Consider the following 144,179-nt stretch of genomic DNA (forward strand, 5'->3'; position numbering starts at 1 on the left):
TATAAATTTGAGGCCTAGTATTTAGGCGCTGGGTGACCGGTATGGATTTAGTGACAGAATTAGACTGGGATATGGCCAAAAAATAACCACACTATTGCTGGTTAAATGCAATTGGTGACGGGCGCAGCTTGCCCCTGATGTAGTATATGGCCAAAAAATGAACAGACTATTGCTGGTTAAATGCACTTGGTGTCACAGCTTGACGAACCACACTACTGAGGGTTAAATGCACTTGGTGACGGGCGCAGCTTGCCCCTGATGTAGTATATGGCCAAAAAATGAACAGACTATTGCTGGTTAAATGCACTTGGTGACGGGCGCAGCTTGCCCCTGATTTAGTATATGGCCAAAAAATGAACAGACTATTTCTGGTTAAATGCACTTGGTGTGATAGCTTGACCAACCACACTACTGAGGGTTTAAATGCACTTGGTGACGGGCGCAGCTTGCCCCTGATGTAGTATATGGCCAAAAAATGAACAGACTATTGCTGGTTAAATGCTCTTGGTGACGGGCGCAGCTTGCCCCTGATTTAGTATATGGCCAAAAAATGAACAGACTATTGCTGGTTAAATGCACTTGGTGACGGGCGCAGCTTGCCCCTGATTTAGTATATGGCCAAAAAATTAACAGACTATTGCTGGTTAAATGCACTTGGTGTGATAGCTTGACCAACCACACTACTGAGGGTTAAATGCACTTGGTGACGGTCGCAGCTTGCCCCTGATGTAGTATATGGCCAAAAAATAAACAGACTATTGCTGGTTAAATGCACTTGGTGTGACAGCTTCACCCTGATGTAGGCTTTAGCCAAAAAACAACCACACCATTGAGGGTTAAATGAACTTGGTGACAGGCGCAGCTTGCCCCTGATGTAGTATATGGCCAAAAAATAAACAGACTATTGCTGGTTAAATGCACTTGGTGTGACAGCTTCACCCTGATGTAGGCTTTAGCCAAAAAACAACCACACCATTGAGGGTTAAATGCACTTGGTCGCAGCTTGTGCTGGCGCACCACAAGACACAAAATGGCCGCCGATCACCCCAGAAAAATGTGACTGACAAACGGTCTGGGCAGCCTAAAAACAGTGAGCAATTGAGTATCAGCAGCTCAATGACCCACAGCTGCAGATCGATCAATAATCAAGTCCTTTGGAGGAGTTAATCTGCCTAATCTCGCCCTACTGTCGCAGCCGCAACCTCCCCCTAAGCTAATCAGAGCAGAGTGACGGGCGGCGCTATGTGACTCCAGCTTAAATAGAGGCTGGGTCACATGGTGCTCTGGCCAATCACAGCCATGTATTGGCATGGCTGTGATGGCCTCTTGGGGCAAGTAGTATGACGCTTGTTGATTGGCTGCTTTGCAAAAAAGCGCCAAGAAAGCGTCACAAAAGCGCCAAGAAAGCGACGAACACCGAACCCGAACCCGGACTTTTACGAAAATGTCCGGGTTCGGGTCCGTGTCACGGACACCCCAAAATTCGGTACGAACCCGAACTATACAGTTCGAGTTCGCTCATCCCTACTGGCTGACATAATGATTTATTTGACCTTTCTTCTGATCTGACAGAAGGAAGGAAAAATGAGACACACAACGTATCTTGTCTGTGTAGCAGCTGTAAGGCCTGTATGGTCCCATCAGAACTGGCTTATGATTTGGTAGCCAAAAGCAGGAGAAGACATGCAAATATTCCATTCACGTGTCATCTCTGTTTTACATCCACTCCTGTTTTATTTTGGCATTAGCAATACTGATGGATTACTAACCAAATGCTGACCGAGTGAAGGCGGATGCTCCACAGACAGGATCCGTTTTTTGTGGGTTATTGTTCTGACGGATCAGAGGAAGGGCAAATTAATCAGTGATGTCAACACAACCTTACTACTGACACCCTCTCCACTCTGCCGGGGGACTCTACTTGTATAAGCGTTTAATAGAACAGGTTCTGTAGACATCCTTGTGGAATCATCTGACGACAGTGTAAAAGGAGTGCGCTTCTTCTTGACGCTAACATCAACTTGTAAGGCTGAGTTCATACTTGAGTTATTTGGTCAGGGTTGGCCCTGTGACTGCCCAAATAAGTGCAGTGTGCAGTGATTCTAAGAGTGAAGCCTGTCATCTGCATGTCATACTGACTCACAGTATTGTTTCACTACAACAGTAGACTCACTGCAGCCCGGAGATAGACGTTTTTTAAAGCGATTGACCACAAATAAATTCGGATCAAAGCAATGCTTATCTCTAGTGGGAACTATGAAAAGCACAACAGTGGGTTTGAAAAACTGAAACCGTCTCCAAGGGCATTGTTGCATTAAACTTTCTTGCTCACATAGTCCACAATACATGCAAGTATGCTGCAGGAAAATTGGATTTTGATGTTGAAAGTATGTTGTAGTATAGTCCTTTCAGGATCTCAGCTAGTAGGACAGCACAACTGAGGGAATTCTGTGAATTTCTTGAAGTTAAATGTAATCCGTTGCTCCATTTTGTGACAAGGTGGTTGTCACTACTTCCATCTATTAACAGAATTGGAAATCTGAACTGGAAACCCTTGACAAGTTATATCCAGAGTTTAGGTAAGGAGGAATGTCCCAAAATTCTGCAGATATACTTTGGAGAAAACACTTGTGATGCTTCAAAGACTTATTTTCTCTTCTCTGCCATGCTCTGAAATTATTCTCTGACTGCATTGAGGCATTGGAGGCCAAATCCTTCTGCATCACCTCAGTGTAGAAGCTAACATATCTGAATGGAAAATTTGAGGGAAGGATGTAGAATTCATCTTTTTGACTTTTCTGTGAACACCAGGCTGAAACAGCTCACTCCAGATTTAGCTAGAAAATGTAAAGCTGATTTATTTTATTTTTTTCTGAAAAGAGCTTTCACAACCAAGTATCTAAACAGAGTTCTTGAAGTCCAGTGTCACTTAAAGATTTTTCTGGAGCAGTCCAGGTCTGCTTTCCTCAACATATTGTTATGGAAGGACTTTACAAGCAGTGCCATTGTGGAGATATTTCTCAATTTTCCAGATAACTGCGGCAGTGAAGAGAGGTATGTGAAGTTGTTTGCTAAGGCTGAGGTGCTCCTCAAGAGTCTAAAGATTGTGAGTGCTCATGTATCCCATGTAGCAATGCTCCAACAGAGCGTGTTTTTTTTTCTGTGTTGTCTTCAGCGTGGAGAAATGGGAGAAATAAGGTGACAGTGAAAAGGCAGAGCTTCAGATTTGTGTGAACCTTGCAGAAGAATGTAGAGATGTACCACAAATTCCTGGCCAATGGCAAACTATTGGAGTCAGCGAGGAAAGGAGTGAAATATCAAAAGTTGATGCAAAGTTTGGTGACTAAATCATTTATCTAATTGCTTTCTATTTCTCTTTTTTTTTGGGCTGATGCTATTATAGAGTTTATGGTTTTCATTGTTTGTGTTGTATTATCTGTATATGTAATTTGTGTATTGTAGTAGTCAAGTATTGTGTCCTCTTTTTTGGGGTCCTGAAACTGGCCACCCTACTCTTGGATAAAAGCTTATTTAGATTCCCCTTTTCCCAGGGCTTATTGCCTGGCCTATGAGAATCCATACACCAACTTGCCGATCAGTGCTATGAACAGCTGCCTGTGGTATTGGATGGGTGTCTTTTTCTAATAGAAAAGATTCTGGGTTTGGCTTATATTCTCATGCCTGTTTAAATGGCCAGATACTGACTTATAGCCATCCAAGTAGGTGGCACTAGAGATCCAGTTTCTGTCCTCCTGAATAAGAGTTTATTTACATTCCATTTATTCCATGTGATATCTGTGTGATAGGTGGAAGAAATGTGTAGAGTACATATAGCTAACAGGAGATTTTTAATGATAAAGTTTGCACTTCATTGCCAACAGGTATTTTCAGTAGCATTATAACCTATGTAATCATTTGTATGTGTCTGGCTGCTACTGTGCATAACATACAGTAGCTGATTATCACTGTCCTTGTTAAGAGAGGGCAAAAGTACAAAGATAAAGTTATTACCCCTAATACATAGAAGAGGCAATAGACAGGACAAAGGGCATTAATGTGATATCATTTCAAGTGCATCTTTGCTTATATTATCTAGAATTAGCAGCATCTGCAAATCCTGTCCTACTCTCACAAGTTTCCTTATCTTCCCTCTCCCAAATCACGAAATACTGAGCTGTCCTTAATCACATTGTTAGGGACAAGTGAACACTAACTTTTTCAGTGTGGGACGGGTGTACACTACCACTATACAATCAATAATATAAATTATAATACTACACTGTAACAGAGCACCTTTCATTGGTTTGTAGTAAGGGAGATAACTATCTGTACCTGCGGAGTACCCCCCGCTGTGCTGCCACCGTACCTGTTTTTTTTTTTTAAATAGCACTCCAATAGCACTCCTGCGCCCCGTTATTCGCACTCATTATGTTAATATTGAGCATCCGAGCAATGGGGAGGAGACGCAGTCTTTCTCTGTGGGCGTCTCCTTCTCCCATGGCTGTAGCGCTGTCCAATCGCAGTGCAAAACTTCACAGCTACAAAGGAAGCAAATGTGAATGAGCCTTTGTATATTGGACTGGATGTAATAAATCTGTTCAGTGTGGAGCTGAACAGGGATCAAATTCAGGTGTTGTCTTTGGGCTTGAACTTTGCACCCTCAGTTAATTTTGATTTCTTTACTACCATACTTGATATTAATAAATTCATTAGGAATCTTACAGTTATCAGACATTTCCACGACATCCCGGATCCATCTGAAGATTCGATTAAGGCAAATGGGACCGAGGTCAATATATATAAAGATATGTCATTTAAAGGACAAATGTCCCTATTTTGCCTTTCCGAACTTCAATATGAGTCGGGTACCAAAAACTTAATTAGTGCTGTAAATGATATAAGGATACCAAACCCACATTTTTATCCAATTGAATCCCGTACTCTGAGAATGGATATTTTCCAGGATGTCTTGGAAAAGGAACTTGTATATGTATGAACAATCAAACAATTATGGTAGTAACTAGAGTTTAGCGGACATCTGGATGTTCAGGTTCGGGACCCGAACTTGACCCCGAACCCCAGTCAATGGGGACCCAAACTTTTGAGCACTAACATGGCTGTAAAAATGTCATGGAAAGGCCTAGAGGGCTGCAAATGGCATCAAAATGTGGTTAAGAGCATGGCAAGTGCTCTGCAAACAAATGTGGATAGGGAAATGACTTTCAATAACATAAAATAGGCAAAAATAAAAAATAATTATCTTGGTCTAGCAGGACGAGGTCCATATGGAGTAGGAGGTTGTGGAGGCGGTGTATGTGGCGGTGTAGGTGGAAGCGGCGGTGGAGGAGGGGGAGGTAGCCTATACTGCTTTTTGGTTTTAAATTTTATTTTTAATGTTAGGGTACACCCCAAAACATTGGGAAATATAACCTGTGATAACCCCCTCCAGTCATGCTAAACACACGTTCAGACAATACACTGGCTGCAGGGCAGGCCAGCACATCCAAGGGGTGAAGGGCAAGCTTTGGCCATGTGCCCAATTTGGAGACCCAGAAGTTGCAGGGGCTGACCCCTGTCAGGCAGTTTGTGTAGGCGTGTGCACACTTACTGCCCCACCATGTCGCATGTCCCCGTGATGTTCACGATCCAATTTGATATCTGCTCTATCAACTTTCAATGTTCTTTTATGCGCCTATCATGGTGATCACGGGTGGTGGGGAATCAGGGTTCCAGGCCAGAGAGGGAGCGTGAGAAAGAGAGACCACATCCAAGGGAGGATTAATTTTTTCAAATTTAAAATTATAGAGTTGAAATATGGGAGAAATTATTAAAGCATAAAAGTGTGACAACTTTTCAAAGTTTAAAGGGGTTCTGCGCTTTCATTTAACTGATGATCTATCCTCTGGATAGATCATCAGCTTCTGATCGGCAGGGGTCCAACACCCGGGACCCCCGCCGATCAGCTATTTGAGAAGGCAGCGGCGCTCCAGCAACGCCACAGCCTTCTCACTGTTTACCGCCAGGCCACCGGCCCACTGATGTCACGACTAGTATCAACTAGCGTGGGCGTGGCTAAGCTCCATTCAAGTGAACAGAGCTTAGCCCCGCCCACGCTGGTTGATACTAGTCGTGACGTCAGTGGGCTGGCGGTAAACAGTGAGAAGGCCGCCGCGCTGCTGGAGCGCCGCTGCCTTCTCAAACAGCTGATTGGCGGGGGTCCCGGGTGTCGGACCCCCGCCGATCAGAAGCTGATGATCTATCCAGAGGATAAATGAAAGTGCAGAACTACTTTAAGCATTGAATGAAAGGATGTGGCACGCATTAATTACAAAATAATTTATTACATTTTATTCCCTGTCACCTATGCATAGCAGGTGTTTGTTCACGTCTAAAATTGTATAATGTCAACCCAAGAATGTAACAGAAAAATTATAGAAACTGTCAACTAGGTAGAGGAGGGGTATATTACACCCAAAAATTGGTGAATTTCACTGGAAAATGTAACTGACTATTTATTTATTTTTTTAAACCTGTCTACTAGGTATAGCAGTGGTACATCACACCCCAAAATTGGTGAATTTCACCAGAAAATGTAACTGACATTTTTTTTATTTATTTTTTTACCGGTCTACTAGGTATAGCAGTGGTACTATACACACCAAAATTGGTGAATTTCACCCGAAAATGTAAATGACAATTTTATTAATTTTTTTAAAACCTGTCTACTTGGTATAGCAGTGGTACTATACACCCAAAAATTGCTGAATTTCACCAGAAAATGTAACTGACAAAGTAGTGAAATTATATCAAATAAAATACGTACAAAAAAATAATAATTGATTTATGAGGTGGAGTTCCATATGGAGTAGGAGTTAGAGGAGGTTGTGGACGTAGCGGTGTAGGTGGAAGCAGCGGTGGAGGAGGAGGAGGTAGCCAACACAGGTTTTTGGTTTTAATTTTATTTATTTTTAATTAGGGTACCCTCTAAAAGAGAGTGTGAAATATCCAAAATACAAGACTGAGCAATTGCGCTGCAGTATAACAATGGCTGGTTAGTGCCGGTATACATGTCTATTCTGCACAAGGTACGGACAAGTCCTGAGGGATCCATGCCTGGTTCATTTTAATCAACGTGAGCTTGTCCACATCGGCTGTGGACAGGCGGCTGCGCTTGTCTGAGATGACGCCCCCTGCCATGCTAAACACACGTTCAGACAATACACTGGCTGCACGGCAGCCCAGCACCTCCAAGGCGTAAAGGGCAAGCTCAGGCCATGTGCCCAATTTGGAGAACCAGAAGTTGAAGGGGGCAGACCCGTCATTCAGTATGTGTAGGCGTGTGCACACATACTGCTTGAAGGGGGCAGACCCGTCATTCAGTATGTGTAGGCGTGTGCACACATACTGCTCCACCATGTTGGTGAAATGCTGCCTCATGCTAAGACGTTTCATATCAGCTGGTGGTGCTGGTTGTTGTGGCGTGCTGACAAAGCTTTTCTACATTACGGCCATGCTAAGCCTGCCTTCTGAGGTGCTGGCGATGCCCCAGCTGCGTTGGCGACCTCTTCCTCATCCTCTGCCTTCGCCTTGTGCTTCCACTGTCAGGTGCGTACACTTGTACTCACGCATCTTACGATCACGCTCCAGTGAGGGAATTACGGACGGTACGTTGTCCTTGTAATGGGGATGCAGCAGCGTAGCCACCCAGCACAAGTTAGAATGTGGGCAACTCGGCGGTCGTTGCAGAGACACTGCAGCATGTAATCGCTCATGTGTGCCAGGCTGCTCAGAGGCAACGAAAAGCTGTCCTCTGTGGGAGGTGTATCATCTGTGTCCGCTGTATCCCTCCAGCCACGCACCAGTGATGGCCATGAGCTGGTCTGGATGCCACCCTGCTGTGAACATGGTTCCTCTTCCTCCATCTCCTCCTCCTCATCCTCCAGAACTGTGCCCTGGCTGGACCATTGTGTACCTTGGGTTTGTGGGTGCAGGAACCCACCCGAAGAAGCCACTTGGGAATGACTGGCCGGAAACCCTACGAAATGATCCCTCTTCCTCCTCCTCCTCCTGTGCCACATCCTCTTCCATCATCGCCAGGAGCTTTTTTTCAAGGAGGCATAGAAGTGGGATAGTAACGCTGAGAACGGCGTTATCGGCTTGGTGGAGTACTCTAAACAGTGCAACAAGGAACACAGGTCTCGCATGGAGGCCCAGTCATTGGTGGTGAAGTGGTGCTGTTCCTCCGAGCGATCACCCATGTGTGCTGCAGCTGAAACTCCACTATCGCCTGCTGCTGCTCGCACAGTCTGGCCAGCATGTGCAAGGTGGAGTTCCACCTTGTGGGCACGTCGCATATGAGGCGGTGAGCGGGAAGGCCGAAGTTACGCTGCAGCGCTGACAGGCAAGCAGCAGCAGGGTGAGAACGCCGAAAGCGCGCACAGACGTTCCGCACTTTATGCGGCAGCTCTGACATATTGGGGTAAGTTTTAAGGAATCTCTGCACCACCAAATTCAGCACATGTGCCAGGCAAGGGATGTGCGTCAAACCGGCTAGTCCCAGAGCTGCTACGAGATTTCGACCATTATCGAATCTAACCCACAATCTAACCCAAATGTATTAAGGGTGTATCTCACAATGACATCTGCATCAAAGGCTGCCAACGATTTTTTTTTTTGCCCAAACAAGTGTTTGTTTAACAACTGAATTTGACAGCAGTATATAAGCCTGTAATTTCACACGTGCTAATGCTGCAAGGCCTGAAAATAGTGTTTATTGGCAAAAAAGTGTGTTTTTAAAACCCCAGAAAATGATGGGTGTATTTCTAGCTTAAATTGCACACTAACTAATCCAGATGTTGTAGATTGCCAAAAAAGTGTTTTTTTGGTAACAGAATATGAAAGCTGTATATATTAAACTTGAATTTAACACTTGCAGATCAGGAAAATACAGTTTTTTGGCAAAAAAAATTGTGTTTTTAAAACCCCAGAAAATGATGGGTGTATTTCTAGCTTAAATTGCACACTGACTAATCCAGATGTTGTATATTGCCCAAAAAATGTTGATTTACAATGTCCCAAAAGCTCAGATGCAGTGCTGGTGCACTGAGCTTGCATAAAATGTCCGCCACCGCCCACCTAACTAACAGACGGATAAAAGTTTTTAGTTTTTTTGGTCAATAGGCTCAGGGCAGGGTAAAAAGATTGTGCCATGCACCCACACAACTATTTCTAGGTAGATAGCTGAGTTAGATTCTCTCCTATTCTCTCCCTGAAATTACCAGTCCAGCAGCATCCTCTCCCTACACTTGTAACAGCAGAGTGACGTGCTGTGCTATGTGACTCCAGATTATATAGAGCCTGGGTCACATGCTGCTCTGGCCAATCACAGCCATGCCATTAGTAGGCATGGCTGTGATGGCTTCTAAGGTCAGACAGTTAACCGCTTGTTGATTGGCTGCTCAGTTAACCGCTTGTTGATTGTACTCTCTTCACCTATGGTGAAGAGAGTACCGGGATACGTTAGGGATACTGCTGACGTGTTAAGATCCATGTTCAACATACTTTGGCAATCAGATTATACATGGATTACCGCAGATGTAGTATCCCTGTATACCTCCATTCCCCATAGGGTGGAATTGTACGCATTAGAGTTTCATCTCTGTAAATATACGGACCATTCTCCCAATTTTATAGATTTTGGGAAATTATATATTTTCTCCTTACACAACAATATTTTATGTTTGACAATTATTATTTGCAAATTCGAGGTGTGTCAATGGGGGCAAAATTTTCGCCCTCCTTGGCTAACCTGACAATGGCATATTGGGAGGAACGGTATGTTTACAATTTGGACAATCCATTCTTGTCGAGTTTGGTCTGGTATGGCAGATACATAGATGACCTACCCTTCATTTGGAGTGGTAGTGTGTCTGCCATACCAGACTTCAAGCACTACCCAAATGACAATTCATACAACTTGTGGTTTACCTGTATAGTGGATGTGCGAACCATTCATTTTCTGGATTTGAAACTGACTGGCCTCTCCGAAAAAACTGTATTTACTGAAACTTACAGAAAGGAGATGGCAGGCAACTCCACTTTGCGTGCCAATAGCCACCAATAGGTAGCTTTTAAAATGGAATGCCAGGTTATTCAGACAAGATTGACAAAACGTGGATATCGCTAATGGATGTTGCAAAGGGGTGTTAATATAGCATCAGGCAAGATAAGACAGGAATTGATGTTCTCCTCCAAAGTTGCTTCGAAAAATAACAGTATTAATTTAAATAAATACAAATATAAAAATATAAATAATAATAAAAATATGCAGGGAAACATGTTGGAGGATAGAAAGGACAAGGAGAGGGGAAGTACATCCACTTTAGTGCTAAATTACAGCCGACAATTTGACAAAATACAGTGCTCTGTATAGTGCTTTGAAAAGTGGGTGCAGAATTGTCTCTAGAAGAGCACCTACTCTTGCTAGTTCCCTTTCTCCTTCTCTTTTCATCTCAAACGATAAGAACAGAAATAAGAATGTACAACACACCTGGATAAAGTACAGGGGCTTCACAAAATGCGGTATTATCCGCGTAAAACATGTAACTCTGTTCTGGTGACTAAAACCTTCCAAAATTCTGATCATTCCATGACCTTCTTAATCAAGACCTACATTAATTGCAATAGCACGGGAGTGGTTTATGTTATTCAATGCATAGAGTGCGATTTAATGTATGTAGGCAGCGCGACACGTAAATTTAAAAACAGAATATTCGAGCATTTGAACTATATCTCGAACCCTGCTGCTTTTAATGTGTCCAATGGTGCCAAGCACTTTATTCACGCACATAACCGCTAAGTGAGAAAATGTCAAAACTCCCCCTAGAGGTGGAGATCATAGAAAAGCAATTTTATTAAGGGAAGTGTATTGTATTTTTATACTTAACACTAGAGTGCCCTCAGGTCTAAATCAGAGGAGAGAACTGATGTACTCCTATCAGTGACCTGCACATTCTTGTGTCGCTAGTGGAGTGCATTCAGCTCATTTTGCCTATTTGCAAACCAGATCATGGTTTTTAAATTGTGTATGGCCATAATTCATGCTTGTCCCAGTTCCCATTGTGCGTTTTTTTTTTTTGTTTTTTTTTCTGGTCGCAAATAAAACATTTTGGGCAATTTACCGAATTTGATTTTTTCGAATGAAATATGAGAACATGGAACTGGTTCACACAAGTTTGTATGTGAATTTGGTGCTACATTTATGTCATTTTAACTCACCATGTGTTAAACAACAGGTAAATTCCTGCTTGGGGGTTAATCGTGGCTCCGTGTGTCCACCTCCTCCCCTTTTCGGGGGGGGGGATGTGGAGACTCGGGGCCTTAAATTCTCACGCCCGACAGGAATTATTATTACGACTAAGGACATTGCTGTCCGAAACGCGATGGATTTATCTGCACACGATTATTTGTTACATTAATAAAGAGGAAAAGCACAGTGCCGGATCCTTATTTTTCTTCTTTCGTCACAGCCACAGCTCTGCGCTGCGATTAGACAGCGCAACAGCCAAAGGAAAAGGAGATGCCCACAGAGAGACTAGGTCTCCTCCCCATTGCTCCGATGCTCAGTATTAGCATACTGAACGCAAAATGTGTGTGTGTGGCCATAACGTGGCGCAGGAGAGCTATTTAAAAAGAAAACAGGCGGAGTGGCAGCACAGCGGGGCGTACCCCGCAGTTACAGATATTTATCTCTCTTACAACAAACCAATGAAAGTTCCTCTTTAACTCATACAATATACTGTACCCCAGATATAGATAATATCATGCATCATGTTCCCTTAAATAGCCCCCTAAAAATATGCAATTTATACACAATTCCCCCTGCTTGAAATAATTTATATGTACTGTCACAGATGATAACAATGCCCCCTTTCAAGAATGTAATATTTCCCCCAACCTGACACACACACATGGGGGGGGAAATGCGGTGCCCATTTTTCTAAGCCCCTCCTACAAAAAAATGCAGCATTTTGGCCCCGCCCATTGTTATAAGTCCTTTTACATATAATAGGCCACACTGTACAGCTGAAATTATATTGTTGAGGATGAAGGTAAGAGTCTCACCCCCAAGCCACATAGACGCACTGTACTCAATACTCAGAGTCCTGACATAAAGCTCCTGTACTCACACTCACACTTCCCCCACCTATCTCCGTGGCAGGAGCTGTTGCAGTTTCACTTCCTCCCTCCTAGTCCTGAAGGCACCAAAAGAGGAGAGGAGGAGGAGTTGCTGCGCGAATGTGTGAAGGCCCGGCTCTACACATCATACGGAGAGGGGAGGGCCTGCCCTGGCTGCACTGCCTGCACTGCCTGCTTCACATTATACAGGGGGGGCCATTTATATGGATACACCTTAATAAAATGGGAATGGTTGGTGATATTAACTTCCTGTTTGTGGCGCATTAGTATATGTGAGGGGGGAAACTTTTCAAGATGGGTGGTGACCATGGTGGCCATTTTGAATTCGGCCATTTTGAATCCAACTTTTGTTTTTTCAATAGAAAGAGGGTCATGTGACACATCAAACTTATTGGGAATTTCGTAACTCTATTCTTTCATGAGTTATTTACAAGTTTCTGACCACTTATAAAATGTGTTCAATGTGCTGCCCATTGTGTTGGATTGTCAATGCAACCCTCTTCTCCGTCTCTTCACACACTGATAGCAACACCGCAGGAGAAATGCTAGCACAGGCTTCCAGTATCCGTAGTTTCAGGTGCTGCACATCTCGTATCTTCACAGCATAGACAATGGCCTTCAGATGACCCCCAAGATAAAAGTCTAAGGGGGTCAGATCGGGAGACCTTGGGGGCCATTCAACTGGCCCACGACGACCAATCCACTTTCCAGGAAACTGTTCATCTAGGAATGCTTGGACCTGACACCCTTAATGTGGTGGTGCACCATCTTGCTGGAAAAACTCAGGGAACGTGCCAGCTTCAGTGCATAAAGAGGGAAACACATCATCAGTGTGTGAAGAGTGGGAGAAGAGGGTTGCATTGACAATCCAACACAATGAAATCAACAGCAGCCTTAGTTATCGATGCTTGGGTACATTTATTGATGGTACATTTTCATATGCAACAGTATAACGTTTCGGCAAAAATGCCTTCGTCAGATACTACAAAGAAAGACAAGTTGAAATCAAATTAAACAAAAAGGACAGAAAAGGACAAAAAATACAAAAAACATGACCAGTGATCATACAAAAAATTACATCAGGGTCATTATGGCATATGCATCACATGAAGCGGAAAATTTCAAAGACACTATTTTTTTCTGTGTTATCGTATCTCTAGTACCACTTCACTTGAATGCCTATTTTTGTGTTTTTCTCATTTTTTCTTTCCCCTATTTTTTCCTCTCTTATCTTCTATTCTATTCCTTATTCTACTTATGTAGCCTATTTCACATCCTGTGACATTGTATTTTTAGAACCACTTCACTATCATGCCTAATTTTGTTTTATTTCCTCATTTTCTCCCTTCTTTCCTCTTTTCTTTTAAATACATCCCTTATTCTAATTGCACTGTCCTGTAGCGATGGTCCTCCAGTCACCTGTACGATCTACTTCACAGTATCGGTGATTATGCGTTCCACGCTGGAACGCATCAACTTCCGGGTTAGGTCCTTCGGCTTCCCTGCAACGGCGGAGGCCTGAGCGTGTCACTTCCGGTTAGTGAGCGCCGATTGCTACTGCGCATGTGCCGGGTGCGTCCCAAGCTGGAACGCATTCTCTTCCGGTAGGATGCGTCCCAGCCTGTTCATTCTTGTCCACTTTTACCTTTTCTCTCCTTTTGGTGCCAATAGTCAACATACACTGCCTTTAAAAAGGTACGGCCTACTCACCTCCTCAGACGCCATTTCCGGCTTAGCATGCACAGTTCATGCACACCTCACCTGCGTCCCTTTACCTTGTTTCTTCTCTCTGACTGCGGCATAGGTAAGTAACAACAGTACTTGAGCAACATGTGTTTATTACTATGGCCTTAGTGACTCCATACATCCCCTACATTCCTTATCCTGGTGAATAGATTAAATTCAGCTTGTCACACTGGTTAATCTGGAGAAATTTGAGATCACCTTACCCTACCAGTCTGGATACTTCTACTCTGCGCATTATGCAGGACCCGATTTACGGATCACCTATACCGAAATTAGTGATTTGTGTCTTTGATATTTTCCGCTTCATGTGATGCATATGCCATAATGACCCTGATGTAATTTTTTGTATGATCACTGGTCATGTTTTTTGTATTTTTTGTCCTTTATGTTTAATTTGATTTCAACTTGTCTTTCTTTGTAGTATCTGATGAAGGCATTTTTGCCGAAACGTTATACTGTAGCATATGAAAATGTACCATCAATAAATGTACCCAAGCATCGATAACTAAGGCTAATGTTGATTTCATTATATCTATTGGGGTGGAACCCTACAGTCAGCCTCCATACAGAGTGCGCTGAATACAGATCTAAATAAAAAATCCAACACAATGGGCAGCACATTGAACACATTTTATATGTGGTCAGAAACTTGTAAATAACTCATGAAAGAATAAAGTTACGTTAAAACCAAGCACGCCATTGTTTTTCTTGTGAAATTCCCAATAAGTTGATGTATCACATGACCCTCTTCCTATTGAAAAAACTAAAGTTGGATTCAAAATGGCCGACTTCAAAATGGCCGCCATGGTCACCACCCATCTTGAAAAGTTTACCCCCTCACATATACTAATGTGCCACAAACAGGAAGTTAATATCACCAACCATTCCCATTTTATTAAGGTGTATCCATATAAATGGCCTACCCTGTACAATAGACAACAGCAGGCTACAGACAGGAAGCTCCTTCGCTCTCCTCTCTCCCCAGATCCTGCTCAAGGCCTGTGGTTCCCCCCACAATCCACTCACCTGTGGCCTGCTGCCCCCCTTGTCTGTCCTCACCCAGCTCTGAATCCTCCTCCTGCAAATGGCAGGGGGAGGAGCCGGGGCATCTCCTCTTCTACATAGCACCACATACCTCTTACATCCAGTGATGTCAACTTTGAATAGATGTTCTATTTCCTCATCTTCTCCATTTAGACCAGACTGCAATGATGATTTTTCAGCCATCTCTTGTCTCTGCAGAGATTGCCAAACAGACATTAGTTTCCCACTTTTCCATCATCTTCACATCTTCTGAACACCCTTTCCTGCCACCCCAATACTGTGCTCCCCAATACTATACTGCAGAAATAGTCCCCTTAAAAATACTAGTATACTAGTACCACACAGATAGTGCACGCAGTGCTAAAAAAAAAAAAAAAACTGCACCCAGTAAATAGTGTCCCAGACACTAATAGTATAAACATAATGTACCCCAAAAATAATTGTGCTAAGCTGATACTGTTCCAGGGTGCCCCCCCAGTACCATTACTCCCCAAAATCCCACCAATAGAAATAATTCTCTGCCAGAGCACACTTAGTAGAAATAATGCCCTGATAGTGCACATACAGTAATCATGTTCCCCATAGCCCTCCAATAGTAGCAAAGCTTACCATAATGCCCCATAGTAGTAATAATTCTCCTTATAATATGACAATACAATAAACACCCCCGCTTAGTGCCCACAGTTGAGCTAATGTCCCCATAATGTATGCCAGTATAAAATACCCCAATATAGTGCCCCAGTAAATGCCCCCTATATAGTGCTCCTCTCCCTCTTCCCCATAGTGCCCCCCATAATGTGCCAGTATAAAATACCCCATCTTAGTGCCCCCAGAACATGCCGGCATTGTGCTCATCTCCCCCTTCCCCATAGTGCCCCCATAATATGCCGGTATAAAAATTACCCTTCTTTGTGCCCCCAATAATGTGCCACTAAAAAAATCTTCCTTCTTAGTGCCACCAGATGCCCCTATAATGTGCTAGTAAAAAATCCCTCTTCTTAGTGCCACCAGAAGCCCCTATAATATGCAAGTAAAAGATCCCCCTTCTTAGTGCCACCAGATGCCCCATAGTTCTCCTCTCTCCCATAGTGCCCCCATATGGTGCCAGTAAAAAATGCCCCTTCTTAGTGCCACCAGATGCCCCCATAGTGCTCCTTTCCCCCATAGTGCCCCCATAATGTGCCAGTAAATAATGCCCCTATAGTGCCACCATAGTGCTGCTCTCCCATATAGTGCCTCCCATAATGTGCCAGTAAAAATGCCCCCTTAGTGCTAGATGCCATAGTTCCCCCATATTGCCCCCCAAAAATGGCCCAATAGGAAATGCCTCCAGATACCCCCATAGTGCTTTCCCATAATGTGCCAGTAAGAAATGCCCCAGATGCCCCCATATTGCCCCCAAAATGGGCCAGTGAGAAATTCCCCCATAGTACCCCCCAAAAAAATGTGCCAGTAAGAAATGCCCCCAAATGCCACCATAGTGCCCCCCCAAAATGGGCCGGTAAGAAATGCCCCAGATCCACCCCCACCCCCCCAAATGGGCCAGTAGCCAATGCCTCCTTAGTGTCACCCGGTGACCCTATAATGTGCCAGTAAAAGATCTATATATATATAAAAAAAAGCACTAATACTTACCTTCATGAGACTGGCAGCAATGTGATGCAGGCCTCTTCCGCCCTGTCTCCTGCACTGTATACTGCCTTAGCCGGCCTCTGATAGGCTGCAGGAACTAATGCCTGCAGCCTATCAATCAAAAGAACGGGGAAGGGAGACGCCTCTCCTTCCTCTGCCCCGCCGCAGCACAGCGTCCTCTGGACGGCGAAACAGATGAATATGGAGATGAGCGCTTCCACAATGATCCAGGGCCGTGTAGCCTGTGGTGATCGGCTGTGCGGCCCTGAGTGTTTAAAAACATTAATGGTTCTAGGGGGGGTCCAGACCCCCTGTATATATATCTATCTATCTATCTATATATATAAGAATAGAGAATTCCACAGCACATCCAAATAGTAAAAAGTAAAAAAAGCGACTTTATTCACCAGACACGCGACGTTTCGATCCGCTCAATGGGATCTTTCTCAAGCAGTGACAAAAGTGGGCAGTGCATAGTAGCAGGTCCTGACATTATTCTGGACTGCATTATTCAGTTGGATCATCCAGAGTGAAGAGCTATTGTGCTACTGGCGATTGTACCATTCGATTTTTTGTATCATCTTTTATCTTCCTGTGGTTATCCCCTGATGAATCCGGTGACTACCTTACCGGAGGAAACGCGTCGGGATCGACATCTATTTTTGAAATCAACATCCAATTAATAATTTTTGTGTAATTAGCAGATTTTTGGGAGTTCTTTTCTATAGGGACAGAACAACAGGGTCAGCCACCGATAAGTGGGGTCGCTCCTCTAGGGGGTGATTCTCCCGCATTTAGGCGGGAGACCTCTCCGCTTTTAGGCAGGGTCATAATAGCTGCCTAGGGACATATATCTCCCAGAATCCATGCCTTTTTTTTTACCAAAGAGGAGCTAGTGATTTTTTATATAATTTTCCTTCAGTATATCTGTCGTGAAGAGCTCCTTCTGGAACCCTGTTGGACCCTCCTACGAAAATTAGTTTGTCTCTTTTGGTTGGATACATCTCCTAATCCTCATCAAACCGTGAGTAGGTGACTATATAGTCCAAAAGAGTAATTGAAAATATATATACTCCAGGTCTGCTTATAATACACAAATCTATCGTTTATATGTAGTTATCTAATTCTCATTGTGGGACTTATTTTAAAATATATCGATATAAAAGTTAAGTTTTAGTAGGATTAATTATTCAGTGATATACAGGTATATTTCCTATAAAATTATATATTTTCATGCTGTGAATAATCATGGGCAGTGCATAGTGCATATTTATGCGGTTTAAACATCATTAAATAATCAACAAATCAAGTACATTCATCACATTTAGTACATTGAAAACAACAATATAGACAATATTATCACTTGTATTTAAACAGTCAAAACCTGTAACTCATTTGAGTGTGTCAAAATGGCATTATTCCTTCTTATAAAATACAACATAAATATAAAAATACAGCATAATAAGTTGATTGTGATAATAGTGAACACAGGTGTAGGTCTTCTTAATAACCTAATAACCTAAAGTGCACAGGTGTACCTTCAGTGGGAGATGATGTGGATCGCAGGAGTGTGTGATGAAGTCAAGACACATGGATCTCGGCGTACCAAACCATGCAGTGCGCATGTCAGAGGACCTTTCCAAACAGTCCGGTCACACGATCGCGTGTTGAACCGATCACATAGTGCGCATGTCCAAGGACCTTGGAACATGTGATCGCACCATGTGATCACGCACCCGATCATGTGATTAGGTGTATCACGTCACAAGAAGAGAAATGGGATTCTGAGTGTTCCCTAACCTTACGCAACCTTAAGAACAACTGTTCTAAAGGAATTCTCTTCATTTGTTTGTTATTATTCCTATAATAGGAATAATAACAAACAAATGAAGAGAATTCCTTTAGTTACTATCTACACTGAAGACAGTACACAGGTCAGACAAATCATATTAAAACACTGGCCGGTCTTGAAGAGTGGACATGGGGGAATTGAAGAATTTCTTCTTCCTCCCCTCATGTCATACAAGAGAGCTAGGAATCTCAAAGACAAACTAATACACACTGACATAGGTCCACAAAAAGAATCTGGACAGACCTTTCTACCTGCCCTAAACTGGTAAGTTTCCCCTGCTTGAACTGTATAAATTGTCGCTATATGCAGAAAGGCAGTTTCTTTCTGCATCCATCGACACAGAAAAAATACCATATCAAATACTATTTAACATGCGAATCCTCATTCGTTGTATATATTCTTTGGTGCCCATGTCAGCTATTATATGTGGGTGAAACCTCACTGGATTTTAAAAGTAGAATCAATCAGCATCGGTATACTATTCGTAAAAAACGTATGGATCTTCCAGTTCCAAAACATTTTACTGACATGGGCCACAAAGAAAGGGACCTCAAATTTATGCTAATAGATCACATTCCCACTCCCCGTGGAGGTGGCAATAGACACACTTTACTCAAAAAATGTGAGATCCGGTGGATCGCTAGATTAAACACATTGAGACCCCAACGGTTAAACGTGGATTATAGACCCTGGCTATTGTCCTGAGTGGTCATGTTAGGATTCTGCTCTCCTGTTTCACTTTGGAGTTATTTGTGGCAGTGCCTCTTGTTTATTAAACAAGGTAATTTTATATATTGTTTTTATTATCTTCAGGATGATGGTGAAAATTGGTCTTGTTTTTGCCAGGAGTGAGCAGTGGAAGGTCAACCGATTGGATCATGATGGGACCTGGATTAGTTGTATTACAAATTCTCATATAATTTTTTTGTATACATTATTATTTATCCAACGTTTGAGTATTATACTTTGTAATTAATTTTTTTCTGTACTTAGCGCATGGATATGACCATGCACAGTATTACTATGGGGGACCGACGATATCCAGTTTAGTGACCTGCATTTTTCTGGCCGATTACGTAGGGGTGTTTTTGGAGTCAGTGGCACCAGAGAGATAGGTGACATTAGGATTTTTCCAATGGGTGTCTATATGATTGCCCCCCAGTCTAGAGGATGATCCCGGGTCTGTTACGCTGGATTTCCAGGAATGGTATCCTGCGAACAGGGGGGATATTCCAACCTATGGTTGTGTGGTGACAACCGAGCCACAATGGTTGTGCTCCTCGATATGACTGGGGGGTACTGTAATAATAACCATTTTGAACTAACTACTCGATTTGGCAATTGGCGGTACTACCGCATATTATGTACTCTCTTCTCCCTCCCTTACAGCGACGGTACCTCCGTCCAATGTGTCGCCTGCTAAACTCCCTGATGGACCACTGACCCATATTCATACGCTTCTTATACCGGAGCCGGTATTTTGCGGTTCACACTGGGACTCGATTGGGAATCATGGTATGCTTGTGCACGTGACTGTTTCATGTGCTGGGTTGCAGATGTCATTATGGCGATTGTGCAATTCAGCCAAGTATTCTGCAGTTGTGTACTGTCCATGATGGGGCGATTATACATTGGAGCATATGATCGGATATGCGATCAGCTTTTCTTAAGGTTGCGTAAGGTTAGGGAACACTCAGAATCCCATTTCTCTTCTTGTGACGTGATACACCTAATCACATGATCGGGTGCGTGATCACATGGTGCGATCACATGTTCCAAGGTCCTTGGACATGCGCACTATGTGATCGGTTCAACACGCGATCATGTGACCGGACTGTTTGGAAAGGTCCTCTGACATGCGCACTGCATCGTTTGGTACGCCGAGATCCATGTGTCTTGACTCCAAGTGATAATATTGTCTATATTGTTGTTTTCAATGTACTAAATGTGATGAATGTACTTGATTTGTTGATTATTTAATGATGTTTAAACCGCATAAATATGCACTATGCACTGCCCACTTTTGTCACTGCTTGAGAAAGATCCCATTGAGCGGATCGAAACGTCGCGTGTCTGGTGAATAAAGTCGCTTTTTTTACTTTTTACTATTTGGATGTGCTGTGGAATTCTCTGTTCTTAAACTTTTGGAGCTGGATCGCCTCCTCAGCCGCTGGCACTCCGACCGTACCATCCAGACAGCTGTGCTGCCCACACCCTTCTACCCGTGTTATCTATACATATATATATATATATATATATATATATGGTAAGGGATTACTCTCTCAAGCAGGGCAGAGGTGAAAGATTCCTTTGCAGACAACAGGATTAAAGTCCAAATTGAAGCGTTATTTTATGACACTCAAGCAATTTACAGGCAAACTCACTGTGAATTTCCAATACCACCAAACATAAACCAAACAAAATAAACTCCTGCACGTCTGGGCGCTAACTAATACAGATTAGTTTCTAGCTCACCTATTGAGCACAGGTCACACACACAGAGAATCCGACGTCTCTAGCCAGCGAGGCAGCCAGCTTCCTAGACTTCTTCCAGGCATAACTCTTTCAGACTGACAGCCTGGAATGTGCTTTTATTTCCCCCTTACGATCCCAACTGGCTACACCTGGGGATCCCTCAGGCTAGGGCATGGGTAGGCAACCTCCGGCACTCCAGCTGTTGAGAAACTACAACTTCCAGCATGCATACTTGCTCTGCTCTTCTAAGAACTCACAAATGAATGGAGCATGCTGGATATTGTAGTTTCACAACAGCTGGAGTGCCGAGGGTGGCTGATTCCTGGGCTAGGGAAAAACCTGCCCTGGAATGGGGGTGAACTGGGGAGGTCCCACTACCAAACCTACCTTCCCAGTCCAAATACAATCCAGCCCTTGAACTTTTAACAAAACTGTCTCAGCAGCCTACACCTTGCTAAAACCACTTTAGCTTTTCTTGGATTTTAATTACCTCATCCATTTGAGGAACCTGGGTGAGATATACACCCCTTCCAAGACTTTTCCATACACTTTACCACAATATATATAACTGTGTATAGCACTATATGGCAGTATATTGCAGTGTATAGCAGTATACAACAGTGTATCGCACCATAAGGCAGTATATAACAGTGTATAGAACTATACAGCTATATAACAGTGTATAGCACTATATGGCAGTATTTAACAGTGTATATCACTATATGGCAGTATTTAACAGTGTATAGCAGTATTTAACAGTGTATATCAGTATATAACAGTGTATAGCACAATATAGCATTATATAACATTATTTAACAGTGTATAGCAGTATACACACAATACACACACATCTACACACATATACAGACACACACATTTGTACACATACGGTGCATATTTACATATACACATACAAATATATACACACACAATCACATATATACAAATATTTATATCCATATTTGCACTTACATTTCCAGCTGGGAGATGAAGTAGGAAGGCAGCCCAGACAGCCTCTCCTCCCCCTCCTGTTGGTCCCAAAACAGAGAATCTTCCAGTCTGCATTATGAATCTTGAGGAAGGGAAGAGGGGAAGGCAGGATGAAGATGTAAGAGAGGAGGGGCTTCTGCTTCAAGCCTGCACTTGTTTTTTGGAGCACGGTGCTCACACAGGCTTAATGATGGGTACATCCTCTTACTGACCTGAGGCTCCCAGCATGCTCATATGAGGTCACCATGCTGGGAGCGTCAGGCCCTGCTGCGCTTGTCCTCTTTAAGGTCCTGCAAACACCCCGTCACTGTTAGGTCATTGCTCCTTAAAGGTGCGCCCCTGAGGGCCTGTCCTGCCAAAACCATTTAGTTCTGTTCCTGGGCCCCTTATGAGCTGTGCAGAAGAGCACTGCATTGATTAGTAGAAAGTGAGCAGACCTGACCAGTCACACTACTGGGATACCGTAGGGGAGGTCTGATGCTAAAATTGAGTCACCACCCATCGCTCCTCCTTGGTCTGACTGTTGGTCTGACGTAGAATTTTAAGTAGGACTTACATAAGTAGTACAGTGTACTATGGGAACAATCAGATCACCTTTCAAAGTCCCGTAGTGGTAATAGTAAGTGGTAAAGTAAGTGGTAAAAATAAAAGTTAAATTAAAAAAAATATATATTTTTACATTGAAGAATGCTTTTCAATAGAGAAAAAAATGGCAAAAACGTCCTCTATAGATTTGGTACCACGTTTGTAACAACCCACACTACACAATTATCACTTAACTGATCCCGTATGGTGAACACCTTAAAAAAAAACGCAGGTTTGCTGTTTTTTACTTATTCGCCACCAAATAAACAATAAAAAGCTATCAAAAAGTGTTATGTACCCCAAAATGATACTAATGAAAGAGTCTTCCTGCAAAAATCTAGCTCTCACACAGCTCCAGAAAAATATTCTACAGTTTTCGAACCAGCACCTGTATCTGAATACTTTTGTAATTGCATGTGATTAAAAATGTTGTATCGCTACTGAGTTATTCAGTAAAATGTATCTTTATAGTGCCACTTAATTTCTTATTTCTTTGTCCTGCTCACTGAGATGGCCGCACATGCTCAGTTTCATCCCTCAACTCAACTGTTGCCTAAGCTGTGATAGGGAGAGCATGGACACGCCCCTTAGCTGCAGTGGAAAAGACACTCCCCCTGAGCTGCCAGCTTGATATAAATCTAGTAAAGTAATAATTGGTATTTCTCTGGATCCATGTGAGATACAGGGCTGGTTCTAGCTTTGTTAGAAAAAACTATCATGTACTATATGATGTCCAATTTTCATTTTTTACATTATTCATGGGATAACCCCTTTAAATAAAAACATTATGTATTTGGTATCACTGTAATCCTACTGTCCCAGTTATCATGTTATTCATGCCGAAAAAATTAATGCAGCAAAATTTATAACGTAAATACTCTGGCATTATTGCTATTTTTCACCAGAAAAAAGTTAATAAAATTGAATCAGTAAGTTATGTGTACCCCAAAAGAGGTGCCATTAAAAACTACAACTTGTCTCTCAAAACACAAGTCCTCATATGGCTACATTGACAGAAAAAAAGTTATAGCGTCACTCAACGTTATATGAACTCAGCAGCGTTATTGCGTTATTAAAGATAAACAGGGTCGGACACAGGCACTGCACAAAACGTCTAGCCACAGCAGTTTCACGCACCTTGCGCTTTGTCAAGCCTATCAAGCCTATTTTCTCAGTAATCTCTCTAATGTAAGTAAATATTCCTCAGTGACCTTCTGCTTTAGCTAATTTTTAGGACATACTCACCTGATACTCCTGATATCACTAAATACTTTATGTTGGAAAATACAGTATGTCCATATACTGTACACTGTCAGTAATGTAAGCTGTATGTGCTCCATGATATTAATAGATGCAATGTGAAATAGATGTAAGGTGTAATTTGGCTTTGCAAGTAGGTTTCTTCATAGCATTTATAAATGGCACGCATTACCTAATCTATAGCAGGTATATAAACAAAGGTGACTTAGGACCACACAAATTTCTTTACTACTAGTATATAATGTACGGTATACAGCTGAGGATGTGCAATCCACTGCCAACAGCCACTGTAAACAAGTGATTTTTTATTAGCGTTTCTATGTCATTTTGCTGTTGCACACAGATTTCATTGCAGTGTCCTCCTGCCTCATCTCCCTTACCATAGGAATAAATTGACCCCTGGACTGTGCCCTGCAGCTAGTGCCTAGGCAGAGGAGGCGCTCCCTATGACGACCTTCTATATAAGACAAAACAGAGGAGGAGAGAAGGTACTGCACCTAAGTAATGAGTACCTAAGACTGGTCCACAGCCAAGTGCAGGGACTTTAAAAGAAAGCACTACAAAAGGACATCCCTCCCTGTCTCTAAAGGATACATCACCACTCAATCACCCTGTCACCATGGGTATGTAGCTATTTACCACAAGCCAATAACAGTAATGTTATTACTATAGAATTAATGATTGTTGCACTAAAATAAGAAAAAAATGTAATGTTACTTCCAGCATTTAAGACATTCATTGTTTTTCAGCTTATTCTTGTGTTTGTTCACATATCAGTGTGTAATCATTGATACTGTTTTGTTGGGCTTGATCTTTCTTGCGGATTACAAATCACATTTTATTGAATTAGTTACATGTTACAATTTAAAATGATACTTTTATTACATCTGTTTTAATCTGTAAAAAATATATAGGTGTATTATCAAAATCAGCTGAACCACGAATGAGAACACCTAAAATAAAAAAATAGATGTACCTCTGTGACCAATAGACTAGAATACTGATCTTGTAGAATTCACGTTTCGGTCTTCTTCTTTGAAATCTATTAAGTTGTATAGATCCGTGTATAGGTTATGCGCTCACGGCATTGAAAAAACTAATATGGACTATTACGAAAAAAATAAGGATTTTCAAAATGGCAGCATCTTTGTATAACTGTTGCATTTATTGGTACCATTTGGTCAACATCATGCCAAAACAGATCTGAAAACTGGCAGGTATACATGCACCCAAAGACTTTTTGACATATGAACTAGATCAATTCTCTATTACAATATATATATATATATATATATATATATATATATATACATTTGGGAGGACTTGCTCATTAAATCTATTTATAAGGAAACTTGGCACCATTTGACTATACCACCTTCAGTTTATAGCACATAAATACACGACTTCAGAGGATATATGTATTTATTGGACTGTAGACCTCACTGTTAAATGGACAATGCTAAGTACATTAATTTACTCAAGCCCCTATTATCTTAGAATACATCACATCAGATAACACAACTTCAAGCTGATATGTTCACTTAAAGATTATTGCAAAAATTGAACAAAATGCTCATAGATTTAGTTTTTTATTGTCTCAATGTGCATCCTTAAAAGATCAGAATGCAGTGTTACATAGTGTGTATGCTAACCAAGCTTTAAAGTATCACTAATTTTTAAAGAAACTCTGGATATATCATAGAGACATAGCAAAAGTTTTGATCGATGGGGGTCTGAGTGCTGAGACATGGTGGGGCCCACAGACTCCTATAGAACTTATCTTGTGCAGCAATGAGAGATAGAGCTGGATTTGCACCCACTTCTCTCCCCTCGTTCTAGAGATCAGTGGGGGTTTCAGTACTCAGACCCCATACTTTGAAAATATGCCTGTCCCTTTTGATATTTCCAGGCAAGATGCAGGGATTAAAAAAATGATTCGCCTGTCTCCGGGGCTTTGGTTCCAGTGTCAGGGTGCTTCTCCTCTGCTTCGAGTGTCTGCTGGGCCAAAAGTATGATAAGTTGTCTACATGCACTTCACTGCTGATGGCCAGTCAGTGGCCTCTGCATTGATGTGTGCAGGCACGGCACATAATCACTGCCACCACTGATGCCATTGATTGACAATCAGTGGTGGCAGCTTGTTACACTTATGGACTAGTGGACACTGGAAGCAGAGGTGAAGGGAGCTATTGCCAGGGAAACCTCCTTAGCAATATAGAAAATGGCTCCTGGTCTTGAAGAACTCATATAAGGTTATGTCTAAATTAGGGCTTTAGGGGCAGTGCATGGAATATACTTAATAATATATTGAAGTAAAATATGTGCCATGCTCTCCTTCTCAGGTTACGCACTAAGCTTAAAAGAGCAAATATGTTCTGTCAAGAGTGTCCCTTAATGGAAAACAACACCACCACCACCACCCCCCAAAAATTGAATAAACTACTATTCAGTGAATCCACAAGTCATAGGTAGATTTTTGTGTGAGTGTGTTCTCTTATAGTTTCCAATTAAACCAAATAGCGAGAGGTACATATACTTTCTTTTAAAAAATTACTAGTTGTAGATTTTTATTATCGTTATTAATGAAAGATTATAGGGCTGCCATCTTGCATGAGCTGCACTTAACAACATTAATAGATATCCTTTAAAACGGGCACATACAATACTGTGTAAAGGTTTTAGGCTTGTGTTGTAAAATGCTGCAAAGTAAGAATGCTTTCAGATACAAAAGTGAACTCAGTAGGGAGGTTGTTCCAAACATCTTGGAGAACTAACTACAGATCTTCTGTGGATGTAGGCTTGCTCACATTCTTCTGTCTCTTTATGTAATCACGGGCAGCTTTGATAATGTTGAGATAAGTGAGTCGCTTGGTCTCGTTTTCAGTCAGCTATGCATGAAAACATAAGAAGTGGGGTGCAGAACAAAAGGGACCAAGTGCTCTTAGACTGAGTCAAATATATTTGAAATATTTGGCTGTAGCAGAAAGCAGTTTGTTCACTGAAGACCCGGAGAGCGGTACAACAATGAGTGTCTGCAGACAGTCAAGTATGGTGGAGGTTACTTGCAAGTTTAGGACTCGCTTCATGGTTATCTACATATCTCCCCAGCATGCAAATAACATTAACTGTTGATGGGGGGGGGTCATTTGACCACTGCAGCCAATAGCCGGCCACAGTGGTGACCTGCTCCCCTTGCATCACGTGTGACGTAACAGTTGAAGCAAGTGTATCAGGTCACCGCTGTTGGCTAAAAATCAGGTCTCTTGGGTTAATACAGAATTGCCAAAGAAATGAGTGCAGAGAAGAGGCAAGATGTAAAGCAGCTCTTAAACTGTTCAACCAGATTAGTCACATTTGTGTATAGATAATTGTAGGAAAACCTCTTGAATATGTAAAATCCACACATGATGACCTAGGTGGAAATTTTTTGATGGATGCTTAATAATTACTTTGAGAAGCAAACATACAGAAGACTCATAATCCAGAGTTTAAAAGTCTCATTGTCACAGTCTCTCCATAAAGATTATGCTTTCATCTTGTCAGGAGAGAAGAAGTAGACCAATTGGTCATGATGGTTGTAGTAAGAGAAGGTCCAATGTATCAATGCATACTTAAAGGGATTCTGTCACCAGTTTTTGACCCCCACATTCAAAAATATGGTTATGTGCATGGAGCCCTTGTGATTCCTAATGTGGTCTTATAAGCTAAATCTGTAGGCTCATTTAGTGTAAAAAACGTTTTATCTAACCTGTCATTCATCAGATTAAGGTGCCCAGGAGGACGCTCATGTCTCCAAGATGCCGCCCGCCGCCGCCGTTCGTGCCCAGCTCCTCCTTTGCTGTCATCAGCGATGTGCCCAGCTCCTCCTTTGCTGTCATCAGCGATGTGCCCAGCTCCTCCTTTGCAGTCATCAGCGCCGCCTTAGAATCCTTTTCAACGCCTCCGGCTCTCCCTCACTCCCCCTCCTTCTTCTCTAAGATCCCGCGCGTGCGCACAGGCCTGTGCCTGATGCGCCCGTGCGGACTTCTCCATGCAGCTTCATTGAGCGAAGTGCGCATGCGCCGGCACTTCGCTCAACCTCCCTCCTGTCCCAGGAGGACGCTCATGTCTCCAAGATGCCGCCCGCCGCCGCCGTTCGTGCCCAGCTCCTCCTTTGCTGTCATCAGCGATGTGCCCAGCTCCTCCTTTGCAGTCATCAGCGCCGCCTTAGAATCCTTTTCAACGCCTCCGGCTCTCCCTCACTCCCCCTCCTTCTTCTCTAAGATCCCGCGCGTGCGCACAGGCCTGTGCCTGATGCGCCCGTGCGGACATCTCCATGCAGCTTCATTGAGCGAAGTGCGCATGCGCCAGCACTTCGCTCAACCTCCCGATGACCTGAACAGTTCAGGTCATCGGGAGGTTGAGGAAGTGCTGGCGCATGCGCACTTCGCTCCATGAAGCCGAACGGAGAAGTCCGCACGGGCGCATCAGGCACAGGCCTGTGCGCACGCGCGGGATCTTAGAGAAGAAGGAGGGGGAGTGAGGGAGAGCCAGAGGCGTTGAAAAGGATTCTAAGGCGGCGCTGATGACTGCAAAGGAGGAGCTGGGCACATCGCTTAAAGGGAGTCTTTCACCTAATCTGAGCTTTTTAGACCGCTCAGATCAGGTTATAGACTCTTTAACCCTCATTACGATCATACCTTTCTCTTATGTGTCCCTCGCCCAGATAATGAAAATAACACTTTTTAAACTTATGCAAATTACCTTCTGAAGGTGCCCAGGGGCGGCGTTACTGGGCGATGTGCCCAGAAAAACACACCTCCAGCCGGCGGACGTCACGAGCGGCACCAGAGGACGGTGGGCTGGGAACTGGCCCGCACATGCGCACTGCTCTGCCCATTATGGGCAGATGAACAGCTTTTCATATTGCGCATGCGCCGGCCAACTAAAGACAGCCGGCCGGCGCATGCGCAATATGAAAGGATGTTCCTCTGCCCATAATGGGCAGAGCAGTGCGCAGGTGCGGGCCAGTTCCCAGCCCGCCGTCCTCTGGTGCCGTCCGCAGGCTGGAGGTGTGTTTTTCTGGGCACATCGCCCAGTAACGCCGCCCCTGGGCACCTTCAGAAGGTAATTTGCATAAGTTTAAAAAGTGTTATTTTCATTATCTGGGCGAGGGACACATAAGAGAAAGGTATGATCGTAATGAGGGTTAAAGAGTCTATAACCTGATCTGAGCGGTCTAAAACGCTCAGATTAGGTGAAAGACTCCCTTTAATGGATAAATGGGAGCATAACTTAAACGTATTTCATTCTGTATCCAAGTGAAAACACTGCTGTATAGTGATAGCTAAAACATGCCATCCAACAAAATTTTGTTGCAAATGTTCCTCAAGATTCTCTAAAGAGCTAACCTGATAGAAGCCCACCATCACACCATATTCCTTCCCAACTTCAACCCCATTTTGCTTTAGAGGGTGCCAATCTATTGCTACCTATTTACCTATATTGTGGTCATGCCTAATAGTAGAACAATTTTGGGATCAGGCGACTAAGATGATCTCCAGGGTACTGAGTAACTTCCTGGTAATTCATGGTAATATTTTTAGGAAATAAACCTCTCAAAATAAAAAGTTAAGCTCATAAATGGTCTGAAAGTAGGAATACACCTCGCTGCCCAATGTACATGATCTAAACATAGAATTCGTATGATGCTATATGAAAAATCACACAAAATAAGATCATACACTATAGAACAGTTCCTTAAAACATGGCAACCATGGGCAGAATATCTCTCAACTTCTTACATCCTAATACACCTCTAAATTATAACACACAGTCTGAAGACTTTTCCTTTTCTGGACTAGTTTAGAATAAAACAACAATCTTTAATGCTGTGGTATATCTGCTACAAAAAAAATCAGGGTTATAATGAGAAAACCTGTGACCATGAAATGCAGCGCAAAGCAATAAGCATGTTATAGAGCAGGAGGAGCTGAGCAGATTGATATATAGTTTTGTGGGAAAAGATGCAGTAAAACTTGCAATTTGTTAATCTAGAAGTCTGCTTTTTAAAAATTTAAGATCTCCCCATGTACAACTATCAGTACTTAACAGCTATGGTGACTGGCAGCTATCTCTGTATACACACTTACACAGACAATACTATCAATCACTGATAACACCTCCCCTGTGTACAACTATCAGTTACTGACAGCTATCTATGTATAAGAATACTGTCAATCACTGATAACACCTCCCCTGTGTACAACTATCAGTGACTGACAGCTATCTCTGTATACACACTTAGGCCTCATGCACACGACCGTGGTGTCTTTTGCAGTCTACAAATCGCAGATCCGCAAAACACGGATGGCGTCCGTGCGCATTCCGCAATTTGCGGAACGGCACGGACAGCCTTCAATATAAATGCCTATTCTTGTCCGCAAAGCACGGACAAGAATAGGACATGTTATATTTTTTTAGTGGGACCATGGAATGGAGCAACGGATGCGGACAGCTCACGGAGTGCTCTCCGCATCTTTTGTGGCCCCATTGAAGTGAGGCCTTATACACTCAGAGAATACTATCATTTACTGATGACACCTCCCCATGAACAGTTATCAGTGACTGACACCTATCTATGTATACACACTTACACAGATAATGCTATCAATCACTGACAACACAGATATCAGGGACTGACAGCTATATATGTATACACACAGGGAATACTATCAATCACTGATAACACCTCCCCAGTGTAAAGCTATCAGTGACTGACAGTTATCTCAGTATACATACTTATACACACAGAGAATGCTATCAATCACTGATCCCCCCCCAGAAACAGCTGAGATTTAAATGTATAAATTACTGAATCTCTTCCTATAAAACAATATATCTGCTCAGCTCCTCCTGCTCTATAAAATGCTGCCTGCAGATTACATGCATTTTGCGGTTAACAGGTCCTCTTTAAAGGGATATTCCTATGTCTTTGGGGCAACAGATGAGTTGGCTGTGCAATGGTATTTAAGTAACGCTCATTCACTTCTAATGGAGTTATGGAAACAGTGTAGCACAGCCAGTTTGACTGTTTCCCAGATCCCAGCCATCTCTGGTCGCCACATACAGCGGGGTCAGAGGACTACATTCTACAGATAGGTGTGGAATCACATCTGTGAGACTTTTATGGCATATTATGGAATACCGCTTTATCAACAACTTAGACTACTTTCATGTATGCGTTTTGGCATTCCGGTTTAGAGATCTGGCAGAAGATCTCAAAACCGGGCCAAAACGGTTCTGTTTTGTCCCCATGCATTTTGAATGGAAAGAAACCTGTTCAGAATGCATCAGGATGCCTTCCGTTCTGTTAGCATACCGTTTTGTGACCGGACTGTTTTGTGTCTGGTCATCCAAATGGAACAAACCGGTTCCGTCACTGAAAACAATGTAAGTCAATGGTAACAGATCCGTTTTTTTAGGATCCTAGAAAAACTGATCTGTCACCAATTGACTTTCAGTGTATTTAGTGACAGATCTGGTTTGTTCCATTTAAATTTCACACAACTGAATCCTAATGGAACGGATGCGTAAGCAAAATGGAACAGTTTTGGTCAGGCTTTGAGATCCTCTGCTGGATCTCAAAACCTGAAACCAAAACACATATGTGAAAGTGGCCTAATAAGATGTCCCCTTGTGCATGGGAACAATGGACTGTGAGGATATCATTATGTTCACTGCCTATGAAAATGTTGTACCACTAGAACAGCGGGTTTTGTACTTCTACTCCTGCTATCCAATCAACCAGAAATGGGCAGCATTGATGGTTCTTATCTACAAATAAATCCATCTGTTCTACACCAGTTCAGTCACCAAGGATTAGAAGGTAATGAAATAAAATGATCGCATGACTACACGACATATGCTTGTGTAGACTCTAGAGACCTGGAATAAGGAAGCCATAATCTAAAGAGATGTAGATCATAAAATAAGACATCAGAACAGCCTGTGCAGTGATTCTTGGAAAAGAGATACCAGTATCCGATATTCTCTATGATCCGTTAATATGTACATAAACTAATGCTGCAAACTGATACTTATTATATTTGCTAATTTTAGGGTCATAATTTATTGGCATTAGTTCCAGAACAAAGATTAGAGAAATAATCATCTGTTATGCACATAAACAAACTTGCAATCTACTTTAACTGTATTTACGAGCATACTTAAAACTCAAAGTCCATTTGATTGCTCCTTTAGGAGATAACACTTTAATGATATCCTGCGTAACAAGGCAATTTAGCACAGACTGCATGTGATCAGTTTCACTGATTGTGAAATGCGCTGAAGAACATTTTGAAATTAAATAGTTTTCTTCTTATAGAGGCTTAACCAACTGGATGACAAGATCCTAATATCATTTTCTATCATTTCCTTTGTATGTCAGAAAACATAGTGATTATACCCAAATCAAAATTAAATCTCAAACTTTTGACATAAAAAATTGGGTCCATTTTTCCCTCAAATGTAGAAATGTTTCTAAGGGCACGGCTAGGTAGGTTTTAACTTGCAGTATACAACACTCCTGATCATACTATGCATGCCATACTAAGCGAGTGTTACCTCATTGAGTAAGATGCTTCTGACCAAGTCTAGTTTATAAAGTTAGGCCTGAGTTGCACGTATAATATGCACATGGCTAAATTTATGACAAATCAACTTATGGTCAACAGAGGATGGGTGAGGTGGCTACATTTTGGGAATAGCACTATGCTGTGATTATAGTAAAAGGGCATCTGTACCTATGAAACTGTCTGACTTGTTACATGTGCTCTTGGCAGCTAAAGGCATTTGTATTGGCCCGTGTTCATATGTGCCCTCATTGCTGAGAAACATGATGTTTTAAATTAATATACTGCATGCATATGAGCCTCTAGGAGCAATGGGGGCATTGCCATTGCTCTTAGAGCCTCCACTCTCTCGCCATGCCCTCTGCACTTTGACAGGACCAGGCAGTGAAAACCTCATCACGCCTGCCTGACCCTGCCAATCAAAGTGCAGAGTGCGCAGCAGTTGCAGAAAGATCAGAGTCTCTAGGAGTAATGGCAAAGCCCCCATTGCTCCTAGAGGCTCATTTGCATATATTAACACTTCATTTTTCTCATCAGTCCGGGGACATATGAGCATGGGAACAAGACAGATACCAGCCAGCTTCATAGGCACAAATCTGCTGACCGATGCCCTTTAAATCCCACACGTTGATTTGTCGTAGACATCTCTTCTTACAGTACAGTACACCATGTTCTAGACTAGTTCGATGGTTTGCAAATATTTTACTAACTTTCCCTATCATACATTTTACCTGTGAGTTATTTATTGCTGTGCGCTCTTGTAATCTCCAATTCCTTTGCTTCAATTCATAAGTGTTTCCTGGTAGGTCTGTTAGTAACTGCACTTGGTCCACAAACAATTAAATTTATTGCAATAACTACTCAAGATTGATCTTTGCCCACCACTTTTCAGATAATTATGGCTGATGGATGTGATCATTAAATACGTGGTTGTGGAAAGTGGGTGTGATTGTCACTTGTCACATTTAAGCAGAGGAGGAAAGTTTAACCTGAACAATAGTCTTGGGTCTTTAGAGACATGGACACCTAGATATTTAATAGAGGTCGGGGGCCACTTAAAGGGTGTCATCCTTTTAAGTCTATCCTGTTGTGTGTTTGAGAGAGACACCCCTAGTGCTTCCGATTTATCTAGATTGATCTTAAAATTTGAAAGCGTCCCAAACTGTTGAAAGATATTTAGGACTTCAGGCATAGCATTTAGTGGATCAGTTAGTATGAGAAGCAAATCATCAGCAAAAGCTGCCATTCTATGAGTAAATGTGCCTAACTGCAATCCCCTGATAGCCGAACTTTGTCTAAATTTAAGGAGTAAAGTCTCCAGGGTAAGAATAAAAAGTGTAGGGGATAATGGGCATCCCTGACGCGTGCCATTGCATATCGAGAAGGCGTCCGACAGAGTTCCATTTACCATAATTCGCGCCGATGGGGACGAGTAAAGTGAAAATATGGCATTGATGAACTTTTCAGGGAAATTGAATGCTTCCAATGCGTTGCGCATATATAGCCAGCTGACTCTGTCGAACGCCTTCTCCGCATCGGTTCCCAGCAGTACCATTGGGGTCCCATTCCTCTTAGCGTAACAGACACTGTGAACCACTCTACTTACATTATGCCTCCCCTCCCTTCCCGGCACAAACCCTACCTGTTCCTCCCCCACAAGCCCAGGCAACAACTTAGATAACCTCGCACTCAGCAATTTAGCCCACCACTTTAAATCAGTGTTGAGCAGGGAGATTGGTCTGTAACTTCCACAGGCTTCTTGATCTTTCCCATCCTTATGGATTACTGTAATATGTGCTGCCTGAGCCTGGGGGGGAAGAGTCCCTCCTTGAAGCAGAGAGTTACATAGGCCAACAAAGTAAGGAACGAGTATATCTCTGAACTTTTTGTAGTACGCAATGGGAAACCCATCGGGGCCAGGGCTTTTCCCTATGGGTATGGTGTCCAAGACTCGCTCCACCTCCTCTGCTGAAAAGGGTCTAAGCAAATCCAAGCCATCCGCCTCTGATATGGCAGGAATCTTAATGGATTTAAGGAATTCTTTAATCTGTGAGGCTACGTCAAGACCTGCGCCCCCATCCCCTAAGTTATACAGGGATTCATAGAACTTACGAAACTCCTCAGCAATGGCGTGCGTAGTTGTAAATCTACTCCCATTCAAGGATTTAATCGCTTGTATAAAAGACTTATCTCTCTGGTGTTTTAGAAGAGCAGACATCAATTTAGTGCTTTTATTACCATGTAGGTAATGTTTAAAACGGAGGGCTTGTAGGTTTTTGGCTGATCTAACATTAAGAAGATCTTTCACTTTTTTACGTAGGGAGGTAAGGGAAGCATACACTTCATCTGACTGTGATTTTTTATGAAGACTTTCAAGTGTTGATATTTGCAGCAACAAAGAGTTCAACTCTTTTAATCTCCGTCTCTTTATTCTAGTACCTAGACTAATAAGCTCACCCCTAATTACTTCTTTGTGGGCCTCCCATAGGATGGATCTTGATACCTGGCCTGAGTCATTGTTTGAAAAATAATCTTTTAGCTTTTGCAAAATTAACTGTGCATTCTGTACATCGTCTATTAGTGTAGTGTTCAATCGCCAGGTCCAGGATCTACGAGGGAGGTCAGCAAACTTCACCTTCACGCTAACAGGGGCATGATCAGAAATTACTGCGTTACCTATTTTGGCATCTGTAACAATTGGAAGCGCATGATTAGATAAGAATATATAGTCCAATCTCTGGTACGAATCATGTACTCTGGAATGGAATGTATAATCTTTATCCTCTGGGTGCAACAACCTCCAAACATCTGATACACCCAAATCCGACAGTGCAAGGTGAAGTCTGCGGAGCTTTTTAACCGACGAGGTCCTGGACCTAGATGTGGTGTCTTTCAAAGTGTCAAAAAGATCCCCTCCTATGATCAGCAATTCCTCGGTAAAGGGCTTCAAGGTCTCAAGCGTCTTCAAAATCCACCTAATCTGATTAGCATTGGGAGCGTATAGATTCGCCATAGTAACGGTTAAATTAAGAATTTTACCCTTAACCAAGAGGTACCTGCCCTCTGGATCCGCAATTTTCGCTGACACTTTAAATGGTATATTTTTCCCAATGCCAATCGATACTCCCCTGGAGGCAGATGAGTGGGACGCTTGAAACCATAGGGGGAAATGCCTGCTAACCACATTAGGGATATGCATATGTCTGAAATGAGTTTCTTGTATAAAGGCTATATCAGCCTGTTCCTTCTTTAAAGTATGGTACAGCTGGCTCCTCTTTTGAGGAATATTAGCACCATTAACATTGAGGGAATATACCTTAACTTCAGCCATATTCAAGCATACAATCTCCTAAGCGACTTGCAATACCGTAGGGGTCAGGTAAGACAGGATACATACAAAAACAAAGGAAAATAACTATGAACAAAACAAGTGGGCTACAGGGCCCAATGGCGTCTCTAGACGCAATAACGCACATTCTAGTTATACAATCAAGGCCGGTGGGGGGAAGCGTGTGTGAAGAGGCCATCCGGACTCATCTCCCCACCCGGTCAAACAGGTTATCTCCATCAGAGTCATCTTCCCGCGCCTCTACTGATGCCGTGTTTCGCGCCGCCTTCGCCCGCTCCGGCTGAGAAGAAATCCTCTTGCTGAGGTATTTGTTCATGTCGCTTTGCGAACTCTTCAATTTCGGGGTGCTGTCCACCTCCCCTCTTCTGTCTCTGCCGATTTTCCCCATAATCTCGTCGGGTAGCTTATATATAGGCTAAAAGACCGGGTCTATGGTGAGGAGCTCAGACGCACACGTCCTCCACCATGCTCAGTCGGCTCCGCCCCTGATTTTCATTTTTTACATTAATTGTTGCATAACCCCTTTAAGCATTGGCTTATATTGAGATCTATTACAGTTCCAGTTACGTTTCTGTTGCTGCTCTAACCTTACATTTAAAAGGGATGGAACCCCTGATGGAATGTAAAAGCACACATGTGAACTGAGCCATATCCTCACTGATATACAATGTATTTTACACTATGATCTACAGGTGATTGTTTTACAGTAGCTGTCTAGGGCAAAATAAGTCAATATAATGATTTCTAGATTTTAGAGCAGATAAGGATACTGTAAGTAACTGTGCTGCCGTGAGGATACTAGGAGAATCTTTTATAGTCTAGTGCCCTACACCTTAACGCTTTTAAAGCAGTAAAGAATCAGCTTTGATTTTTTTAAGAGAAACTAAGCCCAAAAGAGCATTGTTCAGAGACATAGATGCTTGTGTTCAAGGCCCACTTTAGATACTTCTGGTGATCCGGCTCAGTTTCCCTCCAGTGTGGTGCAGAGAAACGGCAGCTAGAACTTATCCTATATTTTTCTATGGAATTGTTTATATACAGTACATCCAGCGGATCAGATGTGATGCTGGTTGTCAAACAGTAACAGACAGAAAAATGCAACTTTTTTCTGTCCAGTCACAGTGTTAGTAGTCTATAGACGCCAAACTTGTGCCCTATCGGCACATACATATATATCAGTTGTGCCCGGCTCCACAATAAAAAAAATACAAACTGTCTGGACATAATTCATGTATGTGCACTCAGCCTGAGACAGAGGGGTGCAGGCAGTGCACTTGTCTCTCTGCTGCAGTATATCTGTAATGGTAACAATAAGGAATTACATACATGGCCTTATCAATGATATTTTGTAGAAGTCAATACAGAATCTAATTAATTCTAATCCAATTGAAATGCAATAAAATTAGTCAAACAGTGAGCCATGTACAGAGTTTCAAATTCACTCCCTAGTTCAGACTTATGCAGTGGCGACTCTAGGAACAATATATAGGGGGGGCACAAAGATACCACAGTCAAAAATGGGGGGGCAAAAACAAAATAAGATTACAAAATACGAGAGAGTTGCGGTCTGCAGGGATACAGTTATAATAAAACAATTTACTTACAAAAGAAGCTATTCAGTCGTCTGCTGTGCTGTCCTCTGCTTGCTTCCACGGATTCTTTCCCCTTCTTTCTGTCTCTCGTCAGTGCACAGGCGCACTGTTATGGTGGATCTGTGGAAGACACACTGTTATGGGGGATCTGTGGATGACACATTATGCCTCTCATTAGCCCTCATTATGCCTCTCATCACTCCCATATCAGCCCCCATATAAGCCCTTATGCCTCATTAGCCCCCATTATTCTTCTTATTAGCCCCATTGGCCCCCATTATGCCTCATTAGCCCACATTATGCCTCTAATTAGCCCCCATTATGCCTCTTATTAGCCCCCATATGCCTCCAATTAGCTCCATATGCCTCCAATTAGCCCCCATATGCCTTCAATTAGCCCCCATATGCCTCCTATTAGCCCCCATATGCCTCCTATTAGCCCCCAATTAGCCCCCATATGCCTCCAATTAACCCCATATGCCTCCAATTAGCCCCATAGACCCCATATGCCTCCAATTAGCCCCCATATGCCTCCAATTAGCCCCCATATGCCTCCAATTAGCCCCCATATGCCTCCTATTAGCCCCCAATTAGCCCCTATATGCCTCCAATTAGCCCCTATATGCCTCCAATTAGCCCCCATATGCCTCCAATTAGCCCCCATATGCCTCCTATTAGCCCCATATGCCTCCTATTAGCCCCATAGACCCCATATGCCTCCAATTAGCCCCCATATGCCTCCAATTAGCCCCCATATGCCTCCTATTAGCCCCCAATTAGCCCCCATATGCCTCAAATTAACCCCATATGCCTCCAATTAGCCCCATAGACCCCATATGCCTCCAATTAGCCCCCATATGCCTCCAATTAGCCCCCATATGCCTCCAATTAGCCCCCATATGCCTCCAATTAGCCCCCAATTAGCCCCCATATGCCTCCAATTAGCCCCATAGACCCCATATGCCTCCAATTAGCCCCCATATGCCTCCAATTAGCCCCCATATGCCTCCTATTAGCCCCATATGCCTATTAGCCCCATATGCCTATTAGCCCCATATGCCTATTAGCCCCCATATGCCTCCAATTAGCCCCATATGCCTCCTATTAGCCCCATATGCCTCCTATTAGCCCCATATGCCTCCTATTAGCCCCCAAATATGCCTCCAATTAGCCCCCAAATATGCCTCCAAATGCCCCCATACATCTCCAATTAGCCCCCAAATATGCCTCCAATTAGCCCCCAAATATGCTTCCAATTAGCCCCATATGCCTCCTATTAGCCCCCATAATGCCCCCAGCAGCCACATTTTTTATAAAATTAAAAAAAAAAACACTTACCTCTCCTGCTCCTGGACGGACTCCGCCTGCCATTTTCTCCCTCCTCAGTCGACTGTGCGTGCTCTAAACTGGCGCGCACAGCGTGAGGTCACAGAGCGACCTCACGCTGTGCGCAGCCCTGCACAGCCGACAGCCGAGGACCAGGAAGTGGTGAGTACAGAGCGTTCACCACTTCCTGGTCCTTCTGTACTAATGAGCGCTTCCTTAATGGAAGCGCTCATTAGTATTCACTCGGGGGAATCAGCGGGGGGGCACCTGGGGGGGCAAGGAACAACATAGGGGGGGCAATTGCCCCCCCTCGCCCCCCTCTAGCGACGCCACTAGACTTATGACATATACATATAAATATGTTATTTTTAGAAATGTGTGGCAGACATATTTAATACTACTTTTTACATGTTTCATTTATAAAAATGCTTATTTAACATGATTCAGTTATCTAAACATAATTATTTTCCTTTCTTTTCTAAACAGGGAGGGGCGAAAAATCTGTAAGTTTCTTTAAAGTATTATTCTATTTACTCTAGTAAACCTGGATATGATTTCACATAGCATTCTTACATAAAATGTAAATTATCTATTCTCATCTCTCTGCATTTACAATATCAGTCATTAAAAAATATATAGTCAACCGTTTATGATTTATTATTCTATTCTGAATTTACTGTGCCAGACCCTATGTGGCAAGGTTACCGAAAAGTTCCAGGCAGGGAATTGATATATCACTGAACATCACTAGAAGTGCAATTAAATCAATCATAAATCAATTAAAATGCAAGAATATGGAAACATTTAAAACCTACTAGAACAGAATGATTGACATTTTAAAGGGGTTGTCCGGCCATATAGATAACATATAGTCAGGATAGGTCATTAATATCTGATGAACGGGGGTCCAACACCCAGGACTCCTGCCGATCAGCTGTTTGAAGAGGAGGAAGAGCTCTTACTACACCACCGCTACACAGGAAATGAATACGTAGTGTAAAGATGAGGAAGCGGAGCTCACATGGAGCACAGCCCACTTGTCAAACAGCTGATAGGTGGGGTTACCAGGTGTTGGACACCTGCCGATCAGGTACTGATGACCTATCCTGAGACAAACCCTTTAATTTCCCTTTGGTAATCACGTTTTTCTGCCTGGCGCGATCAGTAGATCTATCAGTAGATAGACGCCAGATCTGTGCACTGAAGTACAGTACACATACAACCGTTGTGTCCGGCTCCTAGCCTAAAATAGCTGGCCATACTCAACTGATATATGTGAAGCGGGCCTGGGGAGAACACTGAAGGTATTGCACAAGTCTTACTCCCATCTTATAAAGTGTTGGATATTGTTAGAATATACCATCAGTATATGATCAGTGGGGGTCTGTCTGACCACTGGGACCACTGATCCTGAGACATCAGTAATGATTTAGTGCTGCATTCTCTTCAAAGTTTTCACAACACAACAGCACCCCAGCCACTCACTATGGTGCCATACAATTCAGAACTTCAATGCAGGAAAAATGCAGTTTTGTTCATTTACATTGTTATTTTTCACAAAATTCTGAAAAGAAAAAAGAGATGACACTTGTTAACTTTTTTTTTTTTAACCTTTTACAGCCAGGATGCTTCGGCTACCCTCTAAGTATCTTCTTTATTGTCATTAATGAGTTTTGTGAAAGGTTCTCCTATTATGGAATGCGAGGTAAAGTATTACAGATCATTTTTCCTTTCATATAAATTCTGGAGGCGGACAAAATTAAGATGGGCAGATGTTAATGGCAAATCTTCAATAGAAAATGATTGATTGGCATTAATCTTAAAACCATCTGCTCTCTTTGTCTTCTCTTTGTAGCTGTGTTGGTTTTGTACTTTAAATACTTTCTACAATGGGACGACAACCTCGCCACTGTGGTTTATCACACATTTGTTGCTGTGTGCTACCTGACTCCAATCTTGGGGGCTATCATTGCTGACTCTTGGCTGGGAAAATTTAAGTAAGTCATCTTGTAATGAGTTCTAAATGTAAAACCTTCACTCGTGAAATGTTTTGTGTGTGACAAAAACACGGGAAGTAATGGATACAAATGAGCTCTTAACAAGCTCTGCCTCTAATGCCACCTGATGTAAGAGGCAGAGCTTGTTAAGAGCTCATTTGCATCTCTTTCTTCCCTGAAGTCCAGAGGAGTCTCCTCACGCCGATTAAGGCGCTCTCTCCCCAAGGAGAGATAGTACCCCCCAAAAAAACTCTTTACTTCTAAAAAATCAAAAGTCATTGACTAACATTTGTATGAAAAATCTACAAGATTTATATTGTTAGTGAAACCTTCCAAACTTTAAGTTTATAAATAAAGTTTATTAAAACCTACTGTAAATGTCCTAAAATGATTGTGAGCTCAGTTTGCCACGATTCACTACAATATCACAATATGCTCTGTGGTTTCCTATGGGACCATGAAAACCTAGTGAGTTGTCTTAACCCAGAAAGTTATTGCAATGTACAAAATGCTAAGTTACGGTAAATTACAAATTCAGTTAACATCACAAAATGTTTCTCTACTGCATAAAATGTCTCTACTTTCAGGACCATCGTATATCTGTCTATTGTTTATGCAGTTGGCCAGGTCATTATGTCTGTCAGTGCTATTCATGATATTTCTGATGGGAACAGGGATGGAATACCTGACAATATTCCTCTTCATGTGTAAGTACTTCAGGGTATATTTTACTATAGCTGTTTTTTTTTTTATCTGAGCAGATTGCTATATAGTTTTATAGCCATCAGGAATTTCTGGCCCTATACAGACAAACCATGTGTAACCTCCCCAACTCTTCTCACATTCATAGCCATAACAGCCATAGCTTTTTTTGTGTTGGGCCATTTTGCTGCACCCATCAGTAAGATTTTAATTTGTATTAGCTTTTATTATGGGTTAACCCCCAGAGTTCCAGCACTGTACATGTACTATGGAAGGAGGGTATTTAAATATGGTGCCCACCCAAGTGCACAGTGGGAGCCAAAGCCACTGAGTTTCTGCTGTTTCAAACAGCAGAGGCCTGGGGCTAATGTCTGCAACCGACGATCGCATACATTTAACCCTTTAGATGCCATGGTCCAATGCGGACTCAGGGTAGCCATTCTTTTGCCCTGATGCTCCCGCATACCTGAGCTGTAGTTCCTATGGAGGCAGCAGGTGAATGGCATAACGCCCCTTTCGTCATTTTTTTAAATTGCTTCACATTTTTATAAAATGTTATCACACACACTCCAAACTGGTAACAATAAAAACTGAGCCCCCACATAGCTCCATATACCATAACTATAAAATATTATGGGGGTCAGAATATGGCGATATTTCATTTTAAAGTTTTTATTTTTTTCAGTTTTAAAACACAAGAAAAACTATAGTAAATGTTGCATTGCTGTAACAGGGATACCACATACTGTCTTGTAATGTTTAACACATTGAGCCCTGGGCGATTTTCCATCCTGCTCATATTCTGAAGGATGAAGCCAGACTACAGTCCTGAAGCAGAATGATACTACCTGGCTGGTGGGAATCGTGAAAACAAATGAAACAATTAGTTTTACCAGGGAAATGAACTGCTAGGTGTTGTAACTATTATAAGACAGTATGCTGGCAGCCCTTTTAAATCATTCCTGGAGAACCCCTTTTTCACGAGCACTGAGCACAAGGTATCATAAGAACTGCATTTTTTTCATTAATCCAATTGGAAAATTATGCTTTGTATGCCCGAATAATATATGACTATTTATGGAACACTCCTTTGAGGTAGGTACTGCAAGTACATTTTTGTACGAATTAAGGTGTTTTTGCACGTGCAGAGCTAAAGCTGTTTGTTGGGAAGGAAGCGTTCCTTTCTGACAGTTGGCTGCTAGTTGGCCGCTTGTTCTCATACATCTGTATTGTTTCTGGGCAGCAGATTGCTGTTTAGACCGCATGATCTGCTGCCCAGAAATGATAATTTACATGCCTGCACTAACCACAGGATCACCCAATGAATGAGCGTTTTGCTCATTCATGGTGTGATCTGCTGCACCTTTACATGGGTAGCTTGTTGTTGGCAACAAGCGTTTGCAGAAACGTTCGTTCCAATAATCTGCCCTATAATCTGGACATGTAAAATTACCTTAAGCTTGTACAAGGAAGTTAAATATTTTTTTACATATTGAAGTAACATCAGTTGTCCTTTCTCATAGTGGTTTATCAATGATTGGCCTTATTTTAATCGCTTTGGGCACAGGAGGAATTAAACCTTGTGTTGCTGCTTTTGGTGGAGACCAGTTTGATGAGAGCCAGGTACTGTATATTCTTATATTAGTGATAAATCCGTTTGCTGTCATTTTATGAAACATTTGCAGCAACGATCCAACCTTCTTATATCAGTTAACTGAATAGCATGTGTGATTGTGTATGTTTCTACTGCAGGAGAAACAGAGGGGCCGCTTCTTCTCTATCTTTTATCTGTCAATCAATGCTGGCAGTCTTCTGTCTACTATTATCACTCCCATCCTGAGAGGTAAGTAGGACGTTTTTAGTTGTTTCATTTGTTTTCATGATTCCCACCAGCCAGGTACAGGGCCGTCTTTAATATTGATTGGACCCCGGGCAAAAATTTACTTGGGCCCCCTGGATCCCGCCATTCCCACACCTTAGCATGCAATCACGCCCTCCACCACAACACACACACAAAAAATCCACATATCTGGTAGAGTCCAGTGAATGACTGTAAATACTTCTAGTTCTGAAGACTCCAGCGGCTCAGGAGCAGTGCTCTGGGCAGCTGGGCTCAGGCTGGAAGTGGGCACCGCTCTGCAGGAAGGAGACCAGGGCTCGGCTCACCCTAGTGTTACAGTGCACCCCAGCACCTCACAGTATGCAGTATAGCACCCTATAGTATACAGCACCACACAGTATGCAGTTTAGCACCCCACACTATACAGTACCCCACAGTATATAGTAGAGCAGTATAGCAGCCCACAGTATACAGCACCTCACGGTATACAACACCTCACTGTATACAGCACCCCAAACTATACACGATACAGCCCCCCACACTATACAGTACAGCAGTATAGCACTCCCCCCCACTATACAGGCCCCCCCACACAGTATACAGGCCCCCACACAGTATACAGGCCACCCCCCCCCACACAGTATACAGCCCACCACACAATATACAGCCCACCACACAATATACAGCCCATTACACAATATACAGCCCACCACACAATATACAGCCCACCACACAATATACAGCCCACCACACAGTATACAGCACCCCACTATACAGTAGTTTACAGTATATTAACATAACAGCCCCTGTCACCTTTTTCTGATGTAATCTTTACACAAAAAAGCTCCACAGTTAACTTCTGTAGGACCGTACGATCATGATGCCTGTGTAGCCGACAGCCTGACACCCAGGGCAGTAGCTAGCAGGGCTCAAGAGGCAGCTGCCTTGGGCCCCCCAGGAGCAACTGGACCCAGGGCAGCTGCCCCTTTTGCCCCTTGGTAAAGACGGCCCTGGCCAGGTAGTATCCTTCTGCTTTAGGACTGTAGTCTGGCTTCATCCTTCAGTGCAGGATATCTGCTTACAAGTAGAATCAGAGGCATGTATGGAGAGCTGCAACCTGTAGGCCCTGCCGCAAGATTTTGGAGAACTTGATGTTTCAATACAAGGTAATATAATAGACAGCATGGCGACTTGCATTGTAGTCATGGGTTTAAATCCTACCAATGATAAAGGCTTCTTCTGACTCCTATCTCAACACATAGGAAATGCCTCAAATTGCCGACCCAGCCAATCACTGGCTATAGCTGGTCATTGCTCTAGCTAGTGATTGGCTGATAGGGAATTTCATGGCATTTCCTTGGTTTTGCAATATAAGTTGAATCTAGAGATCAGCAGGAACCCAGGCAGCCTCAGAATTGCAGGAGTAGGGGACTGCTGGAGATGAATATGTCTTCTTTTATGTTCTTAAGTCCTTTTTTAGGGGCAAGCCCCATTAATAATCATTTCTATGCTTGATATCAGTGACCTCTAGACTGCTTTATATTATCATTCAGATTAATAACCAGCAAAAAGTAGTGCACATTAGTGGCACGTTCGGGATGGGCCCCATTCACTTTAATGGGAGGCGAACCTGAAAAACCTTCAGGTCATATTTGCAGCCAGCAAACACTTACTAGAAGTACACAAATAGTCCCACAACATGGACAGTGATAGACCAGAGGGGGGTCATTAGCAAAAATTCCCACAAAAAATATGTATTTTAATCAGGGGCCATTTGTATGCGTCTTAAAGGGAAATTTTAAAAAATGTGCCCTGCTGGAGCCTAAATTTTCATTTTATTTTATTTTAGGCCACGGTAGTACGGGCACCAAAAATTAGGCATTCACCTGACACAAAAGAACTTGTGATTATGTGGCTGGAGGTACATTAGGTGGTCACTGGATAAAAATAGAACTGTAGACCACTGGAGTAGAGGCCCCAAAAATTAGGCATTCACCTGACGCAAAAGAAATTGTGATCCTGTGGCTTGAGGCACATTAGGCAGTCACTGGATAAAAATAGAATTGTAGGCCACTGGAGTAGAGATCCCAAATATTAGGCATTCACCTGACAGAAAAGGCCTTTTATGCCGCTGTATATACATAAGACAAGGACCATTCTTTGTTCTGGGTGGTGGCAGATATGTGTGGGCTGGCATGAGGAAATTCAATTACACGTGGTCGTCACAGGTGTTGAATTCCTCCGAGATCCATTCCTTATGAATGAATATAAATGTGAGGTAGTCCACACTGTCGTGAGCTAAGCGAGTGCGCTTATTGGTCACGATCCCCCCTGCTGCGCTGAACGTCCTTTTGGACAAGACACTCGACGAGGGGAAAGCCAAAAGTCCCCTGGCAAATTGTGCCAGCTCTGGCCATAGGTCAAGCCTGCACACCCATTAGTCCAGGGGTTCCTTGCTTTTCAGAGCGTCCATATCAGCCGTTAACCTGATGTAGTCGGACACCTGACGGTCTAGGCGTTCCCTGAGACTGGATCCGGAGGGCGTCAGTCGATGGTTTGGCTGCAAGAATGATCTTATATCCATAGTGACCAACACATCTTCAAACCGCTCTCTTCTTGCAGGCACGGTAGGATTGGTACCTGTTTCGCTGTGGGTGGAAATTCCTCTGCCAGCACCCGCAACAGCAGAATGCAGCATCTCTTGCAGCAAGGCCTGGAAATGCTGCATTCTGCCAGCCCTCTGTGATGCTGGTAACATGTCTGCCATTTTGTGTTTGTACCGGGGCTCTACCCAGTATTGGTCCTTGCCCTTTATGATTTTTATATGGTGGTCCCTCTGCATAAACTGGAGCATGAAGGCCCCCATTTGCACTAAATTGTAAGTGGTGGAGCACCCTAGGTCCCGCTCATTGCCCAGGAGAATGTCACCCTCGGTCTCCTCCCCCCAGCCACGGACAACACCATGGATCCCTTAAAAGTTTTAAGTACCCCTCGAAGCCTGCTCTTCTTGCTCCTCCTCCTCCCCCCAGCCACCATCCTCCCCGGACTCTTCTTCAGACTCCTGCTGACTTGTCTCAGATGGAGTAGCCTCCCCTAGGAATTCATTCAGCATTGCGACTTCCTCATCTTCCTCCTCCTGCTCCTCGACGGCTTGATGAATGACACGACGCAATGCACACTCCAGAAAGAAAGCGTAAGGTACGATGTCACTGATGGCGCCCTGGCTGCGACTGACCAGTTTGGTGATCTGATCAAATGGCGCAGAAGTCTGCATGCATCGCGCATGAGCAGCCACTGGCACAGTGAAAAGAAACCAATCTCCCCAGATCCTGTCCTGCTGCAGAATTTGTACAGGTAGTCGTTATCGTCACGTTGCTGCTGGAGCAGCCTATCAAGCATATACAAGGTGGAGTTCCGGCGCGTCGGGCTGTCACAAACCAGACGTCTGACGGGCAAGTGGTGTCGCCGCTGAACGCCAGCAAGGCGAGCCATAGCCGTGTAAGATCTTCTAAAATGGCCAGAGATTTTCCTGGCTGCCGCAAGACGTCCTGAACCCTGGGGTATTTGGCAACGAATCGCTGCACGACTAAGTTCAGGACGTGTGCCATGCACGGCATGTGTGTCATTTTGTCCTGTTTCAGTGCGCTCAGCAGATTGGCACCATTGTCGCACACCACTTTACCATCTGTCAAATTGAGCAGGGTTAGCCACTGATCGGCCTGTGACCGCAGAGCTGAAAGCAGTGCAGGACCGATGTGGCTCTTGGCTTCCAGGCACAACATCCGCAGTACAGCATGGCAACGTCCCACCTGGGACGTCAAATAGGTTCTGGGGAGCTTGGGGGGCACAGCGGAAGAGGTGGTAGCAGTGTAAAAGGAGGATTCAGCCGAGGAGGAGACGGAGGATGGAGTAGGAGAAGGAGAAGAAGAGGCAGGCCTGCATGCAATCCGTCTCAGTAACACTAAATCCACACGGTAGCCACAGGTTACATGCTTGACGGCCGTCAGAAGGATCACCCAGTGGGCAGTAAAAGTTATGTACCTTCCCTGCCCGTGTTTGCTAGACCATGTGTCTGGGATCAGATGTATCTTGCCACCGACACTGTGTGCCAGAGATATATTCACTTGCCGATAAACATGGCCATATAGCTCTGGTATGCCCTTCTGGGAGAAATATTTCCTTCCGGGGACTTTCCATTGCGGTGTGCCAATGGCCACAAATTTTCTAAAGGCCTCCGAGTCCACCAGATTATATGGCAGTAGTTGGCCAGCGGTCAGCAGTTAGGCAAGATGGTTATCCGGCGTCATCATCTTTTTACACTCAAACATTTGGGCCACGGAAGCCTGCCTTAGTCCAGATGAACGCAACGATGGCATGGTGGAAGGTGGAGTGGAGAACAAATGGGAGGAGAGAGGAAAAGGAGAAGAGGCAGGACGTGGAGTGTGGAGTGGGTTCTGACAGCGTCGCTCCCACTGGGCTCAGTGATTGAAGACCAGGTGCCTTCTTATGGTGGTCATCCCAAGGTGAGCGTTGGGCTTACCGTGACTTACTGTATACATTGACAGCACAGGCTGCAGATGACAACACTATTGTCAACAACTGAGGCATAAAAAAAAAAACACATTGCCAAGAATGGCTGCGCATCGGTAAGGTCTGGGAATTGATGGGCAAATAATTTCTCTGACTCGTGTGGAGGGGCTATGGTGGTGGTGGATTTGGGGGTGCACACAGCTAAGAGTGAGAAGGGTGCAGATACAGAGAATGAGGAGGGTGCAGAAGCAAAAGGGTGAGTGAGCCACTCAACCAACTCTGGTGCCTCCTTTGAAATAATCGCACGCGCCTTCTCCAACTTCCCACTTAGGCTCTGGCCTGGTGCACCTGCACAACCCCTACTATCCCTGCGGAAAGGCCTGCCTCTTCCTCTGCCTGTCATTTTCAAAATGACCCTGTGCCTAAGTCCCTAGAGAAGAGCAGTATTTGTGGAAGCAGGTATATTGAAGGCCTCAATCAATATTTGGTGGAAGCAGGTATATCTAACCCCTTAATCAATCTTTTGTGGAAGCAGGTAAAACACACCCCTCAATCAGTTCAAATGCACTATATAGAAAGTACATTGTAGGTATATCACACCCCTGCCTTAATCAGTTTTTTTAGGGGACAACTGGTATATCACAGCCGCTGCAATTAGTTGTTCCGATACTGTTTGAACCTCTATATATCTGCGGTATCGCAGTAGAACCGCACACAACTGCTGCACAGTTTAAATGCACTATATAGAAAGTATATTATAGGTATATAACACCCCTGCCTCAATCAGTTTTTTTGGGGGGCAACTGGTATATCACACCCGTTGCAATTAGTTGTTCCAATAGCATTTGTCCCTCTATATAGCTGCGTTATCGCAGCAAAACTGCACACAACTGCTGCACAGTTCAAATGCACTATATAAAAAGTATATTATAGGTATATCACACCCCTTCCTCAATCAGTTTTTTTTGGGGGGGCAGCTGGTATATCACACCCGTTGCAATTAGTTGTTCCAATAGCGTTTGTCCCTCTATATAGCTGCGGTATCGCAACTGTTGCACAGTTCAAATGCACTATATATAAAGTATATTATAGGTATATCACACTCCTGCCTCAATCAGTTTGTTGGGAGGGGGGGGGCAACTGGTATATCACACCAGTTGCAATTAGTTGTTTCAGTAGTGTTTGTCCCTCTTTATAGCTGCGGTATCGCAGCAGAACCGCACAAAACTGCTGCCCAGTACAAATGCACTATACAGTACATGCAGAATTATTAGGCAAATGAGTATTTTGACCACATCATCCTCTTTATGCATGTTGTCTTACTCCAAGCTGTATAGGCTCGAAAGCCTACTACCAATTAAGCATATTAGGTGATGTGCATCTCTGTAATGAGAAGGGGTGTGGTCTAATGACATCAACACCCTATATCAGGTGTGTATAATTATTAGGCAACTTCCTTTCCTTTGGCAAAATGGGTCAAAAGAAGGACTTGACAGGCTCAGAAAAGTCAAAAATAGTGAAATATCTTGCAGAGGGATGCAGCACTCTTAAAATTGCAAAGCTTCTGAAGCGTGATCATCGAACAATCAAGCGTTTCATTCAAAATAGTCAACAGGGTCGCAAGAAGCGTGTAGAAAAACCAAGGTGCAAAATAACTGCCCATGAACTGAGAAAAGTCAAGCGTGCAGCTGCCAAGATGCCACTTGCCACCAGTTTGGCCATATTTCAGAGCTGCAACATCACTGGAGTGCCCAAAAGCACAAGGTGTGCAATACTCAGAGACATGGCCAAGGTAAGAAAGGCTGAAAGACGACCACCACTGAACAAGACACACAAGCTGAAACGTCAAGACTGGGCCAAGAAATATCTCAAGACTGATTTTTCAAAGGTTTTATGGACTGATGAAATGAGAGTGAGTCTTGATGGGCCAGATGGCTGGATTGGTAAAGGGCAGAGAGCTCCAGTCCGACTCAGACACCAGCAAGGTGGAGGTGGAGTACTGGTTTGGGCTGGTATCATCAAAGATGAGCTTGTGGGGCCTTTTTGGGTTGAGGATGGAGTCAAGCTCAACTCCCAGTCCTACTGCCAGTTTCTGGAAGACACCTTATTCAAGCAATGGTACAGGAAGAAGTCTGCAAGGTAAGAAAAACATGATTTTCATGCAGGACAATGCTCCATCACACGCGTCCAAGTACTCCACAGCGTGGCTGGCAAGAAAAGGTATAAAAGAAGAAAATCTAATGACATGGCATCCTTGTTCACCTGATCTGAACCCCATTGAGAACCTGTGGTCCATCATCAAATGTGAGATTTACAAGGAGGGAAAACAGTACACCTCTCTGAACAGTGTCTGGGAGGCTGAGGTTGCTGCTGCACGCAATGTTGATGGTGAACAGATCAAAACACTGACAGAATCCATGGATGGCAGGCTTTTGAGTGTCCTTGCAAAGAAAGGTGGCTATATTGGTCACTGATTTGTTTTTGTTTTGTTTTTGAATGTCAGAAATGTATATTTGTGAATGTTGAGATGTTATATTGGTTTCACTGGTAAAAATAAATAATTGAAATGGGTATATATTTGTTTTTTGTTAAGTTGCCTAATAATTATGTACAGTAATAGTCACCTGCACACACAGATATCCCCCTAAAATAGCTAAAACTAAAAACAAACTAAAAACTACTTCCAAAAATATTCAGCTTTGATATTAATGAGTTTTTTGGGTTCATTGAGAACATGGTTGTTGTTCAATAATAAAATTAATCCTCAAAAATACAACTTGCCTAATAATTCTGCACTCCCTGTATAGAAAGTATATTATAGGTATATCACACCCCTGCCTCAATAGTTTTTTTTGGGGGGGGGGGGGGGCAACTGGTATATCACACCCATTACAATTAGTTGTTCCAATAGCGTTTGTCCCTCTATATAGCTACAGTATCACAGCAGAACCGGACACAACTGCTGCACAGTACAAATGCACTATAATATACTTTCTATGTTAGAAAGTATATTATAAGTATATCATACCTATCGATAGCACACCTATACCAGTCCTTAAAAGGACTCTTGTGGCCCTATTAGCTAACATTTGGTGTCCCTAACAGTCTGTCCCGGCTCCACAAAGCAACCTCCCCCTGCACTGGCAAAACACAGAATGTAAAATGGCAGCCAGATGGGGTTCTGTTATAGGGTGGGTGGGTGTCCATGTGCTGAAACGTCTCAATTGGCTGTTCGCATGTTCATCGCCATATGTTCGCATGTTCAGCGAACCGCTGGGCGAACCGCAAGGCCATTACTAGTGCACATGTTCAATCCCCATTCTTCAACAGAAATATCCATGCAAAAAAAATTGTGGCACATAATTTGTGTCAATAGCCACTCTTAATTTATAACACCATATAGCACAGTTTGGTGAACCTGATAAATTGTGGCACCTCATATATTGGGCCAGGACTTGCCTGCCCTTATCCCTTCCACTGATTAGGAGCCAGTGCACATCTGAAAAAACTAATACTAACTATCTTTTCCTGACGGCCTTATTGTAATTAATCCAACAACTGCCTCCTTAAATAAGGTTTCTACACTATTAACCCTTATTTACTTGGGGCCACAAGGTATTACAGGTATTGTGCCCATTTGTCATTTTTTAATCCTTTTAAGATGGATAAGGGTGATCTGAAATATTTTCCATAACCGGCACAAAACCTAAATAACATTTTAGGGCAGAAATATTTTAGTGCCATGCAATGAGAGAAAGATTAATATGAAGACTTTTAAAATATATATTTTTGTGATTTTCAGGCCAGGAGTGCGGTATTCACTCTCAGCAGAAATGCTATCCTTTGGCCTTTGGAGTGCCTGCTGCTCTCATGGCGGTTGCGCTAGGTAAGTTTTAAGCACTAGTGGTAATAAGGTACTCCATTTTGTACAAGCTTGCATCTATGGCCGGCTTTGGTGTTGTCAGAATCTCTCCATTATCTGTGTATAGTGATCTGTTCCATAATGCACTAGACTTCAGTCTTCTACTGACTGCATCTATATGCCATTTTATTGCTCATGACCAGGTTTTTCCTTCATTGAAATAAATGGGCATCTTACAGGTGCTTTTAGTTAAAGAGGACCTTTCAAGCTATTTTATTAAGGTAGATATATACCTGTACTTGCGGAGTACCCCCAGCTGATGCTGCCACCCTGCTTGATTTTTTGCCTCCTATGCCCCGCTGTGCCCCTGGCTGTGACGCTCTGCGCTGCGATTGGACAGCGCTACAGCCAGGGAGACTTAGACGCCCACGGAGAAAGACTCAGTCTCCTCCTCATTGCTCCGATGCTCAGTATTAGCATACTGAGTGGGAGAAATCTGGCGGGGCATAGGAGGCATATTTTAAAAAATCAAGCAGGGTGGCAGCATCAGTGGGGGGTACCCCGTAAGTACAGATATATATCTCCCTTAATAGAATCACATGAAAGGTCCTCTTTAATATGTTGCAAAAGTGATTGACATGTCATGAAAGTCTTACAATTCTTTTTGCTTTTTAGTGCATCATAGTGGCTCAAGTTTATCTGCATGTATTTGGAAAACCAGAAATAACATGAGATCATGCCTTATGCTTAAAGGCTATGTACACCTTCATAGGCAATTTTTTTATGATTGCATGTTACAAATTTTTGGCAGAAAATATTTTTTTCAATTGCCCTTTATTAAACATATTGAGCTGTTCTGTCACAAAGGGTTAACTGTTTTTCTAGCTGTGTGACTAGTACTTTCAATTTGTGCAGCTCTTCTATTAAACCTTATCTCTAAACTACTAAAACACTTAAACACTCATTTAAGCTACATTCTTATCAGTAAGATAAGAACTGAGCTATAATGAGTATTTATAATGTCAGAGAGCATAGATGGAGTCCTTCAGCTCCTGGTCTAACGGAAAAGACAGAAAATCCAAAGGGTGCTTCTAGAGCATCTCAGATCTGTACAGAAAAAGGGTTCCATATTTTTAATAAAGACCAATTAAAAAAATATTTTTTGCTTAAAATTAGTACAATACAATAATAAAAAAAAATTGCCCCCAAAGGTGTACATAGCCTTTAATGATCCTTCTGCTTTACTGCACTGACATGCTAAGCTCTACTATATCTGTACAATAAGCTGAGTTACTCAATGTTTCTAAGCCAAGTAACTGTTACTAAAAAAATACATCAACATACTGCAAGGCACCATAAAAATGCAATGCAATCTGCAGGCAGTGTAATACAGATCAGGAGGACCTGAGCACATTGATATATAGTTTTATCTGCCCTTTCTGAGCTCAGGAGTCACATGTGCGTACTTAGCAGTGATTTACAGCTATGTATATATACATATAAAAGGAAGGCTGTCAGTCACTGATGGGACTGCCCACAAGACTACTGAAATTGAAAGCTCCTCCTGCACTATAACTTGTTGCCTACAGACCGCACTGTGATAAGTTCACTTCTAAAGGCTTAGCATGGGGATCGTGTGAGTAACCCTACATGCATGTGTACCCCATGTGACACACCCACCACAGGTCAAGAACCTAGGCAGTACAGTACAGGAGGCTATTTATCAGTCTTCACAAGAATCCCAAAATAGTTTTTATGTTGTAAGCATTTGGACGGTAACATTATGTTTCTTCTATTTTCCTCTAGTTGTATTTATCATTGGAAGTGGAATGTACAAAAAAGTGTCTCCACAGGGTAACATTATAGTTAAAGTTTCCAAATGCATCTCGGTTAGTAAACTAATAACATTATTGTAAATGCTCCTTTATCAAAGTTTTCTCTGAATCTTGTTTTGAACAAATAAAATAGGGTAATTGATAGTATTACTCACTATTCACAGCCACTTAATTAACTTTTTTATAGAAATTTTACTTAGGCCTCTTTCACACTACAGTATGTTGAATTCAGTGTTTTGCGTTCCGTTTTTCACGGATCCGTTGTTCCGTTTTTTTGCTTCCGTTGTGGTTCCGTTTCCGTTCCGTTCCGTTTTTCCGTATGGCAAATACAGTATACAGTAATTTCATATAAAAAATTGGGCTGGGCATAACATTTTCAATAGATGGTTCCGCAAAAAACGGAACGGAAACGGAAGACATACGGATGCATTTCCGTATGTGTTCCGTTTTTTTTTGCTGACCCATTGACTTGAATGGAGCCACGGACTGTGATTTGCGGCCAAATATAGGACATGTTCTATCTTTTCAACGGAACGGAAAAACGGAAATACGGAAACGGAATGCATACGGAACACATTCCGTTTTTTTGCGGAACCATTGAAATGAATGCAAAGCAAGGTTCATAAAGGTATGGATGACTTTGGTGTGTTAGAACTTGACTGACCCACAGAGAACCTTGACCTCAACTCCATCTTTAGGATGAACTAGGACGAAGATCGGCCCCATCAGCCAACATCAGTGTCTGACCTCACAAATACTCTTCTGGATGAATGGGCCAAAATTTCCACAGACAAATTCCAAAATCTTGTAGAAAGTCTTCCCAGAAATATGGAAGCTATTTGACTGTAAAGGGGGATCCAACTTCATATTAGTGCCTATGAGTTTAGAATGGGGTGTCATAAAGGCTCCTGTAGTTGTAATGTGTAGGTGTCCCAATACTTTTATCCATATAGTGTATTTCCTTTCAAGTTGACATTGTACGTATATTTCATTTACATATTGTTGTGTCTTGAAAAATATCTCAAAATCTGTAGACTGTCAGCAGCAACATTATGGATGGTGTTAATGTGGCAAGAGAAGATTTATTTGTGGGTTGTTGTTTTTTTCAGAATATGGGGCAGATGTAGTAATCCTGTTGACTAAATATGTGCCAAATGTATCGCAGTGTCTCATTCTGGGTAATAAATGTGTTGGGTTTGGAGACACCTTTGTCTAACTTTATGCCACCTATTGGTTGGCTTAACTTAAAATTACCTTAGTGCATTTAAAGGGAACCTGTCACCAGTTTTATGGTGTCCTAACTAAGGGCAACATAAATAAGTGACTGATTCTCTTAGCAAAATGCTGGGTCACTTTTTAATTCTTTAATTGACCCAGTCAATCTGCCAACATCTTGTATTGAAAAGCTCCAGCTGATAATGATGAGTCATGAATATTTATGAGCCCCTGACTCTCCCCGCCTACCTGCTGCTGATTGACAGTTTCTTTCCATATGAATCAGCAGCAGGTGGGCAGGGGAGTGGCTATAGCTGATGGACTCAATGGCATCACGCTGGACTCAAATTAGCTCATTAGCATGAGGCATCTTTGTGTGTATATTATGAGGTAACCATCTGTCACACCAGTAAGCCAATACATCTAAGGTACTTTTTAGTAGTTAATGATTGTATATAATTAGTTAGATGATAATCAAATATCCACATGATAGAATATCCACATCCTGCATGCACAACTTTTGTCTCCGCTTAAAAATCATCTTCTGAGCGGAAACATAACGGACCCCATTATAGTCTATGGCGTCCTCAGGCTCCGTTTGACTCCGTTTGGCATCAGTTATGTGCTTATCCGTCCTTTCCGTTCTCCTGCCTCTAAACGGAGCAGGAGAGCGGAAAGGCTGAACGGTGATGTGAACGAAGCCTAAGGCTACTTTCACACCTGCGTTTAGGTGCGGATCCGCACCTATAATGCAAACGCTTGCATCCGTTCAGAACGGATCAGTTTGCATTACCATTAATATGCAAACGGACCGTTTTGGCTTACATTGAAGGTCAATGGGAGGCGGATCCGTTTTCAATTGCACCATATTGTGTCAGTAAAAACGGATCCGTCCCCATTGATTTACATTGTAAGTCAGGACGGATCCGTTTGGCTCAGTTTCGTCAGACGGACATCAAAATGCAGCGTTTTGGTGTCCACCTCCAGAGCGGAATGGAGGCTGATTGGAGGCAAACTGATGCATTATGAGCGGATCCTTATCCATTCAGAATGCATTGGGGCTGAACTGATCCGTTTTGGGCCGCTTGTGAGAGCCTTGAAACAGATCTCACAGGCGGACCCAGAAACGCCAGTGTGAAAGTAGCCTAATTATCATATTGCCAAACCACCAGAATCGTGGGGGGAAACACGTGTTTTTTACCATGCATTTTTTGTTGCTTTTTTACTGCAATAAAAATCACAATGTGTCCCGATTGTCCACCAGTCATAAAGTGATGGTATATCTTAGCAATATGCCATAACTTTATGAGATAGGAATGCACCTTTAACACCAGTACCCCTGCTAATTAATTGTAGTCAGTAGGTATACACATATTGATTGGACATTTGATGCTTTGTGTGCTAATAAGCATCAACAGATGCTGAGATAAACTATTCTAATTATTTACCAAGCCATACCTTTTTTATAATACTATCTATCAACTGCAACTGACCTACTTCTTGATGGTTTCCAGAGGGGTGATGTTTTATTTCATATACCTGAAAAAACATAAATACTGATCTGAGCGTAACACCATGTATTTTGTGTCATTTATTGACAGTTTGCTATCAGCAACAGATACAGAAATCGTAGTAAATCAATTCCTAAGAGGGAGCATTGGATGGACTGGGCAAAAGAAAAGTATGATGTAAGCGACAAGTATGATATTAATTGTGTTATCAGTGTATGCTTGTATGTGTTTAATCCATTCACAGACACGGACACATGTACTGAATGATGTGACCTACAAGCCACCAATTCTAAAATCAGACCAGAATTATAAAAAAAAATGTGTAAAGAGGAAGATGGGAGCTTAGCATGGCGTAGGGAGGCCTAATACTTAGGGCTCATGCACACGACCGTATGTATTTTGTGGTCCACAAAACCCGTATCCGCATTTACGGATGACATCCATGTATATTCCATATTTTGCGGAACTTAACAGCTGGCCCCTGATAGAACAGTGCTATCCTTATCCGTAATGCGAACAATAATAAGACATTTGCAATTTTTTGGCGGAACAGACATACGGAAATGGAAAGCTTCTATTTTTTTTTGCCCACCCATTGAAATGAATGGTTCCGCATACAGTTTGCAAAAAAATAAAAAATAAAAAACGGAACAGACACTGAAAGAAAATCACAGACATCTCCCTAAACAGAATTTTAAGAAGTCAATTACCACAGGATATCCTACATGATAGGTGATAAATGTCTGATGGCTGGGGGCCCCACCTCTGGCACCCCTACAAGATGAATGGAGGTCCCGAGCCTTCTAGTTTGAATAGGCCCATGAGCATGTGCACTGCTGCACTATTCAAAGCCTATCCCTGGGTTCACACCTGAGCGTTCCTCAAACGCGCGTTTTACGCGCGTTTTTATGCGCGTTTTTTGTAATAGTAAACGCGCGTTTGACGCGCGTTTGTGTCATTGACTGCAGTGTCCTATGGCCACAAACGCGCGTCAAAACGCCCCAAAGAAGCTCAAGTACTTGTTTGAGCGTCGGGCGTTTTACAGCGCGTTCGTACGCGCTGTAAAACGCCCAGGTGTGAACCCTTCCCATAGGGAAGCATTGGTTTTCATGTCTTAAGCGTTTTACAGCGCGTTTGAACGCGCTGTAAAACGCTCAGGTGTGAACCCAGGGTTTAGGAGTGATGAAGATAGCTGAATACAGAAAATTATTTTTATTGGGATTAGAGGCATTGAGGCAATATAAGACAAGGTTTTCCAATATCTTTTGATGTCATAAGAAGACGTCTGAAGAAGAAGACGTGATAGATAAAATGAGCCATATACCATTGTCACAATAAAGTAGCAGAAAGGGCAATTTTCAGTTGTTATGCTGCACTCTCATCACTGTGAAAAAATCTGCTACAAATTATAATAACAGAAAATACACTCCTCAACACCAAGAAGGAAAAGTCATGGAGTTATAAAAATCACAAGATCCATAGACATGTTAATGATATGCAAATGATTAATGATTGTGCCACTTTTTGGCGTACTTTTATCTCAGATTTTGATGCGAAGGTGCTTTGCAGCAAAATATGTGACTTATCTCCTCTTATGCCACTTTCCGAGGTGGTGGAAAAAGGGGCGTGGTGTGGGCCTGTCTCAATCATCATTTTCTATGCCAGCACGTCGTACGGCCCATGGCACCAAGCGCCAAAGTTATGTAGAGGCCTGTGCCTCTACATACCTTTGGCACATCCACCGACAGCACAGGGGTGTTAAGACCAACTAAGTCTAAATTGCCTGTCTTAATTAATGACCCCCAAAATATTCAGAATATCTCGATTTTTTTCACTATAGAGTATGAGCACCATGAACAAAAATACACATAGTTACATGGCTTGGCATGTTATTATTGAGGGTATTAATGGGTATCTGAGGAATGATTGGCCACGCTGAATACATTAGGGCTTGCAAATTATCAAGATCTGTTGCTGGAAGCTGCCTTTGCAATTGTCGAATGACGTCCCAGATGTACTTGATGAGAGACAAGTCCGGGGACACTGCAGGCCATGGTAGCTCGTTTAGGCCACACAGGCTGCCCACAGTAGCACAAGCAACAAGTGGCCGGCATTGTCCAGTTGAAAAACAACTCCTGGGACACTTTGAAGAAATAACTATACCACTGGTTCCATGAATAAACCAATGTAATGCCAAGATGTTAATGTACCTAAGACTAGAGGAGTCTGATTACCGTATATTATGTCACTCCACACCATAATCTCTTCTTGGCATTTCACATGTGGTCTCCAGACTAATCTCTGGTTATCTTTGTACGTGATAAATTGGGAATAACCACTCAAGAGAATAGACCTCCATTCCAGCCTTCATTGCCGTCTACCATGATGTTGGGAGCAGTGGCGTGAGGGCAATAGAAGACCTGTAGCTAGACATCTGGTTTGTAGCCCAATGTTGTGCACTTAGTGGAGCTCAATGCAAAGAGATCAATGGTAATTATTATGGGTGAACGAATCGTGCTTCTGATCGAAGATACAAAGTCAATTCATTCCCCAACTTTATTTTAATGCTGTACGAATTTGCTCACCCATAGTAATTATAGAAATTCCTATTAAGCTCCCCGTAGTGGTGGCTGCCGGCAAACAGATTTGTAATAGAAGAGAATCAGATTTATCAGCGTATTTATACTACTTGTCTTATGTAACTATATTGAGAAATGTGGTGCTCAGAATGAGCGCCATACCTGTGAAGCACCTTTTCCACTTTTGCTTCATAGAAGTCGGATTAAATGGGGGAGGTTGAGGGCAACATTTTCTTATTGCAATTTATTCATTCAAATGCTTTCCACTTGAAAGAAAAATGTAAATGCAAGTCCTACAATTTTACAGTTCTTCAAGTAATTATATTATTTAATTTGCATCGATTTCACATTCTGAACACCTCTATGTATGCTTACACTTTGCTTACTATAATGGCTAATGTACACATTTATGTCTGTACACAATTTTGCACTATATAATATTTGAATTTTATGATGTAATTTTTTTTTCTTTCTATTAGGATCTACTCATTGCCCAAATTAAGATGGTTCTAAAGGTCTTGTTCCTTTACATTCCACTGCCGATGTTCTGGGCACTTTTTGATCAACAGGTAATCTGTGGATGTGAATACATTCACTTTTAATCTTATGTAGAATATAAAAAATAAAAAAAGTTAGTGTACTTTCACACTAGTGTTTTTCTTTTCCAGTATTTAGTTCCGTCCTAGGGGCTCAATACCGGAAAAGAACTGATCAGTTTTACCTTAATGCATTCTGAATGGAGAGCAATCCATTTAGGATGCATCAATTCAGTCCCTCTTAAGTTTTTTGGCTAGAGAAAATACCGCAGCATGCTGCAGTTTTCTCTACGGCCAAAAATCCTGAAAACTTGCCGGAATGCCAGATCCGGTATTCATTTCCATTGAAATGCATTCATACCGGATCCAGCCCCAAGTGTTCCAGCAAAGCTAGCCTGGTTTTGCAGTCTGCGCATGCGCAGACCTTTAAAAATGAGAAAAAAAACATAATACTGGATCCGTTTTTCCGGATGACAACCGGAAAGACGGATATGGTATTGCAATGCATTTGTGAAGCGGATTCGCATCCGGATCCGTCTCACAAATGCATCCATTTGCGTACGGAATCCTCTGCCACAAGTGTGAAAGTACCATTACTCTTGTTACATAGTTTAAAGGGTTTCTGTCATCAGAATTAACATGTGCTATTGTCAGCTGAACCTAACTAGCCTATTCCTACTTGTATCTATGCCCTCGTTACGCCGGAAATCTAACTTTTATAACATGCTAATTAGCCTCTAGGAGCAGGGGGGGGGGACGTGGCCCCTGATCCTAGAAGCTCCATTCTCCCCCCTCTGGACGCGCCCCACTGCACTTGATTGACAGGGCCAGGCTGTCTGCCATGTATCTTGCGCCTGCGCCGTCCCGTTCAGTGTTCGGCACATGCGCAGTGAGTAAAGGACGAGCCATTTTTTTCTTGTACAACCCCTGTAAGCTGCATCAATATTTTGAAAGGAATAATAAAGTTTTGTTTATCACATTTTTATTTAAGGGTTCAAGATGGACTCTGCAAGCTACCACTATGAACGGAAAGTTTGTAAGTGATTTAGAAAATGCTGATAACCTAAATGTATAAATGTGTGTGTGTGTGTGTGTGTGTATATATATATACACATGTGGCCTTAAAAATAAAAATAATACATTTAGTAGGTAGAAGTACCATTGCTGTACTATTAAACAAGACAGGGGAATGGATGGATATAAAGAAGGTCAAGATGAGCACATTTCTGTGTTTAACCAGTACGACAATAACAATAACTCTGACTGCTGGTGAAGATGTAGAACATCTACTGGAAGATACTGACTGCATATAGGTTGAGTACTAATATAAATATTAACTAAAAAAATCCTCAACAGATTCTGTCACCACATTATTGCCAACCCCTTGGCTCAATTCAATCATCCTCTACCTGGTATATCTATTTTAAAGGAAAACTAAAGCTTGAAGTTAGTGTGCAGGATTTTCTGTATATTCTTGAAAAAACAGGGCTTTGTAAAGCATAAAAATAAAAACATACTGCATAAAACACAGGGATTAATTTCCTACTGATTTGTTCCATATTTGGCTGCAGAACAGCAAAGGGGTGGCATAATCTTGTATCCTACTGCAGACAGGGCATAAGGGGGGCTCCTGCTCCATCTAGTTGTCTTACAGCCAGAGACAGGATAGTAAGGAAGAGGACATGGCTCACTGAATATTTCTTTAAATATTTCTCTGGTATTATTTATTTTCTCAGGGAACTATTCAGATACAACCAGATCAGATGCAGGTAAGTGAACATTTTATTGTGTTGTTGTTTTTATTGTTGTTGTTGTTGTTTTTTTATTACAGATTCTTAATATTCACTTTTTATTGCAGACTGTGAATCCAATATTAATTATTGTTCTTGTGCCGGTGGTTGACTTAGCGATCTATCCCCTTATTAAGAAATGCAAGCTAAATTTTACGTAAGTATGGCAATAGAAAGCTAAAAATCTATATTATTAAACTAGGGATATTTTACAGTCATTTATACAGCATGAAAGCATCTGGACAATGAATCCGCTTTAAAGATCGTCTTAACTTAAGAAAACCTATATACAGCTTCTATGTAGACGTATGTGTCGCATGGCTACAGACCATTACAAAAATCTGTATAAAGTTAGTTCATGCCGTCGTGTGTTACTCTTCTCCCTCTGTCCATTTCTCAGGATCTCAATAGGATCAGACTAAATACAGGGTTTATTTGCAGTATGTACTCATAGAGATACATACAGGTGAAATTTGAATATTGTACAAAAGTCCATTTATTTCAGTAAGGCCTCATGCACACGACAGTATTTTTTTGCGTTCCGCAAAAAGGGGTTCCGTTGTTCTGTGATCAGTGTCCGTTTTTGTTTCCGTGTGTCTTCCTTTATTTTTGGAGAATCTCTAAACATGAAGGAAAGTAAAAAAAAAAAAAAATCTAGGTTTAGTTTGCCATGCAATTGATAGGAAAAAAACGAACGCGGATGCAGATGACAATCTTGTGTGCTTCCTTTTTTTCACGGACCCAATGACTTGAATGGGTCCGCGAACCGTTATCCGTGAAAGAAAATAGGACAGGTCATATTTTTTTCACGGACTGGAAACACGGATCACGGACGCGGATAATCAAGGGATGAAAAATCCTCTAAGTTAAACTAACAAAATGTAAAATTAAGTTTAAAGGGAATCTGTCACCAGCAAGCTCCCTATCAAACTGTTTTCATAGACACGTAGCTGTGGTTCATCTGATAAAAACATTTTATTTTATGATTGATTATGATTTTTCTTAGTATGCAAATTAGGCCTTTGGTGCAATCAGGGCATCAGCATTGGTCTTGTTGCACCCAGGCTCCAGTCTATTCTGTGGTTAACCCCTCCCTTGCTGCTTTATTGACAGGGCCAGGTAGTGGCAAAGCAGTGATGGAGGGGCTGGCCCCAGAAAAAAGTGGAGCTTGGGTGCAACAAGAGCAACAGTGATACCTTAATTGCACCAAAGGCCAAATTAGCATATTATGAATGAGTATCATAACTCAGGACTGAAGCCTCAGATCAACAAAAGAAAAACAGTGTTTTAATCCAGGGAACCACAGCCATGTGTGTAGGCAAACAACTGTATACAGAGGTTGCTGGTGATTCCCTTTAATAAAGCTTAATAATATTAAAGTCATCCCTTAGGCTACTTTCCCACCTGCGTTCAGGTGTCCGCTCGTGAGCTCCGTTTGAAGGGGCTCACAAGCGGCCCTGAACGCAGCTGTCTGGCCCTAATGCATTCTCAGTGCAGGCGGATCCACTGAGAATGCATCCATCTGCGATCGCTCAGCCTCCGCTCCGCTCAGTGAGCGGTGCAGCGTTCGGGTGTCCGCCTGGCCGTGCGGAGGCGAGCGGATCCGTTCCGACTTACAATGTAAGTCAATGGGGACGGATCCGCTTGAAGATGACACCATATGGCTCAATCTTCAAGCGGATCCGTCCCCCATTGACTTTCAATCTAAAGTCTGAATGGATCCGCTCAGGCTACTTTCACACTTGGAAAATTTTTCTAAGTTATAATGCAGACGGATCCGTTCTGAACGGAGCCACCGTCTGCATTAATATGAGCGGATCCGTTCAGAACGGATCCGATCGAACGCTAGTGTGAAAGTAACCTTAAACTAAATACCTTATTTCAGTAAAATAAAATTCTCAAAATAGTAAAATATTTTACTGTTTCACTGCAATAGGAACAACCTGTAGAATAATGTTACCACGTGATTTATACTGCATGGTATGGCATTGCCCCTTCCCCAAATAATGACACATTTTCAGTTTATTTCCCCCAAACAGGACAAATGTCCATCAAGAATTTATATGCACCCCAAAATTATAACTCATCCCCCTATTATAACTGATCCTATCTGTTTTTTGATGGGAATAAATACAATGGATTGTGGCAATAGTTTTATTCATAAAAACATTTCTAAATAGTATGTAAAACATGAAAAAACACAGTACATATTGTTATTGCTGCAATTGTACCATCCTATACGTATGCCAAACAGTGTAAAAAAGAATACACAAAAATTTTGCAAAAAAAAACCAATAGTGGATGATCTTTGGACAGTGTACTGAGGCAAAAGAGGTAGTATACAATGGTGGATGGCTGCAGACTTTGGGAGCCCGTGTGCAGAACATATGGCAGTCAGGCTACGCTTCTCTCTTACCGCTTCCTGAAATGTTTATTTTGCACCTGCAGACCCCTGAAAAGGATCACTGTGGGCATGTTCTTCGCTGCCATGGCATTTGTTGTTGCTGCTGTTATACAAATAGAAATTGATGTAAGTATCAACAGTTCTGAAACTGAAATCTCGGACAGAAATGAAATCAGGATAGAATATTATGAAGAATATGAGACATTCATCATGTGTAAAGTACAGAAGAGGGTTTGAGGGGAAATGTTTCCATCTGACATAACTGATATGAGTGAAGGTAAAATGAATTTATGAAGAGAAGTGTATTCCAGTCTATATAAAATCAGAGAAGTTGTTAAAGAGTGAAAAAAATAGCAGAAATTGCCATAAAGTACCAAAATGCACATTTACTTACCCAATAAATCCCCCACTGCTCCATTGGCGATGCTCTGGTGGCCTCTGTTGGGATAGTATCTGTTCTATACTAAAAACTAGAGGTCATACAAAGTGGCTGTAAATGGGAGCTACTAAGACGAGGCAATATGAGGTGGGACCTACTGCACATGCATGTGAGTCTATGTGCGCTCGCTCCCGCTATCCCCCTACCAGAAAAAGGTTGGCATCCTTAGTTTCAATGGGCAAGCCCGCCATAACCCCAGAAGATGAGGAGTTTTTAAAAACAAGCAAAATTATCAATAACATGGACCGGAGGCATTATTGATGAAGAATGGACATTGGTAAGTGACTTGTATTACAGTTTTTGTTTTTACAGACTAGTGCAATAGAATGCTAGCCTACACCTATGTTCCACATTCAAATTCCATCATCACATCTAAGTTGTTTTCTTAGTGGGTCATGATGAAGCAGAATGGTTCTGTCATTGTCATCATGGATATTGTAAAAATGAATGTTCCAACACCAGTTTGAACAGAGCTGTGGTTCAGGTTATAATGGAAGCTACAATGCTGTGCTGGACCCATTGCATAACAGACGGCGGTAGCTCCTAATGGACTCCCATGACTTATCATGGGTCTATCGGTTCTGCCAAGGTCTCTGCGGGTTTAACAGATACAAATATAACTGCATGCAATGCTACTGTACTTTCTCCACTAAGTGTGATGGAATCTGAGACAGAGGTCTATGTGTACACAGCCTTGGTTGATAACCTGTGTCAATCCATTGTTATTATTTCTATGAATTAATGTTTTATATTAATATTTGTTCTGTTTCTGAATTTTCTCTTTGATTTACAGAAAACTCTGCCAACATTCCCAGACAGCAGTCATATACAAGTCAGAGCCATAAACTTAGATGCAGACAACCTTATACTTTCATTTAAAGATGGTCAATTACCGTCTTCGTCATTGACCTCTTTACAGGTAATGCAGTGTCTACTATTCTCCTCTATTACAAGGTGTTTAATGATTACTTTGAGACAAAAAAATTATAAAGTTTGAAGGGTCCTCAGTCCTTAGCTCAGCTCTGTAGTTTTAAAAGAGATGTCCAAGTTGTATTAAATCAAGTTTTATAGATAGCAGTCATCATAGTGTTCCCTATGGTATGTTGGAGATATTAGCTTTCAGCAGAAGCACCAACATTCAGACATTGCGGGAAGATCAACTGGTTTTACTTGGGACAAAATTTAACCATTACCTCTATCATCTAGAACAGGGATAAGCAACCTTCGGCACTCCAGCTACTGTAAAACTACAACTCCCAGTATGCCCACTTACTTGTCTGTTCTTGTAACTCCCATAGAAATGAAAGGAGGATTCTGGGAGTTGTAGTTTCAGAACAGCTGGAGAGTCGGCGGTTGCTGATCCGTGATCTAGAAGGAGGTACAGGTAATTTACACATCACAATTAGTGATGAGCGGCAGGGCAATATTCAAATTCGCGATATTTTGTGAATATTTTGTAGAATATTCGTCATATATTTAGATTATATATAGATTATTTTCTTGATTGCGAAAATCAGCAATGTAATTTTTCCATAATGCGTGCGCAATACAGGCGTGGGTCACTGTTGCTACATTTTCCAAGCTGCTAGAAGTTTCCTGAGACTGGATAAAATGGTTGGCATGGAAGAACATTACAATAAGGCCCCATGCACACGGCCGTTGTTCACAGCCGTGTGCGGGCCGTGGAACCGCGGCCTGGATCCCTCCTGAGAGCAGGAGCGCACGGCGTCACTGGTTGCTATGACGCCGTGCGCCCCCTGCTGCCGGCACAGTACAGTAATACACTGGTATAGATCGTACCAGTGTATTACTGTACTGTGCCGGCAGCAGGGAGCGCACGGCGTCATAGCAACCAGTGACGCCGTGCGCTCCTGCTCTCAGGAGGGATCCAGGCCGCGGTTCCACGGCCCGCACACGGCTGTGAACAACGGCCGTGTGCATGGGGCCTAACTTTATATGCAGATAGAGTTTTCCAATATATTCGCAATTGCGCTAATCGGCACTAATGATTCGAATATTATGGCGCAATACGTGAAACTATACATTTTGGCAGGTCTAACTACATATTACTGATTGGTGCACTAAGTATTGTTGTGACATCACAGCACTATGTCTGTACCATGTATGTATGGACAGCAGACATCAGCTACACTATATCACTATCTAACCTACACTGACTATCTCCCACTATCTGTATTATATATAAGCTAACTAACTATCTATCTAATGTAATGACACAGCAAAGCATACAGCACAGCAATGACACTGCTATCTCTCTCAGAACTTTAAAAAACTGTAGAAAATGGCTGCTGGGGAGTTTCCTATATAGTAAGTGGTAGGCAGCTTTCCTATTGGTTGCTGGGATGTTTCTAAGCTCAGACAAAGACATTGCAGCCTTCTCATTGGCCCACAAGCAAGAAGCAGGGAGGGATCATGGGTTCAGATGAAAAAAAAATCTAGAATATTTGAAAATACGAATATATAGCACTATATTCTAAATATTTGTGAATTATCGAAGTGCCAATATTCGCGGTTAATATTCGCGATTCGAATATTCGTGCCCAACACTAATCAAAACAGAGAACACAGAGATTAGAGGAACTACACGATCTGATCTATGTCAATATACCTTTGACTCAATTGCATTGAAACTAAAGATGCTGAAATATCCTGGTTCTAATTTACCATTCAGTTGCGCTTCAGGTTCATGTTTTACAGGTGGAGTGCAGAGACATATTTCAAATCTCCTGGACCCCACTGTAACATCTATGACAGCCCCCCCCCCCCACCCCTTCCCATATGCCTTTGAAAAAAACTGGTTCTTCTTATATGGCATGAGGGAACCTTTGCGTCCCCCCATCCACCAGGTCCTGGATGCCACTATTATCTCTACCCACTCTATACTTATGACCGGTGCACTAATCACTCCACAGTGCAAAGGACACACTGTTTTGATTGGTTCTTTTATCAAATTAAGGGGGGACCAATAACTGTCTGCTCCCGGTTTTACAGATTTAATCAGACAGGAAATGACTCCTGGTTTGGGATATCAGTTCTTGTCAGATTGGTCTGAAATTATACAGCTTATCTCTAGGCTTCCTTAACTCATAAGTTGTTCTTGTTGGTTTTTTGTCTATAAATCACCTGAAAAATATATCTGCATTTATCTTTATAAGCAGGTGTCACCTAGGTAAAGATTACTACAGTACTTTTCGTATCCACTACTGTTTTTGGCTCAAAAACTTCATCAAAACTGATTTCTGCCTAAATGATCTCTACCAAACATTAGTGTTAATGTTAAAAACTTACTTTTTTTTTCTTTATGAATATTTTTATTGGTATTTAGGCAAGTGAATACAAAATTCTTCCACTTAACAGTGCCGTTAATTTTACCTATGGAAACATATCGCAAGATTTTTCACAAAATGGCCTTTCTGGTAAAACTCGATACACGTGGATTGTTAGAAATGGAAACACTGTGGAAGCAAAAATGGTGAGTAATTGAAAAATCTACTCATTGAGAACAATGGCAGTGTTTTAAACAAAAATCTATAAAATATCTTGTATTGTACCGCTCCCACAGAAAGGCCAATGGTCAGTATGTTTTGGGAAATCTGAACAGATAACAGATAAAATGCTCTAAATCACATAGTATCTCTCACATTAAGAAAAAAAGAAAGATTCATCATAAAGGATGTAGTATGCTTATATCTCTACGTTTAGTATATGCGTCTGTAAAAGAAAAATTACAAAGTCTGTATAACATTTACATAGTTGAATATACAATAAACTCAGTTTAGGATCATGGGGCATACAAAAGTTTTTGTCCTATTAAATGCAGTTATGGATGTAAAAAGTCACACACAAAATTGTGTTCTTATGTCAGGGGTAGTTATTGAATTTTAGGCTGGGTTCACACCTGCGTTGGAGGCTGATCTCACAGCTCCTGTCAGCAATACCATCAGTGTACAGGATTCGGGGGGTACTACTGTATATCTCCTTATGGAGAGGTCCTAAACAGCGTAATCATGCATGTTCTTGCTGTAAAACCATGGAAACCACAACAGATCCCCAACTGACCCCAATGTAATCCAGTGGGCTCTACTGGGTGAGAATCAGTGCACATTACTTGTAATTTAATAATATGGTATTAAGATGTATGTCTTTAAAATAATGAACATCTGTGTTTTTTTCTTTCTTTGTTTATTTGCTAGGATGAAGACATCAGCAAGAAACCCGAACAAGGATACAACGCAATCAAGTATGTTTGTTTATTTTTTTTATGATTCTTTGCTTCTACTTAAAAATGTATAAAATTACCAAATCATACAATCCATTTCCTTTATAGATAGAGTAAAAGTGCCCTACATTGACAATTTTGGGTTGGGGGCATTTCCAAACTGAATAGCGATGATTAATATGAATTATGATTGTATATGTGTAATTGTGTGTGGAGACAACATAAATATTTCATTTAACATTTGTTGTTTTAGGTTTATTAATAATCTACAAGAAACTATAACCGTGAAGGTAGACGGGAGTGATGTCGGTGACATTCTGCCATTCAGCTTTTCAAATTATACCATGTTAACCTCAGGAGTGTAAGTGCTTCTGTCATTTTCCCCTAAATTGCAAATATTCTCCAGTAAGCGTCGCATCCTCTTAGACCTGTAATGTCAAGTTCGTCGGTCACATGACCTAGGCGCAAGTCAGTTTCTTTTAAGTGAATGGGAATGACCTGCACAGCCACTATCCAATGGATGGCACTTTGCTTGGTGAGCCATGAGGAGGCCCCGGCCCTCTGTGGCCTCTTCAAACAGCTGATCAGTGGGCATCAGAACCACGCTGATCTGATATTAAAGATCTATCTTGAGGATAGTTCATCAATATTCAAATCCCAGAAAACCCCTTTAAAGGCTATGAACACATTTGGGAGCATTGTTTTGTTATTGCATTCTACTCATCTCGGGCTAAAATAATTTTTCCAGTTGTTTTTTCAAAAAAGAAAATGTTCAACAGCTTGTCTTTAGTGTCACTGCATCAGCAGACTGTTCCTTCTCCTTCTAAGTAACAACTGTCAGAGAGCTGCTTGAACAGCCCATAAACACCCATTTTATCCATATTCTCATGACACTGATAAGAATTTACCTTAAATTAGTGTTTATGAGCTGTCAAGGAACTAATAAAAAAGGGCTAAAGATCAAGCTGTCAGAGCAACTCTTTGATAAGTTTCAATTACAACGAGAAGGAAGAACCTACAGATGCAGTAAAACTGAAGGCTGAAGTAGACAAACTGATTAACATTTTTAAAGGCCAATTGGAAAAAATAATTTTTAGCCCAATATAAGTACAATGCAAGAATGGCAAAAAATGTCACCAAAGGTGCCCGTAGACTTGGTTATGAAGTAGAGCCATTTCCAATTGTTTTATTTGCTATTCAGGTTGATCTAGTGGTTTGTTGTTTATCTCTGATACTCTATGTTGATTCCTTGTGAGTCAGTGGTTGAATGGTAATCTTTGTTGGCACAGTGAATATTTGCCTGATTTTAAACTGGCATTTTCCATGGACGTCAGACCTATCCATTTACCATGATGGGAGAAGAGCACTTACTACACATAAATGCTCCTATCCAATGAATTGTCTGTTAAAGGCAACTACTTCTTGGCATTAAACCTGGCGTCCAAGGCACCCAGGCTTGTGTATACACAATCCTCCTCGCTATGCAGTACTAACCATAGTGTTACTATTATTGTTAACTTCAGCATGACTTTGGTGTTATAACATCCCTGATTTGGTCATGAACTTGTCCCAATGTCATATGGACTGCAGGTTGTTATGGATCCCATTTCACTATAGGTGGTCTCTTCCCCTTCCCACTTAAGTCCATGGGAACCAGAGTAAATATTGTAGTAGAATGCAGTAACATATCTGTTACGCTGGGTTCACACCTGAGCGTTTTACAGCGCGTTCCTACGCGCTGTAAAACGCACAACAGGCAAGAACCAATGATTCCCTATGGGAATGGTTCTCACCTGGGCGTTTTACAGCGCGTACGATCGCGCTGTAAAACGCCCGACGCTCAAACAAGTACAGGAGCTTTTTTTGGCGCGTTTGACGCGCGTTTGGGCCATAGACTCTTTGGACAACACTGCTGTCAATCACCCAAACGCGCGTCAAACGCGCGTTCACTATTAAAAAAAACGCGCATAGAAACGCGCGTTTGAGAAACGCCTAGGTGTGAACCCAGCGTTACTGTCATAAATCAATGTTAGAAAATAGTGCTTTCTATTGTCTCCACGTGGTATGAATTTATGCCTATGGTATTAATTGCACTGAGGTACAATGCCATATTTCTATGTCTAGTAAAATGACTACACTACACGATATATACTTTTATCCATTTGTTTGATCTTCTACAGGAAAAATATAGAAGGTTTCACTGCAAGTGGCAGGAATTGTTCTGTGGATTCAAGGGACTTTGGTTTTGGAGGCGCTTTTAAAATAATTATTAATGAGGTTAGTAATAGTAGCAATGGTGCATGCCTTGTTACAATATATTATAATCGTATTAATGAGGTATCAATTGAATGCTTGTACTGGAAAATGGAAAATATCAACATATTTAGATTTTTTTGAGAAATGAGAATATTTTAGGCATGCAATGTACCAGCTGTTGCTTAAAGAGCATCTGTCAGAAACTTCCGGTTCCGGCGCTGGTATGGAATGAAGTGACTAGCTGAGCTCCGCTGTTCTTTTCAACTACACCACCCTCCATATATCGCCTATGGGCTCAATTATAATAACATTTTTGGGCTGTACCCTTTGGTTCATTTTCAAGTGCATAGAAAGGTATTTATTGTTCAGTGGGAAGAAGCAGGGAGATGTCAACAGGCAAAAGCCTTGCCAGACTGATAACATGTCCAAGATGGCATCTGAGCAGACCAAAACCTTATCAGTCGGCGCACCCTTGGACCTTCAGCCAGCTCCTTCCCAAAAATAAATCTTTGGGCCCAGCTCTTTTCATGCCACTGACCTTAAACGCTTGGCAGTGGAAGTCGCAAATCATGTGGCACCGGATCTTAAGGCCTCACTTTTAGCTATGGTGCAGTCAATGCTCAAGGAGTTGCGTTCTAATGCATTCTGAATGGAAAAGGATCCACTCTGAATGCATCAGTTTGCCTCCGTTCCTTCTCCATTCCGCTTTGGAGGCGGACACCAAAACGCTACTTACAGCTCCTCAAGGAGTTGCAGGACTCAAGAGGCTTTTACTCAGCAGAGATATCGCATTGACAAGCTGGAACAACGGACCTCTTGTGTAGAGGAAGATCTGGGAGGTACTAATCCAAGGGTAGCATCTTTATGACAAGCGGTGGCGGTGCTTTAAGACCTGGTGGGTTTGCCCAAAGGGTGCCAGAATCGACACTTCGCTGCATATGTGAAACCGACTTGCCTAGAGCCCTTGGGCTATCTGAACCACATAAAGTCGAGAGGGCACATCGATAGAGGCCTAACTTGACTGATGCAGATGGGGCTAAAGACAATACTAATAGGCTCCCCAGACCTCGGCAAGTCATAATGAAATGCCTCGATTTCACAGACAAGGAGGACATTATCCATGCTTATCGAGCACGCAAAGATCTTTTGGTTATTCAGAGCACAAAATTATGCTGTTCAATTACTATTCGGCTGTGGTGACAAAGAAACGCAGGGCCTTCAGTGGCTTTTGCACCTCTCTGTATCAGCAAAACATCAGATTTCAATAGATGTACCCAGCCGTGCTGCGAGTTCGGGGTGTAGATGGCTCAATCAAGTCTTTTGAATCAGAAGCTGAAGCCTTTTTTGCTCAAGGCCCCTATCTGTCGGTTTGAGGAGGTGAAAATGCAGAAGACAGAACCATGCCAAAGATCTCTTCACGCAACTCACCCAGATCCTTATCTGGCAGTTCAGGACGTGTGGTGGATGCGGTAAAAGAGCAACGGCAACACCGGCACTAAGGAACTTTGTGCTATCCCTTGCTGATCGGTATGTTGTGTCTGAGGTGCGGTTCCCTCAAGTTTTCTCCCTTAGATCTGAAGGTGGTGGAGTGTCGTGGTATGCCAGAAGAATGGGAGTCCGCAAGTTTTTTTATCATCTCATTGGGACTACTGATAGTTTCATAAGGTTTATTATCTCTTTCTGTTTTAGTTATTTATTTATGGTTTAGTCTTACTGAAAGTTTTGAGCTTACACATGATACACAGCGAGGGTGTTGGGGTGCCTAAGTGTACAAGTGTAGGTGTCATTGTGGGTACCTTCTGACTATTTGGTTCTGTTTTGTTGCTTTAAATGATGATCTTAAGACATCTAAAGCGCCTAAGAGCTGACATTACTCTTTTGCAGGAAACGCACCTCCTGGAATAAGATTTCCATAGGATGTCTAAACTATGGGTGGGAGGGGTGTATAGATCCCCTGCAGTCCAAGGAAACACTCATACACAAAAATTTTACACCCAAAGTGCAGGCCCAGAACAAAGATGATGAAGAGAGATTGATAGTTTTACATATATCAGGTCCTAGTTGGGATATAAGTCTATACAATGTATATGCTCCGAATGCGGAACAAAGGCCATTTTATGAATCCTTGAGAGATAGGTTCCTGCAGTATCTCATAGAAGAAAAACTAGTGGGTGAAGATTTTAATGCGATGTCAGTCCCTTGTGATGATCGCAAACATGCCTGTGGAAAAACAGAACCCACAAGACCTGGGTCTGGGGTCATGATTCATTTTTTTGAGGGATACTTCGCTGATTGATTCCTGGAGGCTCCTGCACCCTGATGACCGTGAGTATACCCACTACTCTCGTGCGCAAGACTCTTGGTCTAGAATAGACTATTGGTTTGTGGGCTCTAGCAGACAGCAGACAAAGTTTATATAGTGCTTCCTTTTCTTTTTACTGAAGGATGAATCTTTTGTTACTCTGCTTTTTTTGCGGGTCCACCTGATAACTCACGTAGCCAGGCTAAAGAAAGCAACTAAGGCTCAATATGTTAACACCAGTTAGCCAGTGCAGGAGGTTTATAGGGTATTTTCCTAAATAAATCCCACATCTCAGAAAAAAAAAACTGGATTCAAGCTAGACGTGATTTTGGTTTATGAGCAAATTTATCTAAGGGTCGTCGTCCCCCACAGCCCTTTTATCAGCTCCAGAGGCCTGATGGCACTCTGGAGTCGGAATTGGCAGAATGTAAGATCTTTCAGGAGTACTATTTACATTTATACAGCAAACCAGATGAGGGAGGCGATACGGGAGCCGACTTAGATTTGTCCACTCTGACTTCGGAACAACCTAGCTGTCTTAACATGCCCATTATGGCAAATGCAGCATAGATAGAGCACTATTGCCCAACTGCCTGTGGATAAGACACCAGGACCTGATGGGTGCTCTTTTTTTTTTTTTTTTACAAGGTACTCCGCCTACAGATCTTCCCTGCCCCCTGTCATGCGTGGGCAATTCGATTTTACAGGAGGAATCCTTGTTGCCCCAGATTAATATGGCACACATTAAATTGCTCCCGAAAGAGGGTTGGCCCCCAGATAATCCGGCCTCTTACAGTCCGATCTCTGTTATTAACCAAGACTTGACGATTTTTTTCAAGCTTATGGCGAATGGGCTGCTTTGGATTCTACCAGATCTGATCAGCCCATGGGCTTTGTGAAAGAGAGATCGGCGGTTACAAATATATGCAAGATTTTGGTTGCGCTAAATGTGGTGGTTCGGAGGGTAGTTGGGAACATGGCACCCACCCTGGTCACACTGGATGCTGAAAAAGCATTGGGAATGGCTAGGACGGGTGCTGGTCCAGCTGGGGATGATAGGTTCTTTTAGGACATATCTACAACAACTTGAGTGAGAATAAGCACTCAGGGGTTTCTGTCGGACCCTTTTGCTCTTCATAGAGGTACCAGACAGTGCTGTCCCCTGTCCCCACTTTTGTTTAATTTGGCAGTGGAGCTGCTGGCACTTTATCTTAATGCTCTGGGGGAGTTTGAAGGTATTGTGGTAGGGGGTCTTAAGCTGAAAGTGGCTCTTTCAGCTTAAGACGTCCTGTTTTTCATGGAGTGTCCGGGAGAAGAGCTTCAGAAGGTATTTAATCCCACTAGTACCTTTGGGGAGCTCTCTGGTTTTAGAATCAACATGGCCAAATGTGCATTCCTCAAGGTGGGCCGCACAGCAGACTCCTTATACATACTAAAATACACCCCCCCCCCCCCCCCCCAATACATAAGATAATTCAGGACCTACGTAAATGACAGAATATACCTTTGTCACTATTGGGGAGAATTCATCTGTTTAAAATGAGGTGTTTTTCTAGACTCCTGTACTCACTTCAGACCTTACCTCTATTGATGAAACATGTAGATATCAATAGGCTGAACTGCAAAATGTCACCCTTTATTAGGCAGGGGAGGTGCCACAGAATTAGAATAAAAAAACTTATAGCCCTCTGGCTAAAGAGGAGAATGCACTTACCAGATATACAACAATTTAACCTGTCATGTCTGTTAAGACATATCATTGATTGGGTTCGCCAGTTGAGCCTTCACTCGATTACAAGCTGGAGAAAGACTTCTTTCCCTTTGGGACTCTTGTACATTGCTAGATACGGGGATGTGGGTTCTGTCCTTGCGGTTCAGGACGTTGATTCTTTTTTGACATACCTGGGCAGCATGGAGAGCTTTGAGGAGGGCGTTCCGTTTATGCCAGCAGGTTTTGAAATACTTACCTTTATGGGGACACCCAGAATTTGAGCAAGGTAGGATTAACAGTCTTTTTAGAGAATGGAGAGACTAGGGGATTCTCACAGCTCAACATATGATACATGGTTCAGACGGTAGGTGGTTGACTTGTCAAGAAGTCAAGGATAAATATCACCTTAGCCCCTTTCAAGGTATTCGGTATTCCTAGGTCAGGAAGTTCCTCAATGACAGACTAAGGGATCTTTCTGGGAAAGCAAGCCAAAATAAATCAGATAAGATCATTATGAGGGGTACAGGTTCCCAATCTATATCTTTTATTTACTTTCAGGTTAGAGATGCTTTTGGAGAAGGGTTACCTTCCCAATCATTTGGGATGTGGGCTCAGCTCCTAAAGGATCAAGAGGCAGGGGATAAGATTTTAAAAGGGTGGCTGACGCTGAGAAAATCGGTACTAAACGAAACCTGGAGGGATACACATTTCAGGATAATGCTCAATGCTATTTACGCTTTTAACTTGCGGCCTGCCCCTAGTAGACTGACGAGTTGTCCAAAATGTCACACAGCGTGCACAGATTTGTATCATGGGCTTTAGTCCGCAGACCTATTCACTTTGGGGATCAGTAGCACAACTAGTTAATGATATCTGGAATATTAATATCCCCCTAAGACCTATGACTTATCTTTTTCATTTCTGGGAGGACCCAGAGAGGGTACTATTGAGAAGCATCTCCCGGTCCTCTGCCATGACATGTGTCTGGTTACTAAGAGATGTCTGCTACAACATTGGTTGCAGCCTACTGTTCCATCAAGACAATCAGTACTTCAGAACTTGAAGGGCTTGATGACACTGGAGTGCTGAGAAACACAGCAATACAAAATTCTTTAAAAAATGGCACAGTTTTATAGTCCAGCTCCTATCTAGTTCGGAGATCGAGTTGGTAATGCGGCGTTTCACCTTGACTCAATGGTATTTAACTGAACAATTAAAAGGGACGTTAGGTAGGTTGCAATATTTTCGCTATGTGGAGGACAAATGGTGTTCTGGAGGCTCTCGCTAGGTTGGGTAGGCTATATGGAAGAAACAAGTTGCATACTTTGAGCAGGATTTCTGTTTTGTGTTTAACGACTTGTACTCGATTTTGTACGATGTGTTGTGTTCTTTACATAAAGGAAAATTATTTAAAAAAACAAAAGGACATCTGTCAGCAGATTTGCACCGATGAAACTGGCTGACCTTTTACATGTGCACTTGGCAGCTGAAGATATCTGTGTTGGTCCCATGTTCATATATGCTCGCATTGCTGATAAAAATGAAGTTTTAATATATGCAAATGAGCCTCTAGGAGCAACGCGGGCGTTGTCATTACACCTAGAGGCTCCGCTCTCTCTGCAACTGCCACACCCCCTGCACTTTTATTGACAGGGCTAGGCAGTGAATCAAAGTGGAAAAGGCATGGCAATTTCAGAGAGAACATAGCCTCTAGGTGTAATGGCAACGCCCCAGTTGATCCTAGAGGCTCATTTGCATATATTAAAAAAATATATTCTCAGCAATGAGGGCACATATGAATATTGGACCAACACAGATGCCTTCAGCTGCCAAGTGCACATGTAACAGGTCAGCCAGTTTCATAGGGACAAATCTGCTGACAGATGTCCTTTAAATAAATACAGTACTAAGCACAAAACAAGGAAAAACGATCAGCTCACCCACATGTCATCCACACCTCTGTTCACAAACACAGGCCAATACAAGATGGATCCTAGTAGAAATAAGAAAAATCTTATCTGTGTTTGAGCTGGAGTGCACCATCTGTTGTTTTTTATATTTTGCTACAATAAAAAACATTATTTTATTATACAGTATTTTATAATTATTTTATTACAACTTTGAGCAATGTCTCTTTCCACTCGCCCACTGTAACACATGGATCAGCCATCCATAGTCTAGCAATTACTTTCCTAGCAACATACAGGACCTATGCATAGTTGAATGATACAGTATCTCAAAGGCAAATTTTTATCAGTGCAGCCCACCGACCATGTTGCTGAGTCCACTTGTAGACAAATACAATTCCACGTTGACACTATACTTGTCCAAAATTGATATAATTTCATAAAATGGGTAAAATCTGTGCAGCCTCTAAGGCACTTAGAAGATGTTGAATCTTTTTTAATCTCAATCTTGGTCAGCCTTTTTGCGGTATCAACTATAGTATACAATATACTGTGTCTGTAAAATCCCAGGATTATAAGTAAACTCTATAAAATGAATGTATCTTATACTATAAAATGCATGTTTTAGCCCCAAAAAATCTTGCTAAAAACAGCAGGGCGTTTTATAGCCTAGAGTCAGTGGGGCCTGCAGCTTGTGGGCATACTGGGGGGTGTAAAGCCTAACCTGTGAAAGATGCAACGGCCGATCTCCAACTTGGAGGTTGATTCATCTGGCCTACATCCTGCCTGCTGCCACCATGGGTTAGCTGCTGCTCTCCTCCGCTAGGGACGTTACTTTAGTACAATTACCTATTGTCGTTGTCTAAACCATCCTGTAGTCAGGTGGGTCTTAAAATCTATAAAATACAGTAATTTAAAAATTATATTTTTATTCCTTTTGATTACAGTGCGCATCATCAATGTCTACTGAATACATTGAGGATATTCAAGCCAACACAGTGCACATGGGTCTGCAGATTCCTCAGTATTTCCTCCTTACTGCTGGGGAGGTTGTGTTCTCCGTTACAGGGCTGGAATTCTCCTATTCTCAGGTGGGTAGTGATTAGCTGAAGAATGTCTGAATGAATCTGTTGTAACCTCCTTACAGATGCACATTTTGAGCCCCCATGTTTCTACACAAGAGCATACAGCATATATTTAGATGGCTGCCCAAACTTTAAATGTAGAAAAACTGCTTAAAAGATATATAACTCCCTTCAGGTCTTATATGCCTTAGTTGAAACCGATTTGCTTTCTGCTGAACTAAAGGTCCTTTTACACAGACCGATAATCAGGTCAATTTTCAGGGATGAGCATTGTCCTCTCCAAACACTCGTTCATCAGGTGATCCTGTCGTTTTGCCGACACCTAAAATCATTGTTCCTGTTCACAGATCGTGATCTGTAAATTGTTTTCTGCCACCAGGAACAATGATTTGGGGATAAATCATCACTTGTACCTATACATTGGGAAGAAGGGGGGGGGGGGGGATTGCTGCCCTGATCCCTGCTGACGATCAGGCAATTATTGGGAACTTTTCGTTCATTGCAAATGATTGCCTGATTATCAGTCTGTGTGAAAGGACCTTAAAAGGGTTGTCTCTCTTCAGCAAATGGCATTTATCATGTAGAGAAAGTTAATACACGGCACTTACTGATGTATTGTGATTGTCCATATTGCCTCCTTTGCTGGCTTCTTTCATTTTTCTATCACATTATACATGGCTTGTTTCCAGGGTTATGACCACCCTGCAATCCATCAGTGGTGGCCATGCTTGTATAATGTGATGAAAAAATGAATCAATCCATCAAAGGAGGCAATATGGACAATCACAATACATTAGTAAGTGCCTTGTATTAACTTTCTCTACATGATAAATGCCATTTGCTGAGGTGAGAGAACCCCTTTAAGGCTAAGTTCACATATCAGAGTTTTGATCAGTTTTTGGTCAAAACACTGAGTTGTGATTTAGGCCTAAATGTCAATCAAATAGAGGTTGAGGGTGCAATTATCTAAGCAATATTATTACAGGCAGCATTTGACTTGGGCCCACTAGTGGAAATTATTCTGAGAGCCCACTCTCTGTGTATATAGGACCACAGCTGGGACCTGCATCTATATCGAGAATGGAGCAGGGAAGGTGGTAGTTGGAGGACCCCGGGTTTCCAGAGGTGCGGCCACCACCAAGCGCTATCCCACATTGAAGTGAATGATAGCACACTGCACTTGCGCAGACACTGCTCCTATTCATCTCTATGGGGCAGACAGAAATAGTCGAGCCAGTGCTCGGTTATTTATGGCGGCTGAACAAAAATGAATGAAGGGCGGCTGCACATGCGCAGTGTGCCCTCCACCACTTTTAGGGCTCTGTTCTTGGGACCCGCACCTATCAGACAATGGGGGCATATCCTAGCAATATGCACCCATTGTCTGCGATGGGAATACCCCTTTTAAGAGCCCTGTTTTATAAGGGCTGTCAGCATCCATTGTTCCGTTCCACGGCCCCGCACGCGGACAAGAATAGGCATTTTCTATGAGAGTGACGGCCATGTGCAGTCCGCAAATTGTGGAAACCACACGGACAGGTATCCGTGTTTTACTGATCTACAATTTGCGGACCGCAGAACACATATGGCCGTCTGAATGAGCCCTTAATGGGAGAGCCAGGGAGCTAACTACTCTCTGCATCTCCATATTCAACAGTATCCGCTTCCTTAGGACACAGAATTAATAGGGTTGTCCTAGTTAAAATAAAACTTAGGCAGCCGCTGTACATGTGGTAAAAGAAAAATAGAAGCGATACTTACCAGTTTTCTTTCCTGCACCACTGACGTCAGGGGTGATGCTCAGTGCACAAAGGTAACCATGCAGCCAATAACTGGCCTCATGGTATACTGGACATAATTTCTGAGGCCAGTGATTGGCTGCAGAGCTGAATTGGTGTGCACGGAACACGACTGCTGCAGCCAGTAAAAGTAACAGCAGCAGGGAGGACTGGAGTGCGGTGCTGGAAGAGGCCATTTTTATTTAACTCAGAAACCCCCCCCCCCGGTCCTACTAGCCAGATCTCAGCCAGCACATGTAATAGAGTATATACCGGTAATGAGTGCAAAATCCTGCTCTGCCCTATAACTGTGAGTATGACTTTTAATCAGTAATAAAAACCTTTTAAATGTGTGTTCTGTGCCATATTGAAATACTGTATATGTTGTGAATATTATTTTACTACTGAACATAATGGGTGTGGTTTATTATAGAAAAAATAAAGAGCCAGTTCTTTAATGATCTATGGTATAGTAGTAAATAAAATATCATTGGTTACCATAAACCTCATCTCAGTTTTCCTTTACACTAGTTTTTTTTAATTCTAATAATGGTTATTCTCGAATTCCTGACAGGCCCCATCCAACATGAAATCTGTGCTGCAGGCAGGATGGCTCCTAACAGTGGCTGTTGGTAATATTATTGTCCTTATTGTGGCTGGTGCCGCGGGTCTAAGTGAACAGGTAAAGAACATTGTTATTATTATTTAGATATAATCTAAAGAGAAACGGCAGTAAATGGGAATATGCTTAAATGCGTGTGCAGCAGCTGGTCACTCCCAGGTGTTAGGGTTCCTGCCTGATGGTAGTTTGGGGAACCTTGGTGTTAAAGTTTGTATGGATACAAGAAAGGGTATGTGGGGTGTGCAATGGCTGACATATGATGTAGGAGTCATTAACCCCTTCAGGACCCTGCCATTTTTCACCTTAACCACTTCAGCCCCCCTAGCTTAAACACCCTAAGGCCCCATGCACACGGCCGTGTGCGGGCCGTGGAACCGCGGCCTGGATCCCTCCTGAGAGCAGGAGCGCACGGCATCACTGGTTGCTATGACGCCGTGCGCTCCCTGCTGCCGGCACAGTACAGTAATACACTGGTATAGATCATACCAGTGTATTACTGTATTGCGGCGGCAGCAGGGAGCGCACGGCGTCATAGCAACCAGTGACGCCGTGCGCTCCTGCTCTCAGGAGGGATCCAGGCCGCGGTTCCACGGCCCGCACACGGCCGTGAAACACGGCCGTGTGCATGGGGCCTTAATGACCAGACCACTTTTTACAATTCTGCACTACACTACTTTCCCCGTTTATTGCTCGGTCATGCAACTTACCACCCAAATGAATTTTACCTCCTTTTCTTCTCACTAATAGAGCTTTCATTTGGTGGCATTTCATTGCTGCTGACATTTTTACTTTTTTGTTATTAATCAAAATTTAACGAAATTTTTGCCAAAAAATAAAAAAACGACATCTATATATAAATTTTTCTCTAAATGTATTGTTCTACATGTCTTTGATAAAAAAAAAAAATGTTTGGGTAAAAAAAAAACAATGGTTTGGGTAAAAGTTATAGCGTTTACAAACTATGGTGCAAAAATTAGAATTTCCACTTTTTGAAGCAGCTCTGACTTTCTGAGCACCTGTCATGTTTCCTGAGGTTCTACAATGCCCAGACAGTAGAAAACCCCCACAAATGACCCCATTTCGGAAAGTAGACACCCTAAGGTATTCGCTGATGGGCATAGTGAGTTCATAGAACTTTTTATTTTTTGTCACAAGTTAGCGGAAAATGATGATTTTTTTTTTCCTTACAAAGTCTCATATTCCACTAACTTGTGACAAAAAATAAAAACTTCCATGAACTCACTATGCCCATCATGAAATACCTTGGGGTGTCTTCTTTCCAAAATGGGGTCACTTGTGGGGTAGTTATACTGCCCTGACATTTTAGGGGCCCAAATGCGTGTGAAGTAGTTTGAAATCAAAATCTGTAAAAAATGCCCTGTGAAATCCGAAAGGTGTCACACATGTGGTATCGCCGTACTCAGGAGAAGTTGGGGAATGTGTTTTGGGGTGTCATTTTACATATACCCATGCTGGGTGAGAGAAATATCTTAGCAAAAGACAACTTTTCCCATTTTTTTTTTTTATACAAAGTTGGCATTTGACCAAGATATTTATCTCACCCAGCATGGGTATATGTAAAATGACACCCCAAAACACATTCCCCAACTTCTCCTGAGTACGGCGATACCAGATGTGTGACACTTTTTTGCAGCCTAGATGCGCAAAGGGGCCCAAATTCCTTTTAGGAGGGCATTTTTAGACATTTGGATCCCAGACTTCTTCTCACGCTTTAGGGCCCCTAAAAAGCCAGGGCAGTATAAATACCCCACATGTGACCCCATTTTGGAAAGAAGACACCCTAAGGTATTCAATGAGGGGCATGGCGAGTTCCTAGAAATTTTTATTTTTTTGCACAAGTTAGCAGAAATTGTTTTTTTTTTTGTTTTTTTCTCACAAAGTCTCCCTTTCCGCTAACTTGGGACAAAAATTTCAATCTTTCATGGACTCAATATGCCCCTCACGGAATACCTTGGTGTCGTCTTTCCAAAATGGGGTCACATGTGGGGTATTTATACTGCCCTGGCATTTTAGGGGCCCTAAAGCGTGAAAAGAAGTCTGGAATATAAATATCTAAAAAATTTTACGCATTTGGATTCCGTGAGGGTTATGGTGAGTTCATTTGAGATTTTTTTTTTTTTACACAAGTTAGTGGAATATGAGACTTTGTAACAAAAAACAAAAAAAAATTAAAAATCAATTTCTACTAACTTGTGCCCAAAAAATGTCTGAATGGAGCCTTACAGGGGGGTGATCAATGACAGGGGGGTGATCAGGGAGTCTATATGGGGTGATCACCACCCTGTCATTGATCACCCCCCTGTAAGGCTCCATTCAGACGTCCGTATGTGTTTTGCGGATCAGATCCATGGATGCGTGGATCCGTAAAACACATACGGACGTCTGAATTGAGCCTCACAGGGGGGTGATCAATGACAGGGGGGTAATCAATGAAAGGGGGGTGATCAGGGAGTGTATATGGGGTGATCACCCCCCTGTAAGGCTCCATTCAGACGTCCGTATGTGTTTTGCGGATCCGATCCATGGATGCGTGGATCCGCAAAACACATATGGACCTCTGAATGGAGCCTTACAGGGGGGTGATCAATGACAGGGGGGTGATCAATGACAGGGAAGTGATCAGGGAGTCTATATGGGCTGATCACCCCCCTGTAAGGCTCCATTCAGACGTCCGTATGTGTTTTGCAGATCCGATCCATAGATGCGTGGATCCGTAAAACAGATACGGACGTCTGAATGGAGCCTTACAGGGGGGTGATCATCCCATATAGACTCCCTGATCACCCCCCTGTAAGGCTCCATTCAGACGTCCGTATGTATTTTGCGGATCCGATCCATGGATGCGTGGATCCGTAAAACACATACGGGCATCTGAATGGAGCCTTACAGGGGGGTGATCAATGACAGGGGGTGATCAGGGAGTGTATATGGGGTGATCACCCCCCTGTCATTGATCACCCCCCTGTAAGGCTCCATTCAGACGTCCGTATGTGTTTTGCGGATCCGATCCATGGATGCGTAGATCCGTAAAACACATACGGACATCTGAATGAAGTCTTACAGGGGGGTGATCAATGACAGGGGGGTGATCAATGACAGGGGGTTGATCAGGGAGTCTATATGGGGTGATCAGGGGTTCATAAGGGGTTAATAAGTGACAGGGGGGGTGTAGTGTAGTGTAGTGGTGTTTGGTGCTACTTTACAGAGCTGCCTGAGTCCTCTGGTGGTCGATCCAAGCAAAAGGGACCACCAGAGGACCAGGTAGCAGGTATATTAGACGCTGTTATCAAAACTAATATACCTGTTAGGAGTTAAAAAAATCGCATCTACAGCCTGCCAGCGACCTTCCGATCCTGTGAACACACGTGCAGTTTTTATTTAATTTTTTTGGCGGTGTTCATCTGAGAGGTTAGGTCATGTGATAATTTTATAGATCCAGTCGATATGGACGCAGCGATATCTAATATGTCTTTTTTTTCCCTATTTGTTACAATTTTTTTAAACTTTATTTTGGGAGAAGGACACTTTTTTTTTTACTTGAAACTTTTAATTTTTTTGTAAAACTTTATTTTTTTCACAAAATTTTTTTCTCCCACTCTGGGACTTCAACTTTTGGGAGTCTATTCCTCTTTACAATGCATTACATTAACCCTAAGTTCACACTTGCGCGTTTTACAGCGCGTTTGAACGCGCTGTAAAACGCATAACCGATGCAAACCAATGCTTCCCTATGGGACTGGTTCACATTTTCGCGTTTTACAGCGCGTTCGAACGCGCTGTAAAACGCCCGACGCATAAACAAGTTCTTGAGCTTCTTTGGGGCGTTTTGTCGCGCGTTCCCGTACATAGACTTTCAATGGGCGTTCGCTTGTCTCTGTATGCGCGATTGCAAACGCCCGTACAATCGCGCATACAGAGCGCTCCTTTCAGAACGCTCAGGTGTGAACCCAGGGTTATGGCATTGCCATATACTGCAATATCATTACTATATAATATACTATATCAGCTTGATATAGTACTGACCAGCAGAATAAAAGTGACCACAAGTAAAAGCCTTAAAAATCTGAAAAGTAATGTCTCAGTTACTTTTTATTCTAGTTCCAACCATTTAGTAATTGTTTTAGCTTTTCAGTACATTTTAAGTAATGTTAAATACTGCCATTAGAAAGTACAACATGTCCCACAAAAAATAAACACCCATGTATGGAGAAATAAAAAAGTTATGGCTTTTGGAAAGCAAAGAATAAAATGAAAAATGAAAAAACTAAAATTTGCAGTGGTGGGAAGAGGTTAAAGGGGTTGACTTCTTTCCTATATTGATGACCTATCCTCAGGATAGGTCATCAATATCAGATTGCCAGGGTCCAGCTCCTGACACCCCAGCCATTCAGCCGTTTGAAGAGAATGCAGCACTTGTGTGAGGGGCGAGCAGGTGTAATTACAGCGCCTCTGTCCCATTCACTTCAAAGGGAGAGAACAGGAGTGTAACCGCTCCTTCCCATTAAAGTGAATGGGACAGAGCAGTTGTGCAGTTTAAGGCTACCTGCACACGGATGTCTTGTAGAAATTCCTCAAACTTCTATGCAGATTTCTGTGCGTTTCTGCCACATGTGTTTCTTGAACTTTTTGGTGCGGATTTGATGCGGTTTTGCCACAGATCTCACCTTTTAATTGAAATGTTGAAATGCGCACAAAGGAACTGCACACAAAATTTACATGCTGTGGATTCAAAAATGGCAGGACATTTTCCGCACGGAATTAAAAGGCAAAGTATACATGAGATTTGTCTAGTCTTCTGCACTTTGCTGGTTCTATTTTACAAGGCATTTTTTTCTGCACAAGATTTCACACATAAAAAACGTGCGTCATCTGAACTGTGTGCAGGCACCCTAAGGAAACTTCTCATATTTGTGCTATTGTCAGTGCTGTTAGGGGTTATGGCTACCAAATTATAATATTATGTATCATCAAGGAAAATAAACACAAAATAGTATGCCCAGCATTTTAGGTTTTCTTGGTTACTAAATCAAAAAATCTTTTGAATCTCATACCAGACTTTATGACCAGTCATCTGTATCAGTCATTTCTGTACACAGCAATGCGTACATGTTTAACGGGCCTCTAACGTTCTCTTTCTTAATATTTTCACAGTGGGCAGAGTATATTCTCTTTGCTGCTCTATTAGTGGCAGTATGCATCATCTTTGCCATCATGGCTTATTTTTACACCTACGTCGACCCTGCAGAAATCGAGGCCCAGTTTGATTCTGATGGAAAGAAAAAGAAAGAGAAGGAAATTGAATCAATGGGCCTTGAGATTTTAGATCGACCAGAAAAACAAGTAAAAATGTAACATGACGTTGTCCTTCTTTTGTAAATATTGTACACTCCAAGATGCGGACAATGACCAGAGGGGACGTGCCTGCTGACAGACAAGCCTTGTTGAGAAAAGGGATAACTGAACTGGGTGTTGTTACTGAGCCAATACAGCAAAATACCTAAAATGTGGAGATGTAAAGTCCAAATACATGAATGGCGTGTACAAAATCTATTGATCATATTAAAATTCATGTACAAAATAGACTAATTAAACAGTTTGTTACGTTTCTCTCGCCACAATGTTATTTGGAATTTGATGCACAATATGTATAAACCCTTTACGGCAACTGTTTCAATTCCGAGAATAAATGTTCTTATGAGGAAATCTAAGGTTTAAAAATTGTTTCTTCTTGGGTTTTGCTACATCTGAGATTGTTCCCTATGTAACTTTCCCAAAAGTATTTACATGCAATGTGAACTATAAAAATAAATCATTCATTTGTTTCCTAAGCCAGTATAACATTAAAAAGAAGCTATCATTAGGGGGTATTCCAGTTCTAGGAAGTTATTCTCTAGCCACAGGACAGGGGATAACTGCTGACCTGTGTTGGGATGACAGTTGGGACCCCCACTGATCCTGATGATGGTGTCCCATGCCTCATTTAAATGGAACGACAAGTCCATCATGTGTGCTGCCGGACCATTTATTCTCTATGGGACTGCCTGAGATGGTGGAGTACACTGCTCAGCTATCTCCAGCAGCCCATAGAAAATGTTGATATCTAGGGGGTGCAGAGGTAGCAGTCGCTACCGGGCCCAGAAGCCTGAGGGGGGCCAAAGACCCTTTGTGCCACATAAGAAGACACCAGTGTTATACAAAGTGAAGGGGTTAGTTCAAACATTTGTCATGGGGGGGGAAAGGGGGGTTGCTGTTTTCATTTTTGCCTCAGGCAGCATGAAGGCAATATGCTTCCCTGCCCCTGGCCACAAACCACCAGGGCCCATGAGCCTTTAGCTACGCCCCTGCCATCACCTTCTGATCGGTGGGTGGCAACTGATCCGAAGAACGCAGAAGAGCTGGTTTTGCAGTGTGTCCTCTACACAGATGTTCCCTTTACAGCAATGCTTGACCACCCCTGTGCAGGGAAGAATATTCAAGTCAGACCATCTCTGATCACAAAGTTATTGGAATAATTTAATGATGTGCCATCACATCGCTTTGTGTGATGGAAGTAGCTGGTTAACACCGTTATGTATACACCTGCTCTCCTTTCCCCATCTTGCAGTAGGTAACCGACATTCGCTTATCCCATCTAACCTACTTACCTACCTAGTCTAGTTCAACACTAGACATAAGAAAATGAATAAGAAAAGAGATAAAGAAGATGAAAATCACATAAAAATATCTCCATTGCCTGTGGATTAAGGTACATTCTGTTGGGCTACTGATTGTGTTTTGACCCTGACCCCGATCATAACTAGACCCTTTTCCCCTTCTTCTTGCTCCCGTGGATTTGTCACCTAGTACTGTAAGTACTTGCTTACCTTGCCTTTGCTTTTGCTCCAAAATAAATGTCCTGTCAGCAATCAATCACTATTCTGGACACAGCAGTCTGGAAGCCAAATATCCCTGCAGATATATTGTGAAGAACATGAAAGTTCTGCACCTTATTTTAGCCAAGGATCAACTTCCCCAATTAGAATAATCACAATGATATAACCTTTTGTCTCTAGTTACTAGTTGTTACTAGTCGTAATATAAACTACTCACACTTCGCACATACAGTATAATACCCAACCAATTTTAACCCTAGTGACAAAGTAATATGATTTCTGACAAGTTTCAGAAGAACCTTGTGAGCTGTGCGTCTCTGCTGCAAAGTTGACTCCAGCTGTATACAAGCAAAAATACAGTATAGTAAAATTAAAACAAAATGAGCATGGAAATACTGTAAGACAACAAATTAAAAAACAGCACTTGTATATAAACTGCAACAATTAAAATGTAAAGTTAAAATAATTGGTCCTGCTAGTTACTATACCTTTTGCTGTTTTATATTCTTTCCACTAGAGGGCAGCAAAAATCCATTGTAAATGTGTGACTTGTCAAATGCAAGGTTTCTTAAGGGGACACTTCAAGTAATTTTTTTTCCACATATTAACACTAATCTCCTTGTTTGGACTTTTAGCACTGCACACAGACTCGCTTACCTTTCTCTGGCCAGAGAGAGTTCCCTGGAATGATTCCATTAGAGCATCATAGATTACACTAATCAATGCAATGCTCTTCTTTGGGCATCTTTGTCTAGGCCAAAAGAACAATAGAGCTATCATACTGTTAGTCAATTAATAAATAACTATAAAAAAAATTATTTATAATGTCTTATTTTGTCTAGGGAGCAATCATTAGGAGAAATAAAATGGCCTCTGTCTTATTAGACTACAAAAAAACCTGTCCTAATCACACAGGAGGGCAAGTTACTTTGTTACTTTACAACATTATGATTATTATCCTGAATAAGGTCTTCAGCTGAATCTCTGTAGGAATGGAGTTCATGAGGAGACATGAAGTACAGAGAGAACGGACAGGACAGACTGTGGTAATGTGGGCCTGTGGTCATGGAGACTGCATACAAGTGCTGCTGCTTATTATCCACATCCCCACCTCCTCTGTACTTCTTGTCTCCTCATGAACTCCATTCATACAGAGATTCGGCTGAAGATCGTTTTAGCTGTATTCAGGATCATAATCCCTGACAAGTAGGAGAGGAGGATGAGGCAGCTCTTTAGCTCAGTGTTGTGAAGTAACTTGTCCTCCTGTGTGATTAGGACAGGTTTTGTGTATACTAATAGGATGACGGACATTTTATTTCTCAAGTGAAAACGAAGGGGAGCAGTAACAATATTAAAACTTAACTTTTACTAGGTATATTCCCCCAATTGGGGGGTAAGAGACCCCTTACAAACACAAATAACAAAAAGACAGACAAGACCCCTATAGAGGGGGTTTATATGGCGGTATCGTGCAACATAGGTGATACTGCACACCTAGATAGGTCTCGTCCCCTCCCAAAGAAGCCTGTAGAGATTGTCACACAGACCTGTGGTGGAGGGACTGAGTAATCCCAATTGTCTGCCTCCAAATTAGAAACAGACACAATAAAATGGAAAGTTCTTACCAATTTATTTTGGGTCTCGCTTAGTGTCCACATATACGTGGGCTAAGGCAGGAGGAGGTCGCTTATGGCAGGTAGGTCCTTCGTCCGGTATTCAGGTAAACGGAGAAGGGCGTCAGGGATATCCAATCGGTGCGGTATCAGAGTGGTATCAAGAAAGAGACTCACCCTAGTACCTCCCTGCTTGGCCTGACCTGGCCCTAGTGACCTAACACGGGGTCCGTGCCCCGCAAGGGGTGGCCCCGTCCGGAACCTTACCCTAGTAAACAAACCCTAGATGACCCTAACGAAGGGTGACTAGGGAAAGGTTGTTTAACTTAAAGGCAGGTGAACATAAGTAATAATTGTCAAATGTAAGGATACTGAGGACTGGGACGCACATATAACTGCACGTATCCAAGGATATGTATACGTGTCCCGACGCGTTTCCTTAATATAACATATCTGAATGTATCCACTATTATAATGAGCTAAGACCCCAAAATCATCAGGGGACACGGGGCTTAGTAATGTGGCTCCTGTCAGTCAAATAGTTGCCACTGTAATAGATATCCCAGTGTATCAACAATGTGGGGGGTAATGGGTTAAACGATACCCTCCAAGGTAGAGACTGAGGACCAAGTGAGGCATATGAAAAACCTATAGGGACACATAGAGAGAGGTAGAGTAAATACAGACCCCCATCCAAGTGTCCCTGCTGCCCACCTCTTGTCAGTATATCGCATGTACTTACATTACTGCTGGAGCGGTCTCACAAGTCTCCAGGGTAAGTGGCCCACAGGTTCAGTGTGCCATCATGTGAGGTGTATGCCTGGCTGGTGCGCCTTGGCGCGCTGTATTTGAGAGCGGAAGGGGGGAGGGCGCTGGTCCGTGCGCATGCGCCGCATGACGTCACATCCTCGTGACCCAGCCCGATCATGTGACGGGGTCAAACGGGGGTATGTGGTGTCACTACACGGCGCATGCGCCGTCGGACCGCGCGCTGCCGGAGAGGACTCGGTGCAGGGGAGGAGGCTTTACTGTTGGTGCCTGCCGGTCCGTCCGATGGGCGTCACTCAGTGGAGGGAGGCTGAGTTACCAGACCGCCCCCATGAGATGCGTCCCTGCAGTGTGGACTGCCGATGAAAGGGGGGGGGGGGTGGAGCTACATGGGGGAGTATCTGTGCCAGCCCTAGTAGCTACAACACTTGTATTCCAGCAGTGTGAACTGCCGATGAAAGGGGGGTGGAGCTGCATTAGGGGAGTATATGTCCCAGCCCTCGTAGCTACAACACTTATGTCCCTAAGGTAGGGAACGATTAACCCCTTATTGTATGGACTAAATGGGACATTTTGGCGGGTTAAGGAACTAACCAACCCAGAAGGGGGAGACAGGGAGAGGCAAAATTACTGTAAATAGGATAATATAGAGAATAGGGTAAGGCAAATATGATTGGGGGAGAAATTAATAGGTCACGGGGAGGAAGTTGTGCCAGTAGTTAACTAAGCTGCACAGGCAATGCTACCGATGGGGGGGAGAAAATTCAGATATAGCAGCCAAACTGTAGTTGTTCATTTAGGCCGTGAGGGTGGGGCGTATTCAATTTAAAAATCCACCAGCATTCTCGCTGGAGGATCCGCCTATCCCAATCGCCTCCTCTAACAGGTTTATTGATTTTTTCAATTCCCATGAATTTAATAGCTGATGTACGGCCGCCATGCGACGAGAGTACATGTCTGGCTATCGGTGTTTCCCTTCCATTGCGGATGTCCCCAAGATGTTCGCTCATCCGTTTACGGAGTTCCCTCCGGGTTTTGCCCACATAGCGTAAACCGCATTCGCAGCTAAGAAGGTATACCACCCCTACGCTGCGGCAGTTGATGAATTGTTTAATCAATGATTAAACAATTCATCAACTGCCGCAGCGTAGGGGTGGTATACCTTCTTAGCTGCGAATGCGGTTTACGCTATGAGGGCAAAAACCCGGAGGGAACTCCGTAAACGGATGAGCGAACATCTTGGGGACATCCGCAATGGAAGGGAAACACCGATAGCCAGACATGTACTCTCGTCGCATGGCGGCCGTACATCAGCTATTAAATTCATGGGAATTGAAAAAATCAATAAACCTGTTAGAGGAGGCGATTGGGATAGGCGGATCCTCCAGCGAGAATGCTGGTGGATTTTTAAATTGAATACGCCCCACCCTCACGGCCTAAATGAACAACTACAGTTTGGCTGCTATATCTGAATTTTCTCCCCCCCATCGGTAGCATTGCCTGTGCAGCTTAGTTAACTACTGGCACAACTTCCTCCCCGTGACCTATTAATTTCTCCCCCAATCATATTTGCCTTACCCTATTCTCTATATTATCCTATTTACAGTAATTTTGCCTCTCCCTGTCTCCCCCTTCTGGGTTGGTTAGTTCCTTAACCCGCCAAAATGTCCCATTTAGTCCATACAATAAGGGGTTAATCGTTCCCTACCTTAGGGACATAAGTGTTGTAGCTACGAGGGCTGGGACATATACTCCCCTAATGCAGCTCCACCCCCCTTTCATCGGCAGTTCACACTGCTGGAATACAAGTGTTGTAGCTACTAGGGCTGGCACAGATACTCCCCCATGTAGCTCCACCCCCCCCCCCCCCCCCTTTCATCGGCAGTCCACACTGCAGGGACGCATCTCATGGGGGCGGTCTGGTAACTCAGCCTCCCTCCACTGAGTGACGCCCATCGGACGGACCGGCAGGCACCAACAGTAAAGCCTCCTCCCCTGCACCGAGTCCTCTCCGGCAGCGCGCGGTCCGACGGCGCATGCGCCGTGTAGTGACACCACATACCCCCGTTTGACCCCGTCACATGATCGGGCTGGGTCACGAGGATGTGACGTCATGCGGCGCATGCGCACGGACCAGCGCCCTCCCCCCTTCCGCTCTCAAATACAGCGCGCCAAGGCGCACCAGCCAGGCATACACCTCACATGATGGCACACTGAACCTGTGGGCCACTTACCCTGGAGACTTGTGAGACCGCTCCAGCAGTAATGTAAGTACATGCGATATACTGACAAGAGGTGGGCAGCAGGGACACTTGGATGGGGGTCTGTATTTACTCTACCTCTCTCTATGTGTCCCTATAGGTTTTTCATATGCCTCACTTGGTCCTCAGTCTCTACCTTGGAGGGTATCGTTTAACCCATTACCCCCCACATTGTTGATACACTGGGATATCTATTACAGTGGCAACTATTTGACTGACAGGAGCCACATTACTAAGCCCCGTGTCCCCTGATGATTTTGGGGTCTTAGCTCATTATAATAGTGGATACATTCAGATATGTTATATTAAGGAAACGCGTCGGGACACGTATACATATCCTTGGATACGTGCAGTTATATGTGCGTCCCAGTCCTCAGTATCCTTACATTTGACAATTATTACTTATGTTCACCTGCCTTTAAGTTAAACAACCTTTCCCTAGTCACCCTTCGTTAGGGTCATCTAGGGTTTGTTTACTAGGGTAAGGTTCCGGACGGGGCCACCCCTTGCGGGGCACGGACCCCGTGTTAGGTCACTAGGGCCAGGTCAGGCCAAGCAGGGAGGTACTAGGGTGAGTCTCTTTCTTGATACCACTCTGATACCGCACCGATTGGATATCCCTGACGCCCTTCTCCGTTTACCTGAATACCGGACGAAGGACCTACCTGCCATAAGCGACCTCCTCCTGCCTTAGCCCACGTATATGTGGACACTAAGCGAGACCCAAAATAAATTGGTAAGAACTTTCCATTTTATTGTGTCTGTTTCTAATTTGGAGGCAGACAATTGGGATTACTCAGTCCCTCCACCACAGGTCTGTGTGACAATCTCTACAGGCTTCTTTGGGAGGGGACGAGACCTATCTAGGTGTGCAGTATCACCTATGTTGCACGATACCGCCATATAAACCCCCTCTATAGGGGTCTTGTCTGTCTTTTTGTTATTTGTGTTTGTAAGGGGTCTCTTACCCCCCAATTGGGGGAATATACCTAGTAAAAGTTAAGTTTTAATATTGTTACTGCTCCCCTTCGTTTTCACTTTTTATTACCTCTCTGAGCAGTACCCAGGAGATCTGCCCCCGCAGTTAAATATCCTGGTAGGACATTCTACTCTTTACATTTTATTTCTCCTAATGATTGCTCCCTACACAAAACGACCATATTAACTAATAAAAGGTTGTTGGGAATATATTTATAATAAAGTAATATTTAAGTATTTTTTATTTTAAGTGAATTGGCTGAGCAGCAACTCCAAACAAAATCTTTGGACAGGAAAGAAAAAAGTCATCATTTTTTAAACTTGTACAACCATTTAAAATAAATACAATGTATCTTTTTTATTTTATTTTTTTCCCAAGAAAATTTTATTTTCCAAAGAAAGGACATACATGAAGTACAAATCCAAAGCATTGCATGCTTGTCACAAATCATTTTCAGGAAACAGACATTGGTGCCTATGTATACAGTAAATACGCAAGACAATATGCCCTCCACTTTAATTACTCTCAAACCCTTCAATTGAAAGCCTCCCCTCCCCAGATCTGAGAAAAACCAATCGCCACCTCCTCACCCCAAACCAAAACTAACTGTCGTCCTGACAATGTATCTTATGAAGATCTATATGTTTGTGGCACAGTGATATTATGGTGGTCACTTGCTTTACCCCAAAAAGCCAGACATTATAGGCCATGCCCTAAATCTGTTTAGCCACGCCTCCAAGTCACGCCTCTGTCAGGCATTGGAGGACCAGTGCCTAGGGCAGCATCAAGGAACAGGAAAAAAAATGTAACTATCCACTAATTTCAATGGACATTGAAAACCAGCAGCTTTCGGGAGGGAGAAGAGTCTGATGAGAGGAAGAGGAGTCTGAAAGGTTTCATGCACAATAGTCTGCAGAGAGAAAGAGAAGCAATGCTGCTTCTTCTCATCTGCTATAAGAAGTACAGCCCTAATTGGTGGAGCAGCAGTCAGCAGTTGCTGCTGTCTGCTGATCCACCAATCAGAGAGTTGGATCCATGTTGACAGGAAACACTGCACCCTCTGAGGAAGCTGCCTGCTGCCTCTAATCACCTTCACCCACCCATTATATTCACAGCCTTGAAATTCAGACAGTGACAAAACAGTTTTTTGTAAGTACCACCTTACTGACACTGTCACTGTTTGTGTTGTGACTGTTGACGTCTTGTGGAAGACTCAAGATTGGGGGCAGGTGGGAGAGGGAAGGGGGCACCAGCAGCTGTGGTCGCCTGGTCAGCAGATCAAAGACTCAGTTACTGTCAGCAGTTCTTTAATTAGTATTAGGATCTCATCCAGTGAGCAAAATGTCGGTGTAGTGTAGGATTATAACTCCCAGAATGGCCTCTGTGCTTGTGCAGTCAATGAAGGATTATAACCCCCATTATGGCCTCTGCGCTTGTGCAATCAGTGTAGGATTACAACTCCTAGTGTGGTTTCTCTGCTTGTGTAGTCAGTGTAGGATTATAACTCCCAGTATGGTCTCTCTGATTGTGCAGTCAGTGTAGAATTATAACTCCCAGGGGGAGATTTATTAAACTGGTGTAAAGTAGAACTGGCTTAGTTGCCTTTAGCAACCAGAATCCACATTTCATTTTTCACAGCTCCTTTGGAAAATAAAAGGTGAAATCTGATTGGTTGCTATGGGCAACTAATCCAGTTCTACTTTACACCAGTTTGTTAAATCTCCCCCTCCAGTATGGTTTCCTTGCCTGTGTTGCCTGCCCTCACCCACCCCATGAGCCCTGTGGGAAGAGGGTAGGCAGCACAGAAAAACCATACTGGGAGCTATAATCCTACCTTGGCTGCACAAGCACAGACCATTCTGGGAGTTATAATCCTACATAGTAGCCATCTGTCCTTAATTTGCTGGGACTGTCCCTGATTTTCAGAGACAGTCCCAGCAAATTTGCACTGTTTGCAGCCTTGAAAATGGCTGGGGCTAGCACATAAGTGGGAGTTTCTGGCTGGGTCTGATGCATTCCCGGGGGCAGGGCTTATACACCTCAATTTTACCAATTAAAATGTTGGTAAGTATACATTGGCTGCACAGGCAGAAGGACCATACTGGGAGTTGTAGTCTTACAATGGTGATTTACAGTTAGGCCTCATGCACAAGGCTGTAGCCGTTTTTGCAGTCTGCATATTGGAGATCTGCAAAACATGGATACCGGCCAAGTGCATTCTGCATTTTGTGGAATGATGCGTCCTACCCACTGTTAGAACTGCCTATTTTTGTCCACAGATGGACAAGAATAGGACATGTTCTTTTTTTTATTTTTTATCAATGGGTCTACAAAAAATGTGGATTGGATGTAGACCAAAACTATTGTGCACATGAGGCCTTAAAGAGGACCTTTCACTACAATAAAAAATCTAAACTAAGCATACAGACATTGAGAGCGGCGCCCAGGGATCTCCCTGCACTTACTATTATCCCTGGGCGCCGCTCCGTTCTCCCGGTATAGGCTCCGGTATCTTCATATGTTCGGCTCAACTGGGTGGAGCCTGCCGGCATTATAATTCCTAGTATGGCCTTTGTGTTTGTGCAGTCAGTGTAGAATTATAACACCCAGTATGGCCTCTATTATCCTGTTACTGTATGGCGGTGTTATGCAGTTACTGTATGGAGCTATTATTCAGTATAGTGGTGTTATAAGTCTCTATATATTGGCAATATGTAGTCAGTAAATCTATTTTTATTTGAGGGAAGGGCTAATCTACATACAGTATATAGATTCCAGTACATGATACTGTCCACACCACTGGTCAGCAGGACCAGGCTGTGCGCTAGGTAGCAGTGAGTGACAATTATGTTTATTAATTGTGACAGCAATAATTATTTTTACAGCATCACCACTGATGTTCAATGATAAACCATAGATTTATCACTAATCTTCTCCTTTGTTAACACTGACCACTTTATTATTACACTTGTACAGAAAATCATGGCAGTAATTGGCAAGTGTAAATGTGCCTTTAAAGGGGTTGTCCTGGTTCATACTGTAGCTGAACCCGGACATATCCCCTTCTTTACCCAGGTAGTCATCTAAAGTTCTCCCATTAGTGCTAAAGCTCGCCCATTAGTGCTGGTGAAGTCATCGGGAACACTGCTAGTCAAAAGCTTCCGCCCAGCAGTGTAAAAATGTAAACAAAAAAGCCTTTGCCCTGCGCCATACAGCGCAGAGCAAGGGAGAGCATCGGAGCATGAAATACTCCAATGCTTCACTCAGACGGGCTGCCTGGGTGAAAAAGAGGATATGTCCTGGTTCAGCTCCTGAATCTGGACAACCCCTTTAATGGGTGCGTATTCAACTTTAGTGTTTAAAGGTCCCTTTACACGGGACAACAGAGCAGCAGATTATTGGGAATGAAGCGTTCCTTCCCGACAATCTGCTGCTCGCTGGTGGAGGAGACCGCTCCATTCCCATGCAGCAATCTCCTCCAGAGTATGGGGAGGAGTGATCGCTAATGCCATTGCTCTTCCCCATACTGACTTGTTTGCCAACAGCAGATCGTGTTTACACAGCCGTATCTGATATTGGCAAACAACAATTTTTGTGTCTGCACAAACGATCAGATTCCCCAATGAACGAGCGTTTCACTCGTTTATCAGTTAATTAGCAGTACATTTACACCACCAGATAATCAATAATGCGCCTTCTTATGAGGGCTCTGTATTTATGGACACTGCACATTACAAATTCTCTTCCCCTATATACTGCTCTTATTCTGTATATATGGACACTGCCCAGTACCACTTCTCTTATCCTGTATACTGGGTGTAATTATTAGTATCTGCTGTTATCCTGTATACACTACTCACAAAAAGTTAGAGATATTTGGCTTTGGCCTTTTAGGATGAACCTAAAATGCACTCTAACCTTTACAGGTGAACTTAATGTGACCTTCTCTAAACTTTTGAATGCACATGTCCAACTGTTTAATGTTTCAGTACCTTTTGCACAACTTGCTGTTCTCTAACAAGGAGCTTAAAGGCAAAATTCACAACATGTGTTTGATCCATGAATGGCTCAATAAATTTCCTCGGTCCATTAGAATTGGCATTTAAACAGTCCTCCTCATCATGCTGTTCTCATTTTGACATCATGAGACCAAGACGACACTTAACAATTGATTAACAGTACCTCGCCACTGCGAGACTTCAAGCAGGATGTGTTCAGACGGAAGAGGCAACTGAGCTTAGAGTGTCACAGAGGGTAATCAGCAGGTTGCAAAAGAGATATAGAGAGACTGGAAGAGTCACAGAAAGGCATAGAAGTGGACGTCCTTTGGCCACATCCCACACTGATGACAGCTTCATTGTGGACAATGTCCTGCAGAACCAGATGATGAATGCCACACAACTCCAGGCACATTTAAGGGAGGTGAGAGGCACCCAAGTGTCACATCAGACCATTAGAAATTGTTTACATCAGTGTGGTCTGAGTGCGAGACGGCCTGCAAGGGTACCTGATTACACCACTAGGCACAGGTGCCATCTATGCTGGACAAGGGACCAGTGGGCCTCAGTGCTGTTCACTGATAAAAGTCGATTCACTCTGAGCAGAAATTATGGCCGCCAACGATGAGAGCACTATGCATCAGCCACTGTTGTCACCAGACGAGCATTTGGTGGTGGTGTTACATTGTGGGCAGGTGTGTGTAGTCAACACAGAACTGCCCTACACTTTGTGAATGGTACAGTTGGTACAGTAACAAGCCCATACTACTTGAATAACATCATTATTACAGTCATTGTGCCTCTGCATGAACAACACAGGCCTAATTTCATCATCATTGATGACAATGCACCAGCTCATCGAGCTCGCATCATTCAGGAACGGCTGCTAGAGACTGGGGTACCGCAAATGGAGTGGCCTGCACTTTCTCCAGACCTTAATCCCATTGAAAACCTATGGGATCAGCTAATTCGCTGGCTAGTTACTCTGTACCCCAGAACCTCAATGACCTAAGGGTCGCCCTTCAAGAAGAGTGGGCCTTGCCTCAGCAGACAATAAGTCGAGCATGAGAAGTCGTTGTCTAGCTGTAATTGATGCCCAAGCCACATGACAAGTTATTGAGACTGATGTTTTTGTGGGGGTATACCCTCCACTGTTGTTGGCTTTTGCCTTAATAAATTGTTTGAGGTGAGGAAATCACCACTGCATGGTTCTACTTAAATGCCCTACTTTCATGATATAATATCGCTGTAGCGTGAACTTTTTATGTTTTCCATAAACATTCACCTGAATGCCAAATATCCCTAACTTTTAGTGAGTAGAATATATGGACATTGCGCAGGACTACTTCTCTTGTCCTGTATAATGGGTGTAATTCTCAGTATCTACTCTTATTCTCTATATATGAACACAGCACCACTCCTCCTGTCCTGTGCACTGGGTGTAATGTAATTCTCAGTATCTGCTCCTTTTCAGTATATACAGACACTGCACAGTACTACTTCTGTCCTGTATATTGGTCGTAATTCTGAACATCTGTTCTTATTCTGGATATATGGGCACTGCATAGTACCACTTTCCCTGTCCTGTATACTGGGTGTAATTCTCAGTACCTGCTCTTACTCTGTATATATGGGCACTGCATAGTACCACTTTCCCTGTCCTGTATACTGGGTGTAATTCTCAGTACCTGCTCTTATTCTGTATATATGGACACTGCACAGTACCACTTCTCTTGTCCTGTATACTGGGTGTAATTCTCAGTACCTGCTCTTACTCTGTATATATGGACACTGCATAGTACCACTTCTCCTGTTCTGTATACTGGGTGTAATTCTCAGTACCTGCTCTTACTCTGTATATATGGACACTGCATAGTACCACTTCTCCTGTTCTGTATACTGGGTGTAATTCTCAGTACCTGCTCTTACTCTGTATATATGGACACTGCATAGTACCACTTCTCCTGTTCTGTATACTGGGTGTAATTCTCAGTACCTGCTCTTACTCTGTATATATGGACTCTTTTAATTTGAAAAATAAATAAATAACAAAAGGCCATAACAATATCTATACACAGAAACAAAACACATTACTAAACCCACCCCGACCAGTCCACCACCCCACTAGAACCTACAATACTATTCACACTTAAAACACTTTCATAACCCCATACTATACATATTTACATCTTACACGTATATATAAAATCCATAAAATATATACACAATATACATAAACTATACACAAACTATATACAAATTATATACAACTTATAGAACTAAATCTAACTAACCCACCACCAGTCCATAGCAAATATGCAAACTGATAACCCCCAAAGTTCCAAGGGGATAAACCCCGAGCTTTGAGAAGTCCTAGTCTTTCCCCAGTCGGACTGGGGTCAGTCAGTTTGCAAAAAACAAAAACACCCTTTTTTTTTTTTTTTTTATAATTTTATATTTTTTTTAATTTTTTTTTTAATTTTTTTATATACACATATATATATATATATATATATATATATATATATATATATATATACACACATACACACATATATATATATATATATATACATACAATACATAATAGAAAAGAAAAATATATACACTCCCTCCTCCCTCCCAGCCCCCCTCCCAACCTAACTAAACCCCACTATAAACTTAACAATACTAATATAATACTAATATAATAATATATGATCACAATACTAACATAATACAAAACATACCTATATAATACACTATAAATACAATATAGACACCGTAATACTATTACACCTAAACCAGCTATGGTTCGGTACCCGTAAGCCTTTCCATACTTATATTACTACAAAACAAAACAAAAACCTATAAGTGTGCTATATCAGCCCACCACCAGGAAAAGAGTACTACTCAGCTAAGGAACCCCAAAACAGAAGCCCCTCCACAGACGAGAGGCCTTGGGGTCCCCCCACCTTTCGTACTCAAGAGAGCGTACCTTCACCAGGTCACCCATGATGTTCCTATATACCGTCTCCACCGGGAGGATTTTGTGACTCTTCGTTGACACTAGACACCGTGCACACCAGATGTGGTGCCTAACCACTGCACTAACTACGAATAAAGTGCAACGGTCCCTCCCACCAAGGTCTTTGAAAGCCCCATAAGCCCACTCCGCATAGGACAGGGCGGCCAGCCTAGGCCAACCGATGGAAGCTCCCACCCTTTTGTATACCTCTATATTAAAGAGACAATGAAGTAAGAAGTGGTCCATGGTTTCCAGCAGGTTACCACACTCCTCCCGGGGACAACCCCTTTCCTCAGAGTTTCTACACTTCACATTGTCCCTTACATATAGCTTACCGTGGAAGCAGCGCCAAGTCACATCCCAAACTTTCTTAGGGATCCTTTCTGAATTCAACAAAGACAGCCCACCCTCCAGATCCTGACTTGGGCAGTCCCTCAAGGCCAGTGGGGCCTGAAAAAGGTAGGATAGAACCTTCCTGTCAAGGGAAAACCTCGACATGGTCTCCACCTCTCCCTTCCCCAGACCCCACCGTCTCAGGATTCTCAGAACCGGGGCAACATAAGCCGGGAGATATCCATGTGACGCACGTAGGTCTTTCACTCGCCCTCCTGTCTCCCATTCCTGGAAGAAAGGCCGAAACCACTCCCTACAGGAAATTACCCACAAAGGAGCCCTCTCTTTCCAGAGGTTTGCAATATTAATTTTCAAAAAGGTATTTGTTAAGAATACCACCGGGTTGACCATATCCAACCTGCCTAGTCTCCTTGTGCGGTAAGTAACCTCTCTCCTGATTAGGTTCAGCCTGTTTCCCCACAACATCTGGAAAAAGAGGCTGTAGACCGTACCCCAGAGAGACCCTGGCAAAACACAAACACTGCTTAGATACAAAAGCACGGGAATCAGGTAGGCTTTGCACAGGTGAACCCTTTCCCTGAGGGATAAAGACCATCCCTTCCAACGGTCCACCTTTTGGGCGACATCTTTTAGTCTACTCTCCCAATTTTGCTGATGATAATCTCCATCCTGGCCAAAATTGATGCCTAAGATCTTTACAGACTTCTGGGGTTCTGGAAGAGTGCCCTGGAGATCGAAGACAGGATCCCCTTCCCCCAGCCAGAGAGTCTCACATTTGTCCCGGTTGATCTGAGACCCAGAAACCTCTGAATAGCGGTCCACCTCCGACATCACCCAGCTCACCTCCTCTTCCGAAGAGGCAAGAATGGAGACATCATCGGCGTACGCCACCACCTTCAGAGATGGCCCCCGCACCGCCAGTTCCATCCCCACCCCCGCCAACGGTCCACGATCTACCCTTCTAATGAAGGGATCAATCGCAAACACATACAGCAAAGGGCTTAAAGGACATCCCTGGCGGACACCAGAAGCCACCTCAAAAGGTTGACCCGACCAACCGTTAATCAATGGGAAACTCTCCGCCCCTTTGTACAAAGTTTTTAACCAGTCTACAAACCTCCCGGGTAGACCATACCACAAGAGAACGGACCACAGGTACTCATGGTTCACCCGGTCAAAAGCCTTTGCCTGGTCCAAAGATAACAGGAACCCTTTCCAAAGGCCCGCCCTGCCCCGCTCCACGGCTTCTCGGACACCGAGAACGGCGCTAAAAGCGCTCCGACCGGGAACAGAGCAGTGCTGAGCCTCAGAAAGAAGTCTCGGTGCAAACTTCACCAATCTGCAGAAAAGTATTTTTGCCAGAATCTTCCTGTCCACATTGAGAAGAGATATGGGTCTCCAGTTCTCAATGCGGGATGGATCTTTACCCTTTGACAGAATAATCAGGGCTGACTTACCCATTGACTTTGGCAGAGTGCCCGAGGAAAGACACTCGTTAAACACCTCGGTCAAGAGAGGAACTAATTGTTCCTTGAAAGCCTTGTACCACTCGGATGTTAAGCCATCCGGACCTGGCGATTTCTTGGGCCTAAGCCCATTAATGGCCAGTCCCACTTCCTCTTGCCTGATAGGTTCTGCCAAAACATCAAGAGAGGGGTCTATTCCTGCCTTGGGAATAGCTTCAGCCAAGAAAGCTGAAAAGCGGTCCCGATTTAGTTCTTTCCTACCCAAGAGGTGAGAGTAGAAAGACCTGACGACCTCCAGGATCCCTGATTTGGACCTATTCAGGGAACCCGTACTGTCGACCAGGCCTACCACAAATTTACTTTTTACTGCCATCTTACAGTTTCCAAAGGGGTCAGGTGAGCGGTACTTCCCGAAATCCCTTTCAGCTACCAAAGAGGCGTATCTATCGTACTGACACCTCTTGAGCAAGGATTTCACACGAGAGATATCCTCACGGCTACCCCCCGTCGAAACCAGTCTTTCAAGTTTCTTCCTCAGTTCCTGGTACAGACAGTATCTGTCCCAGCTCCTGAGGTTAGAAAGCTCACGGAAAAACCTCGCCGTCCTTTTTTTGAATATCTCCCACCACTCCGACTTACTGTTGCAGAGGTCCACCAAGGGTTCCTGGCTCTGAAGGAAATCCTCAAAGGACTGTCTTATTGTCACTTCTTCCAGGAGAGATGAATTCAGCTTCCACATACCTCTGCCCATACAGGGAGTCTCTGCAACATTCAAAGAGAAAATAATCAAACAGTGGTCGGAGAATTCCACTTCCACGGCTTCTAAAGCCGAGAAAACGGCCTCCTCCTTTAAATAAAACCTATCTATTCTAGACCTACGATTTCCCTGATGAAAGGTGAAATCCACGTGGTCTGGCTTATGCCGCAAATGGGCGTCCACCAGACGAGTATCTTCAACTATCCTAGACAACACAACGCTATCAGCATCCAGCCCACCTTTGGAGCCTCCCCTATCACAGGCCCTCGTCACATTGTTGAAGTCCCCTCCAAAGATCACTTGCCGGCTGGTAAAAAGAAAAGGCTTAATCCTCATGAGGAGACACTTGCGGTCCCACTTACTCTGTGGGCCGTAGATGTTTATTAGTCTCAATTCTTGTCTCCCCATGAGGACATCTAAAATCAGGCACCTCCCCATTTCTAACTCAATTATCCTCCTGCATTCCACTCTTTCGGCGGTCTTAAAAAGTACCGCCACCCCGCTACGTGGCTCGGCCGCAAGAGACCAGAAAGACGGACCTAGCCGCCATTCTCGCTTGGCTTTTGCCAGCAGAGTTGTACTTGTTAACCAGGTCTCTTGCAAAAACAAAATATCAGCTTCAATACGGCTGAAAAAATCAAAGGCCAGAAAACGAGCTGCGTCTGACTTAATACTGGCAACGTTAATGCTTGCCAGTGTCAACGGGGTGAGTTCCGCCATCATTCATGATCGAGTTAGATAGCCTTCTTTTTCCCCACCCCACCACCATCAGCATTTTCATCTGAACCATCACACTCCTTCTGTCTTTTCAAACATACAGAGACATCCATACCATCCTTTTTGCCCAAGGTTCCAGGCTTGGCCCCCCCTCCAGAAGGTAATTTACCCCCCAAAGGACAGGGCCCGGCAGCCTGCGAGGAGGCCCCCACGCCTTCTGGCACCACACCCTCCTCCCCCCCAGCTGAAGCAGTTGGGGGATCCTCGTCAAGGGCCTGGTACCGATTAGAGACTTCCACCAGAGGGGACCCAGTTGATCCTTCCTTAGGCCTCTGGTCAAGGATGAGTGGGACAGATGGGTCCCACTCCAGAGAGGGCTTACGACCCTCTCCTTTCTTCTTCTTCTTACTCCGCTTGTTCCTCCTACCCTCCAACCACGCTCTGCCACCCTCGTCCAAGCTTTCGCCGTACGAGGAGACAGGGTTGGCGGATGGGTTAGCCTCCACAGGTTGGGCATCTGGTTCCCCATCGTCGCTGTACCCCGGGTCACTACAACCGGGATCCTCAGCCAGACCAGCCGAAAGACCAGCTGAAGGGTCAGCTGCCACCTGTTCCCTATCCTTGCGGCGTTGTTCTAGCCGCCTGATCCTGGACGGCCTTTGCTTCTTCGGATCCTGCCTGCTTCTTCCAGCGCTAGTAGTTCCAGCGCTTGTCCCCTCACCAACTGATTCAGTCCCGGCAGCAGGCTCCTCCCCAACCACAGACCCAGCCTCGCGGCTAGTGCCTGCCTGATCTTGAGCCCGGCCCTGAACCCTGTTGGCGAAGGCAAGCGGACAGCGACTAAACGGGTGACCTAGGTCCCCACAGAGGTTGCACCGGATCCGCCTACAAGATGCGGCAAGATGACCAGTGTCCCCACACTTCGCACACATGCGAACATCGCATTGTGCGCTGAAGTGGGTGGGACTGCCGCACTTGTGACAGACCTTTGGCTGGCCCCTATAGAACACCATAATCCTATCCCTTCCTATGAAGGCAGAGGAGGGAATATGAGCAACAGAATTGCCCCGATCAAACAGCTCCACGCTGAAGGTCCAGGCACCTGACCAGATGCCATGCTCATCGAGCACCTTGGCGGGGAACTGCCCCACCCTACCATATCGACTAAGCCATGTCATGATGTCAACACTAGACAATGATTCATTACAGGTCAAAATGGTCACTGTCTTCACAGTCGATTGGCGGGTGATGGCCTCGACGGCAAAACCCCGCCACTCCGGGGTGTTCTTCATCAGCTCATATTTAGACCAGAAGAGCTCCAAACCCTCCGGCCTAACAAAGCTGACGTCGAACATAGCGGTGCCGTAGGGATGTATGAGCGCAAAGATGTCATTTGCGACAAACCCCGCCCCCAGGAGAAGTTCCACAACAGTCTTCCTAGAAGGAACTGCTGCTTCCTTACTCCTCCAATAGAGACGGGCCACATTCCTACGGTCCCTCCCCGGTGTGGGGTGAGTCCATACGATCTCACCCCTCCTTTGTTCTCGGAAGGCCCTAAAACCATGCCTTTCTGTCCAAAAGGCCAGGTCAACCGACCCTCCCTCTACCTGTATGGAAGTCCCCAGTCCTTTTTTTAGGGCCTCCAGGAGGCGCCGTTGCAAATCACCCCCGCCCGAAACCTTGGGCAAAGAGTCACCCGAAACAACACCTGCATACGTCTTTGTTTTTGCCATCCTCTCTCTCACATCCTTCCTCATTGCTTCCTTCCGCATAACTTCCTCCTGTTCATCCACTTCCATATCCGCAATATACTCCTCAATCAAAGCTTCCTCATCCACCATCTCAATTTCTCCCTCATCCACAATCCCATTCACCAGTTCATTTGTATCCTCATTTATAACCTCATTCACGTACTCATTCACCCCCACAGCCACCTGCACATCATTACCCACAATCCCATTCACAACCACATTTGCGTCCATATTTGTTTTTGCATCACCTTTCACTCCCCCTGGACTGGTCGGGTTCCCTAAAGAGACCGGAGAATCACTGGGGGCGGGCCCTGAGGAGCCCCCCGCAAAACCCGCAGGGGACTCCACTTCCCGCACCCCCCACGGCCCGAACAGTCCTGGGATAATCGACCATAGTGTTCTCCATAGGTTCCAAAGTCTTTACACCTTCCACTGATTTTAATGGTCTTTTCACAATATCAACAGTTTTATTAGTTTCTAATGCTTTCTTCTCCTCTTTCTCAGCACCACCACCTTGAACCTTGTCCACAATCATTACATCCTTGTTCGCCACACTGTTTGGGGTTTTACCCCCTGCGCTGCTTGTGACCACCCTACCACTACAGGAAGGGGGGGCACCTCCCGTCACCATCTTAGAATTAATCTCCCGCACTGTTTGACCCGATTCCACTACAGGAACCGGGCTGGGCACAGCAGCGGATTCAAAAGGCACAAATCGAAGCACTTCTTCCTTTACAGTTTTATTTTTCTCCTTTGTGATTTTCACCATCTCATCCTCAGGGACCTCCTCATCCCCAAAATACAGTCTGCCCACCGGGGACTCCAGCTGCCTGACTTCTAGCATTAGCCTTCCCCCAGACCCGCTTTCATCCCCGGAGGCGGCCGCAATCAGGTCTGAGGGGTCCCCCTGGCCACAAGGCAGAGAGTCCGCCTCCGAATCCTGTGTTCCAGGTACCACCTTCCCCTGGCTCCCAGCCTGCTGCCCTGACAGACTGGGGCCAGGCGTACTGGACAGTCCAGACATGCCCTCAAATCTGCAGTCATGCCTGAATTTCTCCATGAAAGGGCCGCCATTTTCCTCAATGGCGGACCTCTTCTCCTCCAAAACCGCGATTATCTCCTCCAACTTCACCAGTCTGGAGGAGAGGATTGCCTTCTTTGTTTTAGGGTCCATTCACACGTCCGTTGTTTGTTTCCTGATCTGTTCCGTTTTTTGCTGAACAGATCTGGACCAGATCTGGAACCCATTCATTTCCAATAGGTCCTGAAAAAAAACGGACAGCACAATGTCAGATTTTTTTTCAGGACCCATTGAAAATGAATGGGTCCAGATCTGGTCCAGATCTGTTCAGCAAAAAACGGACGTGTGAATGGACCCTTAGGCGCCATTTTAACTTGCGTTTGTACATTTTTATATTCCACATTTAGTCTTTTTAATTCCCTCTTGACCTCCTCATACATGTTCAAAAAATATGCTACCCGGGAGGAAAAGGTTTTTGAAGACTCCTTAGGGCCCAAAGTACCCCAATTGTGCAGTCTCTCAACCGCTGGGCAGGAAGAACCCCCGACACCAGGCTTCTTTACAGTAACTTTGTTGCCGGGCTGAGGCACCGACACAGACACACCACATGCTGAATCACCTACCTCAGCCTCTGGCCTCGTCACCTTCTCCACGGCCTTCCTTGTATCCCGTCCCACAGTCCGGCCGGCAGCTTGTCCAGCCACTGTACCTTTCATGTGTTCACCCGCTGCTTGTGCAGCAGCGGGCCTTTCCACAGCATCCTGCCTTCTCGTGTGCTGACTCAAATTGTCCAGAGAGGATCCCAAGCTGGCTGCTCTCCTGGGACCCCTCCGGACCCTACCTGGTACTCCTTTGGGCTCACTGCAGGGATCACAGCCGCTCCCAGCAGCAGGGCCCCTCCTGCCCACGGCACTTGCGGGGCTGCCCTCCATAGCCTGCGACCTTGCGGCCGCTTGCTGCGGAGTCTTCATATCTGCATCGTCGTCCACCTCCAGTAGCGCCGACGTATCCAAGCCCAGGTCTCCAGTCCTGGAGGCCCTCCTCTCCACTCGCGCATCTCCGCCGCGGCTGCCGACACGTGGTGATGAACGCCGGCAGCCGGAGGCCCGGGGATCCATACCGGGAGAAACTGCCACCCCCTGGGGAAAGGGTAGCAATTCCCCCGGCAAACAAAGCGCTGGTAAGCCTCCCGGACCTCACACACCCACAAACAACAGGAAACAGGAAACAGGAACAGGAAGGAACAGCAACTCCTCCCACCACTTCTCCTGTCCTGTATACTGGGTGTAATTCTCAGTATCTGCTCTTAGGCCTCATGCACACGACCGTTGTGCGGCCGTTCCGTGCATTGGGGACCACAATTGCAGTCCCCAATGCACGGGCAACATCCATGCAACGGGCCAGACCCATTCAACTTGAATGGGTGCGTGGTCTGTTCGCACCGCAAAAAAAATGACATGTCATATTTATTTGCAGTGTGAAATAACGGAAAGAAACACCACGGAAGCACTCCGTAGTGCTTCCGTGGGGTTCCGATCCATGCCTTTGTTCTGCATCTCCGTGATTGCGAATGGGTCCGTGATCCGTGATGCGGAATGCACACGGTCAGTGCCTGTGTATTGCGGACCCGCTGTATGTAGCCTTATTCTGTATATATGGTGTGAAGATTTGCTCTGGTAGGCAGGGTAAGCGGATGCAGTACAGAGGCAAAACAAGTTCGTAAATCAAAATGTCAGTGTTTATTCACACAAAAGGCAAAAGAAAAACGACTCATAACAGTCTTGGTGTTAATTCACACAGCGAAAAGTCCATAGAACAGTCACGTCACCTTTCCAGCGGTTTTATCCCCGGCAGTCCACAGCAGGCTTTAGGGGGCCTATTTCCCAACGTGCAGCCCTTATGCAGCTCTCAGCCTTCCAGCACAGCACCATGCTTCAGATCCCAAGACAGAGACTCAGATTCTGAGTCCAGACCGTCAGGTGCTGCCAAATTCCGGACTGGCACTTAAACTCTGGTCCGGTATTTGATCTCACCTGGGTGGAAATCAGCCCAGCCGCCCATGTTGGGAAGAAAATACCTGCCTTCCCAAACAAAACCCCTTGCTATGTCACAATGGACACTGCACAGTACCACATCTCTTGTCCTGTACACTGGCTGTAATTCTCTGTATCTGCTCTTATTCTGTATATATGGACACTGAACAGTACCACTTCTCCTGTCCTGTACACTGGCTGTAATCCTCAGTATCTGCTCTTAATCTGTATTTATGGACACTGCACAGTACCACTTCTCTTGTCATGTATATTGGCTGTAATCCTCAGCATCTGCTCTTATTTGTATTTATGAACACTGCTGCTGAGGAAGGGGTCTGGATTAATTAAAGGGAACCTGTCACTGGGATTTTGGGTATAGAACTGAGGACATGAGCTGCTAGATGGCAGCTAGCACATCCGCAATACCCAGTCCCCATAGCTCTGTGTGCTTTTATTGTGTAAAAAAAACTATTTGATACATATGCAAATTACCCTGAGATGTGTCCTGTACGTGAGATGAGTCGGGGACAGGACTCATCTCAGGTTAATTTGCATATGTATAAAATCGTTTTTTTTTACACAATAAAAGCACACAGAGCTATGGGGACTGGATATTGCGGATGTGCTAGCGGCCATCTAGCAGCTCATGTCCTCAGTTCTATACCCAAAATCCCAGTGACAGGTTACCTTTAAAGGGCCTGTCCAGGAGTTTTTCACATGTTACTGCCAGATTTTTTTTTTTAACTGCTGGACAAACTCTTTACATTTGGGATCTTTGTGTTTCAAGGGCATTATGTTGAGGCCTCAATGTGGGGCTAGGGTCTTCTGTGATTTTTGTTTCAGTTGTCTAGAAAAAAAATTAAGTACCGTAGGTTGTCAACTCTGGACCGCGGGCTTGCATGTGGTCTTTGTTCTAGTGATTGTACTTATTTTGGGGTCTGAGGTCTGTATTTATGCTGGGATTTGTGTCTAAGCACACTTTGTGGGCTGATATATGTTCTATGTTAATTTGGGGTGTGGTAAAGTAGTCATATATACTACTTGCGCATATGTGCTTTAGCAGTGCTTGAAGGCCATATTTCAATGGATGGGATATGTTAAAATTTTCAGTGTATCACCTAACACACATTTTGTGCATCGGCATCTCCCCGCTGTATCTATTGAAACTGGTGTTATATGTGTATGCTACATGTGTCTTGCCCAAATTAGTTGTGTAGCCATAACCTAATTCAGCTCCACAGATCTTTAACCAGGGCTGCCATAAAGAATTTCAGGACTCTATACAGGCAAACAGTGTGAGGCCTCTCCCCACTCGCAATGGTCCTTCTCACATTCATAGCCATAAAGTTTTTAACTTTTTAGGTTAAAAAAATATTTGTACCATTTTTATGTACGTTGTTTACTGATCACCATAAATAATATGTTCATTATATTGTATAGATCAGTGGTGCCCAACCATTTTTATCTGGGGCCGCACTAGACATGGAATTCATTTCACGGGAAGAGGGCACATATCTGGACAATAAGACAGTGAACGGGTCACATGTGAGCATTATTACTGTGAAGGGTGAACATGTGAACATTACTACCGTGAAGGGGGCACATATCTGCACCTAGCAAGACAAAGGAGTGGAATGCAGGAAACTCTCCACAAATGCCTTTGGGTGCAGCATTATGAGTTCACTCTCCCTCATTAATATTGCTAAGTTGGTGAGGAGCGCTTCCTGAGGAGCAACCCAGACAGCCTACACAGGCACCACACTTAGTAAAAGAAAAAGGCTTAGGTCCAATCACTTCCCACATATCTGGGCATTACAACAATGAAGGAGGCACAAATCTGGGCATCATTACTGTGAAGGGGCACATGCAAGCTTTATTACTGTGAAGGGGCACATGCGAGCTTTATTACTGTGAAGGGGCACATGGGTGTAATGACCGGCAACACGCACAGGGAGGAAAAAGGGAAAGTCCTGCCCAAGGGAGAGGGAAAGGTGGTGACCCCTAACTCACCTTGCGGCTGGCACCTGACGTCCCTAGACGGGTTCCTCACCCGTGCGGCGATCACGTGCCTAAACCCTGGCTTTCCCTGAAATGAACCCTAGATAGTATACGGGCCGGTGGGATCGCTAGTCCTCACCACTGCACTAAGAGGGAAACACCAGGGAGAGGACAGACAAGCACAGACAAACACCCAGGTGGACGACAACAACTGTCCACAAAGGTCCAACAGGGATCCGGAGGGTAGCGTTCTAACGCAACAGTCAGAGAACGCAGCAACACAGCTCCAGTGGGTCAGAATAGATGTCCAGGCAGGAAGCTCTATATCTGGCAACCAGAGAAGTGTGAGAGGGGAATATAAGGAGGATTGGGAGTGCTGGACAAGGAACAGCTGAGAGAAGGAGCAACGGATCCCTGAGTAAGACAAAAAGGGTTGCAAAGCAAACCCAGAAAGCTACAATAAGGAAACATCCCTATCTTACATAGAGCGTGCAGCCAACCGCTGCGACCTCCTGACCCCGGGTACAACGGAGTCAGGCGTGGCTCCTGACACCCTCGTGACAATGGGAGCTTGATTACTGTGAAGGGGCACATGGAAGCTTGATTACTGTGAAGGGGCATATGGGAGCTTGATTACTGTGAAGGGGCACATTGGAGCTTTATTACTGTGAAGGGGCACATGGGAGCTTGATTACTGTGAAGGGGCACATGGGAGCTTGATTACTGTGAAGGGGCACATGGGAGCTTGATTACTGTGAAGGGGCACATGGGAGCTTGATTACTGTGAAGGGGCACATGGGAGCTTGATTACTGTGAAGGGGCACATGGGAGCTTGATTACTGTGAAGGGGCACATGGGAGCTTGATTACTGTGAAGGGGCACATGGGAGCTTGATTACTGTGAAGGGGCACATGGGAGCTTGATTACTGTGAAGGGGCACATGGGAGCTTGATTACTGTGAAGGGGCATATGGGAGCTTGATTACTGTGAAGGGGCACATTGGAGCTTTATTACTGTGAAGGGGCACATGGGAGCTTTATTACTGTGAAGGGGCACATGGGAGCTTGATTACTGTAAAGGGGCATATGGGAGCTTTATTACTGTGAAGGAGCACATTGTAGTATTTTTACTGTGAAGGGGAGAGATATCTCTCCCTCATTAGAGCTGTTGAGGAGCGCTTCCTGAGGAGCAACGCAGACAGCCCACACGGGCACCAGACTTCCCACCACTACCACACCTTGCCAGTCACATCTAACTCCTGCTACCTTCTGACTCATCCTCACCTTTGCCTACGTGCTCTGATGAGGTCTGTACTGACAGGTGTGGGGAGACGGGGTTTCCAGTCGCTGCAGAAAATAATTGTACTGCTCTACTGCAGCGGCCCAGGCGTGTCCCTTCTTCTTCTTCTTCAACAACTGAGTGCAAGTTTCGCCACCGGTCACTGCGCGGGCCGCATGATACAGCTTCTTGGGCTGGATGTGGCCTGTGGGCCGTAGGTTGGGCATCACTGGTATAGGTTATTATGATTATCATTGCATTTACTCATTATTGGCAAAAAAATAATAATTTTCAATTGGCCTTTATTAAAAATATTGAGCCGTTCTGTCACAAATATTAATCCTGCACCTGACCAAACCCCTGAAGACGCCGGTACTCGGCGAAACATGTCGGGGGGCAGCGTGGATCTCATGTTTTAATTCAGTTCAGTCTCTAGCAATGGGAAATAGGAGACATTAGATACATTGAACCTAGTAATGCTTGCAGCGTGCAGCCATTAAGGCAACAGTGTATAGTCCGAATCAGGAGATACTAAAGGAAAACTATTAACAAATAACTACAATCTAGAGACCAACTGGCAAATTTTTAAATAAGAATTCTTAGTTACCTATTAGAACAAATATGAATAAAGGTTACGTTTTAGGATAAGGAGGTGCAGGATTAATAGGTGTAAGGTAGTCCAAGGGACATTAGTATATTAGGTTATAAAAGTACAACACAGCATCCTGACATCGTAGGGAAAATTTAGGTAGTTGTTCTGTCACAAAGGGTTACCAGTTTTTCTGCTGTGTGACTAGTACTTTCACTTTCTGCCTGTCATCTAATAAACCTTATTTCTAAACTACTGAGGGTCATAAACACTTATTTAAGCCAGATTCTTATCAGTAAGATAAGAACTGAGCTATAATGAGATTATTTTTAGCTCAGAATGAGTATAACACAACAATAAAAAAATTATCCCCAAAGGTATACATAGCCTTTAAAGGGCTTCTGTCACCCCACTAAACAGTTTTTTGTTGTTTTTTGTGTACTTATAATCCCTATAGTGCGATTTATCCATACATAATGTGAATAATCATTTTGGTTCAGTAGATTTTTCTAAAAACGTACTTTTATAATACGTAAATTACCTGTCTACCAGCAAGTAGGGCGGCTACTTGCTGGTAGCAGCCGCATCCTCCTATCATAATGACGCCCCCTCCGCATGTTGATTGACAGGGCCAGCGAACGGGATCGTTCTCTGCTGGCCCTGTTTGCATTCAAAATCTGGCGCCTGCGCCGTACCTGTCTTCAATCAGCGCAGGCGCACTGAGAGGCGGACGCTCGCTCGGCCGCTCCTTCCTCAATGCGCCTGCGCCGGGTGTAGATGTGACGTCATCGGCGCAGGCGCATTGAGGATGGAAAAAAACAGTTTAGTGGGGTGACAGAAGCCCTTTAAGTAATATAGTAAAAGGTAAGTAAAATAATATAGAAATAGAATGAAGGCTGCTTTTAGGGCTCTTTCACACCTGCGTTATAGTCTTCCGGCATAGAGTTCCGTCGTCGGGGCTCTATGCCGGAAGAATACTGATCAGGATTTTCCTAATGCATTCTGAATGGACAGTCCGTCCTTCAGGATGCATCAGGATGTCTTCCGTTCCGGAACGGAACGTTTTTTGGCCGCAGCAAATAGCGCAGCATGCTGCGCTTTTTGCTCCGGCCAAAAATCCGGAACACTTGCCGCAAGGCCGGATCCGGAATGAATGCCCATTGAAAGGCATTGATCCGGATCCGGCCTTAAGCTAAACGTCGTTTCGGCGCATTGCCGGATGCGACGTTTAGCTTTTTCTCAATGGTTACCATGGCTGCCGGGACGCTAAAGTCCTGGCAGCCATGGTAAAGTGTAGTGGGGAGCGGGGGAGCAGTATACTTACCATCCGTGCGGCTCCCGGGGCGCTCCAGAGTGACGTCAGGGCGCCCCAAGCGCATGGATCACGTGATCACATGTACACATCATCCATGCGCCTGGGGCGCTCTGACGTCATTCTGGAGCGCCCCGGGAGCCGCACGGATGGTAAGTATACCGCTCCCCCGCTCCCCACTACTACTATGGCAACCAGGACTTTAATAGCGTCCTGGGTGCCATAGTAACACTGAAAGCATTTTGAAGACGGAGCCGTCTTCAAATGCTTTCAGTACACTTGCGTTTTTCCGGATCCGGCGTGTAATTCCGGCAAGTGGAGTACACGCCGGATCCGGACAACGCAAGTGTGAAAGAGGCCTTAAGCGGTATAAGGAAGAAGAATGTGTAAAACTGTATGAAACTAAACGGAAAGGAGCTAAACATATTATTAACTAGCAGAAGGACCCGGCTTCGCACGGGTATATTTAATCTTTTTCATTGACAGTGACCTCCACAGGGGCCCGCCCCTGTTACAGTGACCTCTACAGCACTCCACCCCTTAACACTGACCTCCATAGCAGACTGTCACCTCAACTGTGACCTCCACCATTCCCTGCCCCTTAACACAGACCTCCACAGAGCCCGCCCCTTTAACAGTAAATGCCACAGTACCTGTTCCCTTAACAGTGACCTCCACAGTGCCCCTCTCTCTTAACAGTGACCTCCACAGCAGCTGCCCCTTTAATAGTGGCCTACACAGTCCCCTGCCCACTTAACAGTGACCTCCACATTGCCTGTCCCTTTAACAGTGACCTCCACAGCGGCCTGTCCCCTTGACAGTAACATCCACAGCGAACGCCCCTTCAACAGTTACCTCCACAGTGGCCCACCCTTTATTTGTGAACTCTACAGTACCCTGTCTCCTTAACAGTGATATCCTTAATGACCTGCCCCCTTAACATTGACCTCCACAGAGCTCTGTTCCCTTAAAATGTCACCTCCACAACACTCTGTCCCTTAACAGTGACCTCTACAGCACCCCGCCCCTTAACACTGGCCTCCATAGCAGACCGTCCCCTGAACTGTGACCTCCACTATTCTCTGCCCCTTAACAGAGACCTCCACAGCACCCGCCCCTTTAAGAGTGACTGCCACAGTACCCCGCTCCCTTAACAGTGACCTCCACAGTACCCCTCTGCCTTAAAAGTGACCCCCACAGCGGCTGCCCCTTTAATAGTGAGCTCCACAGTCCCCTGGCCCCTTAACAGTAACCTCCACAGTGCCTGCCTCTTTAACAGTTACCTTCACAGCATCCTGCCCCTTAACAATGACCTCCATAGCACCCACCCCTTTAACAGTGACCTCCAAAGCTGCTTCCCCTTTATTAGTGACCTCCACAGTACCCCATCTCCTTAACAGTGATTTCAAGAATAACCCGGCCCCTTAACAATGACCTCTACAGCACTCTGCCCCTTAACACTGACCTCCATAGCGAAACCGTCCCCTTAACTGTGACCTCCACAGCAGCCTGCCCCCTTAACTGTGATCTCCATAGCACTTCGCTCTCTTAACAGTGTCATCCACTGCATCCTGCCCCTTTAAAGGTGAACTACAGTAGTGAAGAAAAATGGCTGGGTTGTTATGGAAACCTGGTGTAAAACTGTGTGTGTGGAGTATAAGGGCCTGCGGACTTCTATTGGCTGTGACCATGTGTATGGCAGTTGGGATATGAAGAGAAAGACTTGCAGGCTTCTATTGGCTAATGCAGGTCATTTTTTGGGAATATCTCAGGAACATCTGATGTACCTGTGTGCCAAATTTGGTGAAGATCAGTCCAGTCGTTTGGTCGCGCATAAAGAACAGACAGACAGAAACTAATTTTTATATATTTAAGAGACTAGCAGAAGGACCCAGTTTTGCACGGGTATATGTCATCTATTTCATTTAATGTTTCTGTGTGTCGTTAAAAGATATCAACAGTATCCCCCATAATAGTAACCTCTACAGTACCCCACCCCCTTAACAGTGAACTCCACAGCCCCTCACCCCTTAAAACTGACCCCCCACAGTGCCCTGCCTCCTTAAAATGGGACCTCCACAACAGCCCATCCCCTTAACTTTGACCTTCACAGCAGCCTTCCCCTTTAACAGTGAGTTTTACAGCACACCACCATCTTGACAGTGACGTCCACAGGGGCCTGCCCCCCCTAACAGTGGCCTTTACAGCAATCTTCCCCTTAACACTAACCTCCATAGCGGATTACTCCCTTAACTGTGACCTCCACAGCAGCCTGCCCCTAGGGTGGCCAGAGGTCCAGTTTTAGGCCGGAAAGTCTGGCTTTCAGACTCCCCGTCCTCTGTCTGGCACTGTGCTGTCTGAGCATGAGCTGCAGGGAGAAAGTCACCCTCACTCCCACCCCTGCAGCTCACAGAAGTTGATTTTTTCAATCCCTGTCGGCTAAGGAGTGGGAGGAGGCGTGGTCTAATTTGATCAAGGGCATGTCCTTTTGAACAGCTCACTCTAGGACAGCAGCACTGTGCTGTCTGAGTGTGAGCTGCAGGGAGAAAGTCACTGTCCCTCCCACCTCTGCAGGTGACAGAAGTTGATTTTTAACTTTATTTTTTCAATACCTGTCGGCTGAGGAGTGGGAGGGGATGTGGCATAACTGGATAGGGGCGTGTCCTTTTAAACAGTTAACTCTAAGACAGCAGCACTGTGCTGTCTGAGTGTGAGCTGCAGGGAGAAAGTCACCATCCCTCCCACCCCTGCAGCTGACAGAAGTTGATTTTTAACTTCATTTTTTCAATCCCTGGCCTAACCGGATCAGAGGCATGGCTTAGCGGACCTGGGGGCGGCGTTTTAAGTCAGTATTTTGAGGGTGCCCTGAATGGCCACCCTACTTGCCCCCTGAACTGTGACCTCCTCAACACTCTGCTCCCTTAACAATGTCATCCACAGCTCCCTGCCCCTTTAAATCTGACCTGCAGCAGTGAAGAAAAATGGCTGGATTGTTATGGAAGCCTGGTGTAAAACTGTGTCTATGTGGAGACGAAGGACCTGCGAGCTTCTATTGGCTGATAAGGGACATGTGACTGTGTGTATGGCAGTTGGGATATGAGTGAAAAACATGAAGGCTTGTATTGGTCAATGCAGGTCATTTTTGGGAAATATCTCAGGAACGGTACGTCCTAGAGAGCCCAGTCTAAAACCTTCTCGAACACCTGATGTACCTGTGTGCCAAATTTGGTGAAGATCGGTCCAGTCGTTTGGTCGCGCATAAAGAACAGACAGACAGAAACTCATTTTTATATTATAAGAGACTAGCAGAAGGACCCGGCTTCACACGGGTATGTATCATCTATTTCATTTCATGTTTCTGTGTGTCGTTAAAAGATATCGACAATATTCCCTATAACAGTGACCTCTACAGCACCCCGCCCCACTGTCTGCTGAGCTGTGTATCTAATCCTATACTGTGTGATACTGTCTGCTGAGCTGTGTATCTAATCCTTGCTAAGCAGTATATCTAATCCTATCCTGTGTGATACTGTCTGCTAAGCTGTGCATCTAATCCTATCCTGTGTGATACTGTCTGCTGAGCTGTGTATATAATCCTATCCTGTGTGATACTGTCTGCTGAGCTGTGTATCTAATCCTTGCTAAGCAGTGTATCTAATCATATCCTGTGTGTTACTGTCTGCTGAGCAGTGTATCTAATTCTATCCTGTGTGATACTGTCTGCTGAGCTGTGTATCTAATTCTATCCTGTGTGATACTGTCTGATGAGCTGTGTATCTAATCCTATCCTGTGTGATACTGTCTGCTGAGCTGTGTATCTAATCCTTGCTAAGCAGTGTATCTAATCATATCCTGTGTGTTACTGTCTGCTGAGCAGTGTATCTAATTCTATCCTGTGTGATACTGTCTGCTGAGCTGTGTATCTAATTCTATCCTGTGTGATACTGTCTGATGAGCTGTGTATCTAATCCTATCCTGTGTGATACTGTCTGGTGAGCTGTGTATCTAATCCTATCCTTTGTGATACTGTCTGCTGAGCTGTGTATCTATTATCCTATTCTGTGTGATACTGCCTGCTGAGCTGTGTAACTAATCCTAGCCTGTGTGATACTGTTTGCTGAGCTGTGTATCTAATCCTATACTGTGTGATACTGCCTGCTGAGCTGTGTAACTAATCCTAGCCTGTGTAATACTGTTTGCTGAGCTGTGTATCTAATCCTATACTGTGTGATACTGTCTGCTGAGCTATGTATCTAATCCTATCATGTGTGATACTGTCTGCTGAGCTGTGTATGTAATCCTATCCTGTGTGATACTGTCTGCTGAGATGTGTGTCTAATCCTTGCTAAGCAGTATATCTAATCCTATCCTGTGTGATACTGTCTGTTGAGCTGTGTATCTAATCCTTGCTAAGCAGTGTATCTAATCATATCCTGTGTGTTACTGTCTGCTGAGTAGTGTATCTAATTCTATCCTGTGTGATACTATCTGCTGAGCTGTGTATCTAATCCTATCCTGTGTGATACTGTCTGGTGAGCTGTGTATCTAATCCTATCCTGTGTGATACTGTCTGCTGAGCTGTGTATGTAATCCTATCCTGTGTGATACTGTCTGCTGAGATGTGTGTCTAATCCTTGCTAAGCAGTATATCTAATCCTATCCTGTGTGATACTGTCTGCTGAGCTGTGTATCTAATCCTATCCTGTGTGATACTGTCTGCTGAGCTGTGTATCTAATCCTTGCTAAGCAGTGTATCTAATCATATCCTGTGTGTTACTGTCTGCTGAGCAGTGTATCTAATTCTATCCTGTGTGATACTATCTGCTGAGCTGTGTATCTAATCCTATCCTGTGTGATACTGTCTGGTGAGCTGTGTATCTAATCCTATCCTTTGTGATACTGTCTGCTGAGCTGTGTATCTATTATCCTATTCTGTGTGATACTGCCTGCTGAGCTGTGTAACTAATCCTAGCCTGTGTGATACTGTTTGCTGAGCTGTGTATCTAATCCTATACTGTGTGATACTGTCTGCTGAGCTGTGTATCTAATCCTATCCTGTGTGATACTGTCTGCTGAGCTGTGTATCTATTATCCTATTCTGTGTGATACTGCCTGCTGAGCTGTGTAACTAATCCTAGCCTGTGTGATACTGTTTGCTGAGCTGTGTATCTAATCCTATCCTGTGTGATACTGTCTGGTGAGCTGTGTATCTAATCCTATACTGTGTGATACTGTCTGCTGAGCTATGTATCTAATCCTATCATGTGTGATACTGTCTGCTGAGCTGTATACCTAATCCTATCTTGTGTGATACTGTCTGCTGAGCTGTGTATGTAATCCTATCCTGTGTGATACTGTCTGCTGAGATGTGTGTCTAATCCTTGCTAAGCAGTATATCTAATCCTATCCTGTGTGATACTGTCTGTTGAGCTGTGTATCTAATCCTTGCTAAGCAGTGTATCTAATCATATCCTGTGTGTTACTGTCTGCTGAGCTGTGTATCTAATCCTATCCTGTGTGATACTGTCTGGTGAGCTGTGTATCTAATCCTATCCTGTGTGATACTGTCTGCTGAGCTGTGTATCTATTATCCTATTCTGTGTGATACTGCCTGCTGAGCTGTGTAACTAATCCTAGCCTGTGTGATACTGTTTGCTGAGCTGTGTATCTAATCCTATCCTGTGTGATACTGTCTGTTGAGCTGTGTATCTAATCCTTGCTAAGCAGTGTATCTAATCATATCCTGTGTGTTACTGTCTGCTGAGCTGTGTATCTAATCCTATCCTGTGTGATACTGTCTGGTGAGCTGTGTATCTAATCCTATCCTGTGTGATACTGTCTGGTGAGCTGTGTATCTAATCCTATCCTGTGTGATACTGTCTGCTGAGCTGTGTATGTAATCCTATCCTGTTTGATACTGTCTGCTGAGATGTGTGTCTAATCCTTGCTAAGCAGTATATCTAATCCTATCCTGTGTGATACTGTCTGCTGAGCTGTGTATCTAATCCTATCCTGTGTGATACTGTCTGCTGAGCATCTAATCCTTGCTAAGCAGTGTATCTAATCATATCCTGTGTGTTACTGTCTGCTGAGCAGTGTATCTAATTCTATCCTGTGTGATACTATCTGCTGAGCTGTGTATCTAATCCTATCCTGTGTGATACTGTCTGGTGAGCTGTGTATCTAATCCTATCCTTTGTGATACTGTCTGCTGAGCTGTGTATCTATTATCCTATTCTGTGTGATACTGCCTGCTGAGCTGTGTAACTAATCCTAGCCTGTGTGATACTGTTTGCTGAGCTGTGTATCTAATCCTATACTGTGTGATACTGTCTGCTGAGCTGTGTATCTAATCCTATCCTGTGTGATACTGTCTGGTGAGCTGTGTATCTAATCCTATCCTTTGTGATACTGTCTGCTGAGCTGTGTATCTATTATCCTATTCTGTGTGATACTGCCTGCTGAGCTGTGTAACTAATCCTAGCCTGTGTGATACTGTTTGCTGAGCTGTGTATCTAATCCTATACTGTGTGATACTGTCTGCTGAGCTGTGTATCTAATCCTATCCTGTGTGATACTGTCTGGTGAGCTGTGTATCTAATCCTATCCTTTGTGATACTGTCTGCTGAGCTGTGTATCTATTATCCTATTCTGTGTGATACTGCCTGCTGAGCTGTGTAACTAATCCTAGCCTGTGTGATACTGTTTGCTGAGCTGTGTATCTAATCCTATACTGTGTGATACTGTCTGCTGAGCTATGTATCTAATCCTATCATGTGTGATACTGTCTGCTGAGCTGTATACCTAATCCTATCCTGTGTGATACTGTCTGCTAAGGTGTTTATGTAATCCTATCCTGTGTGATTATCACGATCGGCGTAACTGTCACATACGTGACACGGAGGGAGGAAAAGAGGGAGGCCCTGCCCTAGTGAGAGGGAAGGTGGTGACCCCTGACTCACCTTGCGGCTGGCGCCTGGCTGCCCTGTCGTCCCTAGACGGGTTCCTCACCCGTACGCCGATCACGTGCCTAAAACCCTGGCTTTCCCTAGGATGAGCCCTAGATAGTGAACAGGGCGGTGGGAACACTAGTCCGCACCACTAGCTCTAAAGGAAAACACCAAGAAGAGGACAGACAATACAAACTAAACATATAATCCCAGGTGGGCAACAACAGGAGACAACAAAAGCCCAACAGGGATCCGGAGGGTAGCACTCTGGAACAACAACCAGATTCTCAGCTCCAGTGGGTCAGCATAGATGTCCAGGCAGGAAGCTCTATAACTGGCAACAAGAGAAGTGTGAGAGGAGAATATAAGGAGTTTGGGAGTGGCAGACAAGAAACAGCTGAGGAGGAGAAGCTACGGATCCCTGAGTGAGACAAAAAGGATAGCAAGGCAAACACAGAAAACAAACACTAAGAAACACCGTGATCTTTAGACATAGAGCGCGCAGCCACCCGCTGCGACTTCCTGACCCCGGGTATAACGGAGTCAGACGTGGCTCTTGACACCCTCGTGACAGTACCCCCCCTTTCACGAGGGGCCTCCGGACACTCAGGACCAGGTCTCTCCGGATGAGAGACATGGAAAGCCTGAATCAACCTGTTGGCGTTTACCTCTGACGCTGGAACCCACATTCTTTCCTCGGGACCGTAACCCCTCCAATGCACCAGATACTGAAGAGAGCGGCGGACCCGACGAGAATCAACAATTCTGGATATTTGAAACTCCAGATTACCATCCACAACAACAGGAGGAGGTGGCAGCGGTGATGGTTCTAGAGGTGGAAGATACTTCTTGAGCAACGACTTATGGAAGACGTTATGGATCTTAAAAGTCTGAGGTAGCTCCAGGCGAAAAGCCACAGGGTTAATGACGGCTACAATTTTATAAGGACCAATGAACCTAGGACCCAGTTTCCAAGAGGGAACCTTCAACTTAATATTCCTAGTAGACAACCACACATAGTCATTCACTCCTAGGTCTGGACCTGGCGACCGTTTCTTATCGGCCATGTATTTGTATTTACCACTCATATTTTTCAAGTTAGCTTGCACCTTCTGCCATACCGATGAAAGAGATGAAGAAAACCGTTCCTCTTCGGGAACCCCAGAAGACCCCCCCCTCTTTGAAAGTACAAAATTGGGGATGAAAACCGTATGCACCAAGAAATGGTGACTTGCCAGTGGATTCCTGACGGCGATTATTTATGGCAAACTCGGCTAACGGTAAATATGATGACCACACCTCTTGGTTTTCAGACGCAAAACCCCTTAAATATGTTTCTAGGTTTTGGTTGGTACACTCAGTCTGTCCATTCGACTGAGGATGGAAAGCTGAGGAAAAGGATAAGTGTACCCCTAAACGGGTACAAAAAGCTTTCCAAAACTTAGAAATAAACTGGGTTCCCCGATCCGAAACCACATCGGAAGGGACCCCGTGAAGCTTCACGATTTCACTGATAAACACCTGAGCAAGAGTCTTAGCATTAGGAAGTGCGGGTAGCGCAATAAAGTGTACCATTTTGCTAAACCTGTCTACTACTACCAAGATAACTGTTTTACCCGCAGACAAAGGTAAGTCAGTGATGAAATCCATTGATAGATGTGTCCATGGTCTATTGGGGATGAAAAGTGGCAACAAAGACCCTGCTGGACGTGTATGAGAGACTTTCGCGCGTGCACAAGTAGAACAAGTAGACACGAAATCTATTACATCCTGACGTAACCTTGGCCACCAAAAACGACGAGACAATAGCTCCAAGGTTGCTTTACTACCCGGGTGCCCAGCAAGTGCCGAATTATGATGTTCCTTCAATAACTCAAGACGCAGGTTTAACGGTACAAACAATTTCTCTGAGGGGCAAGAGGCCGGGGCGTCCCCCTGGGCCTCTAACACCTTGCCCTCTAGAACAGAGTGTACAGCAGAGACAACCACTCCTCTTTGTAAAATAGGTACCGGATCACTAACATTACCCCCTCCAGGGAAACTACGAGACAATGCGTCTGCCTTGGTATTTTTTGCCCCAGGACGATAGGTGATTACAAAGTTAAATCTGGTAAAGAATAGCGACCACCTAGCTTGTCTAGGGGTGAGACGCTTAGCCGATTCTAGGTACAGAAGGTTTTTGTGATCCGTAATTACCGTGACGGGGTGGATTGCTCCCTCTAAGAAGTGACGCCACTCTTCAAACGCCAGTTTAATCGCCAACAGTTCCCTATTTCCAATATCATAGTTCTTTTCTGCTGCAGATAATTTTTTGGAAAAAAAAGCGCAAGGACGCCATTTGCCAGGAGACGGACCCTGAGACAATACAGCCCCCACTCCCACCTCCGACGCATCAACTTCAACAATAAAAGGCTGGGAGACATCAGGTTGAATTAGGACAGGTGCCGAGGTAAATCTCTCTTTTAGAGAGGAAAATGCAATTTTAGCGGCGTCAGACCATTTAGAAAAATCAGTCCCCTTCCTAGTCATGTCAGTAAGGGGTTTAACGATCACTGAATAATTTTTAATAAACTTTCTGTAGAAATTTGCGAAACCCAAAAACCGTTGTAGAGCTTTAAGGTTCTCAGGAAGATCCCAATCTAAAATTGCCTGGACCTTCCCAGGATCCATACGGAAACCTGAAGCAGATAATAGATATCCCAGGAATTGTATTTCCTGAACGGCGAAGACACATTTTTCAATTTTCGCATATAATTTATTCGTCCGTAGGACCTGCAGTACTTGCCTGACATGTACTTCATGTGTTTTCAGATCAGCCGAATAAATTAAGATATCATCTAGGTATATGACTACAAACCTGCCGATGAGATGACTAAAAATATCATTAACGAAATGTTGGAAGACAGCAGGGGCATTGGTCAGACCGAAAGGCATGACTAAATTTTCGTAATGCCCCTCAGGGGTGTTAAAAGCTGTCTTCCACTCATCCCCTTCCTTGATACGAATCAGATTGTAGGCCCCCCTAAGATCAAGTTTGGAGAACCACCTAGCACCCGCAATCTGATTAAAAAGGTCAGGAATGAGAGGAAGAGGGTATGGGTCTCGGACGGTTATCCGGTTTAGCTCACGGAAATCTAGGCAATGACGCAGGCCCTCATCTTTCTTTTTAACAAAGAAAAACCCCGCAGCCACGGGTGAAGAAGAGGGTCTGATGTGTCCCTTGGCCAGACTCTCGGAGATATAATCTTTCATGGCTTGTCTCTCGGGACCCGAAAGATTATACAACCTGGACTTGGGTAATTTTGCACCGGGAATCAGGTTAACCGGGCAATCATAAGGACGATGAGGTGGTAGCTTCTGACAACCCTTTTCAGAAAAAACGTCCTCAAAGTCCGAAATAAATGTAGGTAGGGAAGCTATGGAGGAGATTAAGCAATTGTTATTTAAGCAATTCTCTCTGCAATGCTCACTCCACTCCAATATCTCCCTGGCCTGCCAATCCACCACTGGATTGTGCGCTACCAACCAGGAAAGACCCAATACCACAGGAGAGGGAAGGCCCTCCAGAACGTAACATGAAAGACGCTCCTTATGGTGGTCCCCTACCCGAAGATGTAAGTTATGGACAACGTGAGTGAGGTTTCTCTGAGACAGAGGAGCAGAGTCAATAGCGAATATGGGAATGGGTCTCTGCAGCGTACAGAGAGACAAACCCATAGTGCGGGCAAAATGGGCATCTATCAAATTTACCCCTGCACCACTTTCTAGAAAAAAAGAAATAGACTCCGTCTTAACACCAAAAACAATAACCGCTGGCAACACAAATTGAGATGTTCGTATGGAGGAAACGTATACCCCCCGGCTGACATCCTCCGCACAGCCTGGGGTTAGTAGTTTTCCGACGGTCTTTTGTTTTTGGGAAAGGAGGGACAGACATTAATGAAATGACCCTTCCCCCCACAGAAAAAACAAGCCCCCCACCTACGGCGAACCTCAGGAGGACGGACCTGACGAGAAGTTCCTCCTAGCTGCATAGGCTCGTCCAAGTCAGTACAGACTAACTGCTGCTTGGGAGAGGTTACCGATTGCTCAGGAATTTTCGATCTCTCCCTAAGACGTCTATCTATCCTGATAGAGAGGGACATAACAGCATCAAGGGAAAGGGGGGTCTCATACAGCGCCAGCGCATCCTTAACCCTTTCAGATAACCCAGAGCAGAACTGACTCCTGAGAGCCGGGTCGTTCCACTGAGTATCCGTAGCCCACCTGCGGAACTCTGAGCAATATTCCTCTGCTGGCCGATCTCCCTGTAGGAGTCTCCGTAACTTCGACTCAGCCAGGGCGACACGGTCAGGGTCATCATATATGAGACCCAAAGCCCCAAAAAATCCCTCCACTGACCGGAGAGCCTGGGAACCAGGGGGTAACGAGAACGCCCAGGATTGCGGGTCCCCCTGAAGCAGGGAAATAACAATCCCCACCCGCTGTTCTTCATTACCTGAGGAGTAAGGGCGCAGCTTAAAATATAATTTGCAGGCCTCACGGAACAACACAAATTTGTCCCTTCCCCCAGAGAATCTGTCAGGAAGAACAACCAGATTCTCACCTCCAGTGGGTCAGCATAGATGTCCAGGCAGGAAGCTCTATAACTGGCAACAAGAGAAGTGTGAGAGGAGAATATAAGGAGTTTGGGAGTGGCAGACAAGAAACAGCTGAGGAGGAGAAGCTACGGATCCCTGAGTGAGACAAAAAGGATAGCAAGGCAAACACAGAAAACAAACACTAAGAAACACCGTGATCTTTAGACATAGAGCGCGCAGCCACCCGCTGCGACTTCCTGACCCCGGGTATAACGGAGTCAGACGTGGCTCTTGACACCCTCGTGACAGTGATACTGTCTGCTGAGATGTGTGTCTAATATCCTATCCAGTGTTATACTGCCTGCTGTGTATCTGTTTATTGTGTAATACTGTCTGCTGAGCTGGGCATGTCGTGGTGTAGCCCTAGCCTAAGGCCCCTTGCAGATAAGCGTGTCCGGATGCGTTGCGGCAAACCCGCGCGAGTAGGTACGCAATTGCAGTCAGTTTTGACTGTGATTGCGTTCCGTTGTTCAGTTTTTATCGCGTGTGTGCAATGTGTTTTGCACGCACGTGCTAAAAAACTGAATGTGGTACCCAGACCCGAACTTCTTCACAGAAGTTCAGGTTTGGGTTCAAGGTTGTGTAGATTGTATTATTTCCCCTCATAACATGGTTATAAGGGAAAATAATAGCATTCTGAATACAGAATGCATAGTACAATAGGGCTGGAGGGGTTAAAAAAAATGTTAAAATAATTTTACTCACCTTAATTCACTTGTTCGCGCAGCCGACATCTCTTCTGTCTTCTTCTTTGAGGAATAGGACCTTTAATGACGTCACTGCGCTCATCACATGGTCCATCACATTATCTTTTATCATGGTGATGGATCATGTGATGAGCGCAGTGACGTCATCAAAGGTCCTTTTCCTGTGCACAGCAAAGAAGAAGACCGAAGAGAAGCCGGGCTGCGCAATCAAGTGGATTAAGGTAAGTTATATTATTTATTTATTTTTTTAACCCCTCCAGCCCTATTGTACTATGCATTCTGTATCAAGAATGCTATTATTTTCCCTTATAACCATGTTATAAGGGAAAATAATAATGATCGGGTCCCCATCTCGATCGTCTCCTAGCAACCGTGCGTGAAAATCGCACCGCATCCGCACTTGCTTGCGGATGCTTGCAATTTTCATGCAGCCCCATTCAATTCTATGGGGCCTGCGTTGCGCGAAAAACACAGAATATAGAACATGCTGCGATTTTCACGCAACGCACAAGTGATGCGTGAAAATCACCGCTCATGTGCACAGCCCCATAGAAATGAATGGGTCCGGAATCAGGGCGGGTGAAATGCGTTCACGTCACGCATTGCACCCGCGCGGAAAACTCGCTTGTGTGAAAGGGGCCTAAAGCTGACCTACAGCAGTGAAGAAAAATGGCTGGGTTGTTTTTACCTGGAGTAAAACTGTATGTATGTGGAGACTAAGAGCCTGCAAGCTTCTATTGGCTGAAAAGAGATATGTGACCGTGTGCATGGCAGTTGGGGACTTGTATTGGCTAATGCAGGTCATTTCTTGGGAATATCTCAGGAACTGTAAGTCCTAGAGAGCTGAGACCTGATGTACCTGTGTGCCAAATTTGGTGAAGATCGGTCGAGTTGTTTGGTCGCGCATAAAGAGCAGACAGATTTCCAGACAGACAGAAACTGCTGGACACTGCTGAACCGATCCAGGTTTGTCATGGCATTCTCCATGCTGAGCTATGCACAAGGCATAGCTCAGAATGGAGAGTGTAAAAATCCTATTCACCCTAATAGATGTCTATTAGGGTGAATAGGAGAGGGGATCAAAAGATCCCATGTACTAGTACCCTATGTTATTACAACAAAAAAAAAACAAAAAAAAAAAAAAAACACCAAAATATTTTGTTTAACCACTTCAGCCCCGCTAGGTGAAACCCCCTTCATGACCAGAGCACTTTTTACACTTCGGCACTACACTCCTTTCTCCGTTTATCGCTCGGTCATGCAACTTACCACCCAAATGAATTTTACCTCCTTTTCTTCTCACTAATGGAGCTTTCATTTGGTGGTATGTTATTGCTGCTGACATTTTTACTTTTTTTGTTATTAATCAAAATGTAACGATTTTTTTGCAAAAAAATGACATTTTTCACTTTCAGCTGTAAAATTTTGCAAAAAAAACGACATCCATATATAAATTTTTCGCCAAATTTATTGTTCTACATGTCTTTGAAAAAAAAAAAATGTTTGGGCAAAAAAAAATGGTTTGGGTAAAAGTTATAGCATTTACAAACTATGGTACAAAAATGTGAATTTCCGCTTTTTGAAACAGCTCTGACTTTCTGAGCACCTGTCATGTTTCCTGAGGTTCTACAATGCCCAAACAGTAGAAAACCCCCACAAATGACCCCATTTCGGAAACTAGACACCCTAAGGTATTCGCTGATGGGCATAGTGAGTTCATAGAACTTTTTATTTTTTGTCACAAGTTAGCGGAAAATGATGATGATTTTTTATTTTTTATTTTTTTCTTACAAAGTCTCATATTCCACTAACTTGCGACAAAAAAAAAAAATACCTTGGGGTGTCTTCTTTCCAAAATGGGGTCACTTGTGGGGTAGTTATACTGCCCTGGCAATTTAGGGGCCCAAATGTGTGAGAAGAACTTTGCAATCAAAATGTGTAAAAAATGACCGGTGAAATCCAAAAGGTGCACTTTGGAATATGTGCCCCTTTGCCCACCTTGGCAGCAAAAAAGTGTCACACATCTGGTATCGCCGTACTCAGGAGAAGTTGGGGAATGTGTTTTGGGGTGTCATTTTACATATACCCATGCTGGGTGAGAAAAATATCTTGGTCAAATGCCAACTTTGTATAAAAAAAATGGGAAAAGTTGTCTTTTGCCAAGATATTTCTCTCATCCAGCATGGGTATATGTAAAATGACACCCAAAAACACATTCCCCAACTTCTCCTGAGTACGGCGATACCAGATGTGTCACACTTTTTTGCTGCCAAGGTGGGCAAAGGGGCACATATTCCAAAGTGCACCTTTCAGATTTTGCAGGCCATTTTTTACACATTTTGATTGCAAGGTACTTCTTACACATTTGGGCCCCTAAATTGCCAGGGCAGTATAACTACGCCACAAGTGACCCCATTTTGGAAAGAAGACACCCCAAGGTATTCCGTGAGGGGCACGGCGAGTTCCTAGAATTTTTTTTCTTTGTCACAAGTTAGCGGAAAATGATGATTTTTTTTTTCTCTTTTTTCCTTACAAAGTCTCATATTCCACTAACTTGCGACAAAAAATAAAAAATTCTAGGAACTCGCCATGCCCCTCACGGAATACCTTGGGGTGTCTTCTTTCCAAAATGGGGTCACTTGTGGCGTAGTTATACTGCCCTGGCAATTTAGGGGCCCATATGTGTGAGAAGTACTTTGCAATCAAAATCTGTAAAAAATGACCGGTGAAATCCGAAAGGTGCACTTTGGAATATGTGCCCCTTTGCCCACCTTGGCATCAAAAAAGTGTCACACATCTGGTATCACCGTACTCAGGAGAAGTTGGGGAATGTGTTTTGGGGTGTCATTTTACATATACCCATGCTGGGTGAGAGAAATATCTTGGCAAAAGACAACTTTTCCAATTTTTTTATACAAAGTTGGCATTTGACCAAGATATTTTTCTCACCCAGCATGGGTATATGTAAAATGACACCCCAAAACACATTCCCCAACTTCTCCTGAGTACGGCGATACCAGATGTGTCACACTTTTTTGCTGCCAAGGTGGGCAAAGGGGCACATATTCCAAAGTGCACCTTTCGGATTTTGCAGGGCATTTTTTACACATTTTGATTGCAAAGTTCTTCTCACACATTTGGGCCCCTAAATTGCCAGGGCAGTATAACTACGCCACAAGTGACCCCATTTTGGAAAGAAGACACCCCAAGGTATTCCGTGAGGGGCATGGCGAGTTCCTAGAATTTTTTATTTTTTGTCGCAAGTTAGTGGAATATGAGACTTTGTAAGGAAAAAAGAGAAAAAAAAAAAATCATCATTTTCCGCTAACTTGTGACAAAAAAAAAAAATCTAGGAACTCGCCATGCCCCTCACGGAATACCTTGGGGTGTCTTCTTTCCAAAATGGGGTCACTTGTGGCATAGTTATACTGCCCTGGCAATTTAGGGGCCCATATGTGTGAGAAGTACCTTGCAATCAAAATGTGTAAAAAATGGCCTGCAAAATCTGAAAGGTGAACTTTGGAATATGTACCCCTTTGCCCACCTTGGCAGCAAAAAAGTGTGACACATCTGGTATCGCCGTACTCAGGAGAAGTTGGGGAATGTGTTTTGGGGTGTCATTTTACATATACCCATGCTGGGTGAGAGAAATATCTTGGCAAAAGACAACTTTTCCCATTTTTTTATACAAAGTTGGCATTTGACCAAGATATTTTTCTCACCCAGCATGGGTATATGTAAAATGACACCCCAAAACACATTCCCCAACTTCTCCTGAGTACGGCGATACCAGATGTGTCACACTTTTTTGCAGCCTAGATGCGCAAAGGTGCCCAAATTCCTTTTAGGAGGGCATTTTTAGACATTTGGATCCCAGACTTCTTCTCACGCTTTAGGGCCCTAAAAAGCCAGGGCAGTATAAATACCCCACATGTGACCCCACTTTGGAAAGAAGACACCCCAAGGTATCCAATGAGGGGCCTGGCAAGTTCATAGAAAAAAAATTTTTTCGCATAAGTTAGCGGAAATTGATTTTTTTTTTTTTTTTTTCTCACAAAGTCTCACTTTCCGCTAACTTAGGACAAAAATTTTAATCTTTCATGGACTCAATATGCCCCTCAGCAAATACCTTGGGGTGTCTTCTTTCCAAAATGGGGTCAGTTGTGGGGTGTTTGTACTGCCCTGGCATTTGAGGGTCTCCGCAATCATTACATGTATGGCCAGCATTAGGAGTTTCTGCTATTCTCCTTATATTGAGTATACAGGTAATGAGATTTTTTTTTCCGTTCAGCCTCTGGGCTGAAAGAAAAAAATGAACGGCACAGATTTCTTCATTCGCATCGATCAATGTGGATGAAAAAATCTCTGCCAAAAAAAAAAGATGGAGGGGAAAGGCGTCTGCCAGGACATAGGAGCTCCGCCCTACATCCATACCCACTTAGCTCGTATGCCCTGGCAAACCAGATTTCTCCATTCACATCAATCGATGTGGATGAATAAATCATTGCCGGTATTTTTTTTAATATATATATATATATATATATATATATATATATATACAAAGTGTTTGCCAAAGCATAGGAACGCCGCCTCCTCCTCAGCTCGTATGCCTCGGCAAACATATCTGTTACTGCAGAGGAGACAGGACAGTCAGGACAGAAATAGCGGGTGTCACGCCTTATTCCACTCCTGCTACAGACACGACATCTTTTTCGGGGTGACTGTTGGGTTGAGGTACCAGGAACGACATTGGGGAAATGTCGCTCGTGTAGACGGCTAACTACACTGGTGGATGGGGCCACGGAACCTCCTGGGTACAGGAGGTTCTCGATGATCTCTTCCTGAAATTTGAGGAAGGATCCAGTTCTCCCAGCCTTACTGTAGAGAACAAAACTATTGTACAGAGCCAATTGAATTAAATATACAGACACCTTCTTATACCAGCGTCTGGTTCTGCGGGAAACTAAATACGGAGACAACATCTGGTCATTGAAGTCCACCCCTCCCATGTGGAGGTTATAGTCGTGGACTGAGAGGGGCTTTTCAATGACACGGGTTGCTCGCTCAATTTGTATTGTCGTGTCTGCGTGAATGGAGGAGAGCATGTAAACGTCACGCTTGTCTCTCCATTTCACCGCGAGCAGTTCTTCGTTACACAGTGCGGCCCTCTGCCCCCTTGCAAGACGGGTGGTAACGAGCCGTTGGGGGAAGCCCGCGCGACTAGTTCGCGCGGTACCACAGGCGCCAATCCGTTCTAGAAACAAATGCCTAAAGAGGGCCACACTTGTGTAAAAATTGTCCACATAAAGATGGTACCCCTTGCCGAATAAGGGTGACACCAAGTCCCAAACTGTCTTCCCACTGCTCCCCAGGTAGTCAGGGCAACCGACCGGCTCCAGGGTCTGATCTTTTCCCTCATAGATCCGAAATTTGTGGGTATAGCCTGTGGCCCTTTCACAGAGCTTATACAATTTGACCCCATACCGGGCGCGCTTGCTTGGGATGTATTGTTTGAAGCCAAGGCGCCCGGTAAAATGTATCAGGGACTCGTCTACGCAGATGTTTTGCTCTGGGGTATAAATATCTGCAAATTTCTGGTTGAAATGGTCTATGAGGGGCCGAATTTTGTGGAGCCGGTCAAAAGCAGGGTGGCCCCTGGGACGGGAGGCGGTGTTGTCACTAAAGTGCAGGAAACGCAGGATGGCCTCAAAACGTGCCCTGGACATAGCAGCAGAGAACATGGGCATGTGATGAATCGGGTTCGTGGACCAATATGACCGCAATTCATGCTTTTTTGTCAGGCCCATGTTGAGGAGGAGGCCCAGAAAAGTTTTAATTTCGGAAACTTGGACTGGTTTCCACCGGAAAGGCTGGGCATAAAAGCTTCCCGGGTTAGCGGTGATAAATTGTGTGGCATATCTGTTTGTTTCGGCCACAACTATGTCTAAAAGCTCCGCAGTCAAGAACAGCTCAAAAAATCCCAGGGCCGAACCGATCTGAGCTGTCTCAACCCGAACTCCAGACTGGGCAGTGAAAGGGAAAACTACGGGTGCGGCTGAAGTTGGGGACTGCCAATCAGGGTTTGCCAGCACCTCTGGGATTCTAGGGGCTCTACGGGCACGTCTTTGCGGTGGCTGCGACGGGGTCACTACTGCACGTGCCACCGTACCAGCTTCAACTGCCCTTCTGGTGCTCGCTACTTCACCAGGTTGTACGGCAGTGCTGGTACTAGGTCCAGGGAGGGCTGGGCTGCTGGTGTATGCCTCACCACGTAATCCGACAGCACCAGCCCCACTCTGCTGCTCTTGAAGCGGATCCTGCGCAACCTGTGGTCTAGCGACACGGGGCCGGGTACGCCTGGTGGTATCAGGGACCTCAGCCTCCTCGTCCGAACTTTGGGTCAGAGAGCCACTGCTTTCTACAGGTTCGTATTCTGACCCGCTGGATTCATCAGATGAGGGTTCCCACTCCTCATCCGACTGGGTCAGAAGCCTGTAGGCCTCTTCAGAAGAATACCCCCTGTTAGACATGTGGGCAACTAAATTTAGGGGTATTCCCTGAGACTACCCAAGAAAAAAAAAGCAAGCCTGTCTTACAAAGGGGAGGCTAGCGAAGTACCGGAGGCCGCTGCGGTTGATAAAAAATATCAAAACTGATTTTTTTATCGCCGCAGTGCGTGTAAAGTGATTGTGCAGTGAACCAAAAAAAAATTTTTTTTGGTCACTGCGGTGGGGCGGGTGTGGGCGAACGCACGTGTGGGCGACCGATCAGGCCTGATCGGGCAAACACTGCGTTTTGGGTGGAGGGCGAACTAAGGTGACACTAATACTATTATAGATCTGACCGTGATCAGTTTTGATCACTTCCAGATACTATAAAAGTACAAATGCTGATTAGCGATACGCTAATCAGCGAATAACGGACTGCGGTGCGGTGGGCTGGGCGCTAACTGATCGCTAACTACCTAACCAAGGGGCCTAAACTATACCTAAAACCTAACGGTCAATACCAGTGAAAAAAAAATGTGACAGTTTACACTGATCACTTTTTTTCTTTCACTAGTGATTGACAAAGGGGTGATCAAAGGGTTAATTGGGGTTCAGGGGGGTGATCTGGGGCTAAAGTGTGCTGTTTGGTGTACTCACTGTGAAGCCTGCTCCTCTGCTGGATCCAACCGACGAAAAGAACCAGCAGAGGAGCAGGCAGCCATATATCAGATCATATTTACTAATATGATCTGATATCTGGCCTTTGATTGGTTTTTTTAAAAATCGCCAGCCTGCCAGCCGCGATCATTGGCTGACAGGCTGGTGACCCGACCCCCCTCTACGAAATGCCGGCGCGAACGCGTATATGCGTGACTGTGCGCAGCACTGCCGCCTCCGGACCGCACATCTGCGTTAGGCGGTCCGGAGGCGGTTAAAACACCCCCTTTCCCAAGTTTACATATAAAATTATATAAACAATAAAAAAATAAACATATTAGGTATCACCGTGTCCGAAAATGTCTGACCTATTAAAATATTTTTAAAAAATTCCTGTGCAGTGAACACCGTAACGAAAAAAAATATGAAAAACACGCAATTTGCCATTTGTCCCCCCCCAAAAAAATTATAACGGTTGTGGCAAAACCAACCTCGCCACTGGGTGGTGGAGAGGCCTGGTTGCCAGCCTCTTGCCCCAGGATTATGGGCCCTCTCATCAGCCATGCTTCCTTTGTTCACAAAGGACTTTTACTAACGTTTGAACCTCTGGTCTAATTTGTGCCATTTTTGGATATGTTAAATGTCTATGTGTACTGTAAAGGGTGGGACATTGTATATTTGAGTAGTGAGGTCTGTCCTATTGTCTCCACATGTGTATTGGCGATTTCCCTTTGTCCTGAGAAATAATTGAATTACGCCTCGGTTGTCTCCAGGACAGAAGACATTGTGTATTCTCCTGCCTGTGATGATTACATTAACCCATTGTGTAAGGTAATTGTATCACAGGCAGAGGGGAGGATTTTGTGTGGGAGTGTTTTACTGTATTGTATGTGTTTATTGGTTGTTTTTACAAAACCCTGTGGGTGGTAACCTTGTTGGAAAATGTGTATAAGTCAATGCTTGTGTGTTCAATAAAGAGTTCCTGTTTTACCCTTCATCATTTTGAGGCTGGTGTTTGGGTAACTGATCGACACTGGGGATTGCTATACGCTGAAGATTTGCTATACTCCCCTGGCTATACTATTAGCTCTTGTAAGAGCTGTTCCTGCTCTCTGGATTTAGGAAAGGTTGACCCACTGGAGCCTGGAGCCTTGTCGTAGGTCCAGGGTGGGTAGGAGACGGCGAGACCTCAGCCAAGCTTCGGCGGTTCGTGGGGTCTGCAGCACTCACGGTGTCAAGTGGAGTGCTTGGAGTCCTCGGAAGCACTAGGAGCATCTATCTACGAAGGTACCCGGTCGAGGTGCCAGGAGATCCGTTACAACGGTGATCAAAAAGTTGTACATACTACAGAAATGGTACCAATAAAAACTACAGTTCATTACGCAAAAAAAGTCCTCATATAGCTCTGTAGACCAAAATATAAAAAAGTTATGGCTGTCAGAATATGGCGATGCAAAGAAAATGTTTAATTTTCCAAAGCTTTTTTTTTTTTTTTTTTAAAGTAGTAAAAAAATAATATTCAAGTTTGGTATCGCCGCATTTGTCCCTGCTGTAGCCAGTCATTAGCTGGAGAGGTGCATATGACCATGCCTATGCACCACCGGAAGAAAACAGTGCGGGGACCAGAAGATGGAGGCAGCGTGGAGGACCAGAGCTGCGTGGAGCAGGTAGGTATGAATATTAAGAAAGACCACTTTAAGCAGAGTGCATGAAGGGAAAATACAAGATGACTATTCTCTATAGTATTAATAACAAGCAACTGGCCAATAAAGAATTATGAGGCATGTTCCTACATGTAGTTGATGGATGAAGACTGAAAGCCTTTCTGTACAGCTCTGATTACACTGATAAACTACAGTAAGGCCTTGTGCAGATGGATCTTGTTCAGCGGGACAACGTTCAAACTTTTCCTGGACATCTGTTTATTTGGATCAACCTGAGATTAAAACATAGGAAGACGCAGGATCTGGTGATGTAAACCCTGAACAACAGTATACAAGCCTTTAGGAGGATCAGTCCAGCACACATGGGACAATGGTATTTTAATATATAAAGAACATTAAAGTTAATTTCCTACTTCTCTTGAACATTGCCAGATGTTCAGCATATAGTCACACTATGCTGGACATACCCTTGAGGGATCACTAAGGTAAACACATTTCCAAATTACATGAAGTGTAGTTTATGAATTTCACTACCACTGAACATGCCCACAGGACAGACATTGCACAGAGTATAGACAAATGAGGCAGCATTGTTATAAGGGATGAACATGAATTGTGTGCAGTTGGCACACATTGAAGTTGAACTGAAGGGTGTGGTTGCTTTGGAGCTGCCAGAAAAGCTTATTGCTGCCACTAGAATGGTGTCTCATCCAGAGAAAGCTGAGTGACAAACAAAAGTCTGGGAAAGTTGTCTGCTCCTCAGACAATTGGGTTCCTAGTCTGAAGAAGACACAGGCAGTGCTGAGGCCCAGGGGAGCTGCGGCACCAGACATGTGGTAAACTGTGATCTGTGTTTTGGGGTGGTAGGTCATGTTAGTGAAGAACAACGTGGCCTAGGATTAGACTTAATAAGAATTTATGAATAATAAACCTGGTTGCGGCCAGTTTGCACGCAAATCTATGGGGCTGGAGTGGCTTATTGAGGTGTGCCATATGTCTTAATCAGCCATAAAACAGGTATTTTTTAGCCACAAGCCAGTGAACCCAGAGAAGTAAGTGGTCCCCCGAGTTGTCACAATATTATGAAGCCAGAGTTTGAATATTGCACAGATTTGATAGATTTTGTAATATCCTGCATTTAAAGGTGCTCTCCAAACTTAAAAAGTGATGCCGTGTTGCTTGGCTATATAAAATATGTCCTGGGAACAGTTCATACTTGATATGTTTACTTGCAGGTCTGCTCACCTGCCTGTCCACAGTGTAAGGGCTCATGCACACGAATGTGTGCCAGCCAAGCCTGTATTGTGGCCCTCAAACAGCAGGTCCGCAATATACAAGAACCAGCCATTTGTGCACTGTACCTTCTGGATTGCGGACCCATTCGAGGGAATGGGTCCGCATCCGTGCACAAACCATTCCGAAACAGCTGTCTGTGGATGGGTAACTGGCTTAGGTTTGTCACATCCTTAAAGGGGTTCTCCGGGAATAAAGAAAATGAAAATACCTTAATATTACATTATTATAAATATATTACCAATATACCTTTCATTAGTTATAATGGCTTGTTTTGTCAGGGCAGCAATCATTAGGAAAAATAAAATGGCCGCCAACCTAGTAGTCCACACAAAACCTGTCGTAATTACACAGGAGGACAAGTTTAAGAACCTTCTTGCTCTTACTTGTCAGGGATTATGATCCTGAATACAGTTTAATATAATCTTCAGATTAATCTCTGTTGGAATGGAGTTCATTAGGAGACATGAAGTACAGAGAGGATAGTGGGGGTGTAGATAATAAGCAGCAGCACTTGTATACAGTCTCCATTACCACAGCCCCACATTACCTCCGTCTGTCCTGTCCATCCTCTCTGTACTTCATGTCTCCTCATGAACTTCATTCCTACAGAGATTCAGCTGAAGATCTTATCATCTGTATTCAGGATCATAATCCCTGACAAGCAGAGCAGAGAGGAGGATGAGGAGGCTCTTTACCTTAGTGTTGTAAAGTAACTTGCCCTGCTATGTGATTAGGACAGGTTCTGTTTGTGCTAATAGGACGGCTGCCATTTTATTTCTGATAATGATTGCTCTCTAGACAAATTGAATCATTATAGCTAATGAAATGTATTTGGGAATATATTTATACTAGAGTAATTCCCAGAGAACCCCTTTAAGGCTTCTAAAAGTGCTGCATCTTGACATAGGGGCCACTTAATATGGTGGATCTGGTGATCTCTATAATGGGGACACCCTTTCCATGGAGGGATATACGAGACAGGGAAACAGCACTCATTTTGTGAACATTGTATTCTTATAAACGAAGTTAAATGTTTTAGAATGACATTCTGTTGTTTGGCAACAAGAGGCCGCAGTTTCCTAAGCATAGCTAAAAAGGACTGCATTTCTAGATTCATCTGATGTTGAAAACTCTCAGGGGTGGAGTTACAAGCCTGGAGAGAAAGTGAAAGAGTCTCCATCTTAGGGTGAGCTTGGTAGAGGCATTCAGGAGCTTTGTGTTAGGAGAACCCCTCGATATCCAAGCATGAGATCGTGTCCATTACCCTGATCCTGTCCAGAGGAAAGAGAACTGCTACCAGGAACTCAGATGGAAGCTGAGGAGTAAAGCCATAGACTCTGTGGTACAGCACGCTTGTTGGAGAAACCCTTGTTCCATCCACAGTCATCAGTTTACACAAAGCAGACCCGGGTTGGTAAGACTAATTGTGCACATATCTCACACAGTTTTGATGCCTAGGATCCTAGAGACCGAGACCAGGCCTGTAGTTAGTTAGTTAGGTTTGCTGTTTGCGTCAGGCCACAAGTGCTGTTAACTGCTCTTAACAGGGACTTCATGTTTAAAGTGTCAGTTCACAACGGAGAGCTGAGAAGCTTCACAACTAATTCAAGCCAGGGTGATTTATTCAGGAGAAACAATATAGCTTGTGCTGTTTAACCAGTTGTTGGGGGAGGGAATTATTATAGCATGGAATAAGATTATAAACTGTTGTGCTGTACTGCAGGCTAGCCTGTATTACGCACCCAACAATTGCTCCTGACTCTAGTGTAATAACAGGTAAGGTGTGGCTGGTCTATTTGAGCCTGCCAGTAGGTAAATTTACTGCTAATACCTCCAGCATCCACCGGAGGTCACCTTCCCTGTACAGCACAAGGGCCCTAGCCCCATGTCTGGGTGTAAGTAAATTTTGTTGTGTGTAACCAGCATCTGTGGTTGCATTCATGACCATGTTTAAGTAAACATACAGTTTTGGTAAAACTGATGTTTGAGTTGCTTTCCTTGTTTGTGACTTCGCTGTATCCTGGGGAGCCCACTCCAGTACACGGCTTACAGATATCTGGCTTTCACTGTGTTGAAGACCCATAACTGGGGCTCCACGGTTATTCTGAACGTTACTGTTTCAAAGGGAGCTTTGCAGTTTGGATTTCTGTGTCGAGACTCTCAGATGAGGTTCCATGGTGTTTTTTGTAGTTGGCCTCCCTAGGATCAGCTATTGTTTTGTTTGAGTAGTCTCCAAGGCATTGCTCCCGGTTAGTTAGAATCCTACTCCACACTGATGAGGGGCAACACCCCAAAACAGCTGTCTGTGGATGGATAACTGGTTTTGATCATCCCCTGTCACATCTTTAAGACTTGTAAAAGTTTTGCATCTTGATAAATGGGCCACTTAATATGGTGGATCTGGTGATCTCTATAATGGGACACCATTTTGCTTGGTTTTCCTTCCCTGGAGGGATATCTGGCTTTCACTGTGTTAAAGAACCATAACTGGGGCTCCACGGTTATTTTGTGTTTTTGGAATGCAGCATAGGGAATCAGATTATCAGAGCTGCAAGAAAAAATAAATAAGGTATTAACTCCTTCCTGTATGCATTTTTCACCTTAGTGACCAAAAATTTGTTTTTTGTTTTTTCATTTTTGTAGTCATCTTCGCATTCCAAGAGCCATAACTTTTATATTTTTCCATCAATGTAGCTATTTGAGGGCTTGTTTTTTTCGGGACAAATTGTAGTTTTTAATGGCACCATGACTACGGCATCTAAGGGGGTTAAACAGCTCCTCACTGCAACACTTGTTCTTTACAATAGAATTGTAAAGAAAGCAATAAATGACAAAAAGAAAGCATTTTAATCACTAAAACAGGAGGGTAGCGAGGATGCACTGAAAAACCATAAGGAAAAAAATAGAATATGTAAAGACAAATAAAAGCAGCCAAATTAGAGACGGAGAGATTCATTGCCAAAAGAGAGTAAAACTAACCCAAAAATGTTCTTAAATTATATAAATGCTAAAAAGTATAAATCTGAAGGTGTCGGTCCTTTACAGAGTGATGAGGGGAGAGTTGCAGTAAAATTAAAGTAAATTCCCCATTAAAAGTGCCCTGTCTGAGCAAGGAAGAAGTGTAGCTGCGTCTTAAAAAGATGAAAATAGACAAATCGCTGGGACCAGATGGCATACACGCCCGTATCCTAAGAGAATTAGGTAATGTCATAGCCAGACCCTTCTATTTCTGACATTTAAGGACTCTATACTTACAGGGAGTGTTCCAGAGGAATGGCACACAAAAAATGTGGTAACAATATTTAAAAACGGTCCAAAAACAGAGCCCGGAAGCTATAGGCCAGTAAGTTTAACATCTGTCATGGGTAAACTGTTTGAAGGTTTGAAGTAACTCAATGAAAATAAGCAAATAACGCCATATGAGCATGGCAAGGGATTGGTCATGTCAAACTAATTTAATCAGTTTCTATGAGGAGGTAAGTGCTAGACTTGACTGTGGTGAATCAATGGATGTCATATCTTGACTTCTCCAAAGCATTTGACACTGTACCACATAAAAGGTTAGAATATAAAATGAGAATGCTCGGACTGGGAGAAAACGTCTGTATGTGGGTAAGTAACTGGCTCAGAGGGTGGTTATTAGTGGTATGCACTCAGATTGGGTAACTGTCACTAGTGGAGTATCACAGGCGTCAGTATTAGGCCCTATTCTCTTCAATATATTTATTCATGATCTTGTAGAAGGCTTGCACAGTAAAATATCAATTCTTGCACATGACACTAAACTGTGTAAAGTAATTAACATGGAAGAGGACAGTATTCTGCTACAGATGTATCTGGATAGATTGGACGCTTGGGCAGAGAAGTGGCAGATGAGGTTTAACACTGACAAATGTAAGGTTATGCACATGGGAAGGAATAATGCAAGTCACCAGTACAAATCACTAGTCAGACCACACATGTATTGTGTACAGTTCTGGGCTCCTGTGAACAAGGCAGACATAGCAGAGCTGGAGAGGGTTCAGAGGAGGGAAACTAAAGTAATAACTGGAATGGGTGGACCACAGTACCCAGAAAGATGATCAAAATTAGGATTATTCACTTTAGAAAAAAAGACAACTAAGGGACGATCTAACAACTATGTATAAATATATCAGGTATCAGTACAGAAATCTCTCCCATTATCTATTTATCCCCTGGACTGTGACTAGGGGACATCCTCTGCGTCTGGAGGAAAGAAAGTTTGTACAGAAACATAGAAGAGGATTCATTTACGGCAAGAACAGTGAGACTATGGAACTCTCTGCCTGAGGAGGTGGTGATGGTGAATTCACTAAAAGAGTTCAAGAGGGGCCTGGATGCATTTCTGGAGTGTAATAATATTACAGGCTATAGCTACTAGAGATGGGTTGTTGATCCAGGTAGTTATTCTGATTGCCTGAGTCTGGAAAAAAAAAATCCCCTAAAGTGAGGAAACTTGGCTTCTACCTCACAGGTTTTTTTTTTTTGCCTTCTTCCAGGATAACAGGCTAAACTGGATGGACAGATGTCTTTTTTTCAGCCTTATAAACTATGTTACTACGTTACCATAAAAACACTGCAGCATAGAATACGACCATAAAAAGGCATATTGGCGGTCACTGTGGGGTTAAAGCATTGGAGATTAGTTCCAATAGTTATTAATACTTATTACAAGATGCATGTAGGTACAATTCCCAGCATATGTTCGGTTAGTAATAGATAGTGGTCAACCCTTTTAGGCCACCGGCACATCGGTGTGGATTTCTTTGCATTTCCGCACCAAAATGGGCTTGTGTTTTTTATGCGGATTTACACTGATCTGATGCTTTACATTTTGTGGCCCGATTGAATTGAAAGGTTCCGCCAGTGGCGGATTGGCCATAGACCCTACAGGGAAATTTCCCGGTGGGCTGATGCCCAGTGGCCCACCTAAGCTCTCCTGATGGCTGCAGGCCAGATGCATAATGACCTAAAGCTTAACGACCGCAGTTGCCCTCCTGAACTCAACTATATTACCATCCTCAGGACGGTGAAACATTCAAATATGTGGAGAGGGTGGCAGTATTTTGTGCTCTACTGTGGTATCTGGTTCTGCTGGGGCAGTACTTTGTGTTTCACAATGGTATTGCAGGCCCTCTCTACTTCTATTGTCCCTGCCTACATATGTTGGCCCTGTCTACTTATGTTACCCCGTCTTCTATCAATTTAGTCCGGCCTAACAACATGGAACCACTTTAAGTTCCCAATCCGCCCCTGGGTTCTGCATATGGGCTGCAAAAAAAAAACAAAACAGAACGGACATGGACAAAAAGTATGTTCTTGTACATGAGCCTTTAGTCTGAGATTCGGACAGTACTCAGTATTTAATTTTGCATATAAAGTTTCTATTCAGAGTACACCTAATAAGAAAACATGAAGAACACCTTGTTTTATAGTGGGAATATTCCAATGCGATTCTCCGTAACGTTACTAGCTTTACTGTTCCTTGTTGTTTGGGAACTCTGGGAGTCATGAATGACAAATGAGATAATTCCTTGTATAATTGTAAGACTTCCTGTATTTTTAATCTGCAGTGTAGCACATGTATAATTAGGGTTTTATCCTCAGGGAAGACGGAGGAAGGGATTCTATAAATGATTTCAAATTGAAATATCCTGTTGTGGGAATTATGTGGCCACAGTTTAGGAAAGAGGAAAATTTTCTTTTTAGACTTATCAAGCTGACTGTACATGGTCAGGGCAAAAGGGGAAAGACAAGCCCTCACCAGATGTGCATTCCGATACACATTTATCCATATACTCTAGTTTTGTCATAAAGCTTACATGTTCACCCTAGCGAATCATTCCCAAGCCATTACTACAGCTCTTGCTTAATGTGCAGCTGTTGTTGGACTAGCGGAACTAATAAAATATTGCTTTGAGAAAATGTGCTGGTTGGTGTTATAATAGGTGAGTCTTACAAGGAAAAAGCCTATAGTTGGCCATTTAGGCTTATCAGATGTTTTTTTCTGTAGACATATTTATATAATCTATTATCAATGGTGGAAATTTTTAATAGTACGATCAATCTGGGTGTCCACCATCAAGGGGATATTTACTTTTAGCGCAATATAAACCAAGGAAGTAAATGGCATCAAAAAGAGGAAAGGGTACTGGAATGAGACAATTTGTGCTTCTTACACCAAAAAATAAATGGTGCTTAACTTCTGGAAGTTTAATATTAAAGGGGTTGTCCGAGTTATTTTTTTGTTCTTTCTATGTTCCTAACTAGGCAAATATAACAACTTTCCAATTAACTCACTTTATCTGCAGTGCCTGGTTTATCAGATTTGACTGAGGGCCACATGACCTGTGATGTCAGCTTCTCTCCCTGCTCTGATAAAGTTTGTTTACAAGCCTGTAAAGGAGAAGTCACTGTGCTGGCCACTCCCCCCTTCACTGGCTGTCTCTTCTCTCCTAGGATTCTTAACCCCTTCAGCTGCACAGACTGGGTAGCTGCAGGCAGTGAGGATACAATGCTCGGCACAGGAGCTGACAGACTAGAGAGAGCATTGCACAAGAAGGTAGGGGGAAGATCCTGTGTGTATTAGCAGTGTCATTATACAGCTGGAATTTGTAGTTCTACACATACAAGTTGCTGTTGATTCTCCCAGCACTCAGGGCAGCTCTTGTATCCACTTCCTTAGCAGTGCAGGGGGAGGGGCAGAGATTGTTTTTATTGCATGTAAACAAGGGCCAGAGGAGAACAAGGGAAATTAGGAAATATATCTATATAAATATATAAAAATAAGAAATTCCGCAGCACATCCAGGTTGTAAGAAAGTAAAAAAAGACTTTATTCACCAAGCATGCGACGTTTCAATCCTCTCAATGGGATTTTCCTCAGGCAGTGACCTGTCACTGCCTGAGGAAAATCCCATTGAGAGGATTGAAACGTCGCATGCTTGGTGAATAAAGTCTTTTTTTACTTTCTTACAACCTGGATGTGCTGCGGAATTTCTTATTTTTATACGTTTGGAGGTGGATCGCCTACCCAGCCGCTGGCACTCCGCATATACCTTACAGATAGTGGTGCTGCCCACACTTTCTCTCTATATAAATATATATATATTGCCTGAAACTTGCTTAGCTTAGTTATATACTGCTGCCCATCAGATTTTCAGTGCTATATATATTTTTTTTTCATAAAGACAACCCCTTTAATGAACTATTCCCAGGATAAGTCATCCATGTTTGATCAGTGGGGTTCTGACTCCTCGCATCCCTGACAATCAGCTGTTTCTATCAATACTATTTATTAATTTTTAAAACATACATGATTATGAATAAAAAAAACGGCTACACAGTCAGCGCTTTACATAGCCACATTGGCAGCACCAACTTAGCCGAAACCAATACAGCTGTAAATACACGACAGACAAATAATAAACTGAAAGACATACAGTGCAGTCATTAGACAATATCTGTACAGGTATCATCTTGTACAACAGGTCGTCATTCTACATATAGAGCCAATCAGCTGTTTGAAGAGGCCGTACGCTCTGGTGAGCACTGCAGCCTCTTCCAAGACCAGTAACATCATGTTCATCGGTCAGGCGGCCTATGTACAGCTCGGTACCCATTCAATACCAAGCACAGCCACTCTACAATGTACTGTGTTGTGCTTGGTTAGCTGTGAGGAGCCTGCAGTGGTGACCAAAGCGCCATGGCCTCTTCAAACAACTGATCGGCAGGGGTTATGGAAGTCGGACCCACACCGATCAGTTATTTGATGGACTATCCTAAGAATATATATCATTATTGAACTGCCAGAAAACTTCTATAACTGTGCTAGAGGGGTACATTCAACATTATTTTAAATGTGAAACAAAAATATTAAAGCGGCTATCTCACTTCAGCAAATGTAATGTAATGCAATTTATCATGTAGACATGGCACTTACTAATGTATTGTGATTATGCAAATTGTCTTCTTTGCTGTCTTGATTGATTTTTCCATTGCATTATACAGTGATCTTTTCCAGGCGTAACGACCACCCTGCAATCCAGCAGCGGATTAATAGAATTAATAAAAATAAGACACACCCTTGTAGAGTGGCAAATACGAATAGTACAGCAGGGCAGGCTGCTCTTGCTCTTCTCTAATCTGGAGGCGCAGATGAAGAGGTTCACTGATGGTGACAGAGACTCTGCAGCATCAGTTAGATGCCTCAATGAGGAAGTTGCAGCCCAAGGAATATGAGGAGCAAAGTGGAGTCCCTATTAAACAGTTTAGGAAAGCCAACCATTAGGTTAAGGAAAGAGCTACAGTCACCCTTTTTCAACAAGTGTAATGTATAAGTGTTTGTGCCTCTGTTTATCAGATGAAAGAAACTACTAAGAGTGTGGACAACTTTACTTTAAGTAAAGTAAGAGTTCAATTTGCTCTCTCGCTGACTTTCTCTCACCTGTTTCCTGGACTTTATGTTTGGCCAGCCCCTGAGGAGCCAAAGCATAGTATAGGAGTGGCCCACATTGTTATCCCTCAGGCTGTCAATCTCTGGGGTCCCTACTGTAAAGGAGGGGCACCCATTGTTCTTTTGGGGCATTCCCTGTAGCTAGGGCAGTGTGCATTGTTAGGAGAGTTAGTAACCAGGCCAGATTGAATTTAACAAGAGTCTGTCTTTACTTGTAGTACATCCTGCAGTTATCTGTACACAGTGCAAATTCCTCCCAGATGTCCAAGCATGAGGTAGGCAGGTATTTACAGCAATGGCCCTCAGATTACTCTTTCTCTTGCTACAGTCTCTAGTACTTATAATTTCTATTAGTACCATAATATCTATGGCAGCATGTGGTCCCAATAATATAACTGGCCAAATCGTACCTGAAATGCGCAGGATGTCTTAACTCATTATCCCTCCACTGCTGCAGGGCCTGAGAATGCTATACACTGAATTCCTTGCTGAAATGTTCTAACCTCTGTATCCACTAATCTTGGGTGCATAGTGTGTCTTAATTGTTTCTCTGATACAGAAACAAAGTCTGTAATGCTCTATGCTGGTTACCTTGCTGACTCTATTGCCAAGAAAGTTCTCCAACTCTTCTTTCTCTTCTTTAACTGCACCCAGACATTGAATAAAAGGGAGCCACTAGTCCTATGGATTTGTCCTCTCTCTTTC

General features: G+C 43.6%; 1 protein-coding gene across 3 annotated transcripts; it reads left to right on the forward strand.

Moving 5' to 3' along the window:
* Positions 1-3,181: 3,181 nt before the first annotated feature.
* Positions 3,182-85,499, forward strand: SLC15A1 (solute carrier family 15 member 1). 3 transcript variants are annotated; one of them, XM_044286534.1, is made up of 25 exons: positions 3,182-3,339; positions 17,543-17,644; positions 24,168-24,405; positions 39,148-39,164; positions 40,282-40,366; positions 40,517-40,658; positions 41,246-41,365; positions 42,884-42,983; positions 43,113-43,203; positions 51,533-51,616; positions 53,399-53,481; positions 56,244-56,330; positions 59,212-59,301; positions 60,260-60,304; positions 61,005-61,037; positions 61,127-61,215; positions 63,507-63,588; positions 64,695-64,820; positions 67,248-67,394; positions 68,116-68,162; positions 68,395-68,502; positions 70,322-70,418; positions 77,265-77,408; positions 79,755-79,862; positions 84,975-85,499. In XM_044286534.1, the coding sequence occupies exons 3-25, from the start codon at positions 24,402-24,404 to the stop codon at positions 85,173-85,175; spliced, it is 2,130 nt and encodes a 709-aa protein (XP_044142469.1). In that variant the 5' UTR covers positions 3,182-3,339; positions 17,543-17,644; positions 24,168-24,401; the 3' UTR covers positions 85,176-85,499. The 3 variants fall into 3 exon arrangements, with proteins under 3 accessions (XP_044142469.1, XP_044142471.1, XP_044142470.1); XM_044286536.1 differs by having other exon boundaries at positions 3,182-3,334; XM_044286535.1 differs by lacking the exon at positions 17,543-17,644.
* Positions 85,500-144,179: the final 58,680 nt, after the last annotated feature.

The sequence above is a fragment of the Bufo gargarizans genome, chromosome 3 (genome assembly GCF_014858855.1).
Source record: "Bufo gargarizans isolate SCDJY-AF-19 chromosome 3, ASM1485885v1, whole genome shotgun sequence".
Lineage (NCBI taxonomy): Eukaryota > Metazoa > Chordata > Amphibia > Anura > Bufonidae > Bufo > Bufo gargarizans.

Coding starts and splice junctions, on each gene's coding strand:
- SLC15A1 (XM_044286534.1), top strand. Junction 40,659..41,245: donor TCTTGGCTGGGAAAATTTAA/GTAAGTCATCTT, acceptor CTCTACTTTCAG/GACCATCGTATATCTGTCTA. Junction 59,302..60,259: donor GGGCACTTTTTGATCAACAG/GTAATCTGTGGA, acceptor TTTTTATTTAAG/GGTTCAAGATGGACTCTGCA.